At 46.1% G+C, this 108,649-nt stretch overlaps 3 protein-coding genes across 5 annotated transcripts; all 3 read right to left on the reverse strand.

The window, feature by feature from the left end:
* Positions 1-4,058: 4,058 nt before the first annotated feature.
* Positions 4,059-27,307, reverse strand: LOC131289394 (uncharacterized). The gene is made up of 11 exons (XM_058318635.1): positions 27,287-27,307; positions 19,898-20,424; positions 18,755-18,868; positions 18,285-18,449; positions 13,021-13,228; positions 12,666-12,902; positions 12,416-12,597; positions 11,076-11,277; positions 10,856-10,981; positions 10,616-10,758; positions 4,059-6,132 (listed from the first exon to the last, which is right to left on the reverse strand). Exons 1-11 carry the CDS (start codon positions 27,305-27,307, stop codon positions 4,059-4,061), a joined length of 3,999 nt encoding a protein of 1,332 aa, XP_058174618.1.
* Positions 27,308-43,688: 16,381 nt separating this feature from the next.
* On the reverse strand, positions 43,689-51,864 carry LOC131282562 (troponin C). Of its 2 annotated transcripts, none has more exons than XM_058312063.1 (4): positions 51,856-51,864; positions 46,767-47,080; positions 43,819-43,928; positions 43,689-43,717 (listed from the first exon to the last, which is right to left on the reverse strand). In XM_058312063.1, the coding sequence occupies exons 2-4, from the start codon at positions 47,060-47,062 to the stop codon at positions 43,689-43,691; spliced, it is 435 nt and encodes a 144-aa protein (XP_058168046.1). In that variant the 5' UTR covers positions 47,063-47,080; positions 51,856-51,864. The 2 variants fall into 2 exon arrangements, with proteins under 2 accessions (XP_058168046.1, XP_058168045.1); XM_058312062.1 differs by lacking the exon at positions 51,856-51,864 and adding an exon at positions 49,504-49,521.
* A 10,054-nt stretch (positions 51,865-61,918) lies between these two features.
* LOC131282528 (bone morphogenetic protein receptor type-1B) lies at positions 61,919-103,228 on the reverse strand. Of its 2 annotated transcripts, none has more exons than XM_058312021.1 (3): positions 103,144-103,228; positions 63,469-63,656; positions 61,919-63,394 (listed from the first exon to the last, which is right to left on the reverse strand). In XM_058312021.1, the coding sequence occupies exons 2-3, from the start codon at positions 63,547-63,549 to the stop codon at positions 62,090-62,092; spliced, it is 1,386 nt and encodes a 461-aa protein (XP_058168004.1). In that variant the 5' UTR covers positions 63,550-63,656; positions 103,144-103,228; the 3' UTR covers positions 61,919-62,089. The 2 variants fall into 2 exon arrangements, with proteins under 2 accessions (XP_058168004.1, XP_058168003.1); XM_058312020.1 differs by lacking the exon at positions 103,144-103,228 and adding an exon at positions 87,592-87,806.
* Between the last annotated feature and the right edge of the window lie 5,421 nt (positions 103,229-108,649).

Below are 108,649 nucleotides of genomic sequence, written 5' to 3' on the forward strand. Positions count from 1 at the left end.
TAAATGTAGAGTACAATTAAAAACGAGCCATATAGTTTTGCACAAATACAAGCAAACAATTTGTTTCTCACAGTGCAACATTGATGAAATATTCAAATTACTATTAGTTGGATTCCTGTAGTCATAGTCGAGTGAAATGAAATTCCTTCTAGATCAACAACTGATAACGATACTAAAGTAGAAAAATTAAGCATATTCACAACGCAATATCATCTTGAACTGAGCAACCATTCTGTGTGTGTGTGCAATGTGAACGAATTGCTCCTTGTATGTCCCATGAACCTGAAACAAGTTAACCAAAATTCGAGCGAAACGCTAGAAACAATATTTAATAAAATTAAGAGTTAAAACCAGAATCATATAATCCTAATCAACGAACACAAACACACACGAATTTGCGAAGGATTTGTAAACCGTGGCGGCAATCGGGGGAGGAAGACGCTTTGGCTCGTCGTATGCCGGATTGCTTTGATGATGTCTCTCGCACAATATGGAGGACACTTCGGCTTCTTCTTCCCCCCCGTTGCTGGTTAAATGTTGCTTTACATTGGAAGAAACAGCCTTCGATCGGGTATTGATAAAATTTACTATGAATACTATCTATATACACCTAAATACTGCATACATATATACAAGCATTATTGTAGTAAGAAAATATTGAAACAAAAAACGAAAAGAAACAAAAAGAAAGCAAACTTTAAATTTGAAAAAAGATTGAAACTTCGCCATCGGAGGAGACGTGTAGGGGAGAGGGGCGCACAAAACATGTTATTTTGTTTTCTATTGTTTTTATTGAAATGGAAAAATATATATACATACCAATAAAGTTAATCCAAACAGAACTTGTCGGAGTGTTGGCCTATTTTTTTGTTTCTTCGATGTATGAGATTGATATGTTTTTCGGATTGGTGTACATTTTACTAAAAATACAGCGAAGCGCAGAAGTGAAAGTTCGTTCCAGTTTATTGCTATTTTTTTTGTTTAATTTGGACTTTGATATGGATTCGCAACTGGCGATGACCACTCAGGGATGTTGAAGACGGGGTGAGGGTAGGGAGGGATCTGATTTTCTATTCTAATATACACTGTAACTAATCTTTACGGCCATGTGCGCACCACAACGTGGAGAGCATGGCGCGCATCCTTTGATGAAAATAATTCATAAAGCTCGCAATTGCGTTGATTGATCTGCGTGTTTTTTTTTAAATTCGAGCCGTTGATCAAAGTAGCTGAGAGCTTTCCTAAAAAAATTAAAATGTTTGCGATGTGGAGAAAACAAAACCCTTTCTCGAATGTTTTAAGTCTAGGGGTGACAGCATTGGGAGGAGGTTGATGGAAATTCATTTTATTGTAGATTCAATGGGCTCTGTACGTACTATTTATTTCAGACATTGGCATAATTACATTCTATCTCTTTTTTGTTCTATTGTTTCTTTTGGTTTATTGTATAGTTATTTCAGTAATCGGTTTGAAAGTATTTAGTTTTCCTCTGCGTTCTTTTCTATAATGATCAAGCTCGGGAGTTTTGATGTACTACGTTTGCTCCACCGTTGTCTCCTCTTCGGTTGTGTCCTGTGTTTCTGTTATTTTGCATTCTGCTTAGCTAAGTGTACTTGCAGTGATTGTTCTCTCTCTCTTAGTTCGTCAATCTGTGGCACGCTTTTTACAGAATTGCTGCATTTTCCCCCATATCGTTATCGAATAAAGCGTTAAAAAATAACTATGATTCTAGTTGATCTGAAGCACAGTATTTGTCGTTTTGCATCTGAAGGTGAAGAAAAGCGTTGATCTCTTACGGGTAGTTTCTTTCCCCCTTGCGACGATTTGCATTGCAGTTGGCCCAGCGTAATGAACGTGTAGCGTCTTACTGCTATATATTTAAATCATTTTAAAAACTTCCTGTTTTCGTATTGGCCCATGTCGGGCATGATGCTGCATGACGTAAAATGTGTATGTATATGTAGTTTCAATGGTCATAAGAAGCTAACTTACTATCTTAATAACATCGAGCTGCGACAAAAATACTGTGTAACATTTTACACAAACAGTTTGAGTGAATGAAATGTATGCTGTTATTCTTTCTGTTTGGAGATACGGGTTGTTTAAAAAAAAGTATTTCCCAACTGCCCAACCGGTGCTCGTGCCATGCTGAATGCTGCGCCACAGCGGGCTCGCCACTTAGTCTATAGATATTGTGATACTTAAGGACGGTTTTGAAATAGTTCTATCAACGGCTACATCAACGGCCTTTCGTGGGAGTTTCAAATGACTCGCGAGAACTCTCTGTTGCCTTTTTCGAACGATTACCATGGACTTTTATACAAATGCATTTTCCACTGCCACTAAAAGGTTCGCCCTTTTCGACGCGCAAAGGAAAAAGGGAAATGCTTACGAAATGCGCTTTGATCTGCTGATTCCAACAGAGCTAGAGTTCAAATAATTGAACGAAGCGAAAAGTGATAGCTCAAAGGGTGAACGTGGACGTTGTCCATCATAATAGAATGAATCGGACATGTGTTAGATTTGTTTGTTATATTTGTTTGATACAGTGGCATATTGCACCGCCGCACTGACTCAATTCATATAATCTGTAAACTTATTTCAACGAGTTTTTGGCCTCTACGGCTACCCTTGTTCGGAGGTTGATATTTAAAACGTTCACTAGTATTAGTTAGAGCATGCGCTACAATTAACTGTTAGTGATTGGTTTGGTTTACATCTGCTCGGGTTTTTGTGTATACGTTGGAGAGAATGTTTTGACAACTTTTTCGTTTTCGACTGTAATGAAGAAGTATTTCGTATTATACTATGATTCATATTTTCATAAAGATTTTCCTATTTTTATCGTTCTGAGAAAAATTATGTATCTCTTTTCAATCATAGCTTTCCTTCAAAACAAATTCATACTTTCTTTTCATTTGTCTCTTTCCTTAACACGTAGCGAAAGTCAACCCTTACTTGGAATACTCGTTTCTTGCGCACTCTCATTCTTCCCCTAGCCGTTAAATAAACTGTTGAATGTATGTATATCTCCTAATACTATTCGTTTGCTCAAACTCAAACCATCGTAAAACTATTATCCATCGCTTTTGCTAGAAAATGTGTAGATTTTCCCCCCCTATCGTTCGTGCTGCTTCTTCAGTAGCGCTCGGTCGATCGATCACATCGGTCCCTCCGTACGTTCCGCCTAAAGATCGTTTGCTTTTCACCAGCCGGGACAAAGGGTTGTGAGAGGAGGGGTCCTAAATGTGTTCTCGACTATTACTAGTGCGGTGTGGTTTTGCCTTCCTTGCGAATGCAAACCGATTTTATCATTAAAGTTATTGTTTAAATACTGATTACATCTTGATTGACTTTGTTCGAGTTCGCTTTGGTTTTTCCTTTTGCTTGGAGTGAGCTAAATCCATCGGGGATCGGATGTGGTCACTCTTTTCCGTCGTCCGCCACCGGCACCGTTCCGTTTCGCCGAGCTCGTCAAGCTCTGTCGTCAAGCCAATCGAGGCGTGTGGTACTCATTGGTAGTTTATTTATTTTCTGTAACTGTTGCATGGAATGTTATCTTTGAGAATGTCTACGGCTCGGAAAATGTCTATAGGATGCATTCTATGCTATGATACCTGCTGGCGAAATGTTGCCGGAAAGGAGTTTTCGCTACCAAAACCGATTCGTTTTGGAACTACCGTTCTAATAGAGTTCAAAATGTGGCTACTTCTAGAGATTCCCTGTTTTGTTTGGCATATTAAAATAACCTCCGCATAGCTTCGAAGGTTCTATCGCTCGTTCAACATTAAAAACCTTATCAACAATGGCCTACGAAGGAAGTTAGGTTCGTTTGAAAGATTTGAGCGAAGAAAGTGGTCGACAGTTGAAAAAGGTGTCCCTATGGTGGATGGGAAACCACATCCTTAGGACGAAAGGGTAATTAGGACTGGAACTAGCAAGCTAGCCGGTAACGCTCTGTAGCCTAGTATGTCTTAGAGTAACACCTCGGCTTGAACGGAGCCACTAAAGTCGTCGGAAAAGCGGAACGGTGACCGGTCGACGGTTCCCAGGTATTATCACAACATCTGCTCCGACTCGGTCGGTGAAATCGGCGACAGCTCCATGCCATCCAGCAGCGGCGTTTTCTCCTCGTTCCCACTGCCAAATTCGTCGCTGCCTGCTGCGTCGTCAAGGTACTGGCGAACCTCTCTAGCGGCGTGCTTGTGACGCTGTTCCGTCGTCGCGGGCACTCGTTGAGGAATCGGTGACTTGAGCAGGGACGTGTCGGTCGTGCTGATGCTGGTCGTATCTTCGCTGGTCGTGTCCGATGCGTCCGAGGTGCAGGTGGCATCCGAGGAGAGTCGTTTCGCCTCGAACTCCGAACCGGGCGGTGCGTCCCCAACGGAAGAGGACGATGCCAGGCTGGCCGCACTGCGACAAGGGCTCGCAGGGCTTGGGGAGCGTGCCGTCGGTGCTCGCAGGGAGCTTTCCGAGGAGAAGTCTTCGATGGACACACTGTCCAGGATTGTGCTGTGCTTGAAGCGTGCTAGCGAGAACATCTGCTGCCGATCGGTCCGGTTCGGACGGAGACGGCTCGTGGTAGCCGTAGTTCCCGTAGCCGTGGGTATTGGTGATGCTGCCGTTGTCACCGTTGGCATCGTCGTCTTTTTCATCGGACTTCCAGGGATCAGTGGTTCGGGGGTGAGTATAAACCTATCGCAGCTTATCTCACCGACACTTCCCAAACTGTCCGTCGTGGGAAGATCCTGCGAACCATGTCCACGGAACATCCGATCAAAGTCCGACCGCAGAGGACTACCAGAGAAGCTCGACGTGAAGTACTGCTGATGTTGTAGTTGCTGCTGCTGCTGCTGACCTGCAGGGACATAGTTGAAGGACGTCTCAAAGAGACACTCGTTCGATTTGATAAGATTACTGCGCCACTGAAGTCCTCGTTCGCGGGCAGTCGGAACTATGGTGTGGAGGTTCTGATAGGACGCATGGTTCTTCCTCGATGGAGAGAGTGCGGCGGACTGATGCTTCGGAGACGGTGTCGATGGTGGCAGAAGCATCGGTGGCAGGGAAAGTTGTGGTTGGAGCTGTCCTGCATGTCGTGGCTTGTGCCCGGCAGCGTTGATGGATTTACTAGAGGAAGGACTTCGCGACGGTCCAGCCGGTGAGCTCGAGATATCGATAGGCATAAAAGCGGAGTCGATGCGACGTTCCTCCTCGAACGATCGGAAGATTTTTCGGGAGGTATTCTTGATGGACTGCTTCGCGGAGGTGTAGGTCATGTCCTCGAACGACGAGACGCGATACTTCTGCGAGAACACCTCGGTGGTGGCACACTTCCGTAACGGCGAGAGGGTGTAGCAAAGCGAGGAGTTCGTCGTGGAGGAAGAGTGATTGTTGATGACCAGCTTCGGTGGTTCGAGAAACCGGGAGCGGCTGGGTGAGATGTCACGCGAGGCTATCGAGGGTTCGGTCCGGGAGCTGCTGACGGCGCAGTGGTAGGACGCACCGGCGTGCGGCTGCGGGTGGTGATGGTAGTCGTGGCAGGGCGAGGATCCCGTCGAGTCGATGTACTTCATGTTGGCGATGGTGGTCGCGAGATTGTCTGCCGCCGAGCCGCCGGCGAGATCCTGCTCCACCAGCAGATCCTCGACGCCCTCGTCGATCGGGGAGTTCATCGAGGCGAAGCTGCTCAGCTTAAAGCTGGACGCCCTGGACGACTCGCCGTCCGTCATGGAACCGAACGCGGAGTCTTGCGATGGGTTGCTGAGCCCGAGTATCATGCCCCGCCGGCTGTACTCCATGCGGCGCGACTTGGAGTTCTTGTACGCGGACGACGGGTTGAGGCTGACGGCACCCGAACCCGACCCGCCCGCTCCCGAGCTGCACGCCACCGCCCCCGCCGACCCCGTTGCCGATGAGCCGGAACCTTGCGATTCTTCGATCGAATCTATACGAATGATTGTGTTGTTGTTACTATTGCTGTTGTCGTCCGAGTGGACATTATTGTCACAGTAATGTATCGGCGAGCTCAGTGGATCGTAATGGCATGGATCGTCGATGCGGGCTGACGCTATAACTATTTCATCTAACAGATCTTCGGAATCACTACTAGACAGATCGGAGGATTCTACATCACTATAAAGAAAGAAGACGGACTCGAGAATAGGGGAGAGGAACAAGGTGGGAGCGTGAACGAGGAAGGAAGGACATGGAACGAGGGCGGGGAATGGGCCGTACGGGAAGCGATATAGATAATTCGACACAAACACGCATACGACGACACAAAGCGCACATTTTGGGGGGAAACGAATCCTTAAACGGACAGATATGGCGTCCCGTTTCCAGATGTGTTAAGGTGTGTGTGTGTGTGCATGTGATGAGGTGCGCAGTAAACTAATAAACTCAACAGAGCGTGAACTATGGTGGCCAACAAAGCTAATCAACTAAAGGCAGGGAAAAAAACGGAAGCATATAATACGGTCGACACAACGGTTCCTCCGACTTCGAGTTACTCAAGCGCGGCGTTCTAGTTATTGATGAACCTCTGCCCTTATCTCTACGACGAATGGACAAGCACACACAAACCCGCGCACACTAATGACTTGTATTACTTCCAGCCGTAGCACCACCAGACTCGATTAGGTGAGCTAATCTAGCCCGAGCAAATGAGCATCGTTAAGCTTAGGTTGGGTCTTTGCCAAAACAAAAAGATACAAGGTACCATGATATTTGAACGGATTATTATTGGAGGCGATTGATTTATCACTCGGGGGCTCAGGTAGGTGGAGAAGTTGGGAATCGATTTGCGCTCCACTCCGCATACAAGTTCCCCAGTGATGAAGTGATGCGAACTTCCCGCAACAGAACTGGCTGTTTGCGATAATGAAGCGAACACGATAATAATGGTACCGACGTGTGGTCGAACGTTGATAGCGATAGCAGTATCTGTGTCAAGGACTGCACGGGGGTGGGCAAGAATTTTGGCACAACGGCAGGGGTGGTTTTGGTATCGACATAGGTGACATAAATTTAGGTTATTATCTTCCGTCTGGTAGGTGGTGGAGCATTAGGAGTTTATGGTAAAGGTGGATATGGTAGCTGGCACCAAGTTGGAAGTGTTTGTTACAGTGTCAGAGTTCACGGAAGAGATTACCAGAAATTGTCGAACCATTAGCGATAAATCATGAATCGATCGGATCACTCAAGCTCATCATAAGGAGGCGTTTCCTGATTTACTTCCGACTTGAATTCATCGACTATTCAGGAAAGCTATATTCCAATCCAAGGAAGCGCAAGCAGTTTAGATCAAAAATAACGTTTCATAACATACTCTAGCGTTAAGGTGTTTCGAATTTGTCAATGGAGGAGCGGACAGCTGATGAATTTGGAAGAAGATTTCTTACCTAAACCAAACGTCGCTGGAAGGTCTTCACTTCTATTGCTCGCGTTGGACAGTTTTCGAGGACTTTGTTAATGGTTTCTATCACTCTATCCACACAGAAGACACACATACAAACAGTAACACTAACGTACGCTAGATAATTCGTACAAAACATCATATCTATCGGTACAAATACAAATCTAACCGGGCAAATGCATGGGTGTTTCATTTCCACCATACAACACCAACGTTTTCCTGCCTTGAAGAAGATTTCCTTTCTGCGTATCTGTGTGTTTGTTTCCACCACTCATAAAGCATCGGTTGGGGAACATTTTGCTATTGCTTGACTTCACACCAGATCTGCGAGATAAAGCCCGTATGCAACAGCTGACGATGAGGGTTTTACTAGTGGACTAGATGCGTCAGCGTATTATTCGATAAGGGGTGGGAAAAATCTGTCCGCAAAGGAAAATGAGCACACGAGGGAATGCTCAGTTCCGAGTCCCACGTTCCCAGCACGCTAGTTTCGCTTAGGCCAAACGAAACTCAAACTCATCGTACGGAACTTGGTGGTAGTAGCTGGCGTGCGTTCGTGATTTTGTTTGTTTGTTTCGTTCGGTTCGCATTTTATTTGTACGATATCAAATTTGTCATGGTTGTGATGGCCACCCGTTTGGCGGTTTGGGTTCGTTCGTTCGTCGAAGAAGATCCCGAGGAAGAAGAAGACGAAGTGTAAGAAGGATGAAATGGCAAAAAAGTAACATAAGAAACATAAAATGGAACACATACCGACCGGAACCGAACGTTATCGTTTTCATAACGTTGTGAAATTGTGTGATGAAGATGGGCTATGGATGACACGGGGATGAAGTGGGTGTGTGATATGATATGCTATCATGAAGGATGGATTCGGCGAGTCATGAAAAAACGCAGATTTAACGCATTCCCTCGACCACAGATGATTGTCAAATGATAGACGGATCTAGTTTTTATTTGTTATTCTTCTTGAGATAACCCCTCTCTTTCATGAAAGTCTAAAGAACGTTGCTTGGAAAAACGATTATTGCAAATCAATGCATTGCTAGAAAAGCTATTTAACTACCACTCCTTTGTAATAAGTTATGCTCTCATAAAAGCAAATTCTAACAGAAACCAAAAACGACTAGAAAACGAACTAAAATCACAAACGAATGAAAACACATAAACAAAATGAACATTATCTAACGAAGAAAATGTGTGGCAAAAATGCTACCAAGAATATGCGGCCATTTTCATGCCGATGTTATGCCATGGTGTGTTCTGTGTGTTTAGTGTTTTACTTGTGGGCCGTAGATGGTGCAACGAAAATCTCAAAAGAAGGAAAAATTAAGTGAATATATAAAGAGAAGCCTTTTTATATTACTAACGTCTCGCTTTGCGTCGTGGATCGGCGTTTTGTCCGGGAAACTGCCGTTTCTCTCTTCGATGCATCTATGCTATGATAATACTTTACTATTGTTATTCTTGTGTTTACGAGTATGGATATGGAAAGTGCGTGTTTGCAATAGAAAAAAAACGCATTGGAAAGGGTTGCAATGCAATCAAAACGCTACTGTTTCATACCGCAACGAAAACGAAATACTGATGCATCCAAACGCCGAACTTCGTCCCATGTTTATATCCTTCGCAGGATCACAAACAGGACGAAATTGCACCATACAAATACCAGCCAAATACGAGTTTACAAATAAAGGAGTTAAAAATCAAGTCGAACACAAGCGCGCAACCGAACGGAAAAGAAAAGCGTCCAGTGTTTTCCAAACGGATGTGTAGAAATAGATTTCGCATAACGCTCTGGAAACGTTTGGTTGCGATTTCGATTTTGTTTTTTGTTACTTACTGTCGATCGTCTTTCGCACGACGGTTGAGTGTCTTCATTTGCTGTACTTTTCAAAGGATGCGACACACATTCGAAGAGATCATCCTTCGTCCTCAATCCTGTATCTGGTAGTGCTTCTTCTAGCTCTAACTCATGCTTTTCTTCTTTTCTCTTTTTCTCTCACCCTCTATCTCTTTCTCTCTCTTATAACGTTATCTCTCTCTACCTTCGAGCTTGATTCATTTTAGCAAAGAACGGTCGCATACATTTTAGTGAGCAATCGGCCGTTGGCTGGAATGACAAATTCTTGGATCAATTTTCGCCACCTTACGTCAGCGAGAGCTGGAGGAGAAGTCGGGAAAAGGGAGTGTGCCGGTAGAAAAGAAGGACATTGTGTGGGTTCGCAATAGTACCTGTCTTGTGGTTCGTAGTGATTCTTGCTCGGACGGTTCTTGTTCCATCCAACTGTGCGTGTTTGTGTGTGTATGGATTTTATTGCTTGCCATTTTAGTTAGACTTTTTGCTTTGTGCTGGCGACAGTGTATGAAGCATTAAGGGTTAAAACTTATACGCTCTTTAGTGTGTACTTTGGGAAAGATGGCTCCATCCTAATCAAGTTTGCCAGTGCTGACGAACAGTTGGGAAGCTTTCACATCGTTTTCTGCTTGCTTTTTGGCCGTAAGTGTTGCATGGTGAAGAGTGTTGGTTTTTTTTTTGGTGATAATTGTTGTTGTCGACGTTGTAGGCATAACATCGGATGATAAAGGTACAACAAATATGTCACACATTAGAACAGTGTGGGAAACATCTAGTTTTGTTTTTTAAATGCTTTGAATATCGTTAAAAAAAAACTTGAAATGTATTCGATGAGTGACTCTTTTGGAAAATTAATCTATCACAAATTGAAAACCACGAACGATGAAAGCTTGATCCAAAAGCATCCTTTCGCTAGATTAGATGCAAACGTTTACCTAATTGAAAAACATATTAAAACAGAGAAAAAGACACAACAAAAGCACACAAAATCCATAAATCTGTCCATAAGTTCATAAATCCTAAAACCAAAACACGATGACAACTAGAATGAATGAATACAGATGAATGAAGGCACGAAAACCGAATTCCCCGATTGCTATGATCGTTTCAATTTTGTTTGTGCTCGTTAGAGAGACAGAGAGATAGAGCGAGAGATAAAGAAATAGAGAGAGAGAGAGACAAAGAGCTTGATGATTGTTATGGTAATGAGGTGATATAAAATGGTATGAACAGTGGTGAAACGATGTGATGATCTGCATCGGTGGCAGAAGCAGCGGCAGCATCAGCAGCAGCAGTATCAGCAGCGGAAAAGCAGCGTGAAAAGCTAGACATAGACTACACACCCGGTTTTCCGATCCCGCGGAGTCGACGGTGGTGTGCAGGGCGAGCTGCCCTCGCTGTAGGAGCCACTCAGGATGGCCCCCTGGCGACGCCGGACCGCATTCAGTAAGCTCAGGGTGGAGCTGCTCAAACCGTGTTTAAAGGACTGCAAGTAGATTAGGACGGACGGCGTGGGAACAATTAGTCTGAATCGGATCGGCAAAAAGGTCACACGTCGGTGGGTGGGCTCCGGTTGTACGTACAGGCACACATGTTCCTCGCATTTCTCTTAAATCGATATTGCGGAAAATATCACAGAGCACGAGCTCCTCCACCGTGGGATATCGGCCGTCCGGGGACTCGAATATCATCTGCAGCACATCGACGACCTGTGGAGCAGAGCGCGTTAGGAGAAATAATCGGAGACATTGGATGAAACACAAACACTCAAGGAAAGGGGGCGTTTGTTTTGCCCTCACTCACCTGTGGATACCGCTCGAGATCGAGCTGGTAGTGGCCGGGCGTGGGCTGCGGGGATGTTAGCTCGTAGCCGGCGCACATCTCGAACAGCAGATGGCCGAAGCAGATGACGTCGATGTTGTCGATGTCCGGTGCGGATCGCGCCCATATGACGGCGTTCACACGGGAGTTCAGTCCAAGCAGGCCATTCTCGAGTCCGGATAGGCTAGGAATAAACAGCTTATTCATCAGTTTGGGTGGGAAAGAGTTAAGATCAAAGTAGGTTTTAAAATAAATCAAATTTCGAAAGCGAAATTTATATAACCGTGTTCTGAGCTACCTCGTTTTAGTAACTCTTGTGCTCTGAGATAGCCCATACCAAGTAGTTGACGTAGCTACTGATGTTTGTTGGACTCTAAACCCAAAAGTTTTGGTTTGACATTCTTCTGGATTTAATACACTCTTAAGTAACCAAAATAGTAGAATTTAAATGTGGTTATTTGAGTAATATTTTTATTTTATTCACTAGGTTACTCGTAATTGAGGTTGACTTTCCGATCGATATTTGAATACTACACATTATCCAACCCTATGCAAAATTCTTTCACGTGTCACTGATAGTGCGGGCATTTATTTTCCATCCATCAATAACCCTTCTTCTACAACCCGCTCACCAATAGTTGTCCAACTACCCACACCAGCCTCATTTGTCATACTCACTGCCGGGAGCGAGAGGAAAAAGGTCGGTGAGGGTGACGACCAGCGTATTGAACGTCACATTAACGTCACCGTAATGTGTCTACCACCACGAGGCTAACCAATGGGAAGTCTTCCCATTTCACGCTAGAAACTTGATCCATCCGGGCAGAAAGGAACACCGGAAATGTGTGTGTGTGTGTGTGTGTGTTCGCATTTCAACACTTGAATAGATCACTTCCTGACGTGCGAACAAATGTGACCGACACACGGCAGCGTACGTGTACGTGCTGGCATTCGGGAATTGAAGGACCCCCGAGGGAAACACTTGGTACCAAACAAAGTGGACCAAGTAGGAAGAAGCCTTCGAGCTACGCAGTTCTTCTGGCAGTCTCATTGCACTTTGAACTATGTTTGATTTGAAAAGTTTTTCCATCGACTGAAAGGGATTGACGTGCGTTAGGTTTCGACTGTTTTTGGAGTTGGAAACGTATTCGTGTATTTTCTATACTCAAGCCATGGAAGATGTATAGTAACGTCATGATATGCACCGTAACGGCTGCCATTGGGAATTGTAAATCCACTGACGTCCACCGTAAATAATGTGCTTCGTTAGCAAAATGAAGAGGTCTGCGTAATTTATGGGAAGCAATCAATAGTCAACCTACCGGGCGACTCCATTCTGCAGGATGACGTTGCCACTGTGCAGGTGGCCGTGCGAGGGAATGCCGCGCTCGCGAAGGAACAGCAGTGCTTCCAGGATCTGGCGGCCGAGCCGTTGCACCTGGGACAGGGGCAGACAGGTCGACTTTCGCGTGTACTTGCGACTCCACGGTTCGTTCCACTGGGACTAGAACGAAGGGAAGGGAGTGATCGATTGGAGAGCGCAACTTTCCTAACTCCCGGAGCTATAGGTACCTTGTAGATGAGATCTTTGAGACTGCCGCGGGGATTGAACGGCATCACGAGGCTGGCGTACTGGTGGGAGTCGGAGGGGAAGAAGCCGAGGTCCAGCACCGGGTAGATGTACGGGTGCTGAAGGGAACCGAGCAGCTCCATCAGCACTCCCTGGGGACACTCCGACGGCGGCAACTCTTCTAAGGCAATGCAATCGGGAGGTAATGGTAGTAAAGTCATCAGCCGATCGGTACGTATCTGTGGGTGAGACGGAAAGGGGGGGGGGGGGAGGGGTGTGTTAATCAGGACAGTCGACGAATCGAGAAGGTCCCTTGGTCCCCTTCGGAGGGTTCCAAGACCACCACCAAGCACCAACCGTGCAGTCGTTAAGTAGGAACCAGTGCTTATTCGAGCGCGACCCAATGTCATCTAGGTGTGCGATGGACTCGTAGCGGCCGCCGGTGTTCTGCAGCCACTCCTGGCACGCGGCGTAAGCACGTTCCCGAGCCGCCCGCTCCCGTGGGCTCCGATCCGGCGCTCCGATCCCACTGTCCAAGGCCGTATACTGGTAGCGTACGCTGTGTCTGCAAAACGCGTCAGAAGGACGGAAAGATGGGAAAGAAAAACAAAACTCCAACTTAGCTTGGGCAGTTCAACGGGTACACCACGGAAATGCTCGCTTCCCATTTGTACATCAACCCCGCCCCCACCCACTTCCCTCCGTGTCCCCACCCCAAAGCAACACATTCCCCAACATTTCCATCTCTCCGGAACACTATTGAATTAAAAATGCAACACTAGTATTTGAGGAAAGAAAGTGAACACTAGAGAAAAATATCGAAAAATCGAACGCAACAACACGGTAATACGTCTATACAAACCTTGGGACTACCTTTTTTTTTAATTGTTTTTTGTTTGTTTTAGAAGAGCAAGCCAGAGACGCAGCTGACCTTTTTTAAGTTCTAGAGCGGCTCTAAATCGCACTCTAAGCGTGCGCACTAGATTCGCTAGAATCGTAACGAGCACCAGTATGTACAGAGTAACATGATTATGGGAGGTGGCTAGAGGAAGGTAGGAAAAACGGTGAACATAAACCACGTACGATCTGGCAGACAGGAGTTCCACAAGCAACGAACGAACAAACGAGCAAACGATTTGACAATGTTTGTAGTTTTGAACCAGAAGAGGTTTTTCCCCGGTTGTGAGTAAGTTCTGTGAGTTCTTTTTGACCCAGAATTACGAATGGGCCACGTGTGGACGTCGCAATCTGTCGCGTCGCAATGGGGTTGGTTTATGACCGGGTAACTGCGCTGGTTCCGGCCCAATGATGAGTACGATGATAATCGATGGACAGAAGCACAGCGTCTACCCACGTGCCCGGGCGAGTTTCCCCTCTAATCGCATTAGCGTTCGATGGACCGTCGGTCGGCTTCACTCGGTGACAATGACCAGGCGCCTCCATCGGCACCACGTGACATGGGCACACAGGCATACCCCGCTCACACACCATGAAATCCCCGTTATTAATGGGTTTCTGGTTGTCGCGGTCCCCATTCAGCGGTTGAAACAATGTTTGGACAACTTTTGTGGACCCGCACGAACGGAGAGGATGGAAGAAACGCGTCACTATCGACGTCGGTTTGTCGCGGTTTGGTTGCGCAACGGAAGACAATTCACGGGTTATAGTCAATGCTGATAAATTGTTCTGCAAGGGTTTCAAGCAGACAGAGGATTAAGAGTAGGGACGTAAATTCAGCGCGTTGACGAATTGAGACTAAGTAAATGTTTCACCGATGAGAGAAAAGGTTCATCGAGGAAACAGTAAGTCATTCGTATCAACACGAGCTAATTGAAATGTATGATCGATAGCAAGCAGAGAAAAGGAAACAAATTGGAAAAAACAAACAACACTCATGGCACTTGACACAGTAAAAAACCAATGTTTAAAAGAGGAAAAGCCGCAAAAGAAAATGCTTGCAAAGTTGGAATCGTGCTGACGTAGATCAAAATTTAGTAAGGCGAATGCTTTCAGCAGTAAAATGGCTGACAGGCAGAGTGAAAGTTTTACATTAAATTAATAATGGAAAACAATTTTTCATGGGAAATGTCCCACTCGACTGTGCGTTGTCAGCTGAAGAGTGGAGGTGGAAGGTGTTTGGAAAACATCGCTTGAAGTATAAATAGCTCGAGCGGTAAGATTAGCACGAAAGTTGCACCAAGTGGTAATGTAATATTTACACACAAACACATACGCACCCGCATCATCTTGGCAACGAGTGTATGCTCTTTTGGCTTCGGGATATTTATTCCACCCGTTTGAGTGTCAGATGCATCTGTAAGGGAAGCTCAAGAAGGTGTAGATGCAACACTCGGAAAGTTCTTCGCAGAGTAAAGTAGATTTGAAGCACAGTGCATCACAGAAAAATATTCAATTCCGGGTTCGAAAAGGAGAGGAAATCGGCAAGACAAGGGCAGGAGAAGTAGTAGTAGAAGAGAAAAATTACAAGCTGTAAAACAATGGAGCAATATTGGAGACTACAAATTGCATTCCCTTTTCTGTTCTATTTTAAAACAAAACAAAAAGATGAATCAGCAATTTATTGCAACGAGTGAGGACGTTATAGGGAAAGAAAAGAAATGCAGCCTTTTCGAAATTGGACGTGGAATAAATTTTCTACAGCTACATCGGTAGCTACATCGTGTGTGAATAGTGGGAGTAGAAGTACAAGAAAGTGGGAAGCATAAGAATACGATATGAGAAAGAGACGTAAAAGGTTGAAAGAGGGAGAAAAAAAAATGGAAAACAGACTGTAGAACAATAGCGAAACTACGGGGGAAAACGTCAATAAAATGTCATTCGAACAGAAAAACTAATGACACTCCATTATCGAAATACATCTTGCACGGATGCACCACGGGTTCCTTTTTCATGCTTGATCGGGTTTTCTCCTTTTCCATCTTCATATTTGATGTGCACGTGCACCGTATGTGTGTGTGCGTGTTTGAGAGTGTGGGCGTGTGTCACGTTGGTTGCATGTAAGTGAAAATAACAATTTCCGTCGCTTTCGCAGTGACTACCGTTTAGGTGTATTAAGGTGTATGTGTCTCTCTTTTTTTTTGCTTTTTTGAAGACTCAATTGACAATTTGGACGTGACTGTCAAGCATCGGTGACATTCACTCCGTGCCGGGGGTGCTAGAAATTTGGAATCGATTGATTTTGGGCCCGCACGTGGGCTAGTTTATTGTCTTATTCTTGTTGGCTGCCTGTTTTACAATGGGTGACTTAAACTATTACTTATTGTTGATTAATTTGACGGTTTCGAAGTGACCATCGCATCTTGTTATTCGTCGAGTGTTTGTGAGTGTGTAAATTGTGAATGTAATTGCTCAAATTTCTTACTTTTGTATGCTGGTTTTAGTTGTTATGCTTTCAATTATGGAGTGTAAGTATTCGTTAACACAAACGTAACATAAAGTTATTTTAGAACTAAGGGAGAAACGATAAAAAACAAATGAAATAAAAGATGTTGAATTAAAATTTACAGTAAAATGACATGTAAGAAATTAGGTAGGGCGATAGGACAAACAATATTCTATGGGAAAAAGAATAAGTAGCGAATAAATGCGCGAGTCACAATATTGTGAACAGAAACGATTCCTAATGAAATGGCAAACGAAGTAGCATCCATTGCATGATTTGCAAGGGCCATGTGCAGACCGAAGCATTCTCGAGAAGAGAAGCTCTACTTTCTACAAGACCCCAGAGTGTCGACTGAACGTCAGTCGACTGTTGGATTCATTAGTTGCCCGTCAGAAGACTTTATGGTTCGTGCCGGCGTAGTGCAAGTTTTTCCGCGATTTTATAGATCCTTTGCGGAACCGTTGGTAGAAAGTGGCGGGAATAGCAGACACGCTGGGAAGATAAATGCGAATCCCAATTAGTAGCAAGTACCAGTTGTTGACCCCTTTCTAGTGGTGATAGCAACGGAAAGAGGACGTTAAAACAAATGCAAAACTTCATCTCCATCAGCACGCGTAGGGAACGAACGAGAGCGAATGATGTTCGTTTGCCATTTTTCTTCCATTTCTCATTTACGGAAAAGGTAAATAAAAGTTTTCGTTGTTCTTTCGAGATCCCCTCGAGACGTGCGGCGTCGGGTTGGATTGGGAAGGGTGGTAGGCTCTACTCGATCAGGAAAATCTTATATTTTCCCCTCGGGGACGGTTTCGAAACCAGCTTGCAAAAAACAGTCGCTTCGTGGGTGTGCAATCAAAAATGAAATCCTGCACAGTTTAGTAAGCATCGCTGCTCCGGTTTCTCGTTAAGAGTTTTTTAATGACAAGTGTTTGCTGAATTCTTTCGCAGATGTAGCTTATCGGCTTATTGTGTGGTAAAACTTTGCGAGCAAAGTGTACGATAAAAATAGAAAGATATTCAACCAGAGCCGTTGTTTTAGATCGTATCAGTCTCAGACCTTTGGTTGGGTACATAAATCGTAAAACTTTGTGGTAATGTTTTTGTTTAGCTTTGTACGCTGCTTTGGTTTGAGTACTTTAAAATATGGAACAATATGCTCAGGTTTTTCCAATCTCATCCAATGCTATTTTATTTAAACGTACTAATTGTTTGATATGTACAAAATCTAAACTGAACTAGCAGTCATAAACTATTCGCTCAGCTAATCGAACAAAATGCAAAAAGAGTAAAATGTGTTTGTGAAAAAAGTAGTGAAACTCTAAGACTTAAAGCAACTTGTTCTAGCATCTAGGCTCATGTGAAAAATGGGAAATGGATAAGAAAGAGAAAGAACATGAAGAAAAGAAACGACTGGAAGAGAGTGAAAAATGTGTGAAATATAGAACGAGTGACTGACAGAGATAGAAGTATGAAGGCATGTTGGACACAATGCCAAACAATGGTAAACAAACAAACAAACAAACAAAAGAATACGAAATCGTACGAAAAAACATCACTAAACCACTAAACACAACCCAGATGATCGTTTGCGATCTTGATTTTCCTCTGTCGGTAGGAAACACGCATTGAAAGTTCTACCTATTTCACTCGCAATGCAAACTTCTAGATGAGCATTGATGGGTGTCTGCTTGTTTGTAGGAATGGGAATATGGGGTGTTTAACTTTGGCTGCAAAACGGAAGCAACAAAAAAAAAACGTAAGGTTTTCGTTCAGTTGGACTTGTCAACACCAATTGTACGGGAAACGAAAGGAAATAAAACAGTATTGTACCAGTTTGATACAAAAACGACAAAGGAATAGGAAGAGAAAAACACGAGCAACCTTTACTCAGACTTATTTAGCGCTGAGTTTGATTTTGTCTTCTTACCACAGGTTTCGTTGCTCTGTTTTATACCGAAGGAAGAAGGATAACAACGGATGACAGTTTTGGGTCCTGGGTGAACGTGTACGTGTATGAGTAGACTGTGCATGTTATACATTCAGATGCAGATACGTAACATTAACCAACAATGAAGTAAATTTGATAAAGTGGCTACGATGGTGGAGGGTACAGTTGAACAATTGTTTGTAGCAGTAGTAGTAGCAGTAGTAGTAGTAGTAGTAGTAGTAGTAGTAGTAGAAGTAGTAGTAGTAGTAGGAGTAGTATGAAGGGCATAGAAACCTTGTCGGCGACTCGTTCTCTTTGGCCGCGCTCGGACTGTCCTGCAGCAGGCTCCGGCTGAAGAGGAACTTGGCCAGCGAGTCAAGCTTGGCGCTGACCAGCGGCGACCGTTCGGAATGTTCGGTTTCGGAGTTGTTGTCGTGCTCGGAGCTAATGGACCGACCTCTGGAAGATGGAGAAAAGAACGGCGCAGAACGGTCAGAGTCGGTGGAATCGCGGATGGCTCCAGCCTTTCATTAGCATTGTTCGCAGTTCCTACCGCAGGAGGCAATTAATTAGCAGTAAATTCAAGAGAAAAAAAGCCGAACTTAACCTCATTTCATTCATCATCTGATGATGAAAGGAGCTTATGCAAATGGAAAACTAGTGGAAAATTAAAAAAGAAAATTATGAAGCTAAGAGGAAACGGCAGCAAGCATGATGAATGAACGCAAAACATGACTGCGACCGCGGAAAAGAGGGTCCATTACCTGAATAGCATGCGTTTGTTGGCCGCGGTTAGGGTCACTTCCGCGCGCGGCTCCTGGAACTCGGCCGCCGACTGGGCACGTCGCATTTTTCTTTTCTTGCGCCGGTAGCTCGACCTAGGCAGTTGAAAGGCAGCATTGCAGATGGTTGCAGAAAGTCAGTGGTAGAGAGTGGAAATATTTTGGTAGGCAAAGGCGGAGGCAGCGCCATGCGGGTTGCAAAAGTAAGTGAGGGGAAACAAATAAAACCAAAAAGAAAGACACAGAATCCGGAACCGTGCAGTCGTGTGAATTAAAAAGGAGAAAGAAGAGGAAACCAAAAGGAGAAAAAACGGAATGTAAACGAGATAGAGAAAGAGAGAGAGGAAGCGAAAAGGAAGAAAAAAGCAAAGTCAATTCGAGTGTTAGTAAGCTTGCTTCGTGCGAACGCTCCGTTCGGATTCCCGGGAGATGGCACTGAAGGGGCAGCGGAAAGAAGCGGTCAGGAGTCGAGTCCTTCCCGTGTGCAGCAGATGCAGTTTAGTACAGGCGAATTTTCATGATCGTGCTAAGGGCAGAGAAGGTCAATGGGGGTAGAGAGAAAAGAAGGGATGTTGTTGAAAAAAGGTGGATGTTCTTTTGTTTGGTAATTTACTATGTTTTCCTGTTTTCATGCCTTAGTTGTGAAAAGTTTTTTCTTGCCGAAAGTAAATGTGACCTAAGAATTAGAAAAGAAGTTCTTTGTAGGCCATATGTTTTTTTTCGCATTGTAGTATGAACGTTAACCACAAAAATTGTAAGTAAGTAGGTTGGCACTAAAGGATAATATCTTGTATGCTTCTTTAATTAAATAATAAATTTAATTTAATACTGAATTATGAAATGTGAATTCATCCTTATGCTGTGTAGTATTTCAAAAGTAAAACAAGTTTAAAATTGACTCACAAAAATGAAATAGAAGGATGTTGTAAAATGATGAAAATCAAAGTCCTTGAAGTCACAATTCGTCGAGTCTCGCATTGTCAACAAGAGGATCACCAATTAACTCCTGAACTTGAACTCTCTCCGGGTTTGGTTCCGAATCCATCTGCATCGTGCTGTCCACGGGTCGGGGAAGGACCTCGATGGGGGAGGACTCCCCTTTTAGAGTTCCGCCCGTTCACTTACCTCGACGGTCGCTCCTGGCAGAAGCGATCGTGGCCGGTGGTTTCCACCTCCTTCGCCTCCTTGTCGTCCGCGCCATTGCGCTTGTTCATCGTCGAGTAGAGATTGAACATCTTGAGCTTGGTCTTCACATTGGTCACCTCACAAACGCGCACTATTATCTTGCGGCCGCTTTTGATCACGGTATTGATTGTCTTGTAGAAGGAGAAGGGCACCGGGCCGCCCGTGCCCTCCTTGGGAAGCTTGCCCGGCGTATCGAGTCGCGGTGCCGCCGGTTGGCAAAGTATCTGCTGGAGGTGATCGACCGGCGGTTTCTCCTGCAAGGCCGGCAGTTGCGCTGGGACCGGTTCCTGCAGAGGCAGTTGCAGCCGTTTTGGTTCCTTTGACTGTTGTTCCCTTTGGTTGCCCTGTAATGGTTGCTGTAGCGATGGTGGTTGCGAAGGTGAAGATTCCAGCGGCTGCTGCTGTTCGGGATGGGTTTTGTGATGCTGTGATCTAGCAGCTGATGGCGGCTGTTTGTTCGTTGTATCCTGCGCAGTTTTCACAGGAGGCACCGAGTGCACGGGTGGGAAGGTTGGGATGGGTGGTAATTTGTAAAGCGTTAACACTCAAACACGTGTTTAATGTTTGCTTGTTGCACAGTTTCGAACGAGCTGATTACATCGATGCCGGGGATGATGATGACGAAGGGTTGTGTATCGATACGAAAAGCACATGTTCACACTGTCGTTAATCGTGTGCGTGCGGGTGTGTATGTGTGTTTGCTTGGTTAGTGTAGTGTGATGATTAGTAAGAAATCTTATCGTAGATTGACAGTCTTAACGTTAAAAATAATCATAATCTTGTGAAATAAATTTCCAATACAATACGCATTGTTTTGGACCATTTACAAAACGCAACCCGAGCGAACCACGTATTTGCGGCTGTAGTGAATAAAAAACGTGCGTGTTCGGAGTGAACCACCAGGGGTCTCCACCCGGCACCGCGATGGTCGATGACGTGTTGGTTAAGCGCATTAAGTCGCCTGGCGACGGCCGGTCCCGCCGTTTGACGGGAAAATTGGCAGCGAAAATTCATCCGTCACGTGCGCTTACAGCTTGTCACGAGACCGGCAATTAAGGGCAGCACGCTCGAACGTAAGCTGCGAGGCATAATCGGTGCAGGAGAATTATGTTCGTGTTATTTAATGAAATTAGAGAATGGAAAATGGTGCGGTTTTGAAACACATCATGAAAGGCGCACAAAGGCGGTTGAGACGATTTCGCTTCGGATCGGGATTCCCTCGTGCAAGGTACATTATTTATGCAACGTTCGGTATCACGTTTGCGTGAGTGTGACTGTGGGAAACCTAAAAAATGACACCAACACGTATCGGTACCGAAACGGGGGCGCTAACAGACGGTTTTCTTTTATGGATATTTGCACCAATTATGTTACTTGATTTTGTTTTCCCAAGATCGATAGAAACGTGCCGGAAGTTAGTCATTAACTCGAGGGGAAAAACATTTCCAAGCATTTCGTCGATGTGTAGATTCCTATTTCGAAGGTAAAACTAAGCTGTCCAGCCTTAATCCACACACACACACAATACACGTCACCATCACGCGCACGACGGATGCGATGGGCGTTAAAACGATTATTTTTAAATCGATTGATGAAAGTCGCGGGGTTGTGGAAAAATGGAGAACAATGGGCAGGGAAATGCATCCGCAATGAAAGCGTAAATTTACCATGCACCACCATCGATGCACCACCCGGAAGCCGTGGATCAAAGTTCGACGTCCGTGGAAAGTTCACTTCGAGGGTAACGTTAACGCACAAACGCAGCCGTAAAAAGCGGACGAACACTCGCACACGGGCACGGTGAGTTGCCGGCAGTTTCCGACATTTTTAAGCGAACAGTTTTACACTTGCAAAACCAGCACTACACCACCGTACACCAACCGCCGTTTGCCTCGTCATCATCGTCATCACCATCATCACCATCGACACCTTCACTTTGGTGCGTTGTGAAGTTTACCGAAACGGCCCTGCGCCAGGCGGGCTGGCCTTTTCCGCCAGCCAATCAAACCGGAAAGGCGTGCACTTTCCACCGGGATCCAGCTTATTCTCTTGTTTTTTTTTTTTTTTAGTCCCAGCAGCAGGTTTTTGCAACGCGTTAAAGAAAATGCCACCTGTCAACGTCGACGGATGGAACGGATATGAAGCTGACGCAACGAAGGTTCGTACATCGAAGCCGGGCTCCGACACAGCCACAGTGCACACGAAACTGGGTGTGTGTGTGTGTGTGTGTATATGTTTGTGTGATCGAGGTAGAGGGAACACTGAACAAACAAACGACGTACCATCGTGGCCAGTGTGTAATGAGGACTTTATTCGGTGCGTTGGTGGAAACGAACACGAACACTCATTTCGCCCCCCTAAAACGGAGCTGAAACCGTACCTTTACCTTTTCGAACTTGTGTGTGAGCGTGGTTCTGTGTTTTCACGTGGGAGGCTTTCGTCGTTCGCTCGTCATGATCAATTAATCGCCCGTTCGCTCAAAACATTACACACCGAAGCGAAGAATGTAATTTAATCATCTTCTCAAGTGAAGGGAGAATTTTCCTTTTGTAAAATTTCAACCCGTACTGACGCAGAGGTTAGCCTATGATCTCTTGCGCTGAGCGATCACTTAAGAATTGGATGTATTTAATGGGAGTAAGAATCTTCCATCCTATCTTCCTATCCCTCAACCTTTGCCATTTGTGCGAACCCGGGCGAACGATTGTCGGAGTTTTGTTGCCCGCCTACGTCGTTTTTGTCCGGTGCTTGGAAAGTTGAACGTGTGTAGGAACAAGAAGTTGTAGAGAGCGAGAGGGAGATGAGGGCAACGAAATACTACAAACCACTGAGCAGCAGCAGAAGCAACGAACCTAACCTGTCCAGCCCACACACCAATTTTCGTGACCGGTTTTCCACCGCAGGCGCAACAGTAAAGAGCATACGGCTATCTGAAGACGCCTTTTCCCGAAGAAGACGACTCTGGGAAGGGAAGGGAGAGGGGAAAAGCTACATTACGCGGAGGTTTCACAGTTTCAGCAACCTCGAGCCCTGACCGAAGGTGGAGAGTTTCGCAAAGGCCCGGTGGGAAAAATGAACAGCCTATCTTGGCCGGTCGCACCGGTGCTTTTTTTCCGGACGGCAGGGAAAACAAACCGTGTAAGCGCTTAGAAGCGCTGTCACTGCCAAAGCCAGTTTTGTTACAATGGAACCCCCCTGCCTTTCGCGTGTCACATTTCTTTCGCTTACTTTCATTCCGTTGGGGGCACTTGTGACGTTTCGTATCGCACAGAATCGTTCGGGTTAGAGTTTCCGAGGCCGGTGGTTTACGGTCGGACGAAATAAGAAAAAAAAAGTATGATAATATATAGGAAAGGAAAAGCGAATCTTCCAGATGACCAGCGCGGGTGACGCTTTGATGGAAATCCTTGCGCTCGCGTGGGCTTGGGTTATGAATTTTTAAAATTTCATTTCCTCAACACCCGAAGAGATTTGGAAGGCGGTGTGCTGAAATGTGTCACTAGAAACTGAACCAACCAGCAATTGCTTTTCCAAGAGTGAAAAACCGACCCACCGATCAAGTGACAGTGTCATCTTTTTTTTCTCATCGGTTGCGTCGATCTATAAATTACTTTTCACTCACTAGAAACATTGGAAAATGCTCGTTTCGCCCGATGATTAAAAGCTTCAATAACATGTGTGCTTTTCTGTGAATCGAATGGTATCGTGGGGTATCACGTGCCCATTAAAGAAAAATACATAATTAATTGTTTGTCGTCATATTTTACAGAGTATGAACCGAAGAGCGTGGTAAATTTTGTACTTCTTTTGCGATAAAAATACATAAAAAATTTACAAATGTGCTTAATGAATTTTGACCCAAAGATATATAGAACCCGAAGTAGCCCTCGTCAAGCATGTTGTGACGTGAAATGTCAAAATTAAAATTTCAAAACAGAGAGCAGCAACGCATCGGTTGTTTCATTCCATTTAAAGTGGTCTTTTTTTCATCTCACTCACCCCCTCTTCTCCCTCTCCCTTTTGTCCCGGGGAGCCGTTTGGAAAAGCGGTGGGCGTTGGTTGTGAAAATTATCAAACGGGTTTTGCCTTTTGTGGGGCACATTATTTTGCAAATAAATAAGCCGGAAAATGTAGCCGCCACGTAGCGTTTGCGAGTGGGAAAAAGGCCCTGTAGGAAAATGCGAATATAGGTTACCCTTTGACCTTTGACGATGGCTCCGGGCCAGCAGCCAGGGAACTAAAGCCAGATGGGGTTTGCTGGGTTTCTAACCGACAGAAAGGTCAGCACGTTCGGAAAACGCATCTGTTTCGTTCCGAACGGGGGCGCATTAGGTGTTTCTTTTTGCGTTTCTTTTCCGATCAGAACTCGTGAAACGATAAAAACGAAGGGGAACGCATTCGGATGGAGCAGATTTAGGAGATCTGATAAGTTTTGCTGAAACAATCTGGCATCATCGCAACGCCACCGCTTAGCATTTGATGAGAGAAACGACCATAAATCTGGTCTTCGGATATTCGCTGGAGCTCGCAAATGCCAAAGGCTCAAAATGCCGTTTATGAATATCATCACGCTTTCTTTTTCGCTCACTAACTGACAAACACCCCCATGGGGTTAAAGTTTTCACCACTTTCTCAAACCGGAAAAAACGCCCGGGCAGCGGATATCCGAGCACTTCTTATCCGTATCTTCCAGCAGCCGGCGTATTTTCAACCGAAAACCCCCGAACTGACAAACAATTCCGGTCGTGGTTCCGGGCGGATTCGCTGCCCAGCAGTGACATCCGTTTCCAACAATCGGTGCATGAAACTGGTGCACATGAATAATAAATCATGTATGCATGCAAGTGGGTCGCTTTATGCCCGATATGACTGTGTACGTTTGTATGTGTGTGTGTGTGGGTGTGGGTGTATACGGGAGACCCAAAACTTCCGCCATGACTGCTAAACATTACGCCCGAGCCATGAAGCCAGTGAAGTGTGCTACTTCGGCGTAGGATTTTCCGGGGAAAATGCATGACATCGGCGAGATTGGGCTGCTGTTGAAATGTTGAGAGTCACAGTTCGAGGAGAAACGGAAACGGTGTGGTTTTTCGGTAGGGGATCAGCATTCAAATGCTGATTCGGGTAAATTTGGAGCCGGCGTTTGGAAGATGCTCGATTGTTCGGCGAGCGGGTGGATCATCATGGTTGGTGAATTTATTACGAACAGAACGAGAAATCATGGTACGAGCGTCAGTATTTTGCGAGTTAAATAGCTCTCGGTGGTGATATGTTTTCCAATATGTTATGGAAAACAGATCCATCCGAAGAAAGTGTCAAACTAATTCCATTTCAATGAAAAGGCTTTCACAATACAAAGCCGCCATTAAAAAGTCGTTACTTGGAGGAGAAGGTCAGCAAAACAATCCCAAGTGGATTCGACAAACAAATAGCCAAATCGACTTACAATGTGACACAAACAAGAAACGGTGGGCCTCTTTTGGCTCGACGTTGTGGTTCAACTTCTACCGGAGCGAAGGATTGACGTCGATGGAACCGAGAAGAAAAACTGAATAAAGGGAACATGCCGGACGTCGGGATAGTTTATTTCCTTCCAACCTCTACTATGGTTGGAGGAAAGAAAACACAAAACTGAAGGGCCAACTGGAAAAAGGTTGGGAGAAGAAGGATGGCGGACGCCAAGGGTAGATAATCTAAAATCAATTTCCATGGGCTACAAAAATAATCAATCATTCGTTTTGCACTCCCTTCCACTTTTTCTATCGGGCGTCGGAGAGTTTCCTTCCGGGTGTTATGTGCCTTCCGGTGGAAACAGGGCCTGGGGGAGGGAAAACACTTTCCTTTGTTTTCCCGGTCAGCCGCGCACTAGCCACGATGGAGGAATGTGCATTCTTTTTGTAGTCGGAAAAGTGAATTCCGGCGCGATTGAATACCGGATAGGAATGATTAAAAATTGACATGGAAACATAACCGGTTGAATAAAGATTCGGTCGCTTATGAAAAGGGAAAATAATCGAGACAAGAATTGTAAAGAAATACAAACAAAATATACCATCTCTGTACTTATTGTTAGCTTATTGATTCATCACATAAGTGTTCTTCACGGGGGAATTCATTTACCATCTACTTTTTAATTCATTTTCCCTCGTCCCCTGGTGGAAATTGTTTCGTCATGGGGTGTCGTCTCTTATCCCTTCGTTGCAAATTTAACATGTTTACATCAATTCCAGGCCTCGTCAGAATGCGTTGGCGCTCCAGCACTTCGGAAAACTGGCAAGCATTCTGAACTTTTCTGGCAGAGGGGGAGTGCACCAACCGTCCATTTCCCATCCCCGGAATGTAACATTGTAAAGCGGGGGGAGGGGTTGGATGTAAATTTCATTTTGCATTCGTAATGGAGCCCTGAAAATGTGATTTGAATTGGATTACCTCGGCGTGCATTTATTCGATTGAGTAACGAAGGTCTCACCTTTAGGCCCTACACCACCAGGCAATAGTTTATTTGTGTGAAAACTTTGGATTGTATGTGTGTGATTTTATGGGCTGTGTTTGATTTGTTGTAACTGGTTTTCCGTTTTGCCGTTCGGATCTCGTTCCTCCTTCCAGCCGGCTGAGTCCATTACTAACCCCGAAGGAATCGATTGTTACATGTTATGCCACATACCCACATACAGCAGCAACACGCACGCACACGGACCGGCACACAGACAGGCGTTGAAGGATGCTTGTGTCATGGCAACATTTTATGTTGTTTGGCTGCGCTTGCTGAACTCCGCTTGTCTGTTCGTTACAACGAATATAGACGCGGGACCAATTTCCAACCAGAGTGGGTGTGTGTATATGTGTGTGTGTTGAAGAGTGGAAATGGGAAAAAAGGGAAAAAAACTATTGCGCTCGTGATAGTGAATCCCGGTACTGTTGACACACTGTTTATGGCATTTTTATGCTTTTTTACTCTTTCCACAATTCACCTTTCACTGCATTTCATTACAATGCACTCGAGGCGCACACTTGGCGTGTTCCAGCCCTCCCCCCTCCTTCCATCCCGTTCCCTCATCTCATTCAACATGGGAACCATCGAGGTATTTCGATCGAGCAAAGCCTGGCCGGGGGAAAACCTTCGAAACTGGTGGAAGAATATTTCCCATGTTTGTGTTTGCTTACAACACGCTTCTTTCGAGGGAGGAAATTGCAGATGGGAAAGGGAACGATAGTTTTTTTCTTTATGCTGCACACTTTTCCTACCCTGCTACGTACATATACGTTCGTTTTGCTTTTTTTTTGTGTTTGCCTTCTTCTCGGTGCTTTCAAGGCCCCAACCCTATTTACCTGCATCGTTTTATCCAACATGAAATCACAGCCACAGCGCCGAATATGATGATAGCGATCGTACACCAGAGTGCACCCTGCAATGGGGGAGGAGGAAAGAGAGTGAGAGAGAGAAAGAGAAAAAGAAGGGGAATGAATAAAGACATGCTACGGTCGATGGGCTCCTATTGAGCAACGGTTGTGAAAATAGAACGTAATGTGTGTGTGTGTTCGCTATGCTTGGAGCACCAACCATTTTTGTACATCGTAATCCTCATGCTCATTTTCCTAGGCTCGGCGAAAATGGCGCTTCAAGCGAGTTTGTGTGACGTTTTGGGGTAGAATGGCCAGTCGAATACGAGACCGGAGCCTGTTGGGAATCGCAATAAGATCGCACTTTCCATCGCTCCCTCTACAGGTTCAAGATTTGCTCCACCCAGCGTCGAAGTAATCGAATCGAGAAAGTTTCTCCCTCCCCCTGAGCGAAAAAATCAGCCCAGGGAAAGCTTCTGGTCTCCGAGCGGTCGTTGTCGAAGGGCCTAGCGAAGCTTAAGCCCTTCCGCCAACAACGCGTCCGGTTGACAGTTTTCATTGGGTGAAACTATTTCACAACTCTAACTCATTTAGTTGGCACCTAATTTCGGAAGGAATCCAGCCGAGGCCCGGCTTCGGTCGCGACGAATAGTTTACGGTGAAAGATGGAAAGATGACGAAGGGTGTGAAAGTTTTCGGTTTCGAGGATTTTTGTTGGGGTATCCTTCCGCCCGTCTTGGACGCGCCGGGGGAGTTGGCCAATAAATTACGGTTACTTTTGCGAGACGAACACACGGCCTCCTCGGATTTGACTGAACTTTGGTAAAGGTCGTCCGGAGTGATGGGAAAAGTTTTCCCGCATCGGCCGCAGCGGCCAGACGGAGGCGCTGATAAATTAATGTAGGAGAAACTGCAGTGACATGGTCTTTATTTGTTTCGTCGCTCTTTGGCTAAAGGACAATGAACGCGTGGGAGAAAAATGCGATGAAATACTTACAATCCAAAAATGCGGCGTTGAGCTGTAGCTATTGTTGTGATGTAAATCAACTTTCATTTCCCTTCAGGCGCAAAGTCACGTTGACCTATAACGGGGAGAAAACAGAGAGAGAGAGAAAATGAATCCAAGATGAAAGAATACGGCACGGTCATGGTTTTTGATGAACACGTTTCGCACGCTCCACTCGGGCGTGTAATCTTTTCTTTTTAATCATGGACCTCGCTTCGGTCACCATGACTCAATTATTCAACCCAACCCACACCATTAATGAAGCTACTCATGCGTCCCCTTATTTATTGTGCCTCCTAATTCACAACCCAGACGACCCCCGGGTTTCGCTTAATAACGCACGGGAGGCAGCGTCTAAGCGCATCACACGCGTGACCAGGCGTCTCCATCGGAAAGGGTTCATCTTCGGTTCGGGCGTTTTCCGGTTCGGGGTTAACACCGGTGACAGCTAAGGGATGGCTGAGGTTGGATCTGATTACGTCCGAACACCCTCTTCAGACGTCCGTCCGAGTGAGGGATCGTGCGACGAGTTTTCGCCAAACTGGAGCATTTTCCCCTACGCACAGTGGGCTAAGAAAGGGAACCAAAGAGCTGTCTAGGATTTAGAAATTGTTTTCGGTTGTATTTTCTAATATTCCAAAATTAATATTTTTTCTTGTCCAATATTTATTTTACCATTTTGACCAAATATTTTGAAAACCAATCTCCCAAAACTCTAATTTTTGGACCCCAAATTGCTCATTGTACGACGTTGTGGTTTAAGACACAAACACAGACACTTCTCTAGTGTGTTACATCTTCCTTTGCATATGTCTCAGCTGGTGAAGAGCTCCTAGAGAGGGTGATTATCCTATCCATTAAACATCTCTCCTCCCGAGAGTACGCTCCTAAAGAAAATGTGACATTCAAGATTTACGTGCGTTAAGGAAACGGATGGAAAACGTCAAACGGCAAAACCACCGTATCCCCCAACACTCCTCGGTCTCTCGGTTCGATTAGATAATAGGCCAGGTGTAGCACGCTTTCTGTCAGTGATTGTACAGTGAAGTAGGTGCTCTTACACCAAACGGAAAAGCCTCCAGCGAAGGGTGTCACATTTAAGGATTGTAATGTTTTGGGCGGAAACATTGATGGTCTGTGGTAGCCGGTGCAGGGGATTGTAGGGTGAGGGTGAGCCGCATTACCATCGATGCGTTCAACCGTCTCTGCTGCGATTCGGTGTCCATCGGGAAATTGAAGATTTTTCAGCACTCCCTGGTTCACCGGTTTACTTACGTAAGAGCTTACTTTTCCGAGCTCGCTCGATGTCGGGGACCGGGTGGTTGTATTATTCGTGCTTAGTTGAACCGGCTTTCGGAGTGGTTTCTCGGCTTCGCCCGTCCAGGTCTAGGTCGGTGTACGTGTCCGCTTTTGGGGTCGTCCGCTACGTCGACTCGCTCGCGTCGTTCGGGCGCTACCGGGCATTAATGGATTTATGCGACTTAAAATGTGATCGAGCGAGTGTTCTCACTTAATGGGATTGGTTGGCACAGGCGGACACGCAGAAAGGAAGCCGGAAACGATGGCATAAACAAGACGAGCGGTGTGAAAATCTCTGTCATTGCCATTGAAACGAGACAATCGGAAAAGCGCCATCCTGGAGGCAAAAAAAGTCACCAGAAGTTGTGGCAGGCCGGTTGGTAACAAAAGGGCTTTGAAAGCGTTTAATGCTTGTGAAACGCAACATTCCGTGACGATAGATGTACGGCTTCTATTGCGCATCGGCGTAACGGATCGAAATTAAATTTAAAACCAACTAAGTCCCGCTGATTGAGTGAGTGTCATGCAAAACTCAATGTTCTGTAGGTAGCAAAACAACAAAGTAGGCTTCTTTAGGGTCATCATGGTACGTAGCAAATATTTCATCAACAAGGAAAAACTGATAGACAGTTCTCAAGGTTAGTTCTTCCTTTCTAGTTTGGTAATCAAATTCATGGTTTTGATCAAACGTTTGGTACAAAGGATACAATTGCATTTCTTTATCATTCAGAATATTCCAACTAACCTTATTTTTATTGATTTCCATCAACACTGCTTTTCAATATTTTTTCCCAATTTATATATTTTTTAAAATGTTTAGCTTAGTAGTAAATTACTTGAAGTAATAATTCTTGCTGACACTATTAAAATTGCTTCAGAACCTCCCTTTCTCTTCTTGTGTTGCTGCAATCAACATCTTGCAATTTCTTAGCTAATTTATCGCCATTCAATGAACCATCGACCATCCAATTAAATCGCTGCAGCTGCAACCGTTCCGTTCCGAGCCGAACAAAAGCGCAGCCCACCGACCGACGCATTGTATATCATGTCGTTTAATTCGTTGTGGATTGGGTTCGGACGATAACGGCGATTGATTCGATTGCTTCCGGTCGGTCGGTCGGTCCGACAACCGGTCGGTTTGCGAAACTAATCGCCGCTTTGACCCGTTCGTTCGATTTGCTACACGCACCGGAAATCGATCGGCCGGAAAAGCAGGACACACGGCGTCCGACAGCGGCTATCGGCTCGGTTCGAGGGTAATTTAGAAGATTTATATTCCATCCCGCTGCTTTCGCCCTTTTCCCAGCCCAGGGGAAAAAAAGGGAGTCACTGAACTGAAGCTGTGTTGTGCCCGTTGCCGGATGGCCGATTTGTTTTGAACACAGTGAACAAACACACCCACACACACACAAGTACAAAAAAGAAGGACAAAGAAAAGCGGTTTGTCATAACAGTGAAATAGGATCGGGGAAAATGGGAAGCGTGCGCATAAATTGGGTCAACAGTCCTAGGGATCTAAACCTCCCCCCCGTTTCTTTTGTCAGAGCTTTCGGTAATCGGAAGCAGTTCGGCACGCACACATACGCACACAAAATCCACCCACACCGAACAAACAAGGTGGAGGGTGTTGTGAAATGAACGTGGGAAAGGAAAATCCAAGCACGCCTTGCAAATGCACGCCAATGAAAAATAACAAAGCGATCCCATTCGTTTTCTCCCCAAACCGATGGCTTGTTGTGCCAGTCTTGTCTTCGTGAAAACACACGCATCTACACACAGACAGGCACATACGCCGTGAGGACAGAGTCAATAAATAGTGGCGGCTCGTTCGGTAGCGAAAACACGATCCGGGCGTCACGTTGGCGCGGGTGTTGCTGCAAATATCTTCCTGCCAAAAAGCGTGGCGTGGTAAATTTTCCGGTACGCGCCCGGGATTCGACCATAAGTTTCCCCATCCCCCGGCCCTCCCCCAAACGGAAGCACCCTTCGGAAGGCTCGGGAATGAGCGTCGTTTTAACCGTTATAAGGCATTCCATTTTCTCCGGGAGCATGTTTTGTTGGTTGTTCGCTTTTGCGCGATTTTCCCTTTTTTTTTTTACCGGAACGATCGGGCGTAAATGTATATTTATATCCGAACCGTCAATCCCGATGACTCCCCGGCATGGCCCGGGAGTTTATGTGCCGAGTGGCCATTGCATAAATACGCCGTACAATAAAGGTTGCTTTTTATGCGCCTCATTTCGACGCCGGACAGCAGTCCGCCCGCCCTTCGCCGCCGTATCGTGTACATCGTCCTTTCCTGGTGTTTCCCTTTCAGCTTTTTCCGAGGAAGGAAGCTTTGTTCGCACGGACGGCCAAATGAGCAGCGCGAACGGAGGCGAGCGAGCGTGTTGATTCGTTTCTACTTATCATTATCGACTGGAATGAAGACCCTGTTATTTTTATCCTTCCTCGAGGCGCCTCGACGACGGAACCGAAGGCCTCTCCTCACGCTTGACTTCACGCAGAAGGGCGCTCGTGCGGCTCGAGGTGAGAGAGAAAGGGAGACGGTAGCATAAATTATTGACAAAAGCTACGACTTTGGCCGCCCGTAAAAGAAGTTTCCTCGCCGACCGGGCGTCTGCAACAATGTGGTGGTAAAACATGGTTGGACGGAGCGCATACAATATGCATGAGCGCGCCCGTTCGCTGGAACGATCCGGAGAGGCGCACGAGGGCTGATCAATCATTACACATCAATCGAGTCGGTTAATAATGCACACGATGGTTCGATACCGTTTCGCGAAAGGGGCGGATTCTTTTATGTCCGAGCCTTTAAAATTGGCAACACTTTGGAGGATAAAAGCGGTTTAAAGTTGGTTTAGTGTTTTTTTTGGGATAAATCATGGAAATTCAATCCATGCTTATCGGCGTTTTTTTTTTCTTTTTTGTGAACCCTAAATAAAGCACGAAACATAATTACGACCCACCAAATGCTGAGCTGACCATCCTGCGGCCCGTGAATAATCATAAATCATAAATTTGTTAAGCAGATCAACCGGACCGAACCCGCAACCGGTGAAACGTAACAAACACACACACACACATACGAAAAAAGGATACCCGTACGGAATCAACCCCGAGTTGGCCAATCCAAAACAAACAAGAAAAGTATTATCAAAACATTGGAAATAATTAACCCGCGCAACCGGCGCATTTTCCGACGAGGCGAAGCATTGAACTCCTCTTCCTCCTCGTACTCGTCCTCGCCGGAGACCAATTAAGGATCCCAAGGGCGTGTGTTGGTTTTTTGTTTTTTTTTTTAAATTATTTTAGAACCGAGTGTTTTCCTCTTCCCTTTTTCCCATCGTAGGTGAATGATGGTTTCGGGTTGCATCTATTTTTTAAATGGCAGAACATTTTGCGAAGGAAACGAGGAGGGTATTCTCAACCCGTACTAGAGGCGCAGGAGAGGGGGGGGGGGGAGGGGGGGAAGGAAAACAAAAGCTTCTGAAACCCTTCCAACCGGTTGGGTCGGTGGGGTGATAATTAAAAACCGAAAGCGGTTTGACTTTTTGGCCCGCTGGCGCACGGTTTTCGCGAGCATCGATCGTGGAAAAGTTTTTCCTAAGAGGAACACGAGAGGGAAGGGGGATCTTTTGGGAGGGCAAAACATTATCAGCTTGAGATGACGTAAAGGAACAAAACTGTCGTTTCATTGATGGAGTCGTGAAAATTGATTTCAACCAGATTGAATTTTTCCACGCTTTTCCCTACACAGTAAAAAAGGGCTTCATTTTTCTTTTTTCTACCAAACGTGTTCCGTAGTTTAAAGCTTGCGCAATCGTTTATTTTCCCATCAGCGAGGATGGAAATTGAAATGGGAATTATTAGATTATCTTCTCGTTCCCCGTGAGGCTCGTTCCCGCCCGTCGTTGACGATGATTCATTCAAGTTTGTGTGGCTTTGTGTGTGTGTGTGTGTGTGTGTGTGTTTGGCTGTTTCTCTTGTTATTGAAATAAATGTGTCAACATCGCCACAACGGTAATTGTCTCTTCCCAGCCAAAAGGGCCGGCTGTGGCGCACGTCCGTGGCACGGAACGAAAGACAATCAGCAATCAGTTTGGCGAGAAAAGTGTCAACTCGTGGGAAATGAAGAAAAGTAGGTGGGTGGAAAACTCACCGAGCAACCGAGCATTCGCGCTCGGCGTTCGATGCTTCAACGAATGAGATGCAAATTAAAAATCAATGCAACCCATTTTTCGTCAGTTTCTGGGGGGCTTTGGGGGTTTTTGTTTCTGTTGACATCGATGTTGGCTAGCAGATTGTATTCGTTGTTTTTCGCTTTTCATCTTTTGTTTTTTTTGGAATAGAACATCCCCCCCATTGCTCGCTCGCTTCACATCTATCCAATTGATATTCCTTTTTTCTCCGTATTTCGAAAAACCTCCTTTAGAAAACAACTATTTTTTGCTTTCATTTCATTTGATGAGTTTGAAATGATCTGCTTCCCTTTTTGGCAGCGCTCGTCCAGCGAAATTTTCTATGCATTTCCATCGTGCGACGACCTGAACGTGAGGCTGGTTTTTTCTTGTTTGCCCGTTTTTCCCATAGGGATGACATTTTCGTGCGAAACGGAAGCAGCTCCCGAACGTTTGGTCGTTCGGTTGAAAACGCAAGTGACATTTAATTTCTAATCCAATACTTCGACTCGTTGCCAAATGTGTCACGTCGCATTCCGTGGCGTCCTCGCAAGGAAGCACACCACCATGGCAGCTCGCCGACTTTTATTTTCCTCCATTCAAATCTTGGATTCACACGAGCAACGCCTTGATCTCTTTTCCACGAGCTCACGATTGGCTTTAGTCTAGCGTTCATTGGAATCACGGTTGGGGAAAAGGAAAAGGAAAATTTGATTCAATTGGGTAAACTTTTCATTCGCTCAATCCGTTTGTAGTAGGCCGTGTTTTCTTTCGTTCTTGGAAGAGCCGTACCCGGGGTAAAGGTAATCGCATGGAAGATATGCCTCGTGCAGTGAGCCAAAGGGAAAAACAATTTTGCCAGCGAAAGACAACGAGCGGATCATCTGCTACGGATGATGAGCATCCCCCCATGATTGCCTTCTGACATTTCGGGACTGAACTAGGTAGGGGAAAATGGCTTCTGTTTCAGTGGAGTTCAAACATTTGCATTCCGGTGGCCTTTTTCCTTGAAAGGGTTTCCCTTTCAGTAAAAACCCATTTTATATCAAGCTTCGCCCACTGGAACTGTTTCATCGGGGTTTAGGGGCGGGGTTTGGAAAAACCTACCGGGCTGGAAAACTCCTCGATGCCAACAGGTATAAATGTCAGGGTAATAAGTTCGCCGTATTGTAATTTTACTTCAACCACAGGAAACATACACTGATGTGCGTTTCGGATTGTGAAATATGATAACCTTCATTATCGCACTGGGAAATTCGAATCGCTTTTCTTAAATAAAAATCATCATTACTACTGTATGATTTCTACGTTTAATTCCCTTCCGAATTGTTCTGAGTGGATGCAAACAAGGAAATCCTTTCCTAACCTCCACATTAAACATTTTATTATGTTCTGTACACATTCCTGTCGACTTCTTTAACAGTTTCTGTGCAATTTGATTCAATAATAGTCCCTCATTGTGAAGCAGCCGACACTCGCTTGAAAGACATCTGCAATGGTTAACCGAATATTACAATGCGACATTTTGCCCAAAAACTTTACGGAATGTGCTCCGCTCCGTCCTCCGAGGAGCCGCATAATCGCACATCTCTCATTCTCTCCTCTGCTCCGTCTCTCTTCTTTGCCGAACTTTGCGGAAAACTGCCATCCCAAAGATTTCCAGATAAGTTTGGCAGCACCAGCAGGCGTCTTCTTATGAGGCCATCAACAGCGCCAGCAACAGCTTGCCTCGAAGTGGCCGTTAAAATGCAAATGCCCATGTGTGGGTGCGTACCTGGCCATCCACTTCCCTAGACCATCAAGATAACGCACCGTATCCGAGCCCTTTAAGGCAGGAAGCACGTGCGAACGGCAGTTTCTTTCTACGCACTGCAGAATGAACGCTTTAATGACGTTTTCCGTGGGGTGAAAGAAGGGGGTGAGGTTAGTGGAATAGCCACAACGAAGTTGGTGGAGGTTAGTTTTCCCCCCCGTTTTCCGCGACACGACGTTCGCGGATGGTAAAAGATAACGGCCCAAATGGGATCGTGGGAAAATGTCCTCTTTTGTGTGCGTGTGTTTTCCATTTTCTCCATTCCAAGGGAGGATAAAAAGACGTTGAAATGAAAATAAAATTCAATTGCAAAGGACTTTGCCTTCCTTTCAGTGTAAGTTAACAGAGAGACGCAGGTTCAGCTTAATTTTTCCTTTTCCTTACCTTGGCATCATTTCCTCCCGTTGGAACGATGGTTAGGGGTGGGGGTAGACCGGTGGTGGTAATGATGGTGTCCAAGGAGGAGAAGAGGGAGCCCGAAGAAATGTGAAACTTCCGCTGCGATTAACGAACTGGCTGCCCTTTTTCCCTTTTTATTCGAGGGTGGCAGATCTAATTTGTGTTTTCCCTTTTACACTCCTTCCCGTTCACTCGCACACATTTACGCTCGTACACTGACTCTGTTTCTTTCGCACACCGACACGCAGGGGCTTTGGCCGCCCGAGCCGAGCAAGTAATGACGTAGCAAGCGAGGGAAAACGGCGGAAAGCAACGATGACAACACACGAGCGGGCGTCGATGACGTGAACGCTTTTCCGACCGGTCCGGACCACCACTACCACGGCACCAGGCGACGATAAAACACCATCACAGCGTCACGCATACACTCGCACACAGACACACTCACCAGTACACGCCCCAATGCAGCCCCAAAATGCGAACCGCGGGGGCTTCGTACACAATCGTACGCAATGGAAAACCCACGCGATTTCCCTTCCTTGATGCGCTTTGTTCTCTTTTCTTTCTCTATCCTCTTGTTCTCTTTCTCTCCCTCTCGCCCGTACAGTGGTTATTGGTTTGCTTTTGGTTTTACTAGGCAGTAGTTAAGGTTTTTCCTATTTTGTTTTGTTGTTTCCTTACGCGTGGAGATTGCTACAAATTTCCTTCGCTTTTGTTTCACTCTCTTTTTTTGGTTCCTTCATGGAGGGGTTTCCCAGCTTCCTTCTTGACCCGGAAATTCTAGCACTAGCTTGAACAATGAACCATTGGCTTTTCCTGCTTCTTTTTCACCACCCTTTTGAACGGAAGGAAGTTTTCCCACTTTTCCTTTCGAAGGGCCACTTTATGCCTTTGGACTGGATCTTTCCTCGTAATCCTTTCTAGCACTAGTATCGTCCGGCTCAATTAGCCCAAACGCACTCTTTTCGACATCTCTTCCACACCGACACACTTTTACACTGTTTAGCGCTCTCTCTCTCCCTCTCGCTCTCTCGCCTTCGCACTGCTCAACCCTTGACGGAATCTGGGACTGGCGCTCGGTTTCGGTTTCCCGTGGCCTGGTTTGTCCTATTTTTCGTCTGGAGCTTCCTGCTTCACGCTTCCTTTCTGCACGGAATGGGCATGTGTTGCTTTTCAATGCGTGCGTGAGTGCGTGTCACAACAGTCCAGCCTCACCACAGGAACCTCCAAGAGGATGTACCTTCTTGCTGGGCCGAAAATCGGTGGCTGGAAAAAAAAGTCAAGGAAGGAAAAGTGTTGGCGAACCCTTGGCACACACCACTTCCGCGTGAGCTTGACTGACGGCGCACGTGCACTCCGAAATAGCTTCTCCGTTCGACTGACGACGGGAAAACCGAATTTTCCCAACCGATGCTCGCGTGCCGTCGGGAGAGCATACGCACACCGAAGAGTCCGCCCGTTTTTCCGTTTTCTTTCGGCGGGGAGGTGGCTTTTTGTTGATGCGATTTCATAACTTTGCTCTCGCAGATCGGAAAAGTGCGCTCGCCTCTCCGGATGGGATTACGGGGGTTTTCCGAGCGCTATCCCCGCATCGAGAAACAACGCGTGGCCCAGCACATGGACTCTGGCAATCTCGTGCACGATCCCGTTCAACGGGCCTGGCACCTACTTTCCCCTTTCGACGTTTTCAAACAACATCCGCGTGGTTAACTCTCGCCACGATCCCTTTTCTGCTGCTTCTCTCGCTCTCTTTGTGTGTTGGGCCAATTTCTCTTTATCTCTGTGTTAATTTTATCTCGATTGCCCGTCGGCACGCGGTATCGTCTCTTATCTCGTCGATGTCAATACGATCTTGGACCATGCGGCTACGAAACCACGATCCCCCCAGAACGGATGAACCCCATGAACTCGGGGGGTTCTCACCGTGACACACATTCGCCCCTTCATTGTCCACGAAGAAAAGCAGCGACCAACAGTTGGAAGACGGCTGCACAGTAAAGGCGATGCTCGAGAGATGCTTAGAAGTGGTTTGCGTTTTTTATTCAACGGGGGAAGCGAATGCCGAGATATTTTCCGGGGTCGTGCCGCGCCATGATGCACCTGTCGTTCGGTGAATAACATTTAAATACTAACCCTTGAAGGCACCATGTTGTTTTAAAACTCGTTTACCTCGCAGTTTCAGGCTTCTTGTTTTTTAATAAAACTTACTCGGGAATTTTCCTTTATCGTTTAACAAAAATGCTGAAAGAAGCTTCTTGAACACACGGGAAATACATAATAAACTTTGTTCCTTTTCTACATTTTACTATGTTGGAGAATGGTTCAATCGTTCGATAGAACGATATAGATCGTAGAAAAAAAATAATAAAAGAACTTTTTCATGTTTTTCCACTTTTTATTTGAAAATAAAAATGTACCACTTAATCAAAATTTATTTTTAATCATTCAAAGGGTTTGAAGGCACGGAAACCTACTAATGCAAAAGATGCAAAATGTAAAAGAAAAATGAGATTTTCCGATTTAAGAAAAATCTTTCGGAAAGTTAGCTTCTTCCGAAGGGCAGCGCGATAAAACGTGGCCGAGACGAGTAAGAGAGCATAACCGAAAGAAATAAGGAAGCAACAGCACGCGCTCATGCCGCACGCTTTGAACACCGTCTCGAGGAAACTCTTCACGGAGAAAACTCTCCGCGGCGACAGAAAATAAAAGGAAACAAAGAAAGCTAAAGCGAAACGGAAAGAGTCAAGGTGAGACGGTGAGCGGAGGGCGGTGGAGCCTAATGGCCACGATGCTAATGACTAGGAAATAGGTGGATTAGGCGACGTAACAAAAAGAAAACCATGTTATGAATGGAACACTTTGGAACGTCCCTCGGAGGGGGAAAAAGGAAAACGGAAAGGGCCGGGGTCTGGTCGGTTGAGATATGGAAACTTCCATGCATGGTGGAAAATGGTGATTATGGGAGTGAAACATTGGCGTGCATGCATTTTCCAAGCGCACGACCAAGGAAACTGCTTTGCTGCGGTGCACGCTTCTTTTCTTTGCATAATTTTGTTCGATGCCAAGGAAAATGTTGAGTGAGGCTGAACTTGGCTCCCTCGACGAGCAAGTGAAAGCTGTAATTAATGTCGGTTTAAGCGCCACAAAGTGTTGAGCAAAATGATTTATTTGTTCGTACGATATGGTATCAAATATAATTGTACATTGAAATAATAGATTGTCCTTTGACGTGATTGGAGCGGAAAATCTCTTCGGGATTTTCCTCGGGAGGACTTTTGGGATCAATTGCTCAACACGTGTAGATGAAATTATCAGATACAATCGATGATAAAATACCCTCCGGATTTAGATCACTTAAACGTACAACGACCCAAGATGGCCCGCGGGCTGAAGAGCTGGTGGTTGTGGGGACTTTCACTCCACTCAAGAACCATTCCGCAGACGCTGACGTCAGCAGCGAGGTGGGGCAATCATTGAACTTCACGATCACGAAGAATCGCGCTTGCATAATCAAGAAAGGAAATGCTGTGCCCCGTACGCCCTTTTGCGTTCGCTTCGGTTCTTTTGCGGGAGCACATGCAAGGACACAAGCAGGACCTTACATAACACTAGAGTGTGTGTGTGTGTGCTTCGGTGTGTGCCCTGGTCGTGTCACTGTTGCGGCTTTTTATGGTCGATGTAGCGATTTTCCCCCTCCCGATCCGGTCCGAAACCCGCCAAAGTATCATGCGCTCCAATGTATCGCTGGTTCTATTGGGCATTATAATTTTGGCGTCCCTCTCCCTGCCCCTTGCTCCATGCTCCATGGATATGTTGTGCCCGGTGAATGTTTTATCTAGCACTTTATTTTCCTCTTACGGGCCAGCTTTTTTTTTTTTCTCCATCGAAAGGAAACTTTTGCTAGCACTTGTGTGTTCCGTTCGGAGTTGCTTTTCACAACAGTCTCTTTTCTTTTGGTTCTTTTTTGGTTTTGTTTCCACCTTCGAGCAGCTACTGCCCGTCTTCTCTTCATGTGTGGCAAGTTCAACGGTCCATTTACCGACCACTTCTACCATCCGAACACGATTGCCACCGAATCGAAATGAAAGAAAAATCTTTGAATCAGTTGTCCCGACGAATGCTCGGGATGTTTCTGATTACGTGTTCCCCTTGGCGCAGTGAAAGTTTTCCCTCCCGGTTTCATTTTCCCCGATCGAGGTGGGCAACGGGGCACGTACATGACGAATGAAAATTGGGAACGAACTCAATTTGTCTGGCAAAAGCAACGGGGCGACTTTCCTTTCCGTGGTCCAAAACTGTTTGGATCGCCGGAGGCGGAAAAAGTATTTACTTCCAGTTTGTTCGTAAATGGATATCGCTCCGTATTCGAGTACTCGGTTAGATAACAGGTTTTCGTTCGGTGTTGCTAATGATGGGCTTTTAAGATCTTACGCACCGTATCCGCATAACCTGCGGCGTGGAAAAGAATTTGAAGATAAAATGAAAAAGAACGCCCGTGAGACGGTACATTGTTTCTGCTTTTTAAAACGCTTTGAGTTTGCCGGAATATCTAAGGCCTTTGCGGAGCTCGAGGCGTCATCCTGATAAGCCCTTTCTTCACCTTTCGCAATTGAATAGCAAAGCGGAAGGCCAAACCTGTTCCTCCCAAAACCGGCTTCTCGTTTTCGTGCTAAACGTGCAACTTCTTTATTACCAGGTCCTGCTTCGGTGGAGTGAGTTGCCAAAGGATTTTCACCTTCTCGCATACTCCTATTGCGGCGCATTCTGCGAGCTTCTCCGGAAATACCCTGCGGGATTAAAAAGGGGTCTCGGGGCTAGGCAACCTCACGAGAATGTTGGCCAGAGCAGCAACCGAGAAGGGCACAAGGTTTTATGTGGTTCCGGAGATAAAAACCGCCCGACGGAAGGTGTAAGAAATGAGCTTATGTTTATCTCGTCGGATGCATTCCCGGAGCGCGGCTAGGTTCGGCGCCATGCTGACTCCTGCGTACCACACGGGTACCTTCTTCTTTCGATTTTACGACCGGCTGTTAAAACTAAACAGTAGAGAACAGTGCGCCTTCGCTGCGGTCATACTGCCGGTTCACGGCCTGCGCTAACATGAACGTTAGTCTGCCAGACCGGAAAAAGGACACAATCATTGAGCGTCGGTTGGCGTGGCGTGGCTTTACTCAATGAAAATGAGCAACCGAGCGACGCCGAAAATAATGTTGAATAATGTAAATTGTCTCTTTCCTTATGCTGTTCACCGGGTTCCGTCCACACGCCCTCGGTGGTGCGTTGTTTTACGCAAAAGTCACCAGAGGGGCGCCCAAGGGAGTGGAGGGATAGACGGAGGGGAGGGAAATTGATTTTTTGAAGAAGCACGCTTCCTTTCTTAGCAGCCGGCCTTTTGCTACGGCAACGGCCTTACACTGAGGAGTCGTTCGTCGTTGGATAAATATGATTAATTGGTGGCTTATAAAATATTAATTAAAGCGATGCTTTATTACACAAGATGCAAACATGTCAAGGGCGCCGTTACCACGGAAATGGAAGCCCTTGCGTTGGTGGTCTCATAAAAATTATGGGTAGGAGAGTCATGAAAGTATAGTGTTTAAATTATGGATGAGTGTGTCATTTTTCAAGAGGAAATTAAACGGATCATGAATCATCCGTGGCAAAGGCTTCATCGTAAATGGAAAAGCCGTTCTGGTCCTTTAGTAGATTAGAGTTACTTGAACGGAAGCGGAAAACGGTTGAAATATGTTTGACAGTTTATTTTTAGTACATGTTTGGACATGCGTTGTGTGTTGCATACTTTCAGGCGTAATATTTGAATTTTCGTATTTTCATTAGCAAAACAACTAAGAAAGGTTTCCATCTTTCATTTTCCTACGTAAGAACAATGCGGCAAGCACAAGAAACCAATCTCGCTACTAAACGATGTCATTTTAAAATAATTATCCACCACTACAGCTGGTTCCGCTCATTGGAACGCCCACGCTCTAATAGGGACCCGCTATTAGCAGGCCATAACTATAATTACTTTTGTTATCTGTTGTTTTTTTCCCCACCAATTCCTCGACAGCTTCGTAAAGTATAATTGATTTCGCTATCATTAATTTCCATCAGCAACGATGCTCCGTTTTCTCCCGTTCACCACCGGGGAATACAATTTGTCGGAAATGGCGCAAAGTTGATGCTCGCCGGATTACGCCCGGGCAGGACATTGAAAACACGCACAAAAAAGAAAAACAAATGTTTGCATGTGGTGGAGAAGAGAAAAACTGCGCACGCCGTAATGAAGGAAACGGAACAAAGCAGGTGGAAAATATCGTCACTTTATTTATATTAAAATTAAATCGTATAAATCTCATTACATATCTACGGAGAGCAGAATCTACGGCACAAAAAGAAGGTGGAAAAAAAATACAAACGATGCAGCTAAGAGTGCACAAGTAAACGGGAACGTGTGTCACGGAAAAAGAAAACACGCCTTGAAAGCAGCACACACTGGGAACAAAAATCGGATGGTGGAGAAAGTAGACGGAAATTGTGGAAACCGACGGAAAGGTGAGGGTGCGATTTCCTTACCGTGGACAAACCAGAAGACAAACGCTTTTGTATCTCAACTGCAACAACACCATAGACAGAATGAACAAACAAAGGTGGCACCGTTTATCGCTGGACTATTTGCGATTTGGTTGATGGCATTTTTTCTTATGTGTTACTTCCGGTTAGCTGCAATAAAGGTGCTAATGCTTGCAAATAAAATTCAAATTCAAATCCTTACCGCAAACGCTTCGTTTTTACACAAATAGTAAACAAGGTAGAAGTAGGGAGAATAAAAAAGGGATAGAGACACGAACACGGTGGCGCAAAATAGTGAGGATCCGCTCGCGGAGAAACAAGTAGATTGATATGGAAATAAATATTCACGAGTTTGGATAGGAACACAATAGAATTATGGAAACCACGCGAAAGGAGCTGACAACCACGAGAAAGGATAGTTGGGTCTTCGAAAACAAAAAAACCAGAGACACACACTCACAAACGGATACCGGGAAGCACCGGAAGCGGATTGTTTTTAAAATGCTTTTTGATTGGACATTGCCGTGCTCGCTTTGCTTGTGTTTGTTTTTGCTCGTGAACAGCTGGCCAGTTCGGTTACAGCGTGTTTCGTATCGTGAATTGTTTCCGGTAGTTGGTTTTTTGTTTTCAGCCCGTTGCATATGTTGAATGAAAAAAAAGACCGTGAGAAAGACTGAACAGGGAAAAACGAAAGAGCGACGAAGGGAGGACACAATCATTTCACCGAGTAAACACATTTTTCCCCGATGATGCTTGGTAGAATGAATTTCGCTAAAAAAAGGAAGAGACGCTTCACATAACCGATAGGCGGAATATTTAAAAAGAATCGTTTGTTTATCGTTTATAGATAGGAAAACATGGGTGCTGCACAAGAAACATTCGGATGAAACAAATGGTGCATAGTACGGAGTAGTTCTATAATGTTCTATAAAATAGAAGAAAACAAATTGTCCTGCGCCGATTGTCGATGGAACGATGGCACCTTGCTTGTTGCGTCCGTCGATGAACGGGACCTTGGGTGTGTGTGTGTGCTTGTGCGGGTGGCCCTCAACCATCCTTCGAGATAGCCTGGCTCCGATTTCGTTGGATGAGAACGATGGTTGGCGATCCTCGGATGGCTTATTCTCCGGTCATCATTTCCATGAACTCTGCGGAAGGGGGAGAAGGAAAACGGAGCGAGTGTTGTTATCAGAGCTATTCCAAGTGCTTCATTGTGCCGGAGGGGTTTCACCGTTTGCGTTTTTCTTACCGTCGAAGTCGACCGTTCCGGAACCGTCGGTATCGATTTCCCCGATGATGCCGTCCAGGTCCTCGTTGGATAGTTTATCATCGAGCGCCTTCAGGATTTCCTTCAGTGTGCTGTGTGTGTGCGTGGGGAAAAAGACGAGATGTTTTTCTTTAACTCAATTGTACGTACAGATGAAAACCAGAAAAGAAATACGATCCAGAATGTTCGCATTCCCGTCCCAAAACGGACGCAATGTTGTGAAGGACGTTCAGAGTGTGCGCTTCCTTTTCTTCATCAACCATGTTGACCTGCCCGACGGAGTGAAAAGATATTCTCGTATGTTAGCTTAACATCGATTCATCTTGCTCCGAGCGGCGATCCCGGGAGTCGGTCGGCTACGGCACATAACTTATAACATCCAGAGCATTTATAATTTAGCAACGTCTGAAAAGCGATGACTTTTCTCTTTCGGTTTTGGCGGCCCGAACGATCGTCCGTAGTCGGGAACGAGCCGGGTTTTTTTTTTCGAGCCGAAATCAAGGGCCATTATGTTGGCTGCTGCTCCGGTGAAGTAGTTTTCCGCGGCTGCAAGTCGGGAAGGCAGACCGAAAAGAAAAAAACCCAACCGGGCCGAAGCGGCTGTATTCGCATGACGATGTTCCGCATCACCGACGATGATGATATTTATGCGATCCGTGCCGGTGTTTTTTTTTCGTTTTCTTCGGAGTTCGTTCGTGTGTTTTTGTTTTTCCCCGGTCCGGTGTTATTTGGAATTTTCTTTTCTTTTTTCGAACCTTTACGGAACGTACGGACAACCCTTGAGGCAAGGGGGAGGTATAATAAGTGGAAAAGTAACACGCGACGGAAGCCGGGAATGGGCACCGAACGCGAGTTTTCCCTGAAGCACCTTCGTCCGATGGAGGCGCCTGGTCGCTCACAGTATGAAACTGGCTGCGTACTGCGGTGGGGGGGAAGGGTGCGGAGAGGCTGCGGCAAGTCATCCTTACACTCACGCCACCCCTTTTCCCCTCCCCCCCTCTTTCTCTCTCTCTCCCCGTTGGTTTATTCGCGCACGCAAACGGAAGAGCTCGTTCCAGGTGACGCGTGGATTAAGTGGATTTCCGTAGATGAAAAGCAGAAAACTCGAAACTCTTGGGCCCTCACTCACTCTCCCTACACCCCGCGGTGTTATGACTTTGGTGTGGGGTGTGCGTGGGCCTCCGAAACACCACGGAGGAATTTCTGTCCTGCAGATTCCATTCCCCATCCGAAACCATTCTTTTTTCCCTCTGTTTTCCATTCGTCCGCGTCGTTTCGAAATATTTTGTCAGCGATGCAAAATTAACTCCCTCTCCCTCCCTACTCTGCGTTGTGCAATCATAATCTACCGCTGGTATTTGAGACGAGGAAAATATGATCACCCATCCCGCCCGATGGTCGGAAGGAAAACCCGGAGACGAGGAGGGATTATTTATTGCATGCTTTCCACTCTTCGCTCGCGGATCCGCGTGTAACTGCTGTCTGGTTGTTGTTGTTGTTTGTCGAATCGGACAGTTTATTGAGCTCGTTGGTTTTTTGAAACATTTCCGGTCCCGGTGAGCTGGCCCACGGAAACATATGGTGGTCATAAATCTAGGCAACGCCGCGGTCCGAAAACATAATTTCCCGAAATGTGTTGCGGTTGGTTTCTCTGTGTGTGTTGCACGTTTGTGTGTGTCTGCGCCTACTTTGCACCGTAATTAGCGTTTTGCTTGTCGGAAAGTGCATTTTATGGTGCGATCGTTTTTCACAGTCAGTCATAAATTTTACTCGACGAACGCGAAAAAGGCTATCGATCGCTTCATCGATTCTGACATTCGGTTCAACGAAAATGGAATCGTGTCTTATTTCCAAGGTCCATCTTAAAGAAATAGAAGGAACTCTACCACAATGTTCGGTGTGACTTTAACATTCCAAAACTGTTACCCACAACCACGTAAAGGTCCGTTAAAAGATTTTCAGTGTTTCAATGCTTGCGGTAAGGACACGTTACCATTTACTTTTCGTAGCCCGCCATAGGCTTGCCCTCCGCTCAAGGACGCAGACAAAAAACAAACCATCTAAGGGTGAGAATTCTTGGAATGTTGACCGCCAACAGTGGCCCGTTTGTCTGGTGTATTCTGGCCTTTCCACAGAGTGAAACGGAGGGCAACGGGGTTGGCACTTCCGGCAACATTCTCTGACGCTCTTTATCTTTCCCCCTAACGCAGTAACAGACGGAAATTTAAACGTTTTCATTTATAGGACGCGGCGGTTTTTCCTTCGTTTGTTACCCTTGTTTTGAAAGAAGAGAACTAGTTTTTCCTCCTTTAAAAGGAAAGACCTTTTTCACATGAAAGTAAGCTAGTAACGTTGAACTAGTAGCTACCATCATCATCATCATCACCTCATTTCCTCGGGCACTCCGGAAGACTGAAATTCCTACCAAAATACAAAGGAACATGGAACAAGGTGAGGTGGAAAATAAATAAAAATAATGACACCATCGTATCGCCACAAATAGCGATAAATCAAGAAAGCGGCCGGTTGGAATCTACGCGAATAGTTACGTCTGTTCCAAAGGGAGAAAAGAAAAATGGTAGGATTACATAGCAGGGCCATGCATAGAAAGCGCCGGACGGAAGTGAGTGTGTTTTTGTTCCTTCCTACATGAGCTGGCTATAAATTAGAGGTCAGTTTGACGTCTGGACTAACCACCGATTCTCCACCGACAAGTACGAAGCAAGGCGATCAGACGTCGCTTGGCGTGGGCTTTCCCGGGAGTGGAAAGTCCTAGCGTAGGCGCGAGAAAATGGTGAAACGGCTGTTGTCACGCTATCGACATGTGTTCTATGCCTGCCCCAAGAAGCCCCCGAGTTCTTCACCCTTGTTCACCACAAACACACACGAGGACGACGAGGAAGGTGGTGGAAGGATTTATGGTCACCAACCTGGTCGTGATGTAGCCGTTGCCCTCGCGGTCGTACAACCGGAAGGCCTCCTTCAGCTCCTGCTGCATCGCCTCGGCGTCCTCCTCCTCCTGCAGGAAGTTGGAGGCGATGTTGGCGAAGCCGTCGAAGTTGACCTTGCCCGTGCTCTCCGGGTCCTCCTCGTCGATCAGATCCTGCAGCTCGCCCTCGTCGAACAGCTGGCCCATCGTGTTAAGGATGGTCGAGATCTTGATCGTCTCGATGAAGCCCGTCTTGGCGGTGTCGAACATCTGGAACGCCTTGCGCATGATCAGCATTCTCTGCTCCTCATCATCCTGCAAGAAGTGAAACAGAAGCGAGTAATTTATTACATTTCTTTCATTTGATGTTTGTTTTATCTTCCTCAATGTTTCATTTAGTTTTTTTCATTCTGTTAAATGTTTTATCATTTTTCATAATTCTTAAAACTTTATTTTGATGTTGATATAAAGTTTTGCCCACCAATTTTTATATGACAAATATTAAATGATTTTTTCATCCCTCTACTTTGTAGTCAAGTTTACTCTTCATCGTTGAAGTGAACTATCCAATAACACCGAACATGTTTGTATGACATTTCCGATCGATGAATAAATTACAGTCCCCCCCCCCCCTTTTTCTTCCCACCAGCCCCCCTCCCGCCACCTTCCCAATCGACTACGAATAAACAGGTGTCGATCATGCTGTCCGCCATCCTCCGGTTGAGAATTACCATACTCGTGTGATGGGGGGGGGGAAAAGCGACGCAAGAACCATGGTCACACGTGAAGGAGAACTCATTTTCGCACCACTTCACCCCATCCCTTCGCCGTCACCCCCCCCCCTCCCTTCGCCGTGTTTTTGTTTTGGGAACGGAAACATTCGTCCACCGAAATGGACTGTGAAATCGAAACCCGCGTGGCAAAGGCCAGTAATGGCATCCCGCGGTTTCCCCCGACCTCCAGCAGCAGGTTCCCCACCCCCCCGTCCACCCGCCAAGGCCAACCGCGACCTCCGGATGTCGTTAAGTGCAGCAATCGTTTGCAGCTTCGGCAGCGGCCGCTAAATGGCATTCCTTACGAGTTCTCATCGTTTAGACTTCGTTTTAGCGTTTTCTTTACCCAGTCCCGAGGCCAGTTTTTCCTCGTTCAAGATACACTTCACATCTTCGATTTCGTTATAAATATTAATGGAGAGGAATTTTTAGTGTCCTCCTCCTCCTTCGCCCCCTCTCGCTTCAGTTTGCTGACTGCTGGCAGCATTAATCATCTTCGTTTCTCCATTTCCGCGACTTTCTGCAGGCGTTCGGAAAAACCGTTGCCAAACCGTTGACCGGCACACGGGGCAGCCCATTTGGCAGTCGCAAGCCGCGGTCGGAATGCCTGGCCACTGGCCGACGGCCAGGAAACGAACTGCTCTGCCCCGGCCGGCTGATGTAATTATTAACGATTGATTCATGATCATCACGCGGTGACACGATCGTCGCGGTGGCTTTTATTGCTTCCCTTTCGGTTGCCACCGGCCCCTTCCCTGGAACCCCGAACCCCTAGCCCACTCGGTGGGAAGATGAACTTAAAAATATCTCCCCCAAAATCGCCTTCATCGTGGGAAATGATCCGTTGCAAACGGCTCAACGGCTGTTTCGGCGTTTTTTCACCAACTCGTGGCCCTTCTCGAGATGGCCAACACTCGCTCGGGCTAGGTTCACCGTACCGTGAGACCGAAGTTTGATTGACACTTCACCTCACCATCACCACCCTCAAATCTATCCATCTTTCGGGCCGGGATTTTCGTGCTCATTGACCGCGAAATTCTTTTATCCCAGCGCCCACCCAGTGCCACATGATTTATCGGTTTCGGTTTCGAAAGGCCCCGCGTGGATCATTCTTGGTCGAGAATCAAACGTCGAGGTGGTCCCGGTACGTCGAGCTTCTCCGATAAACAATCAGACCGGATGGCGAGTGCGGGCGTGTGTTTTCCAACAGCATTACGAGACAAACAACGATGGTGTGTCAGGAACATGATGGGGACATGCATTCCGAGCAAATGGACAAACACACGTAATGAATTGTTTTTCCTTCGCGTTGGCAAAACACAACCATTCATTCAAGCCTACGTCAGTTTGGAATCTCTTACACTGGGAAAAATAGGAAACACACTTTCATGTTAATGTAAAAGGACCTAGGAAATTAGTTTCCTTCCTCATTACCAACTAATCGATTTGGATCGGGTTTCCATCTAACGCGGCGTGGTTGTGGTTTGGAATTGGAAATGACCATAACCATTGCCGAGCCGAAATTGGAAATTGTTCCTGCTTCAGAGTGGATTTTAATTCGAAATGCATCCACGCGTTTCGTTACCTTTCGGCAGTAAATTTCCCGATACATTTCCCTACGTGCAAACCCCGCGTTGGCCTACATTTGAAACTCATTTGACCACTCTCTGTTTCTCTCTCTCCCTCTCTCTTTATGGAGGCAATCACTTCTGCTGCGAAAATCCGGTCTGGCAGTCGCGCTGGGAAATAGTTCCGCTCGATCATCGGGTCACTAATTGAGTGGTGTCGAGGTGTCGAAAAGGTGGGTCGCTTTACGAAAGTTTTCCCGGGGAAAGTCACCCTCGTTCGACACATTTTGGGTGGACAAACTAACAAGCTAATCGAATCCCGGGATCCGCGGTACACTAATTAGTGTTGGCTTCGTTAGATTCGTTAGCCCCTTAATTCGCGCAAAAAGAAACTCACAAATTCAAAGTCCGACATCTTGGTACGTGGTGTTGGTGGGGAATTGCGGGAGTGGATTCCAGATGCGCGCGAAACGGACGAACGAATTCCCCGATGAGATCTGAATCGGACGCGACAATTAAATGCCGAACACTGGTCACTCCCGGTGGACGAAAAGGTGGACGAATTCCTTCCTGTCGCACGAACGTTCGGCTTCCGACTGGTCTGATGAAGGGCTCGCCACGATCGACAGGCTTGACCGTGAAACTCAGCCGACGGTTCCGAAGAAAAAAGGAAAACTCCCCACAACATCACAACACCTTGCAGACGAGCGAAGGAGAAAACGAGAACAGAAGATGCGTGCCAAATCATCTGCAAAAAAAGTGCATCTCGATTGATTGCATTCACTCGCTCTTAGGGTGCTTCCTGTCCTGCTCGCACCTTTGTATGAAAAGTTACAAACGGATCGATCACAGGCGGGAAAGATCGAAACGATCAACAACATTATTCAGTCCTCCCCGCATCCGTTCTGCCGTTTTGCTTGGAGCATTTTCTTCAGATCGAACTACGAGAAACCTGAAACATCATGGTTCACCCATCGGAAGAAGGATCGGTTGCCGGGCGCAAGATGCAGTTAATTTTATTTATTTACACCTGCACCTGGGCGTCCACTACCTTCCAAACGTCGAGAAAGGACGGGGCGTTTGCGATGTGGAAATTTTCCGACTCTTCCCGGCAATTGTGCGCAATAGAGAAGCGTAGAATTATGAACCCTCACTGAACTTGAGATCTTGGGAGCGGGGGATCCCGAAGGAAGAGGAATCCTTCGGCCTACACCTTTGGGAACGATGGAAAAGTGTTTCGTAAATGGCTGACTAAGCCGGACGAAGATCTATTGCAAGGATCGGGGAAGGAACTGTACGATGGATTGGTGGAAATATTTCATCTCCCTTTAAGGGGATATTTCATCCCCGCAGAGGGGTGTTGTTTTTTCTTTTCCCTTCCATCACTCGACCATCCATCTCGGGCGAGCAACATAACCTCACTCTTGTTGCTGCTGCACTCGAGGGGGGGAACGGCAGAGGGATGGCGAGAGGATAAGCTAAATAAAACCTGAGAAGATGAATTAAAAATAACGACTCATTAATTAATCCAAAAGCACTCGACTCGACCGCCGCAAAAAAAAGAAAAACGAGAACAGAAAAATGGTGCAGGAAGCATACTTAGGCAATGAGTTATGGGGAAAGTAGTAGGGGTCTTACAGGAAAAGGGTCGGAAAAGGTGGGAAATTGTGGTGCGATGGGGAGGAGAAAGAAAAATGTTATAAAGCACTGAAGCTCGCCGTCGTTTCGTTTGATTTCGCGTAGTTATTTTCGATATGAGTGCATCATGTTTCCCACCCCAAGCTTGTCCTTTTCCCCCCAGCACGCCGGTGGTTTTTAATAAAAATAAACATTTATCTACACATTCCCGCGGGTGGGAATGATTTTCGGGGAGCTGGCTTTTCCTTCCTTCCCGCGATGCACCCAAACCGGCTGCAAGAACAACAAATCGCCATTTTCGCCACTGCTCCGATCCGCCGATCGATCGAAGCTGAAGCCGGCTCGGCTGGAATGTGGCCATGGGGGTCGTGCGTCCGCTGCAGATGCGAACGGAATAATTACATTTAAGTACACTTCAAAGATGTTTGCTGGTTTATTTTTGCTACCGGTGTCTGCTTGATCCTCCAGCTCGGTTAAAAAAAAGTTCGTAGAAGGAACTCGAGTTGGAGTGCTGGAATGCCTGGAGGAAATGCTCCAAAACACATCCAGAAATAATTCCATTCCGGAAAAGGGAAAGGGTGATTTATACGAGGGCGAATCGAACCATCAAATCAGATTGATTGCGCTGGTTGTTAATAAACGTAAAACATCGATCGGTGGGAAGTGAAATAACTGTTGCTTCCGGAAATGGAAGCTTCAAAGGAATGTAAGCATTAATTTTATTTCTTGACTTGTTTTGTTGCGCGAGTTATGAACTAAAATTGAACGGTACCAAAAACAGTTTCAATGACTAACGAAATCAATCTATTAAATTAATTTAAAACACCAATTCAAGGTTCTGTCAAAAGCTATATAAAATTATTTACGCTATATATAAAGTGTTTCTAAATTCATTACGTATTCATTGCTCGAAATACTAAACTTTGAAAAGAACGTTGTTTAGTCTCGGGTATTTTGCTTTTAGACAATTGTGTAATCTTCTCATATATTCTATCAATTTTCACGAAAGTTTCCACGAGTTATGCAAAAGTTCGAGTGGGGAAAAAAAGAGAGATTCTACGGCTTGATATGCCTTACTGTCTTCGAGTATAACTAATCAAAAGAAAAAAACATCATATATTGAAATGTGTTCAAGTTGAATTTTGTCTGACATAAGTTTGATGAATCGGACGTTTAATTTTCCCCCAACTAATAAAACGATGACGAAACACAAGGCCGGAGTTTCTTTCGATTCGGACACGACCTATTCCTTCCTATTCCAACCGTTAATGAATCGTTTGCAAATCCCATCACTCAAACAGCGACATAGCTGATGATTAATAACCGTAGAATGAGTTGAGATTTATTAATAAAATCGTGTCAACAAAGAGCCCCCTTTCCCTAAGACACCCCCGGCACTGGTTTGGGGGAGCCTGGTGCGACGGAAGTTCGCAATTTCACGCCCTTTTTGCTTCCACCCCGTACTGCGTTATCGCTCGATTCGGTTTTGGTGGGTTCGCGATGTGCACCGATTGAAGAACAACGGGGCCAAGGGCGGGGAAAACCCCAGGTGAGATCCCGTGATTGATTTGTTCGGTTGGTTAATTAATAAGTGGCAGAAGGTCCGCGTCAACACGGTTGTCTTTTCCTCAGGTTTTGCAACGAAATGATGGACACTGTTGCACAATCACTTTCTTCGCTTCCGTGGATTGCGGTTCTTTAATTTCTTGGCATGACTATGGTATTTTCCCAACCCTCTTTCTCGGAGAAAACCCCCTTTTATTCACTCCACGCGAGGGGACTTTGATTGAGTGCATCTTTAACTGGCTTTAATGAACTCATAAAGTTGGCTCACAATCGATTCCAATTTGGCTGTGATCTGGGAAAGTTTGTGTACCAGGTGTGCGCGAATTCTTTGTCCCTCCCCTTCACCCTTCGAAAATGGAGACGCCTGGTCGCTCGTTCGTTCGGTAAAATTCCTTCTGCCAAATATATTACCATTTTGGGCGTTGGGTTTTTTTTCTGGCGGGTTTTTAACAGGAAGGGAAAAAAACGGGGCTGCTCAAGCCAACGGTCGGCCTCGGATGAACGCACTGGACACACTGACGGACGGAGCGGAGCACAATCTCGCACTATCGGTCTCCGGCGACGGACTGAACCGACTTTTCCCACGGGGGCGCGCGCGTGAAACAGTTAATTAACCGAACGCGGTTCAATAGACAACTAGAGGCGAAAAATATCATTCAACATCATTTATATTTAAAAACTCCTCCACACAATATTCCTCCCCCTCACGGGCGGGAGTGGAGGTGGGGGAGGCGGGGTGGAATTATGAGTAGTAGCATGCGTGAGGAGTCTTGGCCGGCGAAGGAAAAGCGCAGCGCAAGCAGCTATCGGTCCAGAGTACGAAACTGCTAAACGGCTGGATGCTGAGACGAAGCGAAGGCCTGTGTGTGTGTGAGTGAGAAACGTTGGCCTTCCCCTCTCTAGCGAGCGATGGGGGGGGAGATTCCGCAATGGGCAGGAAAAATCGCTATAAGTAGCACTGGCAAGCAAGTGTGTACTGCTGTGCGAGTTTCGTTTTTTTCCCGTTTTCCCAGCGACGGTCCGCGAACTCGGGACGAGGAAAAACCGCGCCTTTGGAAACGCGCTATGACTGACCCGAAGGAGTATCAAGAAAGACAAGGAGTGAGGGAGAAGGAACGAGTGATCGTTCGGCGAAGCGCGAAAGGGAGCGGTTGAAGTTGAGAAAAAGAAATGGAGATGACTTCACGGCGTGTTCGCTTCGCTTTGCAGAGCGTGGCATCCTTCGATCCGTCATTCCAAAGGGAAATCCGCTCTTTGACACCAGCGAATGCACACACAGACACACGAACAGGGTGAAGGCCTACCCACCCCCCCCTTCGACCCGCTGTGGAAATGTTAGAGAGGTTTTCATGCCTTTTCCCCCCCCCAAAACGCGAGTGATACGATAGCGCGCATCGCGTTTTGGCGACGAACGACTCGGTGTGGGGGGGTGAGTCGATGCCAGGTGCCCCCAGGTGCCCCGGAGGAAGAGGCAGGACGCCGCCATAAGTGGCATTCCTTTCAACTCGACTCGCGCGAAACCGCTGTGAAATGGTGGAAGAAAAAGGAGCAAAGATGGCGAAGGAAGACCATGAAAAACCAGTGTCTGCCACATGCAGCACCAGCAGGAAGCTCACAGTTCGTTTGTTTGGTGATAATCCACTATAAATACAGGTGTGTGCCTCCCTCCCCCTCGCACCCTCGCTGTGTTTCGCGTCCTTCCCCACCCAATGTTTGGTTTACGTTTGCGAGCTTCAAGCTGGAAACCGGAAGCACCGGAGCCAAAGCCGAACCGGTGCCAAAGGGGGAAAGGTCTCATTTCCATTCAGCTTTACTCTGGGATAGAATTTTCTTTTGGCAACCGTCGCCGTTGGTTGCGGACGCACGTACGATGCTTCGATGATTTATTAATCATGAGTTGGGCTTTAATTAAATGAGACACTATTTTTCTGCTCCCTTCTCACCCTCTCCTCGAACCTGATCAACAACGTTCAAGGCGGTATAAATAGTAAACGTTTGTAAAAGAATGCAGCTGAAAATAAAGGAGGAATTGGTTTAACGTGGAAATATATCTATTGCCAACTAAGGATAAAATTGCATTGATGTTGGGAGTTCATCAACTGAAATTAATGCAAAGGATCATTCCTTTGACACTTTGTTTTCGAATTCATTCATGATCAAAGCAATGAACTCGTTATAAGCGTTGTTTATTTGTGAATTTTTTTTTTATTAATCCACTACAATCGTTTTGGAACCAAGTATAATGTCATCAAAAAGTTTTTTTACATAAAATATAACCAATCTTATCTGTTGTATTAAACTTTGAAAGAATGGAACTAAAAACTGACCGTTGCGAGTTCGAATCACGGCAACCTTTCCAATCGGAAAAATTTCCTTTCTACCGGAGACTAACTCTTGTCACGTAATCTTAGAAAACAACCCGGGAAAGAGAAGAAAAAGTACTCAAGACCCGATCTAAGACGACGCAAAGAGAAATGATTAAGTACCTCCTCCTGGTGGTTTGGTACGTTTAAAGGCAGGATAATGTTAATCCCAATCCACCCTCGCAGCCCGGAGGTACATTAGCGCTTGGCCTCTGATGAATGTGTGTGTGTCGCATGAAAAAAAAAACGCCAGGTGGTCAGTTCTTGAGTTTTTCCGTTTGGTTTTTCGCCCGGTAACGCCTCATAACCATTTTCCCAGCGTTCGAGGCAGGCCACTTTCCGAGAGCTGCATTAGAAGGGACAAGGGAACAGGGTGGTAAGGCGGGCGCGAGGTGGGCTAATGATTTGCTCTTAAATTAGTGAATAAATTCAGCTAATTTATTGTGTGCCTCGGCTCGCTTGACCATTGGCATTTGCGTGATGGAATATGGCGTTGCTCTTTGCGCGTCCCCAAAGCAATTGGAAAAACACGGGCTGCAGACAGAAAACAACAAACAGGACGCGCACAGAATTCTTCCCAGCGAATGATGCAGCCTGGTTTAGATATCTGTTTTTCCTCCATCGAACAACATCGTTCCGAGAGGCAGTCGCTAATTGATCATCACAAGCATACGACCCGGGAACGCAAGAACCAATTGCGTTTCGCCGTGGAAAATCAAAGCGCTTCCGGGAAAAAAGGCGGACAAAGTTGCTCGGTGACAGACTGATTGATTATCTGGAACTGCGATGATCCGAGCCGGAAGATTATGATGGAGAGTGGAGCGAAACCGCGTGCCGGAAGTTGCCAGTTGTCGGGATGTTGTTATCGATGTCTTGAACCATAATTGAAACTGCTCGTTTGTTGTAGTGATTATCTAATCGTGCTAATGATGTAGGATATTGGCTCTCGTGTGTTGCATTAGGAGCCAAATAAAAAAAAAAGATTTATGATAATGGAAGTACTTACATCTTGTCTCACATCTGTCTTGTGGGGATTATCATGTTTCACATCGTTATGACGAGCATTTTACACATTCTTTTTTGAACCATAGCTCACGGTTCAAAAACCACTTTTTGCCATTTGTTTTTATCCGTGATAAATTAATTATATCAAAATAGTGCAATTGCTTGTATCTTGTTTACCAACGTCAAGTCCATAATCAAATTCTCCCAATCGGTGTTTAAGGCGGACTCGAAATGGCTGCAAAATGAAATACATCAACCGATGTAAAACTGTGTTTATGAGGCAAGTTATGGAAAGCAGTGCCACATTATGGGGGGGGTTTTTCCTTTATGGACCAATCTCATCATTCACCCCAAGTCACGGTACGGTCCGTTAACGACCGCTTTTCTCGCGTCATTAAAATCAGGTCAATCGGGCCTTTCGGTGTCTTCTGGTTTCGATTGAACCTTTTAACTGGTCCCACCGGGACTGCAAGTGGATCGAAATTCAGCGTGCATTTTATGTTGCAGTTTTACAACGGCAAGGCCGAGCCTTTTGAGTCGTAGAACCAGAAACAGAAACAGACGAGTGAGAGTGAGGATGAACGAAAAACATAAAACAAACAAACCAATCGTTTTAAAAAAACCCATCCTTCGGGGAAAACTCCACTCGAAATTCAATCCGCTTGCAAACCCGTTAATGTGGCGTCAATTAAATTGCTCGCTCTGGCACGTTCCGGAGGGGTCGGGTTTTGCAGTCCATTTTTCCCTCCTCCCCCAGCAGCACAAATGTGCGTTGTGTGCCGGTGAAAAGCCTCCTCTTTGCAGTTGGCCACGATCTGGCGCCAAACACCCGGCGTCGGATGCAATATGGTTGCAGTTTGCCTTGCATGCACCAACGAACGTACAAACGAATGGATGGATGCATGGATGGATAGACAGAGTTTCCCACACACACACACTCACACACACATGGTCATTCATAGAGTTTTTCTTTTTACGAGTGGCAGTAAAATTTTCACGAGTTTCCAAGTTTATTCACTCTGGGCTTCGGCAAACGGAAAAGCATCGAATGAAAAAGCGGACTGAAGAGGCCGATCGTTACGGCCCATTCTGTTTGTGTGCGTGTGTGTTTGTATGAAAAGGGGGTTTTCCTTTCCACCATTTGCGACGACTCATAAATTTGCAACCGACCAACTGATTGATTGAGTTTGCATTGTGCGGACATATTTTATGGCAACTTTACACTTCCAAATTCTCCCAGAAGAGTTCCCCTCCACTACCACCGTGTGCTTCAAGGGTAAGATAAATATCCTTTGATGGTGAAATGAAAGTATCGAAACGGGAAGTAATTTTGGTTCATTCGAGCGTTCTTTTTTCCACCCTTTGTTCGGAGTGAAAAGTGTTTGCCGATGACATCTTTTCGGCGTGCCGTTTTTAGTTTTCGTGTGGGACGATGGCGCTGACGTACCTCAATTAGCTTGCAATGACATTCCGACGGGGAAGGAATAAGAGGGTGGACCGTCAACCTGGTCCACCACGGACGTTGCTGATGACGACGATCATGATGATCGGCTTCGTCAACGGTTGCGTTGTTCGTCCGACGTGGCGGAGTCCTCCGGGGTGATAGAGACGATAGCGCGCCGCTTGATTGACAGCTTTCCGTTACAAAACGGCACCATTTTCAAAGGACCGGCTAAAATCCGGTCAAACGCGGCAGTGCTTCTCCTTGGGGGTGGCGTTTCGGTAATCTGGTTCCATTTCTGTTTTCCCCGTGGTGTGTTTTGTTTTTGTACTACTTCTTTCTTCGTGGCGTTGAGGCGATGACGTTTCGACATCACCTAGCGTTGAAACTCGTCGACAACCGAACTGACCGCTTCGGTGGTTATAGCTTATTCCTAATGGTTAAAATTATACATCTAGTTACCCGCCGGATGGTAGTAGGCTGTTGCTTTTACCTTTTTTTCCCGCACAGGAGAAGTTCGTACTCATCAGCGAACGAAGCAGTCGGCGGCGTACTTTCGGCAAGGAGTGACAGATCCTAAAATAAACAACACTCCTGGTTGTTCTGTGCTGTAATATAGGCCAGATATAGCCAACGAAAACAATCGCATAAGTTCTACTTCGCCCCTGCCCGGTCCTCTTGCAACTGTTGCAAGCCTGGTTTTTGAGTAATTACAGCTGTTTTAAAGGCAACAAGCTGCATGAAGATGTTTTCGTCCGCCCTTGTCATGAGAAGCGCCATGAAGAGGTCCTCCACACCCTTTGGTAGAAGGGCAATAATGGTAATTTGGAAGTGTTGGAACCTGGCTCCGTTTGATTTTACGCCAATGCGCGGGAAATTGGCCTTAACTTTCTGAACCGTTTAGAGGACACTCAGAACTATAAGTACATTGACGTAATGTTGGATGATTTTCTTTTTCCATCCTGGACATTGATGGAACCGCTTCCACCTCCAGACCGGGGAACTCGGCCATGTTTAGATGCACGCTTCGGACTGGAGACAATAGCTTCGGAAACTAATTAACTCCATGGATCCAACGAGCTGAGGCAGCAGCGAGGTACGCTCGTTCGTTGATGTGATGTGAAAGTAATTAAAATTCTTCTGCTCACCCTCACTCCGGGGATCGTTTTCCAGGTCGGGTGGATCCGGAGTGTAATAAATCCCGGAACATGCCAGGATGGCACAGGCAGCTCTTTCTGTGGAATTGCAATTATCCTGGTCGGGGTGGGGTAGGGAGCGAGAAAGGTGTGGGAAGGGGTGTGTGGGGACATACAATTACAAAGTTGTTCCATCATAAGCCGAAGCGCAGCTCCCCCTGAGAAACGGGGATGTTTGGTTGTCAGTCAAAGCGCTGCGTGAGAGTCGATGGATGGTTGATGAAATTTTCTTGATTTTTCCCTGGAGTCGATAGATCAAGTCCCAGTGGGTGGAAACTGTGGAATGTGTTACAAAGACAACAATTTTGCCCCGGACATGATCTAATTTCTCGGCGCTGGCATTTTACGAACATCATCGTACTGGTGTTTCCTTTTGCTGGTTTAGAGAAGGAGAGGAAGAAATCTCTTTGGAAATTAAACTGGACACGTGGAATGCGAAGAATGTTGCTTTTCGTCTAGGAGAGTGAAAGTGCTTTCGGGATCGCGAAAAGATCACCTTGAGACACAGACAAACTCTCCACAGTGTTTTCCACTCCTATCCTCCCCAAATTGTGGGGAATGCAAACGTTTTTCAAATTCTATTTCTTCGTTTGTCATAAACACGGGCCGTCAAAACAAGGCTCAAAATAAATGCTCCAACAGTCACGCCAAACAGTTGCCGTGGAAAACCACTTGGCCGGTCGGGCTTGGCATGCAGGTTGTTGACTTTACGAGACACTCGGAGAATGGTGCTTTTCCGAACTGGTCTCCCTCGGTGCTCCCTGAGCGCCCCATGGTAAGCGAAATCGCGGAAATTCCAACCATCGTTCGAATGGAGGAGTTTGAGTTTTTCCTTCCCGTTTTTTTTTTCGATGGCTTTCCCAACCATTTTCCATCGCCTTGCAGCGCGCGCACGTTGTCACATTCCTGTTGGAAATTCCAATCCAAGTACGCACTTCGGCCGGGCGATAGGTGAAAAGCGACGGGCTGATTGTGGATGCGAACGCGAATGGCGGAAGAGAACCATCCCCCTGGCGTTAGATAAAATTATTTAAAAGAAAACAAAGAGAAATAGGGAAATCTGCTCGGACGCCCGCTCCACACTCCAGTCTGTCCGCTGCATGGCAAACAAGGGTGTGGGGAGAGTCTGGTCTGTTAAACGGATTCCTTTCGCTGGGGCGCACTTAAACATCGCGAATCGAACGCCGCCCGTCTGGGGGTGGCTAAAAATAAACCCACCACCATCGAGGAATCCTCCTTCGCTTTTCCACTATTATCATCAGCGTCACTTTATAACTCAATCTGTGGATGGAGAGAAGGTTGCTGGGAGGTAGTGGGGGATGGGGGGGGGGGGGGGGGGGTTCGTCTCCCTCTCTCACACCTTCACCCTCGTCAATGCATCGTGGAAAGTAGCGACGATGAATGTTTTGCCAAACAAACTCATTTCGGGGTTTGGTCACGGTTCGCCGTTTATCAGCGAGCTGGAAAAGCGCGCTTGCGAGGGAGTGGTGTGGATTGATCGGTTTAAGTGTTGAAAAGCCACCGAAATGGAAAAGGAATTCCCATACTTTGCACGGCGACTGTCGATGCTCGCTTTTGCAGCGATTTGCTAGTGACCTGGAATGAAAACAACCGAAGTGAATGAACGTTCATGAATGATTTGCGTCGGTTTCACGCATTTAGTTGTTTTTTCGTACAGTAAATATATCGGAAAGAAGTTTGAGTGTTAAGAAAATACATTAAAAAAGTGTTTTGGCCACCGGGGAGTAGGAAGGATGCCAGTAAGGAGATGTGGTGTGGATCTGACGAGTATACCTTGAAGTGATAAAATGAATTGAAAACCTTGTAGAAGTCCATTTTTACATATATTTTCTTTCCCAAAACCAAACTGTATGTAAGGGGTGCTTTATGTGTCCTCCAAATAACGTTGTTTGATCAACTATAACATACATCCATGTTACACTCTATCGAAACGAGTTTTAGGAAATAACAAACATTTACAAAATTTTGAATTCAAATTAAAATTACAACCGCCACTGCGCACGTCAATTTGACTTCTACTGTCACTTTCAATCTTGTGCATGCTGTAAGTCTTGCTGTAAGATTGATTTTTCAAAATGACCGTTTGCTTGACGAATTGCCTGTGAAACAATCCATTCTGTATCATGGCAAGAGTGGAAACACTTAAATGGTTTTCATTCGGAATTTCCATCACGTTAAAAGATACAGTATAGTAATAAGTTTTATGATGTTTTTATTTCGTTTAATACACAACTGTCGTACAGGGTAACACATTGATTTACGCTCGGCAATTCGCTAGAATTGAAAATAAACTAAACAAACGATGTCCTTAAGGGTCGATTTTGAATTTTTATATGCTAATTTTTAATCGCTGTATGGAAAACAAAATTTACTAAACGTTCCTCAACATCCGCTGCACTGGTTTACTGTTTCAAAAAAATTTGCAACCTAAATGGAAGAAAATGAAAATGCCTCAGCCAATGAGAGTGGGGAGGAGCGCATTTGTGGAAGGCAACAGGTTGTTTTATTTTCACCTCTACACTTTATGTTCACTATGTTATACCTACACAACATCATCGAAACCAGCGCGCGCTAAACTAACTTAACTAAACTATATTTTATCATACATTGAATTTGTAGTCGTTTTTTTATTTTGTTTCTCATAGAAAGGGGAGCAGGCACGTTGATTTACTGAAAAAAAAATTACTTCCGATCACACACAAACACACACATCTTCTTATCGCAAACCAATCTTTGCGGGGAGGAGGCTCTTCTAAAAATTGAAGAACCACTTTCGTCTCTACGTCACATTATGTGTTGTATGCAGTCATTTTTATTTTCATTAACAAACTATTTACATGTAAGAGAATCTCTTTGAATGCTCAATAATGGGTATGTTTTCTTGTAGACCAAGAAAAACTAAACGCTTTCTACACTCTTCGGTACGATTGAAAAGTGAACATAAAAACAAATTTATAAAAAAAGGAAAACTGAAATCAAGCTCAAGGACAAGCTTCTCTTCGGTTGGAGAAAACTTCAAATCAGGTCCATGAAATGTGGTGCCTCTTTGTATTAACAATTGTGTCTCTCTGTAGCGCGCATGTTTATATACTCCATTACAAGCTAATTCTACCCTACCATGTCTAGATATTTATAAAAAAAAACTAGAGAAAAAGGCGTGCAGAGAAAATGATCATTACACCGCTTCGCTACTATCGCCTTCTTGCACTGAATAAAGCACTGAGTTGTCAAAGGCGCCGGTTGTATGTTTCCGATCGTTTCGTTCTAACAGTCCTTTCGCGTTGTGAACCTTGCCACTTTGCTAATCTGCTTAGATGTCTACATGCTTCTTACACGATTAATTTATGGCAAATACAAAAACACAGAGAGTCCACACCATGCCCAAAGCCGGGCGAACGCGAACGTTTCGAAGGAAGAACGTTGTGAAAACAGAAGCAGGATATGAGACGATGGAAGAAAACAGTACCAGAGAGAAGAGAATTGATAGAGAGAGAGAGAGATAGTTTGGAAGAGAGATATGAAAACGAACCGCATGGGGATGACTATTTACAAACGAAACCTGCCAGTTTTGCCAAAACACAACTTTTCATTCCTTCGATTCACGCGTTCACATCCGGCGTTGGATGCGGCAGGGAAATAAATAAGGCTCCAGTTGAAAGGAACGTTTCATTTGACCACCACCACAACCAACCGAAAGGTGGGAGAGGTGGTGGTGTCTTAACCCTTTCTGTCTGCTTCTTTCTGTGTGCCTTCTTAAACTATCTTAATCGTACAGTCCGTCTCGAGCTTGACGAGCGTCTTCTTGACCCGCAGCGCGGTTAACCGGACGGCCGGGCTCGGGTGCCAGCATTCCTGCATAATCTTGGATAATACTACCAAAATGTCCTCATCCTGCCACCGCAGCGGTATTGGCGGACGGACGCCCTTCACGCACACTACCGCGTACATGTCCTCGAAGCTCGGATCCGTTGGGACCACATCCTGGTACGGGAGGGCGTAGTCTTCGCACGTGGTCGTATTCTTCGCCCCGCGGACGGTCGTTATGCAACGGCGAGCCATCTCCCAGAACACCAGACCGACCGAGTACATGTCGGCCATCTTGAAAGCATCGAAGGACTTCAGGTCAAGCGTTTCGCTCAGCACTTCCGGCGCCATATAGCGGCGCGTTCCGACGCGCGTGTTCGGTGCGATCTGGATCTCGTTCGATTCACTCGTGTACTTCACCGCCAGCCCAAAGTCGGCGATCGCGCACTGTCCGTTGCGTTTGACCAGGATGTTCTTGCTCTTGATGTCGCGGTGAGCGATCGAGGGTTTGCCCGGGGTTCCGAAAATTTCCGTGTGCAGATGCGCTACGCCGGATGACAGTGAGTGTGCCAACGTTTTCAGCATGTGTGGATTGAGGACGCGCTTCTGTAGGTAATCGTGCAGCGAGCCGAGTTCGTGATAGTCCGTGATCAGAAGCATCTGCGTCCAGGAGCCCGTTCCCTTGATGTCAGCGGCGATGAATCCGAGAATGTTTTCGTTGCGCATCAGCACCGTTTGATAGATCTCCGTCTCCCGGAACCAGGACGCTTCCTCGGTGGTGAAGAAAATCTTCACCGCCACCTTCTCGTCGCGCCACTTTGCCAGCCACACCTCACCGTATCGTCCCTTGCCCACCGAATGCACCATCTGAATCTGTTTGGCAATGGTACGCTGTACAAGCAGGGGCAATCCGGATCCACTGCCACTACTCTGCTCCACGAGGTCCGCGATCGGTAGGTGTCCGTTGGTCGTGTTATACAGTGAGTTCATCAGGTAGGCTGGCTTCCGCTTCTCACGCCTCCGGTACACGCAGTACACGATGAACACAACCACCACGAACACGGTCGAGCAGATGACGACGGACGTGAGGAGGGCAATCTGGTGTACACTGTTGGCGTCCACCTTGGGCGGGTCCGGTGTCGTCGTCGTGCGCGGATTGTACTCGAGATGCAGGTCGCGGTTGCACATGTCCTTGTTGTCACAGCAGACGATACTCTTCCCGTGTATCTGTGGTGACATCGTTCCGACTTTACACTACAAAGAAAATAAAACGGGACAAACGGATTAGGATTCGGTTTGAGAGCGAAAAGTTCGTTGTGTCTACCAACCTGTAGCAAACCGCCGCCCTGTTCCGGTGACATGCATCCGTGGCTCCACTCGGGAACCAGCTGTTTCGTCTCCTCATCCATAACCTCCTCCACAGAGGCAAAGCAGGATCCGCCTGGTCGCGTTTCGCACGTTCCGTTCTGTACATTGTCTGGGCAGTGATGTTCGCAGTAACATTGAAGTACGCGTGCTGTAAAGTGAAGAGAAACAAACGAATGTTAAAATTGCGAGCTTTATTATGTTTTGTTATGCACAGAAATTAAATGTAAAACGTAAAGCAAAAGTGAGAAGCTTCCCTATGTCCCAAATCTCCCATCCAACGGATTCATTTTCTCCTCCGGCCTAATCAGCCTACTTGATCTAATAATTTGTGTTTGTATTATGTTTTGGCGTAGTTGAGTAGGCTGGACACAAATCAGCGAAACATTTAAAAACTGTACTGTATCAGTTTTAATCGACGCAAAGGTAGGTATCGACTTTTCGATATCGTAATGTTTGCGATCTTTTCGTGATTTATCGAGCCGATAATGTTGCGGCAAAATAAACCCATTAGTCAACACCCCATTAAAATCGGCCAATTCCCTGGCGTAATAGGACTGCACAATGAAGGGATTGATTCGGCAGTTGGGTCGGCTGTCAAAAAAAAAACGGGAAATGAAACTGCGAACGATGGATCGAATTTTAATCCCTTTCGTCGAAAACACGCCACCAACAACGAACGAGGGCTAGGTACGCACCACCGTTGGGAAGGGGGGTGACAGACTTCTTTTGCGCCGGAGGTATATTGGAGAATAGTTTTCCAGGTGGGTCTTCGCCTCAAAGTCGTCGCGTCGGAAAAGAGTCGTCTGATGTGATTCGGGGGTGCAATAAATCTTGCCCGACTTAACTCGTCTCTCGGTGTCGGCACCCGATGGGTGTTTGAGTTTTCGGGATTCGGGTAAAATTCTTCCTTTCGTGAGCAAAAGATTAAGGTCAGGTACGGTTGAGCTTTGTCCTGGAGTAGAACACTTCGGTGGCGACATAACAAACTGCACGGTACTTCGTTCCTCCTCGAATTGAACTCCAAAACAAGGGGCTTGTAGCTTGTCCGGCTTAATCAACACAACAACAACTCAGAGGCTTTTTTCCCGCTGGCTGGTTCTTGCAAGTTCATTACCGACCAGTTAGTTAGTTCCGAGATAAGAACACTCTGCCTTTGGCGTTATCATTATCAACCCCGGTACTCCTCGGTGGCCATGCGCTAAGCCGTGTGTACTGATATCAAGCGGATCTTCTCTCGCTTAAGACCCCAGAGAGTGCATGATATATCCCCTGGGAGGGCACGTGCAAAATGCATCGAAATTTTCCGTTCGAGCCCCCCGCCCCTTGCTTTGCGGACGACGACGAAGGTTTATAGCAAAACAAACGCCACATTAATCCTTCGCTCAGGTGATCATTGCGCACGTACGATGCGAAGGAAGTCGTGACCAGATGATTCGCGCACGGAGGAAACACAAAGCGGATACGGTAGCTCTTCGTCTGCTGTGTTTAACACGCCGGTTCGCGAATTTAAGCGGCACCGAGCGTTGCGTGCCTTAGTTCTTCTTCTCCTACTCGAGTGTACGGTGGTCGTCTTTCAACAGGCATGTTCGAAGCGGGCAAACATGTAAATTATACCGTCCCGACAACGAACAACAACGGGGAGAAAATATGACACTTTTTTGTGGCTGGATGGATTCATGGAAAGGGGCCGAGGATCCGCGAGTTCGCGAAGATCATCTTGAAGGTGCGAAACGCACCGTAGGGAAACACACGGATGACGCAATGTAGTAGCAGTGTGTGGGGACCGGTCCAATGGCCAAGACCATGTCCTACATTAATTTCCATGACCAAAACAAGCCCCGTTTCTTTCCCCTCTGCCTGCAAACCCCCTCCGGATGAAGATGTTCGTTCGTTTACCCCGAGAATAAGCATGAGATGGATTACATGGTTCGGAGCAGGAAGAAGTCTTTTTCACGACGGGATCAACTTAGCCAACTCTGACTGATCAGAGTAGGCAGTTGTGAGCCCATCCTTTTTATTGCAGACTCTGAATGGTGCGCTATCTGTACCTCGCGCCGAGGAACGGCTTTGCGATTTGTACCTCCATTGAAAATGGTCTTGCACGACCCGGTCCCGGATGAAATCTGTCGGGAAGTACCCGATCGATCATCTGGTGACAAGTGCCAGGGTACTGACGCCAGCCGGCCGGGGTCTTTCTTGGCCAACCGATCCGCCACGTCCCGACAGATAGACACATTTTACGGGCGTGTCTTATTGTTGATGCCGCCAAATCAGTGCCTTCGAATTGGCGCCCGAAAGATAGTTTGTTCGTTCGCTTTACAGAGGGCCCTATTTTCACAAACTTTCTTGCAGGTGTCCACAACCCAAACCTAGCCTCACCTAGGATCTGTTTCGTTTTCGCTTCTGCGTATCACATTTCACCATCTACCAACAATAAGGGGCGATCAATCAATGCGAATAATCACGTTACGGGAAAGGTGCGTAGGGTTTTTCGGGCTGCCCTCCAAAGGTGGCCATCAGTAATGGTTCCCTCGGGTTCGGCTCGTAATGAAGCGCATCCACCAGTGTCATTTCACGGTTGTTGCAAACAGAGCTACTCGGTGGAATCGGTCTCAAAAATCTCGTACAACGTTGTCACACGTTTGTGTGTGACAAGTGATAAGTTTATCAGCGATGGGAAGAGTGTGTTGAACAAAATGAACACTCCACTCCAATACCAGGGGAGCCCGCGGACCTTCCAGCCTTGTCGGTGGTTTATCATCGCGAGAGTACACACCTGGACCTAGAAACCCTATATAGAAAAAGGGCCCTCCTATCGGCAGGCCTAGGTCTGCCAGTTGTCATGTGTGTTTGTGTACCGCTGATGTCCACCAGCGGTGGCATACTGAGCCCGATGGCCCAGATAAGAACCACCGGGCATGGAAAACATGACTATAAAAACGATAATGAACTCCTCGAGTACCGGTTTATAGTTGATACTGTAGTTCAATTCGTTGCCGGCTACTTTTGGACGCTGTTCTATATTTGGGGAACCAACTAAACGACGTCGACCAATCGAGGGCGGATTCCGTATGGATTTCCATCGGATGCTCCGTGCTGGGGATCTGGATTGCCTCACTAACACTTTCCACCATTTCCGCACGGGCTGCACTTTCCAGTTTCCTCGACCTTTTTTTTCCCTGGACCTCACGTTACCTCATCGCCCGGAAAGAAATTCCCTTGCTCCGTAAGAAAGCAGGCAGCAGTACGGGGGGGTAGTAGGAAATGCCGGCGGAGGGGGAAGAAGATAAACAAAAATATTATTTATATATTCTTCTCCATTCTCCCTTACGTCACACATGGGACGCGCGCGTTGTTTTGGATAGCGCAACACCTCACACACGAACGCGGTAGCATAAATGCAACATGGTAAACGCATTCTACCAATACCATCGACCATCGGTTCTATCGGGCAAACAAACAAACGATCCGTAGAGTAGTTTTATGGAGAGTTAAAAAGAACGAACGTTCGGGAGCGTGCATCAGCAGATGAAGCAGCGGGACAAATAAAATTGTTTGGAAGAGAAGGCAAAAATAACACGATGGAATGACAATGCAAATTGAAAATGATGTTATTATTGCCCGGCTGTGCCCGTGATAAGGCCAGGGAGCATTACGTATCTTGCCCCCCCCCGTGACAAACTCACTTGCGTCAATGCTAAGCTGACATTAAACGAAAGATGCTGCCTTCCCAATACGATTACTCACAGCTGAGTTCGCTAAACGACGTTCATTGTTTTGATTTGACGTCGATAGGATTGTGCAAATGATTTCTTAAATCGGGGTTGATTCGATTGACAGCAGCTGGAAGCACACAAAAAAGTCGTAGCATCTGGAACAACGAGGAGGAAATCATCTGTCGTGGCTCACTTTAGGATGGGAATTAATTCCCTAAAGCCTCCTATGCATCCAACCTAATCAGGACAGACTCTTCTCCATCGTCCGTCACCTGCGCGCTTGTTGTTTGACAGGCAGAGATGTCAAGAGATCAGTGCGGAGGAGGCTGCGCGTTTGCCGAGCTCAGCAAGCCGTACGTCAAACAAGACACTGGCCAGCTTAATTGTTGACACACGTAGGACACAGGAGAAAAAAAATGGAAAGGAAAGAAAACACCTCGATAGAAACGGCCAAACAAACCTCGCCTTCGCTTACATTTAGGACCGATTGAAGATGTTGTAAAGAATAAATAAAAACACACGTACGTAAAAAACGCAGAACCCGGGGTCGCGAGTATTTGTTCGTGAGTGACGTTTGCGCATGTCATTCCAGCCGTCCGAGGACAATATCCATCCGAGCTGCGGGTAAACAATTTTAGAGAACCCGAGGCCCTATTTCTGCCACCTTCACATTCTCCAGAATCCCGAGGGAGGACTGGTTTCCCGACGCAGCCACCGGAGAGAACGAATGTGAGACGAGTCGGCCAGGCATTGTGTTACCATGGAGATAGAGACCGTTTTATACCCTCCCGCTTTCCATAGCCCGTGTGGCCGGGTGTGGCATGATGGTCGGAGTGTTGGCGAAAGAAATCTTATCTACCATAAATTATCTACATGGCTTCGGATATAACCCAGCCCCGCGGGGGAAAGGGTCCGTCGTGTCCGTGTTCGTCCTACCCCCAAGGTTCATTTTTATTTTTTAATGGGATTCTGGCATCGGCCGATGTCTGTCTGGGTTTTTAGTTTGGTGGTTCAACTTTTCCGTTGGTTCGTGCTGCTGGATGGATGACAAACAGTGTGTCCACTCGTCCATCAGAATTTGCATAACAAAACACACGTACAAACACACACACACACAGTCTGGCTGGATCTCCTTCTTACTTCTGTTACCCTCGCTTTCTTGTCCTCGGAGCGTTGGAGCAGAAGAAATACAAGGGAAGCAAAAAGGGAAAAATAACAGCGTCAACAGCATCACCACGTCATCTCGCTTTCGAGCTTACCGTGAAGCAGAACAAATGTCATGGAAGATGGAAAAAACGGCCCGCTACGAACCATTTGTTGTTTGCGTTTATCGTTTCGAATCTTTCCCCCAAAACATGAAACCATAACGGACGGCGATGATGCATCAGTTTTCAAACTTTTCGAAGAATAATAGTTCTGATACTGTGCAGCACGGGGTGAGGGGTGGAAAGGGATTACAGCGTTTTTTTCCCAAAGGCTCGTTAATTTTTCTTGTCGATGATCATGATGATTCCTGAGGGGTGTACAATGATCCTTATTGTTGTTGTGGGTGCACGGAGAATAGTGGTACTTTTTGAAAAGACCAAGTTAGATTTAAAATGAATGAAAAGACATATTAAAAGTTCATTGAAACACGCACCCATACGTTTCTTGCAAACGAAAAGTTAAAGAAATATTTAAACAGCTGAAGAAGCACAAATTTTCTTCGAGACGTCAAGGCAGAGGCATCAACGACGCATCGAACCGTTTCCGTTTGTCACTTCAATGCTGCCGAGAGTGATTTGTTGGACCGTATTTTCTACTACATTGTGACACTTTGTAGTTCGCCAGACACATCATCGTCGTCGTCGTCGTCGTCGATGTCTGTTCTTGTTATCCGTTTTATTTTTCTCGCTAGAGGGGCGTCGTTTTCCGCAGCATCCGACAACGACTACGACGACGACGACGATGACGACGACGTGGCATCCCAAACCATCCTCTATTAATATATCCTGCAGTCAGCGGGCGGTTCGGTTCTTCCTCCCTCGGTGCACGCGCACGGCACAGACAGCAGGGCGCAACAAATGACACGCGAGGACACGAGAGCACCGTGTGACGAACATCACGTCACGGGCGAGTGGACATGCCTCACCCTCCCCCCTCTCGCAAAACTCCCACACGTACGCAGAAAAGTCGCTGCGCATAACTCAGTGCAAACGATGGCAACGACGTTGGGGGAGATGAAATGCCGCTACCGCTGGATGACATTTGTCAAGCTAACACAGAACCAAGTGCTGGCTGTTTGGTGTTTGGCGAGCGCAGGGCAAAAGATCAATATTTGCCTCGCTGCGAAGCTGCAACGGAACTTGCTTGTCATGCTTTGGCCACCCCCTCCGTTCTTGTGCACTTCCATCTCTGACAGCGCACTTCCCTTTCCTGTTCCTGTGCGCTGTGTGTGTGTGTGTTGCACTCTCGTGCATCATTGAGATTTAATGGCCGATGTGAGGAGTTGATGAATGTTTGAGGGGGAGGCGAAGGAAAATCCAATCATTTCAATGTGTTTTGATTTCTCGTGCGATGAGATATATTCGATCCAACACGATTTCCGGCAGACCATATTTCTATTTATTAGCTGAATGGTAGTAAAACTTGAAACCAGAGAAGAAAAAAAAAGAAGCAAGCCAGAAAATACTGCCGAGGACGTGGAGACATCGATCCCTCGAGCATGCCTCGGGTCTTGTTTCCCACCCGCTGCGTCGAGTCGACACGATGTGAACAACAAACCGTCAAGATTGAAGTTTTTCGATCAATCACACTCGGACCCGGGAATGGAAACGGGGGAAAGAAGGCCGAAAGATTGAGTGAGAGGAAGACCCCCCGCCGAAGAACTCCGTCTTGCTTGGAAGTGTTGTGTTGTTCCCCGGCTCCGATCCCTCCCCTCCTCCATCCATCTTCTGATCACTATCCAAATGTCCATTAAAATCGATTCTCGCAAATGTCGAAATTCGCCTTTGTGCCACCATTTCGATCACCTCCACCCATCAGCAGACTTCAGCTTGACACCGACACTGTCTCTATCGTCGCCGGGATCGATATTAGCATATTTACTCCATATCCGTATCGGCCTGACTCATCGGGATCGACGGGGAAACGCGATCGCGGTGATCTCGAGAGTGCCGATCGACTCGGAACTGCGTTGTCGTCGGTTTTTCGGAATGAATGAATCAGTTTTCGCCGAGTTCCGCAAATTTCTGCTCTGCAAGGCAAAGAACACATAGTGTCACCGATCTTTTTATAGCAAATCAAAACATTCCCATAAAAGTCCATTTTTACGACTACATGACTAAAACGCCGAAGGAACGGTATGCCACGAGATCGTAGTAGCTTTTGGTTGAATCGCTCTGGGAGTAATCGGAAATATTAACCATCCAGCAGCAGAATGGACTATCTTGTTGGCTAGCATCGCCGGATCGGGAAAGGTCAAGCACGGAATCGATTTCAAAACAAGCATGAATCATTGGCATTAAATTCTTCAATTAATTTAAACTAATTTTCTTCCTTCATTTGTACCTTATCTTTAAATCCAATGGTTCAAAACAACTCCCAAAGCCAAGCATGGAACCGTCGAGTTCAACATACTCCGGTAGCGACACTTCGTGTTACATCTGTACCGCTTGAGGGTTGGCAAAAAAAATTAAGGTCGATGTTTCATAACCCGATGAGCGCACGCAATGCCACAAGCGGACGAGAAAGACACACTCAATGAACATGCTAATTTTACAAGACATATGGAAGCTACAGCGAGGCTAAGAAACGGTTCTCCTGTTCTGCTGTACTTGTACTTCCTGCCCTCTGCCGACATCCCACTCGACATGTCCAGAGACCATACGATGGCGAACCAACACAGAGATGGCCGCGAACAGCGAATGGTCGTCTTTCTTGTCCACTTGGAGCTCTGATTGTCAGCTCCGGTTCTCATATGTGCGCGCTAACGTAGTTAACGAAATCCAATTTGTACCAACCGAGTACTAGCGCGAACCGTATGTACGTACGTAGTAGCCGCCCCGGCAAGTTTGTGACAGATTACGGTACACACTCTCCACTGGTCCTGGTCCTGGGAGCTGTCGTAAGATTCGGAAGCTTTGACGTCAGCTGTGAAGACTGGCCTAGAGTGTAGGGCACATGACTAAAACAAACGTGCCGTGTGTGCGTGTGTCTGTTTTTGCTGACGTAGAAAAGATGTAGTTCGAAGGAACTCCAAGCAATCGGGAGTTGAACGAGCGAATGTGACCTCCCGCCGCACGCTTAACGGCTTTCAGAGGCACGTGCGCCGCAGGACATACCTTCTAATGTAACTTCCTTTTAGAGGCACAAATTTCGAGTTACTATTTACGAACGCTGTCCTCTCTCTCTGATATCTGTCATCGGCCAGCAAGGCCCGTTAAGGAAAGTTGGCCCATGCTGTGCGCTCTAAACCCAAACCGAACGGTTTAAAAACCAGAAGCCCTTGGAAGAGAGCCCCCCATTGGACACCAGACATAATCGGACTCCCCCACGGGTTCCGGCCACGGGTATGGCCACCGGGTTTCGCAGCACATCTGTGCTTCGGGAAATGCTGATTGATACCACGGCGGAACAGCCGGATGTGCTCGTGTGGGTGATTAGTGAGTGATAAATCAAAACCATATGGTCCTTCTTGTGTTGTGTTTCGACCTTAACAAAAACACATGTTCATCGGCTCGAATGTGTGTACTGGCAAACATACATCCGAGTCTCTCTCTCTCGCTTCCTCGATGTGTGCGGTGTTACACATAAAATGTTGATCGATTACTGGCAACATGGCGCGCACTGCAGAAGGCTCAAACTCCCCCCATTTCCCACTACCTTCAGAGTCCTCCTACAATACAACAGGGCGGGCGTGCGTCCGTCGTGTCCGTGATCTCATCTCTGTAACGGTTCATTTTATTTTAGATCGGTTTTTGCCTACTATCCCGCTGCCCCTTTCCACACACCTACAACACGCCTCCCTGATTACGGCGATCAAGATCCATAAGAGCACGGGGTGACTTCCACAGCTTGAAAATCGACCCAGCATCCGGCGCACCAAAAGGCGTCGATCCGATCGTTGATCGATCTCGAGGAGGAAGAAAAGAAAAAATCCCTCCCCGGGCCAGACTGTTCGGCTTTATGGAGGTCGCGAGTGGGAGGAAAAAGATAATTTGAATAAACCATTTCCTCCGCGCCCCCTCCACACGGTCCGCTGCGGAGAGAACCGAGGAACCGAGGCTAATGGTTATGCGCGCAATATGGTGTGTGCTGCGTTGTGGTGCTGTTATGGCGCACGAATCGATCATTCGATACGGGAAGGAAAAGATCACAGTAGGCGCACAAAAGCACGATCGATCTTAGCAGGAGGGCAGTCTATTTGCGCCAGTTTTTCCCGGTGCAATATTTATGTAGGCAGCATTATTATAATTGTTCCGCCGCATTAGAGATACCACGCCGCCGCCTCCTCCCCGTGCTTTGCCTTTGGTCGTAGGTTTTTTATTTCGTTTCGTATCTTGCCGAGATGAAATATTCAACATCACGAAGCACATGCCGGGCGTGTGCTCGTTATTATGCATGCCAATTTGGGGGGTTTAGATGAGGGGCCTAAAAGAAAAACCGAAAGAAACAGAACCGAACCAAATGAACCACCCTCTATTCTTGGGGCTTGATTTTATACGCTTCGCTTTTACACTTGAGTAGATATAATTACAGTTGTGCAGTTCATTCCAATCGAAGAATATAAGTTAGGAATCTTTTTCGCACCGTAAAGCCTAGAATTCCATCAAAGAGATACAAGTTCGCCCCATAAAGATTGAATAGCAAAGCCCCTCAAAAGGTCTTTAGACAAAACTCACGTCACAGATCATCCATTCCCGGTGATCATAGACTTATTTTCCAAATCCTCACGTCCTATATCACAATATTCATCACAACTGAATGGCTTATTTAGGGCAGACATGCTAATTGTTACGGCAAACATTTCGAACCTATTGATATATCGCTCAAATTGAAGTGATAAATGGGAGCACAACATTTTTTCGCCGTATCGGTGAAGGGCCAAGGGAACATAAGCTGAAACATTTGGAGCAAGCGTCGCTTTATTTACTTTCCAATCTAAGCCGATCGAAGAAGGATGAATGTTCATGGTTGCGGTCTTGCACACGGAAACGATCTTGTTAAATGTTGGCTTTTGAGACGAGAGCTAACAACTTGCAACAACATGATTTAAAAAAGGGATCGCTTGTTTGGTTAAGTCATTATTTTCGATTTTCCCACAACCATCAAAGTTTCATCTTCATTAGTGAGGACGCTGGTTGCCACAATGCGAAAGGACATTTTTCATGGAATAAATCTGACCTTTTGTCATCCACGAAAAGGGATAACTCTCTGGAAAAAGAGCTAGAACACATGCATGTACTTAGAGAGATCCTAACAGAGTACGCCATCTGCTTTCGCTACGAACCCGATCCGCGATTGTCTGCGCCAAGACGGAACCGGTCTTATCTTCAGCGTTCCCCCCACCACTGAAAAGGCAACCACTCCCTCGCACCAGAAGCGTCGGAAATATGTTGCGAATGCACACCATACCAGATACACTCCGCGGGCTACCGGGACTCATAAATTTCAATCAATTTCAAACGGCACCCGACGGGTTCCTTCCTTCCTTTCCCTCCCCCAACTTCTGGCCACAGACTAGCCCATGCTGCTGTTGCTCTCGGTCGTGTCCCAAAACGGGCTCCGCCGCGGCCAGCAACAATTGGTGTCAATTAATCATTTCGATCAACCGAAAATGAATACTATAAATGATACATTCGCGGGGGAGGGAAGAAGGCCAGGCGGAGGAAACAAATGCTTACGGTCTACAAAACTTAAAAAGCGGAAAAAACAACCGTCGCCAGGAACCGGTTCGAAACGAACCTCGCAAAGCATTTTTATCATCGCCACTCAACCACTGATTCATAAAACTGTAGCGTCGCGAACGTTTGGCTTCGGGATTCGCTGTTTACCAACCCCGAGACAAGGGTTGGCCTTCATCCTGTAGGGGGTTGAGAAAAAAAAAACCCACTGATAAACAGACGTTCCTCGAATGTCAAGGAGAAATATGCCGATTAAATTCTATTGCCTTCTATTTCTAGTGGATGCCATGCCTTCGTAGGAAACCTCTTGCCAGTACATCTTGTGTTCAGGATGATTCAAAACCTCCCTGCGATGCTACAATAGAAGGGATCCGGAATTAAACAGCTATTAATATCTTATTAACACTATTAAGCTAAATGTAGCCGAAACCCGAATGGCGGAGAATCCATCCACCGTATCCTGGATTACGCCTGGAAGCATGAAGCAGACCAAATTAAACACACAATCAAGCGAACGGCGAGGAAATATAATAGCAGGAAGTAAATCTATCGACCCCGGGGCGTAAACCGACGCGTGCTCGGAGGGATTCCGACCGGAGAGCAAAAGAAGAAAAAAAAACCCAAAACCTCACATTCGCGCGATCGTGATCTTGGCTCGCGAGTAGATCGCGAAAACAGCGAAACAGAGGAGGGAAAGATCGCTCCAACGGCCAACGATACTACTACCGTCTCGAGATGGCCGCACCACTACCAACGGAGGGAACTCCAACCCATCGGGGGCAACACAAACGGTAGCAATGCCATTGCCAGTGAAACAAAACGAAAAAAAAGTAAAATAATCCACGGACCAAACGAACCAATTGATTATAATCTATAATTTCCACACCCTGCGCGACACCCTTTCGCGGGCGCCCTTCCGGATCCTGCAACCCGTTTTCCATTAGCGTGCACGTCAAGTCCCTCAACGTCAGACGGCTTTACCGCTGTGTGCGTTTTCTTCCCGGCTTGTCTTTCGCTGTTTGCGTGAGGAGATTCCCGCGAGAAAAGATCGCCAACACAAAAAAACCCGCCGGCGGTTCTTTTATCTCCAGCCATTGGAAGTGATCTTGAAATGGGGGAAGAAAAACGTTCCTAAGCAGAACAGGATATCAATCATAACATCCATTGGGGTGAACGAGAGAGAGAAGGACAGGCAAGAAGAGAGTCTTGAAATTAATCGCGTTCCAGTTGTGGAGCTTCATTAGACTAGATCAATCTCAATGTTCCACTCCGCGAGCATCGTTGTGTTGAGATCGTTTTCGCTCAACATCATCTCTTCACATCCTCCGAACGCGAAGGAAAGATGCTGGCGATCGACATAAACGCACACAAAGCCATTTTTATGCTCGCTCCACGTACTCAAGACGACCTTCTCAAAACACTAACAACAGAGAGAGAGAGAGAGAGCGAGTGGATTCTCATTTGAAAGCCAAACATCGGCACATATGTTTATAATTGTCTTAAGAACCCTTCGCTTCCTTCTTTCTCGCTTCACAATCCATCATTCATCTTCACACCCGCCGGGGGTTTTTTGTTTTTGATTGTCCCATCATTCTCCTTCCCTCTCTCCCCTGGTCTGGTTTTGGGCCTGTCTTTGTCTTTTCCGTCGTTCACGATCGCGATCTTCAACCGCGTACACAGTTCGTTTCGTTTGCCTACCAGGCAAGATTGTTGGACGCACGCGGCCGGTTTTCAACTGTTTCAAAATTCCCTCCCCCTTTCCTTTTGCTACACGTGTGTTTCCCGCGTTTTTATGAGCACAAACTCATACAAACGCTGGCACAGATGGGAGGGAAAATCGTGCATCATATGATCGTCGGCAGAAATAAAGGGATCCATCCAAATGTACAAATGGAAGATTAGCAGCCACCGTTTGCGACGAATCAGATAAGTGGTTTTTCCCTAAAATTCTGTTTTGGATGAAAACAAACATGATTAACTTAGTATTGACAGAGCATTTAATGCATCTAAAGAATGTCTTACAAAGCATTTCGATAGCGTGAAACCAGATTCTGATAGATCTCCAAACTGGATGGTATTTCCTGTCTCCAACCTGTTAATAGCTTGAGTAGAAACGAACTAACTGTACTAATCGATACCAACACTTGTCCGGAAATCACCAGATGCGCAAAGCATTACAAACAATGTGCGGCCATCATCCAACACCGTAATCACGCGGGCTTCATCTTTAGCATAGCGTCGACGCAGGGACGCAGGGCTGGTGTGCAGTTGTTTAAAACTAATATAAATAAACCATCCCCCGTTCCGCCTTACGCCAGCCATTGCGTCAACTCCACAGCAACTACAGAATGCACTCGAACGCCAAGAGCGATGGCGTTGCATGCGCATGCGGGTCGATGATTGATGCGAAAACGCGCGAACCATCGAACAGGATAAGAGAAGAAAGCATCATCCAACGGCAAGCAAAAAGGGAGGGGTTGGTGCCCGGTGCACTGCATTCGTCAAACGGCATAAATCGGCTAACAGTGCAGAAGAGTGCCGTGGTCTTGTGCAGCGGGAAAAACGGAGCGCGGGTCCATAATTAGCGGCAGCGAAACATGATCGCACTTTTGCCGGCATTAATTTGCCATCGCGAGACCATCGGGAAAAGGAAGTGGGTGTGGATGGACCTAGATTGAACGACAGCAATTCATTCTGCGTTCTTCTTCCTTCGTCCGCTGAAGATCGTGATCGCTAAAACGACAGAGGATAGGAGAAGTAAATGGTTCGAATGCACTCGCCAATCTCCGCACACCACTACCCGCATCCATGGCACGTGCAATTAAATGAGCAGTGGATGAATTATTTAATTAAAAGCACGACCGGTCAGGTAGCTCGATCTGTTGGTCCGTTAAACCTGTGCCATTGGACGGTATGACGGGTCTGATGAGGTTATTGGAATGGTATTCCTTCCCCTTTTTGTAGCCGAATTTAAAATAAAAGATACAAAAAGAGTCTACTAAATACACCAACAATCTGTCGGCAAGTGCCTCAGACAAACACTCAAGCAAAAAACAACCCTTCCTTTGTCGCATCCTTTAGATTATGAATACTTAAAAATGTCCACCACATCATTATTCTCCCCCCGAACGGACGAGTCTTTTGCATTCATTTCGAGACGCTTCCGCCTCGGAGCGTCGGAGGTTTCCTCCCTTTTTAAAAGCATACAAATACGTTTCGTGCCACCACTAAAAGGTCCATCCTAAGATGAAGAGCCAAGCGGGCTAGCCTTGCTCGAGTTTTATCACTTTATGGGCTCATAATAATCTACCGACCGTGTAATTTATGGGACAGTATTATTGAAATTGAAATCAAACGCGCAAAAGACGCGAAGATACGCCGCGACACACGCTCCGCTCTATGGCCTAAAACAAATTCGTCCGCTTCTTGTCGCGTGTGCGTGGCGGCGTTCCGAAAGGCTGCCTGCGGCCGAAAATAAACTTTCGATGAATTTGAATACGCCTCGGCGGAGCTCAGGACGAGGAGTCCGTTGAAGCTCTAGCTAATAAATTGAGTCTGATTTGAGAGTGCACCAGTTTAGTCAACCTCTTTGGATGTCAAGAAGAATGTGAAGGTCTTGCGCAGAATTGCTTCAATCGTCGGTTCGCTTTAGCTAATTCAAATTAGAAAACTCGACAGACGAAGAATGTGACGATCTTCTTTCGACCGCGACACACGGCTGAGGGAAAGTTGAAATGCCAACTTGAAGAACGAGAAAACCATCCTTCGAGAGCGTGTGTGGGAGTGTGTGTGTGTGTGTGTGTGTGTGTGTGTGTGTGTGTGTGTGTGTACGTGTTGAGCATGCAGACAAAACCGGATGGCGGTGCACAAAGCCATATGTACGGATGCAAATCAGAAGAAAACTCCCTCCCTCGGCCTCGGCCTCGGCAGGCAGAGCGCGCCGCGATATGATGGCTTTCGTGTATCGGAGCGGTTTCATTCATAAAATTTCCTCCACTCGAGCTCGAGCTCGGGGATTCGCGTGTCTTGGCAAACCCAACACACGAGCGGAGTTTCTTCTCCTCTTCGGCGGCTTCGTTTAGTCACCGGTCGTAAAATGCACCACCGTTGTATTGGGTCGGTCATCGGAAGGACGGAGGGGGCCATTGAGGCACCGTAGTGCATTACATTTTGCCAAGTGCGACGACTGCATCGAGTCATCGTTCGCGCACGATCATCCGACGGAAGAGGAACCCTCGGACGATGACAAAATAAAAACAGCTGCAAACGGGGACTGCGGAGAGGCTGAGGCGAGCAAGATGATGCACTATTTTTGAAAGCAAACCTCCCCAACCACCCCGTGTTGCGCAACGCTCAACTTGAAAGAAATCTCCGTCGTCTCACAGAACGTACCCCACGCGAAGATCGCAAAAAAAAAACGTTGTGAATCATTGCGTGGGTGTGTGTTGATCAACATTGCAAAAGGTATTTCAAAAGCATCTGACTTCCTCGAGATCTAATCTTCGCTCTAGTCTGACTCGGGTATTTTTACATTCTTTTCACGAGAATTTGTGGGAATGAAATCAGCGACGAACAACTGTTAGATAATCGGTGGGATTCACTACTGAATCATTAAATTGAATCAACAGATATTCGTCAACGGGTGAACGATTTAGAATGGAATGTTCATCCACTGATGCTCGGTCCGAGAGGTTTTGTCTGTTTTGCTCGGCTATGTACCCCTAGACCGAATGTTGGAAATGATAACAGCACAACTCCCTTTAATCGGAGCTACGACGACGATTGACGATGATGTCATGATGCCAACGGCAGGCAAGGGCCCTCCTCCTTCTTGTACCCTCGACGGCCTCGCGCGTCCAAAAGGGTTGCCTCGTGCCACTTCCGGTTTGGTTGAATGATTGACTGTGCGGAATGCTTCAATAGATCCGCTTTCAAGCTTCGGTTCGCGAATAGCAGGCAAGAGAGTTTACATGTTCTTCGTGATGGATTTGTGGTCTTCTGTTCCGTTACTCCAACGCTGCAACACATTCCTACGAATGCTTGTCACCTTTCTTATCGTAATTGATGAGCAAACCCCCTTTGCGGAGGTGTTTTGTTGCGCCAAACCCTTCCTTGTTGTCTGAGAGCTGTCCTTAATAACAAATCGTGTCAACATACCTGAAATGGGAAAAAGTGGAAGAGAAGAAAACACAAACCATTAGTCCGGGCGGGTATTTGCTTTCGATGGGAAAAGAGTGTTCAATGGATACAGCTGTGAGTAATTTAGTTTTATGTTGCCTAATGATGTTGGGTCCCGGCTCGTAAGAGCGCGGTGCTTGTTGAGTGAAAAACGTCCCGAAAGGTTCCCCCTTTTTTAATTTCTTTTCCCATGGTAGAGGACGGGGTTTTCCGCCAGTGCCGTACGTAGGTGCTAATGGATGCATCAAATAGATAAAAGTCAACCACTCAACCCAAAAGGCACACACACACACACAGAAACACGAACAAACCCGATGATCGGTTGTTGATCTACGGAAAGATCTCCTCCGAATGGACGGAATAATCGCTAGGCTCAAAAGGCTCTCGAGTAGGTAGTGGATATGGTATATTAGTGCATGTTCGGTGGTGCTTCCGACATAGCTAGAGTGAGTGAACCCACTCATAATTTACATCCTCTGCACCTTTTCACCCAGGCCAAGCATAATTTTCGTTGAATTTACTCATTTATTTAGCACGCCAGTGGATGTTACGGTCCTTCACCACGAAGAGCCCGATGACGCCTACGTAGAGGTAATAATGCGGAGGAGGCTCATCCCCGAAGTCCTACGGGATATACGGGACGGTGAATTTTAGACACCGTACGGCGGCCAACGCACTGCTAACGAAGTGACGACCGTATCGACAACACTGTTAAGCTGACACGAACCGGAGGAGAGAAAGACTTCGTGCGGATCGAATCGGTTCCAAACCGGAAATGCACTGCCACTACTGGATCTTGGTCGCGGGGGCGTTTCCCATCGGTACGGATCGGCACGACACGACGAAAGCGGAGGCGCTCGTGCCAAAAACGGATCATGCCCTGCGGGGTCGACCATGAGCATGAATAAATGATGCCCCCACGTTGCATCGTCGATCATCGGATTGGAGAAAGGGTGTTGTAGAGCTTCCCTCGAAGCAACGGTTGAGCTGACATTTCCACCGTTGGTTAACCCTCGGCATACATCGGAGGGCCTGCTTGATTCGCTCCATTCGCGATATTAATAACAGCCGCAGGAGTAATAATAATAATCCTTGCGCGGGAGTCGCGGAGGCGATCAACATAAAACATGAGGATGATGAAGAAGATAAACGGTTTGCAGCCTCAAGCACAAAAAGGAGAGAGAGCAGGAAGAGATATAGAAACGCATGGCGTGAGCTATGAATAATCGCATGCAGCTGCATCCCGGAGCCGAAGGAAGACGGGTTCGAGGCGAGGGATAGAAAAGCATAATAATTTTCGATCTCGAAACCAACGGTTTTCGCTTCTGGTAAAGACCGGGGGGTGGTGGTCGGTGTTTGCGAGCTGATTATGGAAATCGAAGTCAGCTTATAGGAATAGTTGTGGAGGTAAAGGCCTCGCCCACGATCGTTTGTTCGATCGACTATTTATGTTGACAACGGAATATGTCTCTCCCGGCCCGGCCAGGAAATGCTTCTTGCAATGTAGAGGCTTAGGTATTGCCTATTGCAGCAGTCCGGAAGTGAGTCTCCAACTGAATTCTTCTGAAAACGAGGTCGCTGTTCAGGTCGATCTTATTCCCTCCCGAACACTACCGTGCTCTTCAAAAGTTGAACATTGCCTCCCGTCCTACGATCTTGGTTTTGAAACGCACAGTAAATCATTTCAGCCAGCCTGAACGAGCGAACTGCGGGCGAATGGTAAACTACTAGCCTACAGAATTCGATACATTTCGTAACACATCGTAAAACAACACACGCACACACAATGTCTCGTCGACCGGCTCCGCGACTTCCTCTGCGTTGTATTTTCCCTTCAGAATCGGTGCTCCTCCGGATCCGAAAACCATAAACAATTTTTCGAACCCGGCGCGCACGATTGCACGCATTTTCATGTTGCTCTCCGAACAAACAGACGGCTGTGGTAAAGGATAATTAAATTTACTTGACCCTTTTCTATCTCACCGTGCGTTGAAGAAGAATTTAATAAAACGTGTGCATATATTTTTGCCCGCATCTCCCGAGGGGGTCTTCTTCGGTGTTTAACGTAAACGACTTTTTCTTTGGCGAAACTTTGCTCCCACCGATTAGAAGCCCGACGTCTGCGTGGAATCCTCCTGTAAGAAGGTTGCGATCGCACGTCCGAAAGAAGCCACCGATAAGCAAACCATCATTGCACGAAAAAGGGGGTTGGGAACCGTTGCCGGGTCCGGGAGATTATGCCACGGGTAGAAAAAAAAAATAAACATTGATAGCGCCTGGAAGGCGAATTGTCCATTTTATTAACTTATTTTATTATTGTTTTCATTGGCATCATCTTTTTTTTTCGACGTTTTCGGCGCACAAGTTCCGCGTGAGTGGGTCGGTTCATCACTCAAAACATTCGCCTTGCGGACTCAAACAAGACAAAACGCCCGATTGCACGGCCGATGCGTTTCAAAGGATTTGATTTCTACCTCTCGTCCTAATCAGGAGCTGTCTGTCACAGATTTGCGCAAATTAGCTGATGAAGCGTAGTCGCGGCGTTACCGTTTTTCTCGCGGATTTGTCGTTCGTCTATCTTGCTGGAGTTTTCTTTTCCTTTTGTTCTAATGTCCATGCCCGTTTGTTTTGTTTTTACGCCTCAAGGAGGTTGGACTGGGACCTTTCATGAATTATTCGACAACTGACAAATGAAAAGGAATGGGAATCACAGTAGGCTACAATTACCATCGCCTTGTATACTTTGTTAGTAAGCAGGTTCGAAAGATCACATTAAGCTTAGTGTGCAATTTGAATCTGCATTTTAATGCACGGAAATATCTCTTCTACACTTGTCAAGTGCATTTATTCTACAAATAATCCACTCCCACTATGTTAACGCTCGTTTCAATAAATTAATAAACTAAATTATATATATCCAGAACAAGAAGATCGTTTGATGAAAAAGATGAATGTAACAACTCATTTCAACGCATGCGAAGACGAATTCACTCAAATGATCCACAAAATCCCGTACAATCATCGAAAAAAGAGTTATGATGATTGCACCAAATTACTCATTTACAGCATCGATAAATTATTCATCATTCGTACGAGAGTGGTAAAGTGAACCGACCAAAACGAACGAAGAAATTTGGCGATCGAGAAACCCACCACCAGAACCCATGAATATCCGACCGAGATCCAACGCCTGTCGAAGTGATATTTTCGCCCCCAAGAAGCCTTTCACCTCGAGTTATTTTTCGGGCTGTTGTTTTTTTTTTGTTCGTTTGTGTATCCCACCAACGCACGGCGAAGTTGCTTGAATTTCGGAATTAAACCAAATAATAATTTACCACACATTCCGTTACCGGACCGGGAACCATATGGTCGTCGGCCACGTTCCTTCCAATGATACAATCAACAAGGGGGCTGTTGAAAACATGATCGTGCCGTACCCTCCGACGCACGCCATGTATGGCCAAAAAGTGAAGCATTCTGTTTTTTTTAGTGATTTTAATCCATTTTGATGGTGACTTGTGCCAAAACCCATTCCGCTGTCCATAAAGCGTTTTTTATTCGTGTATCAATTTTTGCAATGACAAAACAAGACAAACCAATTTTTAAAAATGCATACGCAGATATGGATTGTTTTTCTTTTTCTCGAACGATTACATTTCATCAACAAGGGGAGAGTGCTAATATGGAAGTGTAAACTACAGACGGGTTGGTTTGTTTGTACTTTCCGGAGGGAATTTATAATCTTTTTTTTATTTCTTCCTGGCCCAAATGGAAGGAAACTCCCCCAGCGATGATCTGTTCGACATCCGGTGACAACGCAAATACACGATCGTTTCGTGGTTGACCAGTTCGTTCTAATCTGGGATTGTTTTTTCACGTGAAATTTAATTTATGTACATGTTTATCTTGTCGAATCCGGGGCACATTCCGGGGCCGGACATTTGGTACCGCCAAAGACGAAACTTTCGTGCAAAACCTATTGCTTCAAATTTTGCTCCGTGTGTGATACATGTTCGTGGGTTTTTTCTCCGTTCCAGCTGGATGCCAGATGTGTCCCGGGAAAATCAAACAACACGGCAAAGACGGTAAAAGGCACGATTCTGGGGGTTCATATTTACTCGGAGATGAAAGGAAGGTTTATCCAAAGAAAATATTTGTATGCCTCCCAGGGGCACGCGAAACTCAACAGGTGGTTGGGATGAATGCTAACTTTTTCCTAGTCGAAAGGAGTAATAAGATAAACTTATAAGTCATACCGGTGGTGCTCGAAGATAATTGAAGTGATTGCAGGAGAAAAGGAAAAAGAAATAAATGTTCAAATAAGACATGCAACATCAACCGTTAATTGTAGCAATTAGCTGCTGGCAGCATTGCACACGCAGATCGGTGGGTGAATTAGCTTTAGCTGCACGTTCCAGTCCGTCGAGTCATTGCCACGTGTCTAAAATCCGGTTCTCCGACCGCGATGAGCAATTTATTACCGGGGGAAACATTTTACACCTCTTCGAAAAACCTACCGCGGTAGCCCTTCGACTCGAAACAGACGTAGGTAAGTAATGATTCAAATTTCAAGAAAGAAATAAAAAAAGCCGTACGAACGATCGTTCTGACTGGCAACATCAAATTCGAATAATTTGAATTTCAAATCAACTTTAGTATGCTCGAACTTATGCTTACTTTTTGTCCATCACAGAACGACAAACGAAGGTTGAACATAGAAGAATTCCGCTGATCTGCAAGTGATAACCACTTTACACTATGGCAATCTTTAACACCGGTGTTTCGTTACAGAATAGCAACCTGAAGCCAGGATGGACTGAAAAGCAACGAAAGCCGAGAAATATCTTCCTGAAACCGACTCGAGGGTTTGATGCATAAATCATCCTAAGCTCCACTAGTTTCGTCTTAACTTTTAGAAGAACCCATCGAACACCAGGGTTTGAACATCGCTTCGGGTTCTAGTTGGTACATGTTGAATAGAATCATATGGCCAACGTCGTCCGCAGAAGGACTTCCCTCCTCTAAGGGCCTTTGTGCCCTTTTCAATTTGACTTTATTGCAGGGTTTACGTTTCGGGATCGATTTCTTCCCGATCCCGGAGGAGGAAAGACGATGCGGACGAGAAATTTAACACCCGTAACACCCGGCTACAAGAAGATCGACCTGAACACAAAAAGGACGACTTGTAACGGGAGGAGGATCCATCCGTTTTTCTAATTTATTAGGAAACGCATCCTTATAATTGGAACTGGAAGAGAGGCAAGAAAACCAAGGCATTCGGGGAGGGACAACACGAACACCACCGTGGCACTTTGGTTTGTGTTCGTTTACAAGTTTCCCAATTGCTATTCCTCGAGGCCTGAGGGTTTAAGGATGAATAATTTTTGCACCGACAAGGAAAGGAAAAACGACAGCCACGAAATACGAGCGCGTAGAGCTATTTCAAAATGCATTCCGTCGCGCAGGAAAGTCGAAAGAAGTGCACAATTTTACAACTAGCAGCCATTTTTTGGCTTTTGAAGCGATCGAATTTCGAACGCCGAAGGACACCCCCGGAGGAGGACCAAGGCGCGTCTTCAGGAATGCCGAGGCGTTTCTGTCGTCGCGCGGTTCGTGGGACAAACGGAACGAGAAATAACTTCTTGCTCGAGGACCCGCTTTTTCCTGGGCGTCATTTGTATTTATTTTTTTTCACCCGCTGCAAGAGGCATTCATCTGTTTTCGCACCATTTCTGGTGCAGGCCACAATTGGAAAAACGCGCTGCGTCGCAAGGCAGAGGCCAAGTTGCCAATTTCTCTTCTATCCATCCTTCCTTTTCCTGCCGTTTGCTTTTATTTTTCACTCGCAGTATTCTTCTTCAGTTTTGCCTGCCGGGTCCAAAGAACCGAAAGCATCGACGTTATGCGCTCGGCTGCATGCAGCATCGTCGTCGTCGTCATGCACATTTGTCTTTCTTCGCACCATCGTTTTATGTGCTCTCCGTCGGCCGTTTTTCTGCACACGGCGGGACGCTGAAGAAACGGTTTTCTCTTGGGCAGATTTTCAAGGCCGAAACCGAACAGGAAACCTGAGCCACCGAAGGGCAATGGATTTCTGCATTGTTTTTGCTCGTTTTTCGTTCTTCGGTTGCAAACTACACAGTTTCAAAGGATTGCCAATAGGAAGATGGCCGATCGTGTGAGCAAAAAAGGTGCCAAACGAAATATTGAGAATGAAATTTGGTAGCTACTGGAGTTTTATCTCTTTCCCTTTGACGATTTTTAAGGCTAAAATTCGCTTCTGTCGCCATTTTTCGCCCGAAAAGTAACATACCATCAATTGAACAAAGAAAACAATTCATTTCGTTCTTCATCCAAACCATTAATCACAATTGTATCGCTCAAATTATGCTGCAAATGCTTTACTTTTTCATACACGCACAGGGAGAAGAAAAAGTTCGTTGGCACGATCTGCGTGACAAACTTGTTCTACCGAAACTTTCGATGAATTATTCACTTTCATTTCTCCATTCCCGGCGAATGCTTTCGACTTCCGGAAGTGGCAAAAGGAAACGACCAGCCAGCAATGCACCTCTCCTCCTCCTTGCCGGAATAATTTTCCCTCATTCATCATATCTTTACTGGATTCCAATCGATCATGCACTTCCTCCGATCCAGCCGACACTTTTTCGTGGTTCATGGGGCAGTAAGAGAAACGACGACAAACGGCCAAGAAGAGAAGGTGTGTAATGAATTCGACTTCACTTTTCGGGTTTATTGTCCTCTGTGAGGTGAGCTTTCCTATGGCTTCCCAACAAACAAAAAACCTTAGAAACCCCGAACCCTGACGACACATTTTCTCCCCTTTACAAGTCTACCTTTCCCCACACCCTTGAGGAATCTTCCTTAAGAATCACTTTCCTGACTCCACAACACAAACTGGCCCCGGAATAAATAATCACTTTCCTTATCTTTTTCCGGCGAAGGAGAGAGTTGTCTCGCGGTGCACGAAAATGCTAAACCTTGAAGAAGTGTCGCTTCCTCGAGAAAACGATGGAATTGAAAACGGCTGGCTCAAGCGGAGGACCGTTCCTTCAGCCTAATTAACAACATTCTCACGTGCACGCGGCGACAACAGTCCTGCCCCAAAAGTTTGTGGAAAAAAATGATTATATTTCCAAAGAAACGAGTTTAACGGGAGGAAGATTAATCGGTAGCGAGATTGAGTTTGAAATAAACTAGAAAAGAAAAGAACAAATGGAAATAATTTCCGTTTTGACCAGGCTAATTACTACATCTTTGTAGCAGCAGCTCTGAAAAAATAAACTTGTTGAACTCAACGCAGTGAAGTAAAAAAAAAATATCGCTCAAATTAGTTACACACCTTTCTTTGATCATCTTCTTAAACGGCAAAGTTTCACACCTTTTGCCTTCGATAATTAGACCCTGCTGGAAAAGGGCGGTGCTGCAGCTTTTAAAACATTCTTTAGCCATGGTGGAAAGGAATGATTTTCTAATTTCTGGTGTTTCAACCAGTCGGAATGCAGGTCACCAGAACAAACTGCAACATAAAACTCTTGAAAACAGATAGATTTTCGTGCGCCAAAGCTGCTCAAAAACAGAAAAGGAAACCGAATATGAAACCAGCGGCAAAACAACAATATAAACGATCCGATGGCGATCGGGAGCGTCCCTTCCCCAGTTCTTGAAAGATGCCATACAAAAAGACAAAAACTCAACCAAAACGAAACGAAATGAACCAAGGAATCGGGTTAGTGCTAAGAAGTTGCGGCGTAAAAAAACAGGTACGTGGAGCACGAGCTCTGCAGCGTAATCATAACATCGCGGTTTTAAAATATGATTCTTTCCATTCAATGCAACCGAATGCTCACGACTTTCCTCGACGGCTGTGGCGCGTCGCCAGACGATCCTGAAGAATGATAACTGCCCCGCAAATATCGTCTTCGGAGCCTTGGTTTCCGTGGATGGTGGCTGTGCGAATGCAATTTCCCTCCTATTTCTTCCCGATCCCGTCGGGGGAAAAACAATGCAGCCCAACCTGACAGGTCGGTCGGTAAGGTAAGGGCTCGGTTTCCAACTCCAACTGCCGGTCGGAGGAGATGGCGCAGCGGGCCATAACGAGTGCCCGAGCGATCCAGAACAAACGACTTCACAGCGAGGTCGACTTCTTCGGGTAACGGCGAGATGCCTTTGGGGTGGAAAATCCAAAACCGTGCGCGCTTCTCCGCGAGAATCATATGTGCTCCCGGGTGCGGGGGGAAAAAGCAGGGAGGAAAAAAGTATATTTTTCTAATTTATTATTTACCGTTTGCCTTCTTTTTCCTCGACTTCGGCGCCATGTCTGTGCTGCTGCTGCTGCTCTGCTGGATGGTTTTTCTCCGTCGATGCGCGCCGCCGTTTACTTCTGCCTTAGATCAAAAGTGGAATTGTTGATCTGCCTGTTCTGCTTTCCCGTTCCACAGCGTCCCTTTTTTCTCAAAGGGCGTTCCGTATTTTTTCCCTTATTTTGTTGTTTTTTTCTTCTCCTCCCTCACTGCCTGTGCTTGTGTGTTGCACTTCGGGAACACCTTTGGAATCGATCCAGAAAACGTATGGCTCTCGACGAGATTGACCTTGATTTTTCGTCGCAGTGTGCACAAACAAAATATTGGTAATTTCTATTTGTTTCACTCGTTGCAAACAAATATTTCAAACACGCACTACTGCAATATGGCACTTTCGGGGAATAATTCACCGGATAAAAGATGCGCTTTTTCGGTCGTACACTAAATCCACGCCAACTTTGCTAAGGGGTTTTCTTTCGCATCTATTATTGCTCCACCCGGATGGAGGACGTTAAACGATTTTCCTCGTGGGCATCTAAAATTGTACTCACACACCACCAACTCGTTTGCCTACCTATCACTTGCGCTTATCAATTGGGGGCTTACGAGCAACAAAAATGGAAAAATTAAACGCACCAGCTCTAGCTTAGATGCCGCTTATTCTTGCCACCATCTTGCGCTTATCAATCACCTCGGCCACAACACGATTAACCTCCACCGAGACGGAAGGGGATGATGTGCGCGAGCGCGTGTGTGTGTGTATGCTCAATGCGACAGCATAGGAGCATCGAACAAACGCGCAATACAAGATGATTGTTTTTGTTTAGGGTTAGTGCGCTGTGTATCCAATAATTGAAATGGCACGGGAGCAATTACCCGGACGAATCAATGCGCAACTGCGACTGCCAGATGTGTGGAACTCGGTTGCGGTCGGTTGGTGGTTTTCCACCCAGAATTTTTCCACTGCAACAACCACTGGCGATTGTTTTTCTCGCACAACGCGCGCCGTGTTACCTTTTATATCGACCACAAGCGGGCGATTTGTAAACAAACCACTTCTGCGAGCTGTCAAACCGTTTGCCGTCACTCGCGCTGGCAGCAGCTGTCAGAATTCGCAACAAAACGGAGCGAGTTTTCTTCGCTTTTTGTTTGCTTGCTCAAGTGTCCGATGAAGATAGCCCGTGTTTTGGTGTTTTTTGCGGACTCTACACTCCACCACTCAGCTGTTGATTAATCTCAATCGTTTCTCGGTAGCCTTTTTTTCTTCTTATGTCGCAGACGAGGATCCCCACGATGAACTCCGCCAACCCGTATAAGTGACGTAATTTAGCGACTAGACTCTTATAGAATACACCGTACAGAACACACACGCTTCACTGGCCCCGCATACTTTTGCTCCGTTTTTTAAATGGTTGATTGTTCTGGATCAATCGAGTTGATTCCAGCCTCCGGCGAGACAGAACCTTTTGCGTCGTTTTCGAGCGCGACGTGGTAGATTTGTATATCGTTTCCGCTGCGGAATTGCTTCCAACTGTCCCGGGACTAGGTTGAAAAATCGATTTGACGGCACGAGCGAACGTAACACCACCTTCCACCGACAACGTCCAATCGATACTAAAATCTCAACCTGCGAGTTCAAATATACAAACCACCGACCAATGCGAGAACCCACGGAAAACAAAGAGAGCAAAAGGGCTTTTTACTCTCTCGCATGTGGGTTGATTGGTGTGTCTCTTTTTCACATTCATCCGTTTTCTCTTTCTTACACGCAGGTAGTTAAAAAATATAAACTGAGATTAAAAGTATCGAGAGAGTCTACAGGGTTTTACAGTCCGGTCCAACAAGTTCTGGTGCTTGTAGCATCGTTTCATAGAAACTTTGTAACTTTTATGAGAGAATGAAAAACGTAACGAGAATGATCTCTCTCGCGGCATACTCAGCGCTCCCCCGTGCGTCCCCCGCTTTACATGCCCTTTGTGACAAGCGTCCCTTGACCATTTCCTACGCTTCCCCAGCGCCCACGTCTCACCCAGATCGTTGTGGCGCGATAAAACATAAACATTCGTACGCCATCCTTTTCACGTCGTGGTTTCGTTCTCCGTCTTCGCGCGTCTTCCATTCCGCTCGCAGATGATCGATACGCGGGTCTCAAGCAGCACACACGGCGAGGAAGACGATCAAAAGATGGCAAGACGGGACTGCTGGTGCTGATCGTAAAAAGCGGCCGGAAAGCCTGGAGTGTGAAGCCGCCGGAATGATACCGTCGTGGCGACTCTGCTCCCGAAATGTTGGAACCAGATCCTACTAGAATTTAAATGTTGACCCCCACCTTCGAAATAAACCTCTGCAGCGGCCGGTTCTTTGGCTTTGCCATGCCCTTTTCTCGCTCGGTTTTCTTTTTTTTTTGTTTGGGAAACCCATGCGCATAAAATTAACGTGTCGGGAACGTAAACTGCAGGAAGCGAAGAGATAGCGGGTCCGGGTGAGAAATGCAATCAATCTGTCAAACGGAATTCCCTTACTCCGGGGGTTTATCATCTGGATGAGTTCGTCTCTCTTCTTGATTTGAAAGGTGGACGTAAGTCCAGCATGATCAACTTACATTTGCTTATGCTCTTCTTACTGATTTTTCTTAGTTTTGAAATCTTGTGGAAAGTAGCTCTATCTCTTCACCAACTGTGATAAAGAGTCCGAAACCATTTTTTCTTGCTGCATAAATGAAATGAAACCAAAGTACATTTAAATACAGAATGTAGATCGCACACACGCCAACGGACACCTCGTCGATCACAACGTTTACGAGTGCACGAAATTGTCACAAGCCGAGATCAAATTTGCGTCGTTTATCTTCCACTTACTGGCAAGCAACTTCCTGTGGCAACTTCGAAAATAGAAATTAATCTTAGCGCGGGGATTGCAGACGAACCGCTCCTGTCGGCAGACGTCGCCTCTTATCCCGAGCATAAGTTTTCCCGATGCTAAATGGGAAGCGCGTAAGTGCGCCCAACTAATAGCGACGGAAATTGCCTGAGAAGAAACGAATTTTTCGTCCATTTTCTCGAGAACGAAATTCCGATTCCGCTGGGTGGGAAAGTCGGAGCTGGCTGCTGCTGCTGCAGCGGGTAATATTGTTGTGTATTTTGCAAAAATAGATTACCGACAGACGACACAGATTACGCCGCTTCGAATCGACGTTGACGATTCGTCTTCGAACGGCTTTTCTTTCTCAGACAGCGTGTGTGTGTGTTTATGTGGGTATGTGCATGGCCACGACACGGGCCGATATCCGTGCCAGACCGAGTGTCGTATGCCTAAAAATAGCTATTTCCCTCTGTCGTCGTCGTGCGGAAAGTGCGACGATGGTTCCCTACGCCATCCGTGTCTACTTTGTCCGCGTTCTCTAGGCGCGTGTTTTCCACACCACACCAACTCCAAGGGCTGTGTCGAAATACGGTCTGTGCGGGCACCAGTGTTTATAGGGGTTTGTTTTGATTTAAGGTCCTCAAAACGAATCATCCCGTCTGGGTTGGCTCATTCGCGACATTCCCCATTCCCAAACCCATTCGCTCTTCTTCAACAGTCTGCGGATGTTATTAACTGATTTATCCGTCTGGCATTACAACACTTGCCTGAAAAGGGGGGAGATCCAAGGATTTCGTCGACGACAACTTGGTCACTGAGAGGAAGAGCAAGGGAGAGCGAGCCTCCTTCCGAACACAATTCATTAAACTTTCGACTTTATGCTTCTTGTTTGGGTGGCGCGAGATTGCGAAAGTAGAATTTCGCGACATTCCAACACTCGCACAATGCGCGACGCGCACTTCGTTCGCGGTTGAAGTCACCGAAGGACGTTGGCATGACACAGATTTTGCTTTCGGTTCTTCATGCTGCGAAGAATTCGCCGATCTACTTTGGGAGAAATTTGATTATTTAACCAGTCCCGTCAGTCGTGGCGGGTGAAGATGGCATCCCAGATGATAAATTTCGTCACCTCGTTTTGCGTGTTGACAATAACATCGGGCAGCTGAGAAATAGCAATCGCCCCAGACATAACAAAACGAAAGTAGCGAAAAAATAATGTGTGATCATTTTTAGACCTTCACAACAACATAAAGAGAGGTAGAAAAAACAAATTTTCAAGGGCACAGGTAAACGGGGACATCGAAGAGCACAATACTTTGTACCAATGTCCAAAGGTAAACGATCAGATCTCATTACACTTGAAAAGCGCATATCAAGCCACTTGAGAAAAATGGTATTTTACACCCCTGGCTAAAGGGACAGAAGGGAGACCCGGACAGAAAAGAATACCTGTTCGAGAAGACAGAATCCGCTGGTGGTGGTGGTGATGGTGGTTGAGCGTTTCCGTGCTGATCGTACGAAATTAACGATCAAAACACAATAGAAAAACTGTCAGATTTGAAAGGGAAGAAGCTGAGAAGCTGCGATACCAAGAAACCGTCAGGGGTTGCCTCGATCCTCTCTGGCTGTAATATTTATCTCATTTCAATACCAACCATCATCAACTTTTACTTCTCCCTTTTTCTATACAAAATAATATGAAAACCGAATGTGGCAGCGCGGTACGATCGTACGATAGTACCAAAGAAAATCATCTTCTTCATTGTTCGATTTTCTGTCCCATTTTTCAATGCTTGGTCGTCTATAAGATCGTCTCTTTTTTAGAATCTTCTTACTTTTGGTTATGGTGTTATTTTAAGCTCTTTTTCTTTTACTTTTACACTTCTTTAGCCTTTGAATACACGATGGATGACGTCTGGACTGTTTTTGTTCGTTCTCGTATTTCTGTATACTCTCTTCATCTTCTGACCATTTTTCGTACGATCACCACACCACAAGGGCCTGCTCGTCCTTCTCTTTGGTTCTACTTCATCAACCGTTCTTTCATTCCTGCCTTTCATACAAAAACGCTATTCTTTTCTTTCAATTGCTTTCGCCTGGAAAAAGGTTCTGACTTTTGGGAGCGTGAAGTCAGAATCCCGAAGCACAAAAGCGTGGTTTGGAAGTTGAAGTCGCTGCGCGAAAGGAGCGAAACGTTCTTTTCAAGTGTTAAGAAACCAGATTTTATTATTACACTCGTTTCTTTTCGTTTTACGAGTAACAACCCCCCGCCAGGCCAGCCAGGGCCCAGCTAAGGGCAGCAGAAGGAAGGAAATGTACGCAGAGTCCACCAGCGAAGAGGGCAACAAACAGGACAAAGGTTTGAACAAGTGAATAAGGGAAACGCCAACGGACGTGTGCAAGACTTTCGGGGCAACAAACGCTGATCATCGAGCAGATGAAAAGAAACGGATAATGCGCAAGGTAATGTGAAGAAGATGGACACGAAAAAACAGGGGAAGATTTAGCTTTTTTTTTCAACACAAAATTGTAAGCCATCAACGTTTGCTGTCTGTCAGGATCTAATCGATTCGGACTAGAACGTTCCTTTACCTTACACCATACGCATCCGAGGTGTTTGTGAAGAATAACACAAATCGAAAGATCGTGAAGGAGAAAAAAAACCGAGCATGATCTTCATGTTTACCGTAACAGAAAAGTTTATGAAAAAACATTATTCTTACATGCTTTGAGAATGTAATGAATTGAAGGTAACGAACAAACAATTGTGCAGTTCAAAACAAACAAAAATTGGTAAGAAAATGGTCAAATTCTCTGATCACAACAGAACGTTTTATCTTTATAAATAGCAAGGACACTTTTGTACATAGTTGAAGAAGTTCGTTGCACTAGCATTAACTAGGTAAATTACATTTCCATTTATTCGCAAATCATAAATGTCACTTCTTTGCCTTCAACATCATCTAACATCACGCTGGTGTTTGGCAAACTGAGCACGAATATTTTATTACAATCCAACTTTTCACTCGAGACTCATTCTGTGTACCTAGAGAGATGCGAGCAAAGGGTTATTGGTCAGATCGGGGTCAGCTAACGTAATAAAATTGGTCATTTTATATGACAGTGGCAAAATACACGTCCACCTAAAATTACCGAAGAAATTTCACCCATTTCTTCGCCACTTTTCAACACCATCGCACCAAAGGGCGGCGACATTACGTACCTTGAGGGGTGGAACGTGCGCCAAACGAGATTGCAGATCAAAACCGCACCGTTTTGCATCGTAAAATGGCCTTCATTTCATGGGTTCTCATACATTTTTACCCTCCTTTTGATACGAATTAAACACGTCAACACCGAAAACGATTGCGGAGGCGACACTCGAGACGCGGTGGTTGAAAATTTGCATTTTAATTAAAATTTCTCCATCACCTTTGGCCGGGAGGAAATGTTGACAAAAGTGGGACCGACCTAGTACGCCACCATCCTACACTGGTAGATGGTATTTCATGCTGCGCCAGTGCATTGTGCAATAATGGGGATACTGAAATGTTCCAGAGTTTTGGCGATAAACTTACCCAACTTATCTGACTTGGTTTTCCTACCATTTTTGGAGCTTTGTTATGTTTCATATGGAAATGGATGCATATTTTTAATACTTTATTGAAACATAAATTCTCCTTCTAAAATTAGCCACTCAATAAATTGAGGGAGAAATGTATTGCCAACAGAAAACAATATGATTATTTTAATTAAAAACCAACAGAAACTGTCACTTAACAATCCAAGGATCAAAGGTCTAAAATCACACTTCATAATGTGACGCTTAATCCCGGCGAGCAAAAATATTGGCCCAGCTGTAGCTACCGCTTCTCCAATCTGTGTCTTTGAATTAACTGTAAGCTCCCCGATGGGTGTCACATTAAGCGGAAGAGTTATCTACGGCCATTTTTAATGTTTTATTTAATTTGCATTTACGGATCTGCAGCACACCTTTCCCCGGAGATGCTGTTTATCTTTCTACTTGTTCGGAAAAGTGTGCCCATCCAGTCGAAACGAACCATCCGTGCAACAAACCGTCGAAGTTTACTTCTTCTCTCTAGAATCCGTCGTGGGTTAATCTGGTGTCACCTCCAGCATCGCACTCCACCAACACGATCCCTCGCGCGGAAGACTAAGACGCGTGCTTTATCTTAAGTAGCGGCGGTTTTCGGGATCTTCAGCCGGGGAAGGGGTTAACTTTCGACCAGCTCAAGCCAACGCGGATGAATCCAACCATAAGCTCCTCCATAATCGAGGATAATCCAATTAAGTAAACGAGATTCATCCGGGTGTCCGGGTTGTAATGCACCTCAATGCCGGAGTATGGCATTACAAAGCGATATGCCGACACACATTGGTGCGAAGTTTTCCGCGTGTGCGGCTTTGAGTTCCGATTGGGATTTGTAGAATAAACCGAAGGTGACGGTGCGCTACCGGAGAATTTGCATAAAAATATTTGCAAACACAAACTGGAAGAGCACATTTTTGAGCATTTTCTCTTTTTTAAAACATCATCTTAATGATCTGTCAACATAAAAAAAAACCCCTTTTGTATGTGGTGCTCCAATAAATTTAACGTAAAAAATTACTTCCTTTAACACCTTTGCTTCTTTGCGACTGCATAAGCCGACTACTAAAAGCAGTCATTGAAGAGAAACCTTAAAGAGATCCGCAACACATACATTAAACGTTCTCCAGACGAATCGTTGTTAAAATGTCGCACTTAATAAATACGGACTCTGGAGTTGCGATAGAATAAGAACCGGCGGCGCGGTATGATTTGCATATTATTTCCTTTGAACTTTCCGTTGCGTGCCGCAGGAAGAAGACTGACGCATGAACGCCGTGTGTATGGTCCGGCCCATCATCCGTCCACGGTTCCCTCAAGCGAGAAGTATTCGCCAAGTAATATTCCGATCGTCGGCGAGCGGTGAAGGTGTGGCGCGCGAAAAACGTCGCGCGCGCGGCTTATGCTTAAAAGCATAACAGTGTTTTCGTGTCTGCGCGTAAATTTGTGCGACCACCCCGATTGCCTCCACTTGGGCCGCCCGCCAAGCCGGAGGAGGGATCCTGTTGTCGGATTACGATCCTCTTTTTTTCATTCTTCGGCGATTCTCTTGCCTCGCCGTGCTTCCACTAGCAAAGGGAAGAAGGATGACCAGAACGATCCCCACGGCAGGGTTCCTTAGAAGGCCGACACAACAAGCGAACGAGAGTAAGATCGCGGCCGAACAGCATCCGAGAAAACGTATGCCCGACTATATTCTCCGACCAACGCAAGCCAACAAGAGCGTTTTCTGCTCCAAGTCTGTCTACGTTTGGGACCTCTGATCGTGTATTCCGCTGGGGAACAACACAAGGAACCGCTCTGGAAGGATGGAATATGTAACGGCTCCAACGCCACGCTGATAGCACTTTAGCTACCGTTTCCCGACGGCCGGCGGAAAAGTCAAGCAGGCATTGGCACGGGCGGAAACACATTCGCACCATATTCGCAGCTGTCAGACATTTGTTTCCCTCGTTCCTGTTTTGAGTGGTACTTCAGCATCGCTTCCTTTGTCTGCTTCACAAGGAGAATAAGATTTCGCGACACGAACCACCGAAGAACGAAACGTAAATCCAAATGTTTCTTGTTGGACTACACAAATTGAAGAAACGCGAGGTGGTGATCTCCTCTTCCGTACCTCACTGTATAAGCCTTCTTGAATTCAAAGCCGGGATCAAAGATGACCTGCCCTACCTTCACCCGCGACCCACGTTGGATTGATTCTGCAAAAAACCGGGGGAACTTCCAAATAATTAGTTTTTCTTTTGCGCCCGATCCGTTCGCTGTTGGATGCAGCAACGATACTCCTCCGGACTCTTGGAGATCATTAAAACGGACACGCAATTCCGTTTGCATTGGAGCGAACAGGGTCGAAAGATCTGAAACGTAGGAGTAAACAGCGGAAAACGGTTACGTTGGCGCGTTTTAATCGGACTGCCTTAAAAGTTTGAATAGAAGCGCAGCATTTTAATTAGAAGACTACGCTCAAATTTGGGTGATGCAAGCACGATTTCACGTGAAGTGATTCGTTAGAGGTGAACGGAATCGAGCGGAGTGGAGGATGTGCGCAATTTGAGGGACTTACAGCCCACAACTTACTATGAGGTTGAAATATACAATTAAAAAACAACCAGAGATGAGATAACGTCTGTAAAATCATATATCTGATAGTGAATCATGGAATGGCAATCAATTCAAGTGTACAAGAAATCAGTTATCGAGCTCCATGTTAGAAAGGTTTATCCTACCGTGGGAGACGTCAGTCAGTTGTGGAATGCACAACAATGGTGATTTGTTAGGTTTGTTCTATCATTGCGGAACCTTTACCATCATCCGACGTGGGAGGCCAGCTTTTTTCTCTTCCTTTCAACGACAAATCCAACCACTTGAGGCGATACATTACACTTGGCATTAGATGGATTACTTTTTCTCGAGATTTATATCTGAATTATTCAAATGCGGCCGTGTGTAGGCCGACATCGCTGACATTACACTCATTGCAGTCAACACTTTGTAGAGCTTGATCTTTTGCCGGATAAAGGAGCCCGTTTAACGATAGCTGTGGAGCTGTTTTATTTCCCATCTTGTTGTGGCGGGGATACAACTTCATTAGAAATCCATTAACACGCCAATTATTCGTAAAGGTCCTCCACTACAGCTTTCCTCCACTTAAAACCCTGTACTCTATATGTATGAATGATCGATATTTCTGGCACGCCATTTTGTTCAGCCAAACACGGTGCGTATCGATGAAGCGATTGGGTGTTATAAGCAACAACTTCGATTTACAAATTTCTAGTTGTTCTGCAGAAGTACAAGCAGTGCCGGTCAAAACAAGAAATTCCGACGACGGCATCGACGACAACGGGAGACACTAGAACAAGTGATTTAACGCGGTTTTAAATGGTGACACCAGACACACCGATCTACTTTCACGATCGATCGGGCTGATCGAAGTGTGCTAATCGCTGCTGCCAGCAAACAGGCACTCTGCCACTACCTCCTTCCCATCCGCGCAGAGTCACCTGCACTGAAAGCGTTGCACCCGTAATGTTGTAAATTGGCAAACTGCACCACTTCGTCGTAGCTGTCGATGCTCGACCGGTGTTTGTGTCTCTTTGCATACGGCGATAAGGGCAGCTTGCCACTCGAATGGGAGGGGGGGAGAATGAGAAGGCCAACAACACTCACTCAACCCTCGCGTGCTACGGAGCACGATGGACGCGATTTAATCTCAGGTCTGCATTCATAGGGCTCGGCCTGCATGCACTGGGACCCGGCCCGAGAATAGGTCCCGGGATCCCGGAAAGGCTGTAGCTGTAATTGCCCGCGAAGGGCGAATTAAGAGATGCCACTGATGTGGTACCGGCACAAGGCTTTGGAATGTATCCTCATCGCATTTATCGCCGCACAAAGAACAGTTACAGCCGCTCGTTGATTATGGTAGCTACTACTCTGTGGCCGTTAACGACCAGAGGATAATAAGCGTTTTACTGGGTGCGGTGAAGTCTAACAGCTTCTGGGGACAATCCTGGGCCACCGTTACGCATTCCTCCAATCAATTGGTATGCAGTTGGATTCCAATCCAATTTCTAACGAGAAAGTTGAAGTCAAGCCATTCCTAAAGGACAAGATGTTCGATTTCATTGTATCGTTGAGAAGACACTGCACGTTCAATACTAGACCAGAACTACATGCCGCCCTACTAGAACTCATAAGCTTGTCGAACAGGCTGTTAAAATTAAAGGAGTTCTTCAAGCTTTCAAGATGGCGCGTGGCCATTGCAAACCAGTGGCGACACCGGCACCATAAAACTGCCGTGTTTCCATTTATGGTGTGAACCATCGGGTCATGCGGTGGGAGAGCTGTCCGCTCAAATTTGGGCTTTTCTATTTGAGCGTCGGCTCACGTCGTACCTCGATGACGCCCGAAAACGACGACGACGATCGGCGGGCGAAGGCGTAAAATCGTTTTATTATGCTCCGGCATCAAACGGCTCGTCGAGGCTGTCCGGTGTGTCGGCTTCGGGCGAGTGTTTCCAAAAATGTTCAAATCGCTTCAAACTAATTTTAAGGTTTCCTTCCCATAGGAAACGATGTGACGCCGACCGAAGCCGTCAGCGCGACCGGGAGGAGGTAGGCGAGATTCTAGACAGATTTATGCCCCGTGAAGTTACCGCAGGAACCGTACCTAACCTCAAAGTGTACCAACCGACGCCTGGAGTTTCCTGGTTCAACAAGAACTCCTCCTCCTCCTTTGACCATGGAGGAATTTATGGTCTGATATAAAGACGAATAATTGAAAATTCAATTGAGGTCCGAACGGGTTTTACGCAACAATTCATCCTCCCGTTCCGAGCGCTCGAGTGCCCATTATAATTAGGAAATGTGAGCAGATATGTTCGAGCCGGTCGCCAAACCACACGGAGGACGTCAGGACGATGCAAAGAGGGGTCTCTCTCACAGCACGTGCATGGGCATAAGCGTTGAAGTGTGGTTGTACACGACGCTATAAGCGCAAATCATTCAACCATTTCATTCATAGGTTTTTCGTTTCTAGACCCACGGATCGGACAGGGGGGGGAGAAGGACCAAGGGAAGGTCCGTGAACGTGCATGCCTCGTGTGTGTAATTCACGTTTCTGTGCATACTTACACTCGATCGTTTGCGGATTTTAGGACTTACGCCGTTACTTAAGATCGTTTGCTCTGCAGAGCTGTCGAGTGTGAGTCGAGTTGAGTTGTGACAGACCGTTTGATGGTGCACGCCTGTCGTTCCCTTATGGCGTCCCACACCATCTCCGCCCCCTTTTGAGGGTATTTTAGGGGGATTGCAAAAAAACGTCACCCACACCCACGAACTGGAAGATAGGCCCCTGCTGTCCTAAAGCGGGGGGTTCTCATTAGTTTGTATTTCAATGTTTTATCTCGGCAACATTTTGTTTTCGAGTGCAATTGCATTCCCTCCCACCTCTCGAGACCTCCACTGTCTCCCCGATTTGACGTGGAACTGTGGGGGCGAGTGGGCAGAAAAAAGGGAAAACCAATTTTTCGTTAGCGTTTGCGGACACTCCAACGCTCGGCGAGTAGTAATTGCGCTTTGAATATTCTAAACCTGGTGTCGCATATGTGTGTGGTTTGGCTAGCACACCTTGCCCGGCCATTCGGGTGAAGCATTCTTCGGCACCTTACACCCAACTCTTACTGGTCGAACATCAAACGGAACCCCCCCATTCCTAGACGCAAGTATGACGAAGGTAGTGCAGCTGGTTGCATTTGGGTGCACTTTAGCTCGCCCTGCACTATGCACGACTGCAAGGAGCGTTTCGAACGAACAGTGCGATTATTTATAAACTTACATAACCATGACATACACCTGCTTCGGGAGATTACCGGCTTGACATCGGGCGACAACGAACCTAGATCCATGGGTATATGTGTGTGGAATTGGTTCACCGATCACCATTCATCACGCCTCGCATCAAAACCGAGTTGGGTCCTATGTCTTCCCAGGGAGGGCGAATGATTTGCGCCACCGCTTGTGGGAAGATTATTTATTGCCAGAGGAAAAAATATCAAAGACGGCCCACCGGGACTTGTAGCCAATTAGTTCGCGTAAGGCCACACCGAGAGTTTTGTAACCGAGTCAGCTGTTTCCTGCTTCCTTAAGATAAAGAATCGCTGATGGGCCTACAGCGTTGTCAAAGAGTTGGACCAGTTTTCTCTTTGAATTAATCACTAGCGTAGTGTCTAGGAGTTTGAAGTTGTATGACGTGGGTTCACACCACAGATGTCTATAACTCTTGTTGATATATACAATGCCGTTGGAAGCTTAGTAACATTTATTACTTTTCCCAACAAAATCACTCTATTCGCATAACAGGAATACGAATACCATCAAACTAAAACTCTCCGCCAATTCAATCCGTCATTGATGGCGGATGCTGACGATCCGGGGAGTTTGCAAATACCGCTCAGAGTAAAGTTCAATCAAAATTGATTGAAATTGACAGAGAAACGCACGGGTGGACGAATGACGAATACGGTTTGACATATTCAATTCGCCAACGTTGGAATGGATTTGGCTGTTGAGGGGTTCCTGGGTGAGTCAGCAACATGACTATGGTTTGGTATATCACACGTCAGGCCAGTTTCTAGCTTAAACCACACGAGCATACGACGCGCGAACGTGATCTTTGCAGGGAATGCAATCATTGAGGGATGATTCAGAACAATTGTAAGTACATTCCGCGAGGTAATAGACAAGCGGTGGACACCGCAAAAATTAAGAATTCTTTCGTATCGCAAAGGTCTTGCCTGTAGAATGTTCTTTGTCGCTTGTTTCGTTCGATCTCGAGTAGGATGGAGCGTTCGAACTCGTTATTTATTGCACCTCGTTGGTGTCATTCGAACGGTATTTCATTAGAAACTTGGCGTGTCCCTTTCCGGCATCCCATAACCATAACGGGGAGAGAAGTCCAGGCAGCCTCTTCGCAACCCGAAGGCCATAAATAATGGGACGACCAATTTCGTAACCCGAAAAACATCCACACATTTTCTCCACAGTGTCTTCATGCCACGCGCGCTCGCGCACGCGCCTATCAATCGAACCGATCGATGTTCGGCGCATCTTTTGGAGCCCACGCGACATGTCCGGTGCTACACCTTGGACGGCTTGGTCTTACCGACGTGTGGGTGAAACCACTGCCCTCACTCATTCAAATGATCCACTTAAAACGAGGCACACCAAACGACACGCTGGTTCCGTTGTTTTGCCGAAACTGGACTTTGCATAATTTATTGATCACGAATAATAATCAACTTGGATCTGGCGCTGCTTCTTATCTGATCACGGTTTTCACCTCTTTTGGGCACAACTTTTTTCTGCGTTTTTATTATCCCCCCCCTCGGGTTTCCCAATCATTCCAACTATTCGGAATTGGATTTGGAACGAGAGATAATCTGTCAAATGGTTTAATCCGAATGTCAACCAATAATCATAAACTGTTTATCATAAGTCCATTATGGAACAAAGCGAAGAAATGGCACGGCCAAATTATAGGGCTGTCAAATGAGTGTAAATAGAGCACATTAGTAAAAAGCGACGCAGGGAAAGCTTAATTTGAATACGTAATCGTAGATGTAAATGCTTGGTTCAATAAATACGCACTGCTGTTTTTCTTCCAGCGTGTTTTGCACGATCTTTTATGGTAACGTCTTATCGATCATCAGGGCGACGTTAAACGATCGTGATCATATACATGTAGATGTTGCTATGACCTAGATAAAATAAGGAACCCGAAGGTACAAAGTCCGGGAGGGGAAGTAAGCGATATAACTATGCAAAACACAACCGCGAACAAGCGATAAAAAACTCGCACGACAAATGAAGACAATGGGCAAAAGGTGAGAAGCATGACGAGGAAAGATAAAAACAGGAGAAAAAAACTTACGATCGTTACCCGCTACTACTATTACTACGCGGCGGGAAGCAGGCTTACAACATGGCGATAAGATCTTTCAAGAGGAACGGAGGGAAGGCAAGGTCGATTATTTACGACACTATTTATGGCAAATGTGCAATTAAACTGTGCAACTACTCATTGTCACTTGCACCTGATGTATTCATAGAGCAGGAAGGACGGGGGGCCAACGGGAAAAAACGAAGGTGCAGCATTTGCATCCGGAAATGGAAATTTCCCAACGGGGTTCCCCGGGTTTGCTTCAACCTAGTGGAAAGTTTCGAGAGATTTTTCCTGTATCAGCAAATGGTTGAGCATTGTTGTTTTGATCTCATATAATATTAATTTCTTCTGCAAACATCTCACATACATAATTGAAATTGCAGTTGAATTGTAAAATCAAACAAAAACAAATTGAAAATAACACTGCAATAAAACTTCTAACTGGCTGATCACGAGGTGAATGAAACGAATCAAACACGAAAGAGAAACAAACTCGAACACACCTTGGGATCGCTGTTGGGTTTGCAAATAACAGAACAGTTTTAGCCCTCCTTTCTGCGTTGGCACATTACGCCGGGATCGTTAGCTGGTTAGTTATTGCATGCAAAAAGTGCCACATAAAATTACAATTATGGCAAAATTATGCCCCTGCGGCCTCATCGAGAGAGTCTTAAGAAATGGTAACGGGGGGGTTATATATTTTTCTCTTCAAAACTGGAGAGACAACTTTAGCTCAGCATGAAGCGGACAAAAAGTTCGCGGGGAAAAGGCACGTGTGCACGAAGGACTGTTTTTTTTTCTTAGTCGCTTATAGGGATAGGGGATAGTGACTTTTGAATACATTTTAATGTCGCGTTTAGCAACCCTTTGGGGGTCGAGAAATGATCGCCAAAGATGAAGGAGACTATACGAGGATGAAAATAAAGATACAGGGAGCGCATGGGAGTCTGCAAGCCATTCTTCCAAGTTGTGCGCGACAGTTTCGATGGCACTCGATTAGCGAAGGGATGTATTTTCCGCTTGTCTCTTCTCTAATTTAAATAAGAAATTGCTACTGTTCAATGTCGGGCGAGTTTGCATGATGGATGATCGGAGAAAGGGATGAAAATTAAAGCCTTACCTGCGCCATCGGCTATCGTGGAGGACGCATCCAGCACGCCCTGTTGGTTTTGCTCAACTTCCCCGTGCCCGTCGGGGGAAAGTGGGTTGTGATCCAAGGGAGGTTGCTCCTGGATGGGGTTTCCTTCCGCTATGGAGAGAAAGATAAAGAAAGGGAGAGAAACATCGCAGTTAAAGTGGGTGTTAGGCAACATGGGAAAGGGAGGCCCAGACCCCTGTGAAGTCTATGATTATTATTCGCTCCTTGCATTTCCGTGTGTCATATTAAGTGCAACTGCAACCCATTCACTACCGGGCTTTTACGGTGTTTATCGGTCGTAAGGTAGAAATGAAGTGATTTGCATGTTGTTTGTTATTTCCCTTGACGCAAGAGCAGTATAGGGGAAAACCTTTGAAACCAATTTGAAACAAAAAAAAAAAGGCGAATATGTACATCGTCAAGCGGTATTGAACGCGACTGGCGGATGATGACGATGCACAGACCTGGCAATTAGGTCGCATTACTTCTAATTAAGACCCGAAGGAGAAATCAATCTTCGACGGGCATGTGACACACGCGCACGGTCCACTCGCATGCGTACTACACACACGTCGCACTCGGTGTCCTCAGGCTCACTACCGTTCCTCCAAAGTGGTCATGAATCATGCGGATTTTAATTTCCAATCGGCCCGTCGGTCATCCGTCCAACGGTGCACCGTGACGATGGATTGACACATCGATAGATGGCAAGCAATTACCGTCTTCGTCTAAGGCGCCCTTGAGAGAAGGAGCACTTTGCTTGGGGTACGAGCTAGATGGGTTATTTCTTGGGTAGATGGACAAATGGTTTCAACGAATAAAATATATGCACCCACGACATTCCTTAGGAAAGTCAAGAACACAACCAAACCCCAGCTAACTTGATCGACACAATTCTGAAATAGCGGTAGATGCGTTGCAAAAATAACATTAAAGGAAATATAACCACATGAAGACATGGAAAAAACCTGAAGGTGATCAACAACCAAACAAAACAAACCTTCCTACCCGAAACATAAACGACCAAAACAAAACTACCTATTTACGAACTCCTTTGCCTACACAGCTGCGCTAAAAAAATCCATTACCTGTTTGTCACAGGAATCTAATACGGATTTTCCCAACGATCGTTCAATGAGCCGGAGGTAGATATTTTACTTTCTTTTATTGCCAAAGGTACTTGAGATGGTTTACCACAACACATTAAACCGTTTACAAACTGTCTTCCGCTGCCCGAGAAGAGTATTTATTGCATTTGCTATATCTCTGTGGATCGTGCGGTTTTCGGTACCCTACCCTAGTCGTCTGTGTGTCCTAAACATTTCACAATCATTGTAAAAATACGAAAAAAAAAACTAGATTTATAGAACCCAACAACAGATGGTTGGAAAAACACACATGGCACTATGATGTTCATCTTCAAAAAGTTTGAAGTCGGTCGTTCATCGAATGTCTGAAAAGTTGTGGCCATTGCCGGAAGTCACATGGCCATTCGAGCTTCGTTCGAACTACTCGGAGAATGTGGGTTGAAAAATCGATGACTCTCGGTGAAAATATACCCACACGGATGGCAGTGATACGGTTCGGAAAGAAAATCCCAGCATCGCGCGTTCGTGCGTAATGCCCTCCGGAAGGAGGAAAAATAAACAGTAAACAAAAATCGTTCACACCAAAACCCGCTTCCCGGCGACCGGAGTAAATCCTACGACGTTATTCCTAAAGGAAGAAGTCAAAGCCTCAGTCAAATGTGATGAAAAATCTGGTTTGATGAAGCCATCTGGGGTAAGATTGATAGGTTCTTTTTTTTATGTTCGTTGCTGCGTTGGTGATCTCAAGCCGTACATCATAGACGCGCGAGGCATCAATCTTCATGTGGCGTTTTTGTTGATGTTAGTTTGGGCGGAAGTTCCCCCGGTGTTCCCCCCCACTTCTGCCATCACCACACGATGGGAAGGATGGTTCGGTTCGATTGGTTTGGTGTCGATTGATGAATATTTTTTAAAGCACGGACCTAGTTTATAGTTTCTAAAACCGAGGGAGACCTCAGAGCGCCGGAAGGGCAATTCAGGGCGCGTGTGCAGCTCACAATCGAACCCCTTGTACGGCCACAGATAGTGGCTAGATAGTGTGGCGGGAAGTATTATTTATGGCACGCCGGGGGTTAGTTCACTCGTTATCAGTTTGCTTTTAGTCAAACTGTCCCGTAAATGGTTGTAATTGATAGATTAATTGGCCCTAGTGCACCTCGGTAGCTCCTAATGGACAGCTGTAGAGTTGCTTATGGCAAGCGAGCGCCAAATACTCTGCTCTCCATCCTCAAGACATTGCTCTCAACCCGGTTGCAGCAAGGTGCACGCAGCCAATCGTCGTACCGACAAGCATTGCTTCGGTGAGGCGATTCCACTTCTCGCTCAAACCCGCTGAGGGGGTGAATTTCTGTGCATGTAATTAATTTGCGCAGGCAGGTTGCAGGTCAGCAATTAGGATTCGTGCGTTGTGTGCACCTGTAAGATACTACCCTCCAGAGCAACCAACCCTGCCTGCTTATTTGGGTAGAACCAAATGCATATCAAGTAGCCACCAGCTACCCACACATGTCTCGCCAACAAACCTTGGGATACCTGCCTTTGGAATGCGCTCACCATTCGGGTGGACGTTTAGAGGAATTTATTTGAGGGATGTGCTTTTTGCATTATCAACCCACACAACAGTTACCCCCAGTTTCTTCGAGTAATAGAAACACGCTAGGAAAAACCCATTACATTGTGAATGCGATGTTTTGTTAAACAATCAGCTATTCCTACGCATGTGGTTTAAAAAGAGGCAAAAATAAGTTATATTTGTCCACATACGCAGGTAAAAGGAACATTTGAAACTTTTGAAGTAGTGATGAGAATAACAACTCTTTTTAAAGATTTGAATCAGAGTGAACAATCATCATGATGGTTCGAATCTTTAAGTCACTCTTTTGTGATATAAAACGTGTAAAATGATTTATTAATCTTCGAGGAGATTTGAATCTATAACGGGGATTCGAATATCAAAAGAGGAATGAGTGAGTAAAAGTGTTCCTAGCCTTAGAGATTCGAATCCCAAGAATGATTAAAAGAGTAGCTCCCAATTTTGAATCTCAAACAGGGATTTGAATCCCAAAGTGTATGCGTATTCATATACAGTTCGTATGTTAAGTCGCAGTTTGGGATTTGAATCCCAGTTTGGCGACTCGCAACTCTTGGGTGACTAGCAACTCTTTTACTCAATCTTGGGATTCGAATCATCAGCAACTCTTTTATCCACTCGTTCACTCCTTTGGGATTCGAATCCCAGTTAAGGATTCAAATCAAAAAGGTGTAACAAAAACTATCCGTTTGGATTTAAATCAATCATTCAATAGTAAGATTCAACTCAATCATTCATTCTTACTCATTTCGCACATCACTATTTTGAAGGCAAAACACAAAAGCAAAGAATGATATAAAAAAGGCATTACATCCTACACTTTACTGATCGTTTCCTCAGCAAACCTTTGCTCGTTTGTAAAATCTATTAGCCACCCTTTGCTGTGCAGCGTTTCTGGATAAAAGTGTGTTGGGTTCGGCTTGACGCCTAAACCGTGAAAGATATTTATCTCCCAAGCCGTAGGCCAACACGTAGGCAGGCGCAACGAAGCCTTGTTTATCCGTGGCGGGGAAGAGAACCCGGGGAAAATAAGGGAAACACTTAGAGCTACCGAACCAGAAACAAAATGGTATTGCAATCGAAACAACAACCCGTTCGCTTTTCTCGACACGATCGCGCGTCGGTTTTGCGGGCAGCCAATTTTCCTCCGACAAAACGAATTCGACGAAACCAATTTCTTCCCTCCAATCCAATCGGAGCCGTGGCGAATGGGAAAGTATCGACCGGGCGTGTTGGGGAAATGCATCGGAGGGCTGGAATGTGCATCGAATGGGCGGTTCGCCTCCGGTTGCAATTGACCAGCGCCGTGTCGAAAGCCTAACTGTTGGTCCCGGGACGCCTTGGTGTGGTTAATTTTTCTCGCGTCGCCCTCGGGAACCGTAACCGGAGTTCATATGTCCGAACTCTGCTGTGGCCCTTTTCCACCCAATTCTAGCTAGCGCAGGAAAATGGATCCCCCTTTCCATCGGGCAACTTTGTGGAAAGATAATGAAACACGTGACCGGGTGCCATACCGTGCCAAAGTACATGCAAGGAAAAAGGGAAACATAACACCACCAAACATTGCACATTCGCGCAGAAAACAACAACAGAACGTGCCTTGATTACAAATTATGTTCTCTAACCCCTTCGTTTTTTCACAACAAACAACGCCCGTTGATGGTGGGTGGCATGCATTTAACGAAGCACGAATGCACTCCCGAAGTTCCCCCATTACTGCATTTTACATCCAACCTATTTTCCCCCGCTATCCGATCGGGTTTCCCGGCGCGATCAGCACATTTTGTTGTGTCCGGGGCGGTTTCTATAGAACCGTTGGCAAACTCGCGACCGTTGCCCTGGATTGAATTGTTTTACAAATCCTCGCAATAGTTTGTGCTTCCGAAACGAGACGGAGACTGGCAACAAACATATTTTTATAATTCAATTCAGCTCTTTGGAGAATATCGACTCGAAAAAGTTGTTTAAAGTATAAGAATGCAACATCTGCATCTAGTTTTCATGGGGTCGTTCTTGACAACCGCATCACCATGAAATGCACCAGTATTTCTTTTTTAAATCCTTCTTGATCTTCCAGCTTAGCAGTTCCGAAAACCACCAACTGTGTCGAGCAATTTACTACGCTTCAAGCGGAGGGTGAGAAAATGAAACCCATCGTACGGTTTAGGTCCGACTCAAGACCAGGACTCTAAGGAAACATCAGAGAGAGATAGTAGGAGAAAAGAAGACGAAGGAGTATGCAAAAGGATAAAACCTATAGCCTTCTCTCATCAACGAACACTTCAGCCACACATATGTTTTAGAAATGTGCCGGAATCTCCCGGACACCCAGCGAGCGTGGCGAAGTGGGTTCGAGAAAAAAAACTCCCAGGTCCCGAAAAGGTCCCGGGTCCAAAAAGGCCGATCGAAGGAAGCGCGCGCGATGCTTAAATTTCATTTACGAAACCATCACCTTCTCCTTCGCCAAAGGCCACCATCGGGGCAGCATTTTTTTATGATTTATTAGCATAGGAACTGTGGGATGCTGCGAGTGTGTATGTGTTTGGGTTGAGCCTAATTCTTGAGAAGTTTCGTTTCTTTGCGGTTTGCGTCGTTCGTTGTACAAATTTTCGTAAATTTGGGTTAAGAGCTGCTGTCGTCTCCCTCTAGCCGCCGTTGGCCGGTTGTGACCTCGGTGCCAACTTTTTGCATTCTGCGATCGTTAGGCGGCATCAGACAGGAAATGAGGATCATTTTAACACTTTACGTCGCTTCCTTAGGAATTGGATTCGGTTCTAAGAAGCTTAAACGTGGTTAGCTCGGGGTATAA

Source organism: Anopheles ziemanni, chromosome 2, assembly GCF_943734765.1.
Source record: "Anopheles ziemanni chromosome 2, idAnoZiCoDA_A2_x.2, whole genome shotgun sequence".
In the NCBI taxonomy this organism is placed as follows: Eukaryota; Metazoa; Arthropoda; class Insecta; order Diptera; family Culicidae; genus Anopheles; species Anopheles ziemanni.

Bases quoted from the DNA above. Each gene is read 5' to 3' on its own strand.
- LOC131289394 (XM_058318635.1), bottom strand. From the start codon at position 27,307: ATGTTGGATAAAACGATGCAG. The intron at 13,229-18,284 runs GTTTCTATGCCC...CGCGTTTTGCAG, and splicing joins GAGAACGAGTCGCCGACAAG to ACACAGCGTACGCTACCAGT. The intron at 6,133-10,615 runs GTGTGTAGTCTA...CTTTCTTTATAG, and splicing joins CCGCGGGATCGGAAAACCGG to TGATGTAGAATCCTCCGATC.
- LOC131282562 (XM_058312062.1), bottom strand. The intron at 43,929-46,766 runs GTTGGTGACCAT...GCACACACACAG, and splicing joins AACGGCTACATCACGACCAG to CACACTGAAGGAAATCCTGA. The intron at 43,718-43,818 runs GTAAGAAAAACG...CCCCTTCCGCAG, and splicing joins CGGAACGGTCGACTTCGACG to AGTTCATGGAAATGATGACC.
- LOC131282528 (XM_058312020.1), bottom strand. From the start codon at position 87,625: ATGGCGCCGAAGTCGAGGAAAAAGAAGGCAAACG. The intron at 63,657-87,591 runs GTAAATAATAAA...TTCACTTTACAG, and splicing joins GAGGAAAAAGAAGGCAAACG to CACGCGTACTTCAATGTTAC. The intron at 63,395-63,468 runs GTTGGTAGACAC...TTTTCTTTGTAG, and splicing joins AGGGCGGCGGTTTGCTACAG to TGTAAAGTCGGAACGATGTC.